Genomic DNA, 110,376 nt, shown 5'->3' with positions numbered 1-110,376 from the left:
AAATGAATGATGAAAACCAGGAAGACATCAGACTTGATGGTATCCTTTCATTAATATAAGACCACATGGAAAACTTCAGATGGTTTTTAACTCATTCAAATCTTAGTAGAATGTTCATACCCCAGACAACACAGAGCAAGTGTTTTTGCTTTTGCCAACACCCCAGCCTGTCACAGACATCACCAAATTGCCAACTCACAGCTGGCTGACCCAGAGTTTTAAGCAAATGCTACCCGTAGTCCTGAAGGAACCCAGAAAAGAAATATTCTGTTCCCTCAGGATCACGGTTCTCTACCTACCCAAGACTCATCATGTTTAGCAAATTGTAAATCTCTCCAAAACATCAAAGCTGACAAGGACCTGCTGAAAGAGCACTGGCTGTAACCTGTGGCATTTCCAAACATTCAGGACATTTGCTGAATGGAAGGAAGTGGGAGTCAGTCAATCAGTGAACATTTATTCAGTCATCCCAGGGCTGTGGTCAGAGTCTGTGGGCTGCTAATGAGTTACTGAGCAGGGCTGAAAGAAGATTAAACCACAGAGTGACCCTGTAACATAGGGGGAGAGTTCCTGAGCAGTAAATAGTGAAATACATGATTGGTACCAATTAGAAATTTGGTTTTCGGGGTGGTGGAGGATGTGCATCTCCGAATTGATTTTGGGAAGTTGTACGCTGGGCTTTGAATGAGTAGGGAACAGAGCTTTCCTACAAGTCTGGAGGCTGAGAGTGAACACAGTGTATCAGATGCTGTGGGCGCCCTACCCACACCCTCTTGGGTCTTAGCATTTTGTGCACAGCGCCTGACTTCCAACTGCCAGCATCTGCCTCTTTACCTGAGGGCTCTACCTGGTGGCCAGGGCTGGCTCGCCCTTGCACACAGCAGGCCAACGGTGCTGGAGAATCAGTGCCCTCCTGGTTGCAGCCTTCAACCAAAGACTGCTGGGAACTGGTGTTTCAATACCCCGGCTGCCTCATTCCTTGTGCAGGATAACTCTGTGATGAAGCTGCAGGTGCCCCTGGTGGAAACTTGCTTGATAATGCACCTCCTACTGGCTTCCTTCCCTCCCCTGTCTCAGGTCCCCACTCACCCACTCAAATAAACTACCTGCACTTGAATCTGTGCCTCAGAGCCTATTTCTGAGGGAAACCTGAACTAAGACACACAGGCAGTGGGCAAATTCTCTGAAGGTCCTTCTGGCTCATCATTCTCCACCTTGTAATCCATCCAGGCAGTCAGAAAGCGGAGAAGGCAGGTCTGCCAAATGCCCTTACCTCAGTCCAGAAAATTCAAGGGCATCTTTTCCAGTAATAAAGAAACTCTGTGCCTTTGGGAACAGCTGTCACAGTGTCAGCTCTGGCCTCATATTACTTAACCACACAACAACACCTCCCCTTACAGAATTTGAGAGCCGTCAGAACTACACTGAAAGAACAGTGGCAGAATCCTAGCTGTCGCCTCAACAAATCTCCTAAGTTCCAGTTCATCTCTGCCCCCGTCTGATATGGAGCAGCATAGAATACTCTTAAGTGCAAATCTGACCGCTAATGGAATCCTTGCAGAAGAAGTTTCCATGCCGCTGGAAGCTAATGTGCTCACACTGAGCATCTGAATAAAAGTCAAGTGGACAGATTGGTCTTTGGTTTTCTCCCAGAAATTGGGCCAGGAAGGAGACAATTAGTGAACTACCAAGACTGAGGAAGGAACTGGTTCTCCTTCAATGAGGGTAAAGCCTTTGCAAACCCCACAGTTAGAATAGTGCCATTTGCCTGGAAGGTGTAACCCATTTTGGGGGGTAACAGCAAATGCCTCCATATTTCATAGAAACAAAATAACTACTGTTGGCCATGTCTATATGCTAACGGAAGTTCAAGTGGAGAGGTGGAATGGTCATTTGCCTGTGCGGGGTTACTTAGGTCTTAATGCCCTTCCCTCTATGATGTGCATTATGAAGGGAAGCAGGATCCCTTCCTACTATAGAAAAGAGCCCAGCCGGATGCCCTTTTCCCGTTCCGTGGCCACTAGAGGACAGTCATATCATCCACACTCAGCAAATCAAATGCTTACACCCAGGACTTTAATTTTGGCTTGGGGACAGTTTAGAATTCCATAGCAGCAATAGCGTCTGGCTCCTGTGCCCAGGTGTGGTTATGTCCACCCAGAGTGGCAGCAGGGCCAGGGTTAGGGATGTCCTAACCAGATCATCCCTGGAGCATGACCTAGGCTGTGTCCTTGCTGCTCAGCCTCCCTCATCTCTTGCCTGATTTCAAAACCTGGTTATCCATCCTTCTGGTCAATTCTGTTAGCCACCCGCTATCCTTTTATTAAAGTGAGCCACAGTTCACATCTGTTGTGTGCAACCCAGAACCCTGACTGGCACAGAAATTGATATCCCATAGTACAGAGAGTCTCCTCTGGAGGTCAGAGACCTGGGCTCTTGAACAGGGCATCTAGATAGCTGTGGGGGTCTTTCTCTCTTTCCCTTTCAAGGACTTGCCTGCTTAGTTGCTAAGGTTATTTTCTTGTTCTGCGATTGTACATGACGTGCTGGCCCGTGAAATCTACTTGGGTCTCTGCATCCGTAGTGGGGAGGGGTATGGAAAAAGGTGTCACTGTGTCAAGGCCACAGATGGATCTGGTCCAAATCAAGTCACTTGACTGTTTCAAGTCACTGTATGTGTGTATAGGTCCCCAAAGAAGTGAACGGACCTAGTAAACACTGCTTTGGCATGTCAACAGCAAGAACCTCCACGGTTCATTTAATAATGTTCACAGATGTCTGCTCTATGAATGGGCCCATTGGAGACAAAGAGAATCAGAGATGATAAGACAGAGTGACTGGCACTTCTATGTACACAGTAATCTAAGTAGTTTTGCAGCCCTGAAAACGAGTCTGGGGAGTAGAAAATGCAGTTGTAACATGCACATATTGCAGAGTTTTTTGTGGGGGAAGGAGTCATTTGTTTTTAAGCCTTCCCACAGTCACATAGCAAATGCAGGAAAAAAACTCTTGAAACTTTATGGGTCAGGAAAACTTTTACAGTGAATGGTAAACCAATCTATTTGGAGGGTGGTTCAAAAGCAGCTTTTAAGGGAGAGGGAGACTACTATAGTCTGAAAGAGGCTTAAGAGTATGTCAACCAAATCTAATAGTAAATCCTCATTCAGATCCTGATTCAAACAAACTAAGTGTAAGAAGGCATTTTTGAGACAATTGGGAAAAATTGAACATGGACTAAATATCAGATGACGTTAAGTAATTGTTGATGATTTTCTTGGTAGAATTAGTTGTATTCTGGTTGTTTAGAAAACGTCCTAATCTAATAGAGATACATGCTGAATTTACAGGTGCAATAAAATAATACCTTGGATTTGATTTAAAAGACACTAGCATGGCTGGGCGAGGTGGCCCATGCCTGTAATCCCAGCACTCTGGGAGGATCGCTTGAGGCCAGGAGCTTGAGACCAGCCTGAGCAAGAGCGAGACCCCATCTCTGCTAAAAATAGAAAAATTAGCCAGGCGTTGTGGAGCACGGCTGTAGTCCCAGTTACTCTGGAGGCTGAGGCAGGAGGATCACTTCAGCCCAGGACTTTGAGGGTGCAGTCAGCTATGATAATGCCACTGCACTCTAGCCTGGGTGACAGAGTGAGACTCTGTCTCAATAAATAAATAAGACTCTAGTGCGATACTACTCAAAGTCTGGTCTGGGGATCGGTTCTAGTTTCCAAATTGTGTGTTGCTGGCCTGTAATAACAGCAAGTGTTTAGAAATGGTTATAGTATTTTGATACAGCCACAGTATCTAAGCAGCGACTAGTGGACTCTAAGCCCAGTTTGGGTGTTGAACCTGCTTGGTGAGTTGTGTGTGACTTGGGCATGAGCTGTGTGTTGGTATTGGTCCATGGCAGATTGGAAATCAAAGAAAAGGGCCCTTTGCCACTGACAGCTTGAGAAGCAATGCTTTACCCAACACACACCAAGCAGGGTGATGGGGGAGAGTCTTAAAGAGAATGGCAGAAAGCTGATGGCTGTGGAAGCTAGGTCATCAGCACATGGGGTTCATAGCACAATTCTCTCCACTTTTGAAAATGTTTGAAAATCCACATTATTTGGTATATCCAAAAGTTTTCAAAATCAGCCTGTCAATGGAGGAGACATTTTAAATGGATATAGTTATATGAAAACATACAGTATGTGTGTGTGTGTGTGTGTTTCAAATAACATAGAAATGACACACAACACATAGCTCACATAAGGATTATATGAAATGAGTCAAATAAAACTTTGTTTTACAAAAGAAGTCTTAGGTAAGCAAACAAAGTAATGTGCTGGATCATGAGCTTGGTGAGCTTTTATTATATAATAAACCCTGATCGTATAATAAAGTCTTTGAGGCCAGGAATCCTGTGAGATTCCACTTCTATGTCTCCATAGCACTCAACCCACGGTACTGAGGAGTAAATGGTGCTTAATAAACATTGGTTGATGATAAACTAAACTCAGGAAATGAATTGTTATGGACAGCAGTTTAATTCCTCATGCAATAACTCCACACTGCGCAATTGGAAAATTAGTTTCCCAGATCCACCCTCTTAGAGATTTGGCAAAGAATGTTTAAGCCTAACGGGGACTTGGAGCTTTGTTATGTCCTCATTTTGCAGACACGGAAATGAGGTCCGAGGGAGTTACGTGAGCCTCACTGGACATCCTGCTTGTTAATGGCAGTGCTGTTGCCTCTCATGCCTGCAATTGGGCTCTTCCTTCCGCCATGATGTCTCTCAGAAGGTACAAACCCGCCTCCCACTCTGGCCCTTTGCTTTTGGTTTTAAAATTATACAGTTTCAGTTGTAGGAAAGGGAAGGAAATTGTCAAGCTGGCTCCACTAGGAGGCTGAACAGGAGATGTAAATATATAACGAATTTATGTCTTGGTCAGTATTTACCCAGCGCTGGCCCATGCCTGGCCTGGGTAGTATAAGCTTTCTGGCCTTCAGGAACTTTCTGTCTATTCAGGGAAGGAAGATGTACACATATGAACAGTGAAAGGACGGTCCTGCTGTGTAGGATTAAAAATGCAAATGAATAGTTGGTCAGAGCCATGGGAGCTGGAGAAGGGGATGGATGGAACGTCTCAGAGGGTCAGGTCTGAGGAATGTGGAGAGAACACCCAGGTTAGATCAGTGTGGACCTGGGGTTGTGCTTCATCCTGTTGGCATGAAGGAGCTTCCTGTGGGGGATGGATGGAATCCTCTCAGCAATCAGAGAGATCAGTGTGGTAGCCACAGTGTACGGAAGAGGCTGGAAGGGGGAGAACTGGCAGCAGGGAGAACCCTGAGGAGGTCCTTAAGGAGATGAAAATGACAAACGACACAGGTGGTAGCAGTGGGAAGGAAAAGGTAGATGTAAGAGTTTTGTTTTTTTAAGGAAAAAAACACTCATGCCAAGTCCTGTTCTAAACACTATATAGATGCTCCTCGATTTAAGGTGGGATCACATCCTAAAAAACCCATCATAATTTGAAAATATGGTTAAGTCAAAAACGAAAGGGAAGGAAAGCTATGATGAGCAAAGGCTGTCTTGTTATGCAGATGAAGTCCCTCAGGTAGCAATTCCTCAGGAAGGACAAATGGCAGACACTTTAAAAGTGTCAAACCTTTAGTCTCTTTTCCTGTGAGTTACTCTTTCCTAGATATGGATAAGGGGACCTCAGGGAAAGCCTCTGCCTAGATCCCCTGTTTGTTACTAATGTAGATAGCTGTAAATTTCTTTTACAAGAGGATAGCTTTTCAGAGCTATTCCTATCTGCAGCTTCTCTGAATAACCAACTCGAAATACGCCAAAGAAGCATATTTTGAGGAGGCATATCTTAGTTTCCCATACCACTGTAGCTAATTTGAGCAGAAAGGGATTTGCTAGAAATGCACCAGAATGTTGAAAGGGCGAGAGGAATAAGCTATAGGCTGGGATTCCAGCAACAGCTCCCCTAGCTACACCACAGAACTAGAATGACAAGGGAGATAGGGTTGCCCCTGAATCCTATGCTGGGTTTCCTTAGCTTTAGTCAGGAAACCACTCCCCTCACCTTCACTAAGCCCTGAATCCCATGGCCTCTGCCACAGTTAAGAAGCTGTTGCCACCCCTGATAACCCCCAGAAACATGCTACTATTAATTTCCCTAGCCCCAACAAAATGGATGCCCCAATGCCCTGCCAATGTCTTCATAGGTCACTTCTGAGTCTCACACTTGTGTGCGGCTGGTGGAACCCAAGTCCTGTATCTGCAGTGCAATGGCAAGGGAAGCTGGGACAGGTGTATTTCCAAGGCTGGGAAATACCTAAATGTGGAAAGGTATTCAAAAGTATTTGGGCAGATGCAAGTGATAGATGTCCATGAAGAGACACAGTTGGAAAATCCTCTCATCCTTTGTAGTAGGTAACTTTAGAAATGGCGCCCCAGTGAATCATGGTGTTGTTCAGTTCTTCTGTATATTTCCTAATTTTATGTGAAGAGTTCCATCAATTGCTAAGAGTGAGATGTTGAAGCCCCCAACTATAATTGTGGAGTTCTGTTATTTGTGCATATATGTTTAAGATTGCTACATCTTCTTGGTGGATTGGTTGTTTTATCATTATATAATATGTTTCTTTTGCTTTGAAGTTCATTTTATATTATAGTGTAGTCACTCCTGCATTATTACAATTAACGTTAGTATAATATATATTTTTCCATCCCTTTAACTTAAACTTACCTATGTTGTTATATTTGAAGTGAGTTTCTTTTAGACAGCATCTAGTAGGTTCATGTTTTTTTGACCCACTCTGACAATATCTGTATTGTAATAGACCATTTACATTTAAAGTGATTATTGATATGTCAGGACTTAAGTCTGCCATTTTAGTATTTCTTTAATATGTTTTCTTTGTTTGCCTTTGTGGAAGTTATTTGAGCATTTTTAAGGATTTCACTTTGTTTTATTTATATGTGTTTGAATATATCATTTTGTATAGTTTTTTTAAAGTGGTTACTCTAGGTGTTAAAATATCCACATGTATCTTACCACAGTTTACCATATTGACTTTTTATCATGGAATGAAGTGTTGAAACACTAACTCCATTTAGGTCCCTTTACCTGTGTGTACAGTAGGAAAAAATAAACTAACTGACTCAGTTTTCTCCAACTACATTCTCATATTCAACACACTGCACATTTCTGTGACCATATGTGGAGGTTTTTCCCTACACCAAGCAGTTCCCCAGCAGACACCAACTGGATGTCCTACAATTTAACTCAATCCTGACATTATTCACCTAGAGATAGCATCAGATCCCATAGGTAAAGGGCTCAGTCCCACAAGACTGCCTTGCATCAAACACCAGTCTCAAGTCCCAAATTGTCACCTATACTTCTGGCTATAGATGGGGTTTCTGACTCCCCCTTCAGGTTTGATAATTTGCTAGGATGGCTTATAGAACTCAAGGGAACACTTACACTACTGGCTTATTATAAAGTATATGATAAAGAACAGAGATGAACAGCCAGATGAAGGGGTACCTAGAGCAAAGTATACGGGAACAGGTGCAGAACTTCCATGCTCCCTCCAGGCACACCATCTTCCCTGTACCACCACGTGTTCAGCAATCTAGAAACTATCAAAACCCTGTAGAGCTCAAGGATTTTTATAGAGACTGCATCATGCAGGCATGATCTGTTATTAACTCAATCTCCAGCCCTTCTCCCCTTCCCAGAGAATGGGGAGTGAGACTGAAAGTTCCAAGTTTCTAATCATGGCTTGGTCTTTCTGGTCATCAGTCCTTGCCCAGGAACACATCAACAGTTGCCTCATTAGAACAAATGACTCTCCTATCACCTAGGAAATTCCAAGGGATTAGGAGGTCTGTATCAGAAACCCAGGGCAAAGACCAAATATTAGAAAAAATGATGTACTTAGCATCCCTACTGCTCAGGAATTTACAAGGATTTTAGCAGCTCTGTCCCAGGAACTAGAAGTAGAGACTAAATACATACTTCTTATTATATCACAATATCATAACCTGCCTCTCTTTTTAAGCATAACTGTCTCAAGCACTTGATCTGCATACATTAAGCACCACAATAGATGTTTTTATAATTTTTGCCTCAACTGTCAAATATAAGAAACTCATAAGGAGGAATAATCTATTACACTTACTCCTATTTTTACCCATTCTGTTGTTCTTCTTCGCTTTCTGAACTTCCAAACCTTATTTTGTCATTTTCTTTCTGTTGGGAGAGCTTCCTTTAAGTTATTCTTTAATGATAGGTCTGCTGGCAACAAATTTTCTTATTTCTCTTTCGTACCAAAAATATAGTTTCACTAGATGTAGAATTCACGGTTGATAGTTCTTTTCTTTCAGCACTTGGAAAATGTTGTGCCACTTCATTCTGGCCTCCGTGGCTTCAGATGAGAAATCTGTTCTCATTTAAACATTTGCTTATAGGTAATGCATTTCTCTCTGGTTGCTCTTAAGATTTTTCTCCAGTTTTCAGAAGTTTAATTATGATGTGTTTTGGTGAGGATTTCTTCAGATTTATCCCATTCTGGTTCATTTAGCCTCATGAATCTGTAGGTTTCTTTCACCAAATTTGGGAAATTTTTAGACATTATTTCTTTGAATACTTATTCAACCCCCAAATCTTTCTTGACTCTTTCTGAGACTCTGATGACATGAATGTTAGATCTTTGTTATTGCCCCATAGGCCCTTCCTCTCTTCCCCCAATCTCTTTTCTCTCTGTTGCTCAAAACGAATAAATTCAATTGAATTGTCTTTAGGTTCAGTGATTCTGTTGTTTGTCTCCACTCTACCATTGAGCCCATCCGGGGAGTTTTTTTATTTTTGTTGCTGTACTTATCAATTCTATGGTTTTCATTTGGTTCTTTTTGTAACTTCTATTTCTTTCCTGAGATTTTCTACTTTTTCCATATGTTTCAAAGGATTTCATATAATAACTACTTGTTGAAACCATTTTATGGTGGTTGCTTTCAACTCTTTGCCAGATTGTTCCATCATCTGATTCAGCTCACTATCGGTGTCAGCTGATTGCATTTTCCCACTCAAGTAGTGATTTTCCTGGTTCTTGGTAGACAAGTGATTCTCATTTGTATCCCGAACACTTTGTACATGATGTTAAGAGACTCTTAATCCTATATAAATCTTCTGTTCTAGCAGGCAGCTACCCTATTTAGGTTTAGTGTGTCAGTTTTTGTCTATTTCTGTGGACTATATTTTTAATGACAGTTGCATTTTCTGAGCCCTTGCCGTGCTATTCTGGTCTGCTTTGTTCTGCTGGCTCTGCTTAAGCTCCTACTAGATCCTTACATGTGGTGCCTGCAGAGGCAGAAGGCAGTTTTCTGGGTTGTCTGGTATCATTATGCAGGTGCTGGGGATGCCCTAGGTCACCTGCCACTGGATGAATGACTGGAAGATACTGTACCTGCTGGGACTGCTTGTTCAGGTGGAGGGGCCCATCTGCTGGTCACCTGGTATGGGCCAGTGGATGACCTGGCCTGCCCGGGTTTCACTGTTACCACTGATGTGGGCAGCTTGGGCTCATTCATGGCTGCTGGTGAGTGTGGGGTATGGGGTGGGTTAGCCCACCTGGGTTCTGCTGTTGCCACTGCTGTGGGCAGATTGGCCTGCTGCTCTCTGTGACTGAAGAGTGGGAGAGGGGTTGGAAACTCATTTTTGCTGGTGCTGTGGGTAGTTTGGGTCCACTGCTGTCAGTGGGTATGAGTCTCCCCACTAAATTCCTGCTGGGATTGTCCTTCCCTGATCCTTTAGCCCGAGGGACCAGAACACTCTCTCTCACTCTCTCTCTTTTTCTCTCCTTTCTTCCCTTCCTCCCTCCCTCCTCCCTCTCTTTCTCTCTCTCTCTCTCTCTATCCTATGCCTGGTGGTGGTTTCAGGCTGGCTAGTGCCCAGGATATGTGAAAGTAAAAAGAAAACCCAGGGAACTCACTGTGGTAGTGTTCTTCAAGTCCTGAGGTCCCTAGCCAGTGCACTTTTATCTTTCTGCCTTTCTGAGTCCTTTTATGACTGTCTGTTGAATTCTTTTCATGGTATTTGGTTATATTTTGAGGGAAGAAGCCAAGAAAAGCAAATCTGTACCATCTTTTCCTGAAAGTGGAAGTAGCTGTGGGATTCTGAGCACGTGCTTGTTGTTTTAACTGAGTTTCTGATTGTGGCTGTAATACATTTCCACAAATTTAGTGGCTTAAAATAACAAATTCATACCTTATGTTCTGGAGGTCAGAAGTCCAAAAATGGGTCTGGCAGAGAAAATCAAGGCGTTGGCAGGGCTGCGTTCCTTCTGGAGGCTTTGGGGAGGCTCCATTCCTTGTCTTTTCTGAGGAGTGCCACCTGCATTCCTTACCTGCGGCTCCCTTACAGCAATGGCACCACTCCGACCGCTGCTTCCATGGCCACATCTCTTTCTCTGACTCTGACCCTCCTGCCTCCCTTTTATAAGGACCCTTGTGATTATACTGAGCCTGCCCGGAAAATCCAGGCTAATTTTCTCATCCCAGTGTCCCTAACTTAATCACATCTGTAAAGTTCCTTTTGCCACGTCAGGTAATATATTCACAGGTTTCAGGGATTAGGAGGTGGACTGCCTTCAGAGCCACTGTTCTGCCTACCACGGCCATTACATTTTGTGTCGGTCTGTCACTTAGCAATAGCAAATGGATGCACCCTTCCCCCCAGCCACCCAGTTCTCCCCTACAGAGGCAGCAAGAGTCACGGGACTCTTGTATCTCTCCAAAGATATTTTATGCATATACAAACATTTCTCTTTTGCCTCCTTTTACCCCGACACAAATGGCAATTTACTACACATACTATTTTTCCCTTTGCTTCCCCCTCATTAATATTAATAATATAGTTTGGAGATATCTCTATGTCTCCAATAAATAAAAATTTGCTTGTTGTTTTTTTACAGCTGCATAGTAGTCTACACTGTGGATATGTCCTAATTCATCTAACCACTCCCTTACTGTTGGGTGTTTCTGTTGCTACCAACTTTTTCTTTTTCAAATACTCTCCAAATATGTAAGACCAAAGGCTTTTTAAAAGTTCCTGCTGAGATTTGAGAGGTGGCCAAGAAAGACCTTATTTTCAAGGGAGATGATTGTTAGTCACTGTTATGGCTGAGAGGGGCTTCAACCGAGGAGCAATGGCCGTGGAGGCCAGATTAGAAAGGGATAAGTCACGAGAGAGCATGGAAAAAATGGGGCCACCTCACGATTTCACTGTGCTCTTTAATTTACAAAGTATTTTCAGGTACATTTTGTGTACATATGTATTGAACAGTCATTAACTTATGAGAGCCTCATACTCTGAGATATTGCCATCACCTGTTATCTCTAATTTGCAGATAAGGAAACTCAGGTCCAGAAAGGTTGAGTGATTTACCTGAGGGTGCACAGTTGCAGAGCCAGATCTCAAACCTAGGTCTTCTCTGTCTCCAAATTCCAGCATCTTTTTGTGTCTCAGCTATTTCCCAGGGCTAGAAGATGGGAGCAAAGGGGAGAGGAGGAGCTGGACAGAAGCAAATTATGATTAAATAATTTTTTTTTTTAGTGCATGGGGGATGTGTGTGTGTTTAGGTGTATGCATGTGCATACAATTTCTTTTTTAAGATAAAGGAGATCTGTAAACATATGATGGAAAAGGGGGAAGAAAAAAGAGGACTGAGGATACAAGACAGCAGGGAGAAAATGTGAAAATCAGGGCAGGGTCAGGCATTATTGTGTCCTTGTCACCGGGGAGTCTAACCAGGGCATTTGACAATTGCACATCTGACATCTCAATGGTCCCCACACCTTCTAGAAAGTCAATGTGGCAAGAATCAATCAGGATCCCAGGAGGAGCTTGCAAAGGCAACCAGAAAACTTTCCCAGTTTGATATACATGCATCGCATTCTCATGAAATAATAAAGTGTGCTTAAGGCGTCTGACATTAAGCTGCAAATGCTGCAGGAAGCAGAGGAGAAAATAACAGAGAGGGCAGAGATGCTAGATCTTGTCCTCTGTGAATGCACCACCCACTGAGACAGCAGATGGAAAGGATTCACTTGGGAGAATTTGGAGAATTCTCGGTTCAATTGCTGATAAAACTGCTACCTCTGATGCACCGCTCTCAGGGATTTAAGAAAAAAGCAATGAGAGAATAAGGCCTGTGGGTTTCAAACAAGCAAAGAGGCCTGGTCTAATCCCCAGCATATTTGCCAAGAGAATCATCTATCCCAAAGGGGCCATCTCTGAACGTGACCTTGCTGGTGAGGACCGAGTTCTCACACGCATAGCGAAGGCAACCTTCTCCTAGAGGAGAAAACAGAACCTCAGAGAGCCAGGCACTGCACGGTGGCCTGAGGGAACAGGAATAGAGAGGGGAAAAGGAATCAACAAGCATTTTGAATCAAAATGCAGCAAAAAGAGAGGTTTGTCATTTATTGGGATGTCCAAAAACCGACATGCAAACGAAAGTTATGTCTGCTTCATTTTGTTTCTGTTGAAGTATTTTAAAGTAAATTAGAGATATTAAGCTATTTAACCCTTAAATCCTTCAGTGTATGTCTCTAACAAATAAGGACATCTTCCTACATTTTGTTTGATAAACAGAAATATTTGAGATTGGTGCCTGCTGGACGGGGTGTGCCAGGCCCAGGTGCACGAGACAGAGCTCCCGTTCCTTTGGCAGGGGCGGGGGCTGGGAGGTGAGGAGAAACTCAAACCATGTGCTACGTTATCACATTTGTTTGATGGAAATTAAGTTATGAAGGGGAAGCTCACGGGGCTGTGGGAGTATGCCACAGGGAGACCTTCCCAGTGCTGGTGGGAGGAGAACGGGGCGGGGGGTGTGTGTGTCAAGGAGTGGTCTCTGAGAAAGGGACCCTCCAGGGAGAAGGAACAGCCAGTGGGATGGCCCTGAGGTGGCAGGAAGGGCAGCATCCTGAACTAGTGGGTTCTGATGCCACCTCTGCCATCTATCAGCACTCTTTGCCTCAGTTTCTCCATCTGTAAAATGGAGCCGGGAACAGTGGTATTTGAAATGATGGCTGACATTTAATGATGATAACCACTCAACAACCCTATCTTAAAACATGTTGTTTTAGGAGGTGGCTTGTGGGCAGAGGCGGCTGCTAACCCAACAGCAATGAGAGAAGCACGGGAAGGTGTACGTGGCAAGGTCAGTCTATATTTTTAATTTTTCAGCTATTTATTTAATTATAAAGGTGATGCATGTGTTCCTATTAGAATGCCCACGTCCCCATGTTTGTGTCCACACTAGATAGGACTGAACTTTTCAATTTTTTTGCCAGCCATATAAAATTAAAAATGGTGACTCCTTTTAAAAACTCCATTTCTTTATGACATAGGTTGAACACTTGTTCATATTTATTGACAATTTGCATTTCTACTGTGAAATGCCTGTTCCGTACTCTTAGTTCATTTTTCTATTTGTTTGCCATTTTAGCATTTATTTACCAAAGCTCTTCATATATTATGACATTAGACTCTTGTTTGTTAATGTTTGGAGAAAATTTTTTTCCCTAGTCTGACTCTTGTCTTTCAACATTGTTTTTCTTTCATGCATTCATTCATTCATTTAGAGACAAGGTCTCGTTATGTTGCCCAGGCTGGCCTTGAACTCCTGGGCTCAAGCAATCCTCTCACCTTGGCCTTCCTCATGAGTAGCTGGGACTACAGTTGTGAGCTACTGCACATGGCAAAAATATATTTTTGTTACAAAAATTTCATACATAGAAAAGTAGAAAGAACTGTGAACCTCCGTATACTCATCACCTAGATTTGGTAACTTATTAACATTTTGTCATATCTGTTTCATCTTGTTTCTGTTGAAGTATTTTAAAGTAAATTGCAGACATTAAGACATTTTACCCTAAATACTTCCATATACTTTTCTAAAAAATAAGGACATTTTCTCACAAAATCACAATGCCATTACCACATATTTATGATATCTTTCACTCTGAGTTTAAAATTTTTATGTAGTCCAAACTGTCAATCTTTTCTTTTATTGTTTCACATTGCCATCTGTTTTAGGAAGGCCTTCTTCATGCAAAGATTACAAAACCACCTATATTGTCATCTGTAACTTTTAGAGTGCTTTTTTTTGCATTTAGATTCTTAATCCATCTGGAATTTTTTGTGTGTCTAATTTGAAGTGGGGATCCTACCATTTATTGAATATTTAGGTAATTCATCCTTTACCTGCAATTTAAAATGTTATGCTTAACACATACTAAATTTCCATGAATATCGCATTCTACCTCCCTTATTCTCTTGCTTAAAATCCTCAAGTCACTTCCCATTGTCCTTAGAATAATATTCCAACTGCTTACTCTAGCCTAAAAGGCCACAGCCTGCTTCTGAAATTCATCTACCACCCTGCCCTCTGTGGACTGTGCTTCAGCCACACGGGACTCCCTTCTGTCCAGACACTTCAAACTCATTCCAAGCTGAGTTTTGCACTAACTTTGCACATGCTGTTCCCTCTGCCTGTATGTGACAGTCTTTGTGTGGCTGGTTCTTGTGACATCTGCAGTTTCAGCTCAAATGCCCCTTCTTCAGAGTCTTCCTCAGACCACCCAGCCCAGAGCGCTCACCCCAGGCACTAACCCATCATCCTTTACTACCCCAGAGCACTTCTCACTATTTGAAATGACCTTGTTTTTGTCACCTCTCACTAGTGGGAGACCTTCCAGGTCTGGTTCACCGCTGTAGCCCCAGCTGTAGTAGGTGCTCAGTCGCAGTCGTGGGATGAATGAATTGTTGGGTCAAAGCAAACATGCTTTTATGATTTTGATAGAGGTTGCCAGATTGCCCTGAGAAAGGCTACCCCAATTTACCTTCCCCCTGATAGTCAATCAGAGCACGTATCTCCGTGCATCCTGGCCAAAGCTACATTCCTTCCAACTTCTTACTGTCCTCCAAAATACAAAAATCAAGAAACAAAAACAAACAAAAAATAACAAAGGGTATCTTAATTGCTTTTCTCAATTGTAGTTTTTATGTTTGAGTGTAGTTGTACGTGATTTCACATTTATTAGCCATTTGTGTGTGTGTGTATATATATATATTTTTATAACTACCTCTTCATATCCTTTGTCAATTTTTTTATTTGGTTGTTTTTCTAATGATTTCTATGAATTCTGTTTGTTGGAGGAAAAGTCTTTCTGTTGGGTGTGTTCCAAGTATTTTTCCTAATTTTGATCTTGTTTATGGTTAGGCAGTCATTTTCATCAAATTTGTCCTTTATGATTTTCAGGTTTTATACCAGTCTTAGAAAAATATTCCTTATTCCACAATATCTAGATATCTCTATTTCTGTGTCTACATCACCTGGATTTTATTCTAGCATTTTTATGATTATATTTTTTTACATTGAAATTTTTAATCCATCATGTATTCATTTTGATATAAGAAGTGGGGTGGGAATCCAGCCTTTTACTCTCTCTCCCCCGATGTGGGGGGCCAATGACTTGAAGACCACCTGCTAAAAACTCTACCTTTTCCTTGTGGATCTGAAATGCTGCCTTCATCATATACTCAATTATCACATGCATGTGTATCTATTTATGGACTGAAAGCTTCCTTTTTCTATTTCTGTTTTGTTGCTGCTTTAATTACTGTAACATTAAACATATTTTCACATTTGATAAGCCTAGTCCTTTCTTTTTAATTTCCTGGCCATTCATGCATGTTTAGCTTTTTAAAAGAATTTGCGTTATGGTGCATGGTAAGAGAGGCAAAGGTAGACAGATACAGGTTGAACTGATGCAAATTTCTTGCAGTGCTGTAGGAGAGAGATGGCAGGAGACTAACAGGGTAGGATGGATTATTTTTCCCACTGAAGTCCAAACTTCAGTCATTTTCAATACAACTTTTGTAATTTTTGACATATTTCTACATCACCTGCACTATTATTAATTTTTTCATTAATTCAGTCCAGTTTTAAATCTCAAATACTTATGTTACACTTGTTCTATCTAATACATGTGAAAGCATGGATTAGATGTAGTAATTATATTTTTCTAACATATTAAACTGAATAAACAATTAAACATTGTTTGTCTATGTAGCATCTAAAATTATTATAGGCCGGGCGCGGTGGCTCACGCCTGTAATCCTAGCTCTGGGAGGCCGAGGCGGGTGGATCGCTCGAGGTCAGGAGTTCGAGACCAGCCTGAGCAAGAGTGAGACCCCGTCTCTACCAAAAATAGAAAGAAATTATCTGGCCAACTAAAAATATATATACAAAAAAATTAGCCGGGCATGGTGACTCATGCCTGTAGTCCCAGCTACTCGGGAGGCTGAGGCAGTAGGATCGCTTAAGCCCAGGAGTCTGAGGTTGCTGTGAGCTAGGCTGATGCCACGGCACTCACTCTAGCCCGGGCAACAAAGTGAGACTCTGTCTCAAAAAAAAAAAAAAAAAAGATAAAATTATTATATATGCTACCAACAATTTGAGAAACATTGGTCAGAGCAAACTGTTCTCATCAGTCCAGATGAAAATCTCCACTTAGAAGGCAGCTGCCTGGCAGGGCTAGTAATATCTGTTGCTTGATCGGGATGCTGGTTGCACAGGGGGGTTCGTTCAGTTTGTGAAAATCACTGAGATATTCACTTATATGATATATGCACTTTTCTAATTATTAATATTATAAACCAGTAAAAAGTTTTCAAAGTAGAAGTGTATTGCTTTGTGCTAACTACTGGTAATAAGATCTGTTACATGTGCCTGTACATAGGTTATGCAAAGAAAGAGACTAACAAAATGAATAATGACATGCAAATTTACAACACTGGCAGCAGTTCTCTTCTTTACAGTTCTGATGTCTCTGCAGGCAAATCCATCCTCACAAAGACCCCAGGAGGTCCGAAAAGGGCCACAGATGATATCATAAGCCAGTCATAACATTCATGGGATGGTAGGATGTTGGTGAATTTATCTGCAGGGCAGAATTAGGCAATAATGCTAAAGACTGAGCCTCAGTATCTTTGTCTCTCAGTCTTTATTAAAGGTTCACAGAGATAAATGGAAAATGCCATTCTAACCTCACAGAGATCAAATTAAGGAGCGAGGATGCAGGGAACCAAATATCTTGCACTGACCTGTCAAAAACACTTACTCAAATGCAAGTAAACACACACCACACTCTTTACCCTAAGGTGATTCTGGTTTTCAGACTTCTAAATTCTCTGCCTTCAGACTTTACCTCTTGCGGAGAGCACCTTCAGCAGTAACATTAATGAGGGTTACAAAATTTCTGGTGCTAAAATCTCGCCGCGAAACAGAAGCTACTGCTTCTCAATATGGAGATTCAAATAGCTTGTATTTTTTTGCCCTTTACAAACCGTATAAAATAACAGAATAAATCCAGTTTCATTCTGCTGGTAGCCATGGAGACTAGGTGCAGATATTTCAGTGACTGGATAATACCAAGAATGACAGCATTCTTCAAGGTTATCTATTAATATACTTCACATTAGAAAAACAATAAAACTAGCAACCTTCAATTTTAGTTGTCAGATTTTAAATTATAAGTCCCACTGGTTTCATTATTACTTGGGGGCCAGTTGAATAGGAGACACCCACGGAGAAAGATGCAGATGATTGCTTGTCAGAGGAAAACCTGGAAGTCTTGTTTTCCCAAGTGTCTCTCAAAGACCTTCTCATTTCCCATTTCCTACATCGGGGTCTCCTTCCAGGGGCACCTCTGCATTTCAGTTTGGAGCCCTGTTTCTTACCTCAGATCTTCTCACACTGGAAGCCTGAGTATGTCATTCTTAACCTTTAAAAGGCGCCTCTCTCTGTCCAAGAGTCCCCGAGCGACCTTCCTGAGAGAGCACACTCACTCTTAATGTTCACTTTTAGGCTGATCCATTTGCATGATCTGTTTTCCGGGAAGCTTTTGGGGTCTTAGGCCAATTAAATTTCACCTCAAGTTTCTCAAAATCGAATTGCACAGGGCTGCCAGCTTCTCTTGTTGTTCCCCCAAACAAGCAAAATAATCCCTTCAGCCCATGTAATTTGTTTGGAGGACTGGCCAGGTAGGGATTAGCACACAGTTTCCAATTGCATTTTTGGAGAGCCTGGTGCCAGGTGATGTCATTCCACCAACGGAGTCTCAAACCGGGGTTCAGGACACGACCTGCAGAGCTGAGCATCTGCCAGTGCAAGCCTGTACCGGCTATTTAAAGAGCTCCCTGTCAAGGCAGGGCTCAGGCCTGGAGGATGGGGACAGGGTGGCAGAGAGGCCCCAGTCTGGGCAAGCGTTTGCAGATGAGAGCCCACGGTGTTGGAGCAAGGACCAAGGCAAGGGGCGAGGGGCCAGCTACTCAAAGGGTGACACAGAGTGCTGGCAGCAGGCAGGCAGAAGATAAAAATAACGAGAGGAAGGAGGACCCCACCTGGGTAAAGGATTCCTTATTCTCTTCACCCACAAATGGACAAGTCTGCATCTCGTCAACCTACTGTATCATCATTGTGTATTGTGTTTACACACACTTTGGTGTGTCGTGCACATTTGCTTTCTTCTCACCTTTCACATTTGCAGTCTGATGGAGACAAAGAGACTTTAAAAAAAATATTTTGTGAATTTTTAGCTGTTATTTTAGATGGTCTAAATGTTCCTTCCGCACCCAGTTAGTATGATAAAACGGGGAATTCTGGCATTAGAGAGGGGGCAGGGGTATGACTAAGATGTGATGCACTTTTTGGAACCACATTTAAATCTGTATATTATTTTAGGACATACCTTCTCAATCCCTTGGCCTCAGTTTTACAACTTCGTGCCATTCTTTTACCTGATTCAGCTTTGTACCCTTCCCAAACCTCATTTCACAAAAACCTGTTATCGCAGGTCGGGTTCTCCCAGAAGGATGCTCTGAGTGGAGGGCTCAGATAGAAGAGGTTTATTAAGGAAAGGCTCCTGGACACACGAGTGACTGAACGGGAGGAGGACGGGGCAAGGAATGAAGCCCAGCAAGGGTGTGACTTCATGTAAAGTCCCAGCCTCAGCCTGATCAGGAGGGGAGGGAGCTCTGGAGCATAAATTGCACTTCAGGGTATGTCTTTCCTTGAGGCAAGCAAGGGGGGCTTTTGACTCCTAACCCAGTCCGTCAGTGGCCTTGGCCAAGGGGAGTTGGCGGTGGGGTGGCCACAGGGACATCAAACTCTCAGACCCTGCTGGCTCTCCGTATGGGTGGACTGGCTCCAACAGCAGGTCACACGTGCCAGCCTTTAACTACAAAACACTTAGCTGGGACTGGGCATACGGAGCTGGCAGGAGACCCTAGGGGACCTGGTGGCCCACCAGCAGCGGCTGCCACGCGCTACACCTCCAATACTGCCTGCCCGCACCACCAGGCGCCAGCTATGGGTCTTCCATCACATTCTGCTGCAAGAGGAAATTAATAATATCTTTTGAAAGTCCTGGAATTGGCTCTTCATCATCCAGAGACAAAGATCCTTCCTCCAGTGGGTAGAAGCGGGTGTCCCTGGAATGCCTCCGTAAGACCGAGCAGCCGTCCCGGTTGAAGATGACTCGGGCCATTTGAAAACTGCGGAGAGCATACACTTGGCTCTCCTGGCCTGTTAGTTGAGAGATTTTCTGAGACAGGCACTGGCAGACAGATGCAGAGAGTGGATTCCCTCTGCCAGATGCAGAGGCTGGCTGCAGGTGGCCAAATGTTTCATAGAATCTGTCCAGGGATTTGCGAAGTCCATCGTCGTCTTCTTTGGTCTCTGATCGGCCTCTCATAGAAGGGTCAAGCCAGAAGCTCTCAGAGGCCCACGAGTCATTTTGCTCGATGTTTAGGTTATTGCTGTCTGCAAGACAAAGCACATTCCAATGCTGGAACACACAATCAAAAATATCAGAAGGCAAGCCAAGAGCAGATGATGTCTCTTTTAAGTTCAACACACTTCCTCTTCCCAGGTGACCGGCAATGGGCAGAAGCAGCTGATTTCAGAAGCTGTCCCCACCATCCTGGGGTTTTGACACTTGTCTGCTCATAACAAGAACATCTTACTTGCATGTATCAGGGGTCTTAACCTGTTGTCCCTCTATAGAAATTCAAGGTGACTGTGAACTTGGATGGAGACATAAGCCTAAAATCACACCAGATTTCAAAGACCTAATATGGAAAATTAATGTATATCTCTTGATAATTTAAAAATATTGATTACATACTGAAATGGAAATATATTAGACCTCTTGGGTTAAATAAAATACATTCTTAAAATTAATAGTTTGTTTTATGTTTTTAATGTAGTTACTGGAAAATTTTAAATGACATATATAACTCTCATTATATTTCTTTTAGACAATGGCTTGTCTAAACATTTTTTACAGTTGTAGCATAAGAAAGTCATCTTTCCTGAAGGTTTCGGTTGAAACTCCTAGAGATCATGCAGCATTCTGAAGGCAGCCAGGATGAAAATTTGCTGTCCTGTGGTGTCCCACACTGTTAGGGAAATATGAGGTGTCCATCCGGGTTGGTCAGTGTGTGTCTGCCTCTGCCAGCTGCCCCTGGAGACCACTCCTGCAAGGAAGTGAGGACCAGCCTTCTAAAGTGGCCCAGTTGTCTCTGCCTTTCACAATCAATAATTATGGAGCATTTACTATCCAACACATAGAGCTCGGCCCAGTGATAGTGGCCAAGGGCCAGGAGGCAAAAGCCAAGCAAAGCTGGGATGACCCAGAATGCCGGGGCTGGAAAAATGAGTCATGTTCAGACGGATGAGGCAGAGGAAGAAAGCTACCCCAGGGAGGGAGAGCCTGGGAGCAAGGCGAGGACCCGGAAATGCCCGAGAGCACGGTGTGGGGTGGTCTGGCAGGGCTGAGAATTCTTACAAGACAGGAAAGGCTGGGTTAGGCTCTGGAGGGCTTGGGGGCCAGGCCAAGAAGCCAGGTAGACATTTCTGATCACCGTCCAGCTCCAAGTACTCCCTCCTCCTGTAAAAGCATGTGGTCACTAGGGTGACCAGTACTCACCAGGGTGACTGGGAAGTTCCCCCAGGACAGTCTGCTTTAGGCTTATTGTCTTACTTAATTACGAATAGCATCCTCTTTCACCCTCTAGAGGGCCCTGGACCACACGACTCATTGCACGTATACGTGTATCATAACACATTACATATATAACCTGGTGCCGGTGGCATGGGACAGATATACCTGGGTTAACAGGAAAAAGTTCCACTACACAGTTACATCCCAGAGGCTGAGATTTAACACTGGAAATCATCCCAGTTTGTGATATAAGTAATAAGGTGTCTAAAAATTTCTGTTTTCTTTCTTTTTTCGTTAAGCCTTTGGTGGATTTGTTCTTCTATTCTCCAAAACAATCCTCCTTTCCTTTTCCCTCTTTTCACAATTGGCATTGCTCCTACTCCTTTGCTGTCCAAGAACCTTTTGGTTATTGCCTGGCAAGGGAAGGGCCCCGACTCACTCTACCCATCAGTACCTGGCTTGATTCCTCTTCCTGGTTTCGTCTGGCTTTTCCCTGCTGTGTAGTAATGCCAGAATTGGCATTCTAAGGCACCTTGCATCCTATTTTATTAATAACATAAACAACAACAAAAAAATCAATGAGCTTAAGCCTCCTTTTTCCTGATAGCAACCCCTACCATCCATGATTTATACATTTTAAAATCTGCACAAAGAGATAGTGTGTGGATATCAGGATATTTAATCCAAATGAACACTTCAAAAGGATGGATGGCTTGGTCAGGTGCTTTTGAAACCACAGTCTCTGTCTGTACTTGTTTGCATCTGAAAGCTAGAACTGGATGAATCACCCAGAGGGGAAGTGGCATATGCTGTCATCCTTCATCCTAATGACAAACAGATGAGACAGGTGGAGGACAGGGTCCTCTAAGAGGCCACTGCTGAGGAATAAAATGAATGCTGGAAAAAAAACAAAGATAGGTGTGATCAGTGAAGAGCCCTAAAATTAGCTGTCAGGGGAATTTAATAAGGCCAATGTTCTGATTTGTAAGCTGTCTTACTTTTGCCTTGGCATTTTATGTTTTTCTTAAGAAATTAAAATGTTCTAAAAACCACAGAGAACTATAACACCCAAGCTCACACAACCCCAAACTGACAATTAACATATTGTCATATTTGCTTGAACCCTCTCTTCTTACTAAACATTTCAATTACAGTTGACTGCTTCTTCATAGATATTAATTTGGTTCCTTATGGATACATATATATATATGTATCCATATATGTATCCATAAGCAATAGAGTGTTGTTTTATCTGTGGTGGTCATTTTAATTTAGCTTTCAATATACAAAGTTTTGCATCTTGCTTTTTAAAAAAATTTTCCAGCTTGGGCAACATGGCGAGACCCCGTCTCTACAAAAAAAAATTTAAAAAATAGCTGGGTGTGGTGGCACACGTCTATAGTTCCAGCTACTTGGGAGGCCAAGGCAGGAGGTTCATTTGAGCTCAGGAGTAAGTGTGAGGCTGCAGTGAGCTATGATTGCACGCCACTGCATTCCAGCCTGGGCAACAGAGTGAGACCCTGTCTCTGAAAATAGATAATAAATAAATAAATAAAATTTTCTTTTCTTTTCTTTTTTTTAATTCAGAAGAACCTTGGGATAAAATTTTATTTTCTATATACAAAGTTTTTCATCTTTCTTTCTTTCTTTTTTTTTTTTTTTTGAGACAGAGTCTCGCTCTGTTGCCCAGGCTAGAGTGAGTGCCGTGGCATCAGCCTAGCTCACAGCAACCTCAGACTCCTGGGCTTAAGCAATCCTACTGCCTCAGCCTCCTGAGTAGCTGGGACTACAGGCATGCACCACTATGCTCGGCTAATTTTTTCTACATATATTTTTAGCTGGCCAGATAATTTGTTTCTATTTTTTAGTAGAGACAGGGTCTTGCTCTTACTCAGGCTGGTCTCGAACTCCTGACCTCAAGAGATCCACCCACCTCGGCCTCCCAGAGGGCTAGGATTACAGGCGTGAGCCACCGCGCCCAGCCTCATCTTTCTTTAAAAAATATTTTTACCTTCTACATATCATGTTTTATATCCTACTTTATGATTTTTCACTTCTAGCTATTGTTGATGTATGCAGATATAAATCTACTTGATAGTATTCTCATATTCTAACATTATTTTCATCCACTCTCTTCCTGATGGACAAGTAGGAGGTTGTATCTTATTTTTCACTATCACAAGCAAGGCCTGATACCTATCTCCTTGTGCACATGCATGAGACTTTCTCTGGAAATATGTCCAGAATAGGAATCACTGAGTCGAAGGAAATGTGCATTTTCAATTGTACTAGATCCTGCCAACCTGTTTTCCCAAGTAGTTGTAACAATTACACTCCCACCAGCAGTGCTGGGTTTTCCTGTTTCTCCATCTTTGCCAAATGCTGATATTGCCAGATGTTGTATAAAGTTGCTTCTCCTTATTTGGATTTGCGTTTCCCTGATAACTAGTATGGCCAAGTTGCTTTTCATCCACTTACGGGCTTCCAATTCTGTGAACTGTTTATTCATATTCTTTTTTTTAATGTTTTTTATTGGAGAACACTTCATTCTATAAAATAGAATGAGTGTTCCCTGTTTATTCATATTCTTTACCATTTTTCTATTGGGATTTTTTTTCTCCCTCTCTCTTTTTATCTTATTTCTTTTTAATGGCATGCAAAATGAATTACCAAAACAACAACAACAAAAAAAAACCCTTTTTGTCTGACTTTTCCTTGATTAATCTCATGACTAGGTTATTCCAGTCTCTAACACAGAACGGGATAAAAAGAAATGTGAGGGTGAAATAAGGACTTCCTGAGAAACCAGCAGGTTTGCTTTGTTTTAATGGCAAATCTCAAGCAAAACAACACTCACAGTGTCAGCTTAACACTACCAAAGGTGACAGTGTGTTTCAACTCTGTCTAACAAAGAAGTCATGCACCATACGGATCCAGGAGCAGGGAGAACATCTGGCTCTACCGTGTCTTCTTTTCTAGACCAGAAAATCGAGACAAGGACCAAGTTTCCAGAATCACTGGATGAAGGGGTTGGCAATCTGCTCATTCATTGTCTTAATTAATGTGATGGACACATGGCTATCATTTGTCACGGTTAGGACGGGGGATAGCTTCACATGTTGGCAATGACAGCCAAGCAGGGTGGGACCGTGAGGGCGTCCCTGGATGATTCAGATAATGAAAGTTTAGGAACTACTGGCTTAGATCATAAAAATGCTTAACAATTTTCTTCTTTATTATGAGATTGAGGCCTACCCTGAGGTTTGATTTCAAACAGCTCAGTTTTGCATGTTTGTCACAAAGGAGTAACCGAGTTAAAGGACCACAACCTGACCCACTTTATAGCTAGTAAAGCTGTGGGGAATGATCTGGTTGAACTCTCCCACTTTCTAGAACAAGAGCTGTGATGCCCTGACCCTGTCCACGTTCTAAACAGCTCTTGGGCAGCAAGGCTGTCAGATAAGGGAGAGGCAGTTTCCTTCCGGAGCCACCTGGAGTTAGGAGCTTCACTGAAACGCTTAAAGCAATCATTTAAAAATGATTTTTTTTCCCCAGTGGTTTTTAAACTTTCATTTCACGTGGGAGGTTTCAGCCAATTTGTTTCACAGCCTGGCCTAGACGGTAAGGAGCACTTGTGATGTGAGCAGAGAGGCAAAGCAAGTGAGTTGCATCTTGGTTGCTAAGGCAACCGTGCTATTTTGGTTATGGTTGTTTACATTCGCAGAGTTAAGTTAAATGAATAGCTAATTAAGATGACGCTCGAAACTCTAGCTTTAACTTTACCTGTAAGAAAAATATAAGCACTTTAAAAATAATGTTTGAAGCGCTGCTGGATACATATTTTGCAGGGAGATCATTCCTGTTTGCGGAGAAGCAGAAACCTGACCCTTTTTCCTTGGAGAGGAGGATTCCTCCCACAATCTGTCCAAATCAACAAGTCAATAGCTGATAATTTTAAGATTTAAAGAGGAACAGAACAGATTCCTGTAGCAACAGAGCCAGTTCCAGTGCTGACATCAGCAATGAGACTTTCCAGGAGAAGGCCAGGTGCCATGGCTCACGCTTTTAATCCCAGCACTTTGGGAGGCTGAGGTGGGAGGATCACTTGAGGCCAGGAGTTTGAGACCAACCCAAGCAACACAGCGATGACCCCCGTCTCTATCCACAAAATGAGACTCTCTAAGAGAAGGTAACATCTCTCATAGACAAGGAAAGTCTGACGTTTTCTATACGTGGTAGACTTTTTGTTAGATGGAGATTTTGGTAAACAGATCTCACTCCATATCAAATCAATGTTAAGTTCATCTATGAAGTCCACAGATTGAATTGTAAACAAAACACACTAGAATGTAATTATGTGGCGAGTGCTCCTCCTTCCTTGGCCTCCTCCTAAAGGCCAAGCTCTCATTTGTATTAATAAAATGCTGACACTGCTCAGAACGTGCTGGAGCCTCTTAGGAAGTGTCTTCACTTCCTCTGGAAGCTTCTTCTAAATTTCCTCATTGGTGACCAATCTCTATCATCAGAGGACAGAAATTACCTTTTTGGAAACTGTCAAGAGGCACTAGGAGTGAAATCACCTAAAGAATGCAGGTGATCAAGCAGGGAAACATGGCATGGGGTAAGAGGCAAGGTTTATCTACGAAAGAAAATTGACTTTCTTATGTTACACATGCTGATTCTGAAAGCAATCTCACAAAGGAATTCCAAAATCAGTTCTGTGCAACGTAGGCAGCATGGTTTCAATGTGTATACACTTCCAAATATGTTACCTTATAAGGTGGATTTCAATTCTGGACTTTGTAAAAGCTCATATTCATAGATTAGAAATCTGTTTTTGTCCTCACAGAAGAGATGTTTGCAAGTGTGGATTTTGGATTTAGAAGACTCGAGTTTGAGTCCTAGCGTGACCACTTACGGGCTATATGATCTTGGGCAAGTTACTTAACATCTCTGAATCTCCATGTCCTCATCTATAAAATAAGGATAATAGCTCCTACCTCATAGAGATGTTGTAAGGATTAAATGATTCATTAGTATAAGCCTAGCACATAGTAAGTGCTCAATAAATAAAAGCTACTTTATGATTATTACCATAGTGACAAGAGTAGTACCTATAGCAGAGTTGTTACATCTAAGTATTAAGGTGTTCATCCTTTAACACCTGGGATTTTAGAAAGTGAATTGTGAATGCTCCTGTATGTCTCCTACACAGTGATCGATACGTATCATAAGGGAAGTCCAGGCCAACAAGCATTCATTTGTGACTGCAAGGAACTTCACCTTTACCAATAGTTACTGCCCCATCCTGGCAGCAGAGTTGAAGAGATGAGTCATCGTGAACATTCTCCATCTCACAGCAGGAGGACTATGACTACACAGAGGTCCCAAGTGCACAGTCTGCAAAGCAAACTTGATTCCAGTGTGGGTAGAAACAGCAGGTGCCTCAGTGTGTGGGAGTGTCAAACACAGAAGCCCAGGCTGGCAGAGCCCTCCAGCTGTCCCCAGACACATCCCTCCAAGGGGGACCAGCCCCGGAGTGTGGGTGCAACTGAAATGACTCAACCTCCAGAGAGCCTGATGGTGGTGGTGATTTTTGTTAGTTGATGGCAACTATTAATATAAATCAAGCAAAGAACTTCAGGGAAAAGTTTGGGTTAGTAAATACATTGAATAAGGAGAAACAGGCTGCATTAAAAAAAAGATTGTGAAAATAGGCAGAACAGATCCAGGGTTCACAGAATGACTGCTGGCTGAGTCAGAATTGCAGCACTGAGTTAAACTGAAAAGGCAAGATGAGATTGGGAAATACGATGAAAACAGTTACGGGAGATATTTCTCAACTCCCTTTCTCACAATTTACACTTAAATTTAAGGAAAGCAAAGATTTGAGCCCTCTCTTCTGAAGCACAGAACTTTAGACAACACAAAAAGCTCAGAGAAACTGGAAAAAAGCCACAAACAAAATTTAAAATTTGCATAATACAACCTATGCAGTGAAAGACTATAGACAGCAGAGAAGCGAAAACTGAGGCTGACTAAATGATAGAAAATACAGGCCATGAGGAGTTTGGGATGCATTTTTGTTGACAGTGTTTCTAACATGAATTATTAAAGGCTAGGCCTGGTGGCAAATATGGAATTAAATTTCCATCTTTGCAAAGACACCTCTAGAAGGGTTGTAAAAATAATTATATATTTTTGACAAAAGAATATGGTAGATAAGATATTATGAAAATCCTTCATGTTACTAAACATCTAAAAGTGCTGGATAAAATATTTAAAAAAAAATCTTTTAAAATGCATGACTGAGCTGGTAATAAGATAAGGAAAGTCCATAGAGACCAAAAGCAAAATCAAAGTAGGAGTTCCAAGAGGTCAGTGAAACCTGAGCTGGTGTCTAGACTTAATGTGTCACCTTTAATGGCCACACAGAGCTCAAGACACAAAGTCTAGGGTCACAGCAAGATGGAGCTCTTAAAAGGAGATCACTGCATGAAGCTGAGAGCCCTGAAGTTACACCCTTAGAGAAAAGGTGAACTAAAAAAAGAGTATGCTTTGTAAAGAAAGCATACTTGTTTGTCTTGGCCTTGACTCTGGGTGGGGAGAGAAAAAAGAAAGATCTCCCCTGAGATTTAACTATGAGCCAGAACCCACATGTGTTTGTGGCTTGCACTGAGACTATTTTTGTGGCCTAAAAACCTCCAAGTCAGGTATTTATTTTAATATGGTTCCAGACTGATGTGCCCTTATATGTCTAGTGAAAGCAAATGTAAATCTTAGAGGAATGTACTTTCAACCCAAACCTCATAAAAAAAACAAAAAACCTACACATAAAATTCCATTGAACATGACTTCACAATAAAAATACAGGAATAAGAGACTACAAAAAATGAATAGTTAAATGCAAAAAATGAACGAAAAGGACGATGAAAAATGTTAAATTATACAAAAATTAAAAATTATAATAATAGATATTCATACCTCTGCAAATGGATAAAATAAGACTAGATTCAAGTGGAAAGAGAATTAGAAAATGGAAATCAGAGTTGAAGATATTACTTAGAATTTACACAGAGAGATGGAGCAAAAAAATTAAGAGATACCTAACTCATGAAAAAAAATACAAAAATTAGCCTGGCGTTGTGGCTCATGCCTGTAGTCCCAGCTACTCAGGAGGCTGAGGCAGGAAGATCTCTTTGAGTCCAGGAGTTTGAGGTTGCAGTGAGCTGTGATGATGCCACTGCACTCTAGCCCTGGACGACAGAGCAAGACTCTGCCTCAAAAAAAAAAAAAAGAATGAAAGAGGAAAGTTACACGTGTACCATGTTAACTTCAGCTGTGAGACACAGTCATATTCTTTGATTATTCAATGGCATTTTGTAATAACTATTTATTATACACCAAGGGGAAAAAAAAGACATACGTAAATCAAAGTGAGATAGTTTAATATGAATCTAATTGGAATTTCAGAAAGAAATAATAGAGAGAATGAAGAAAAGGCAATCCACAATGAATTAATGCATAGGAGTATCCCAGAACTGATGAAAAGCATAAATCCCCAAATTTAACAAACACAATGTTTTGATGTGGATAAATAAAAAGACATCTATAGCTAGGCCCTAGCTAAAACTACAGATTATCAAAGGCAAAGATAAAAAATCCTACAACCAACCAGAAAGACAAGACAAATTATTCATAAATAAATGATGATTAAGTTGTACGAGATGCCTCCATAGTGGTAATGCAAGCAAGAAGGCAATGAAATAATACTTTCAAAGTTCCGAGAAAATAATTACAACCTAGGGCCATTCACGAAATGGTGAGGAAGTTAAGACATCAGACTCTTAACTGGCCCAATAAACAAATAATAAATGTCATAGACAATATTGCCCTTATATCCAAAGCTCATTCTCTAAAATATGGCCAGGTATGATGGCTCACACCTGTAATCCTAGAACTCTGGGAGGCTGAGGCGGGACGATAGTTTGAGCTCAGGAGTTGGAGATCAGCCTGAGCAAGAGCGAGACCCCGGCTCTACTAAAAATAGAAAAATCAGCCAGGCGTTGTGGCACACACTTGTAGTCCCAGCTACTTGGGAGGCTGAGGCAAGAGGATCACTTAAGCCCAGGAGTTTAAGGTTGCTGTGAGCTGTGATGATGCCACTGCACTCTACTCAGGGTGAGAGAGAGAGACCCTGTCTCATAAAAAAAAAAAAGGAGTGCTTAAAATAGGTAATATTCTTATCACCTAGGTTGAATTATGGAGATTTTCCTTGAAGGTAGAGGAAAGAGCTATATGGAATTTTAAGGTTTTCTATTGCTTTGATGACACGAGTCTGTTTAATTCACCAAGGTAGTCCAGCTATCCTTGAGACAGTATTCCGATGCTAGTCTTTGATCCCAAATCACATGATCATCTTAAAAGTATAATTCATGTCCATTCCACATTTTGTTTCTGAAAGTTTCATTCCATAATAAGCCAATTATGCAAAATATTATTCAACTTCAAAGTTGTTCTAGGTTGGTTCTATAAAAAATGCAAATGCTATTAATGTTTTGCAGATGACATTTCTCTCTCTGTAATCAACTATTTCCATTTGCTTTGCAAATAATTACTAACTTTATCTTCCTAACTCAGCTCATGCCTGCTGTTCTGGTGGCCTCTGCGTGCAGTACGAAGTGTGCAGTCATTGGCCTACAAACCAAGGATATCTGTTCCAAAGACTCTCGAAAAATGGAAAAATAATTATTTTTACTCTTTCATGATATTCAATCTCTTTGAAGAGATCACACGAAAGAAGCTGTACAGCTTAGTTTTAAGAAAGTAGTTTAATTTCTTTTAGCCAATATACTATGCCAATCATAAGAAGATAAAGAGTCAGAAGATATGAGTCATGAAGTTATTACTGATAACATTTACTGTCTTACTGACATTTTGGAATTTTCTGTTACCTAAGGTCCTCCCTAAATTGCATTTCACATAAAAATGCATAAACCTAAAAAGGAATATAAATTTGAAGGGTACTATGAAGATGAAGAAAAAAAAATAGAAAAATGACACAATTATACTTGATCATTCTGGATGACTAAATTTTTTTGACCTCTAAGTGGCAAAACCTCAAATGCATTTGAAACTTCAGTTCCTAACCCTAAGAAATTCATGCCATAATAAATCTTTCATGCACATTTCTGTTTTTCTATATCTTGATCTGGGTAGTGGTTACATGGGTATATACATAAGCAAAAATCTACTAAGCTGTAACACATAAGATTTATGTACTTTACTGTACATAAATTGTATCTCAAAAATATACCTATGTGTGCATGCATACACACACACACAGACACACAGACACACACACACATATTCCCTGTCTTCAATAAATTTTGGATGTGGCATAGAAATTAATTTTTTTCAAAAAGATTCCCACATGGTTCTAAAGTTCAGTTAGGTTACTAACCACTACCCTGAGGCAACTGAAATATGTCTCAATTAGAATAAACATTCAGCAAATACTTGTTTTAGCAAGTGGATGAATGAATGAATGAGCAAACCAACAAACTAACAAATATGTATGTTATTTATGATTGTTGGTGTACCACTGATTAAGGCCAGAACAAGCCCTAAGAATATTTTCTTAAAAAAGCATTCCAGATAATGTTCTAAGCACTTTAAATGTCTGACCTTATTAAATCTCACAAAAACTCTAGGAGGTAGGTTGACTGTTCTGGGTTTTTAGTTGCACCCAACATAAATCACTTTGGCTACTTTAAGCAGGAAGACATATCAAGAAGTATAATGCAGTTCATATCATTGTTAGGAGAGCTGCAGAAACAGATTTTAGGCTGAACTTTAAGGAATTACTCCTTAAATCGTTCAGTAGGACTGGACAGCCAAAGGGCTGCTGCCTCCATCACTATTAGGAACCTAAATAGTCAGGAATCTGCTGTTAACAGATGTTGCTCCAAACTAACACAGTTTCTACTACAATCTGGAAGCTTTCCAATCAGGAAGCTGCCTGTTAAATCAGGAAGCTGTCACTACAGTGGCTAGTTCCAGAACCATGCTACCTCTGCCACTATCCATACCAGCTGAAAATGATACCCCATCTCTCTTCCTATGTCGCTTTGGTCTGAATTCAAAGGTTTATGAAAATGCATTTGATTAGCAGACCTTAACTTAAATCCAGAACACTAGCTGCAAGGGATTCTGGAAATGGAAAGTTTCCTCCCTCTGTAAGACAAGAAATTGTGCTGGAAGGGGTTTGGAATAGGTATTGAGTGGGTTAACTGACAGCTTTCCAGATGATGAGACGGAGGCATGGAGATTAAGAAATTTGTTCAAAGACACACAGCCAGTAAGTGGCAGAGCCAACATTCAGACTCAAGAAGTATGGCCCCAAAGACTGATAAAGCATGCAACAAAATAGCAATGCAGTGCACAGGCAAGCTCATGGGTATGAGGTCTCCAGGCCTACATACAAAGTTTTGTGCCCATCATCAGAAACTTCTAATTTACTGCATTCATTAATCACGACATTATCTCTAGGACTTGAAAGAATTACAGTTTATTCAAAATTCAAAGATACCATTAATTTTCTTGATCATTTTATTATTGGTTTAGAAAGTGTTCTCAAGTATTAGCAGCAGGGAAAAACCTAAAAAAGTTTTTACCACCAAACAGTGAGTGAAGACATCCATCCCCAGGCTTTGATAACCACCTCCCACTCTAGCTCCTTACATTAGATCCATGGTACAGATTCAAAGAACACTTAAAAGTGTCCTGAAGTTATTTTAGGACTTTCTAAAGGAACATTTTGCTGATTCTGTATCAATAAGTTTGGGAAACTATGATAGATACAATAGAATGACAGTTATTTAGCCTCTGCTTGGAAAATTGACTGTTGTATAGCTCTTATGGCCTTGAGACTAAAGCTTGTGGTGTATTCTCTGTTATCTGAAACTGTACTTCCACATATCCTTGTGTAGCTTGGTCTGTCAGTCTGCCTGTCTACCTGTCTGCCTGCCTATTTATCTATCTACCTGTCTTTATCCATCCATCCATCCATCTCTCCAGGAGAGTGTCCCAGATATCAGAATAAAAACGTTAAGCTGTATCCAAAATAAATATATCAATAAGCATAGATGAAGGCTGAGAGGAGTGAGAAGGGTCAGTTTCCAATCATAGGAGGGAAATGTTGAGTGTTCCCCACAAAGGAAAAATGTGTTGGCTATTTTTAAAAGATTATAATTTTGATCAGAGATCCATCTGGGAACAAAGGAAAGAGAAAATGCTTCTCAATTTGACATGACAAATTATGAATTGCAAATCTGCTGGTTTGGGTCAGGTCAATATTTGTTGAAGATTAAGTCCATGGCAAACATACGTCATTAAATCTAAAGTAATTAAAAAGCTCAATTTAATATCACATGCAGCTACTGTATTTTTAATAAGCATGCAGCCTCAACAACCACAAGCCATAATCCAATCTATCTCCATGGTGTAGAAGGAAATGACAAATGTCTTCAGCACGACATCCAACAAGGTGAGTCTGAGTTAATTACTGCGTGTGCAGGTGAAAATGGATTTGGTCAAATGAATGAGCCTGCCAGCCATGGACATTAGCCACATGCTGGACAAAATTTCATATTAATCAAACATACATCAAACTGTATCGGTGATGTACACAGAAGAACTACTTAAAACTTATCTTTTAATTCATAATTAATTTTTATCAATGTAATATATACTCATAGCTTTTAAAAGTTGGATGAGCCTAAAAATTGAAAAACAGTAGTCCCCACTCCTTCCACCCTCCTTCCCATTCCACACAGTCTACTGTTTCAACCTACTATTCCTTCTGGTTTTAACAATCTTTATATGTTAGGCCAGGCACGGTGGCTCATGCCTGTAATCCTAGCACTCTGGGAGGCTGAGGTGGGTGGATCGTTTGAGCTCAGGAGTTCGAGACCAGCCTGAGCAAGAGTGAGACCCCATCTCTACTAAAAAATAGAAAGAAATGATTTGGACAGCTAAAAATATATATAGAAAAAATTAGCCTGGCATGGTGGTACATGCCTGTAGTCCCAGCTACTCTGGAGACTGAGGCAGAAGGATTGCTTGAGCCCAGGAATTTGAGCTTGCTGTGAGCTAGGCTGACACCACGGCACTCTAGCCCGGGCAACAGAGCGAGACTCTGTCTCAAAATAAATAAATAAATAAAATAAAATAAAATAAAATAAAGCCAAATATTAAAATATTTCATGATACTTTATAAAAATGAATCAATCATTTTTACCATATTTGACATTAGACATAGAAAATCACCATTGATTTGGCTTTGTTTGGTTGGTCAGGCTAACAGCGATGTAAAATTATCTACTCAATTCAACCTTGTGAATATTCTGAAAAATAAAAAAATCTATAAACAATTAAGACTAGAGACTCTCTGAATCAGACATAAACCTGCACACACATGTCTCAGTTCAACCAAAGGAAGCAGTTCATGCTGTTGAGAAAAATCAAAAGCTTTTTTTAAAAAAACAAAACCCAGTTGTCAAGGCAACAAGAAAAAAATTAGACAAAATATAGTCTTCATCTCAACTACTATCACATACAGAAGCTGAATATCTCCTAGCCCTGCTTTGGAAGTTTTATTTAACCTTTAATCAGTTATGTTAGTAGATGGGGCATGAACGGAGAATCCACAGCACAAGGGCAACTTGCTAATCAAAAGCCACTATGAGAAGGAACAAAAACCCTCTGGTTTACAGAAAAAGGCATGAGAAGTATTTTCTTTATTTAAAAATTATTCTGCAACTTTTCCTGTGTGATAACTTTGCTGAGAACTTCCATTTATTAGCTAGAAACCTAATGGTTATTGAGAGACCAGAAGGTCAAATAATTTGCTGGAGAGTTTCCAGGTCCTTCTCCTTGAATTTCTGTAATTTCAGAGAGTGACTCAGAGTTGACTTTAAACGCCATCTGTGCTCCTCCACCAGCCACACTGCTGAAAGCCCCGACACGCACATGCTGCCAAACATGTTCTGCATTCTCCCCTTCCCTGTTTTCTCCACCTGGAGGACTCCATTGCTCCATGGGGACCCCGTGTCTGTCCCCTCCTCTGGGAAACTGTCCCCAATTCTCCAGGTAGAGCTGGCCGGCCCCTACCCCAGGTCCTCCCAGAGCTCAGTAGATGGTATTCAGGGGCTCTTACATCCTACTGCAAGTTTGTGTGTGGCTGTTTTCTTACGCAAACGTGACTTCCCAGAGTTAGGGATCCTGTTCTAGCTATAGTCTCCTGGCACAGTGCTAAACTAAATGCTTTTTAGGAAAGGAGAATGAATACATTAGAAGATGGCCCTAGCCTTTAATGCTAAAGAACAATCCCAAATCACCATCAGCATAACTGGTGAGAAGAATCTGGAAAGCTGGGGTGGAAAGGGAGGCAAATGTGTCTGGTCCCAGTTCAGCCCCCGGCGGGCTGTGTAACGGCCGAACCTCTCTCGTTCCCCAGACTGTGTCTGCAGAGTACCACCTGCATCCTCAGAGATAGTAGCAGATGTTCCACAAACAAGAGATTTAATTTTCTAATAAATTTGAGAATGGCAGGGTACTATGTTCTGGATGTTCGTGTCCACCGCCAACAAATTCACATGTTGAAATCCTAACCCCCAAGGTGATGGTGTTAGGAGATGGGTGATTAGGTCATGAAGGAGAAACCCTCATGAATGACAATCGTGCCCTCATAAAGGAGACCCCAGACAGTCCCCTTCCTCCTTTCACGACTCGAGCACACAGCTAGGAGGAGTCATCTATGAACCAGGAAGTGGGCCCTCACCAGACACCGAACCTGCCGGCACCTCGATCTTGGATTTCTCGTCCCCCCGAACTGTGAGAAATGTTTCTGTTGTTTATAAGCCACACAGTCTACGGTGTTTTGTCATAGCAGCCCCAATAGGGTTAAAAACATTGAACAGGTTTTTTTTTTTCAATAATAATGTCAAGTTTAATCTGTCAAGTATACAGATTGAATCAGTGCAGCATGTTTTGCTTGGGTGATACACAGTAAACAGAGGTTACTTGAAATGATCAATAGGTAAGGTTAAAAATGGGCACTGGCTCTGGCCAGGTGGGTGGGAAGAGGGTGGGGAAGGGCAGAGAGGAGGTCTCAGAGGGACTGGCCAGGACAAGCCATGACTCTTAGGAACCCAGGGGCACAGGCTCCCAGATGGCAGCTCCTCTCTGAACAAGCACCCAGGCAACACAGACTGGCACTGGTCGTCACAAAGTTGTCAGCAGCCGCCTCCTGGTGCAACTACTGCCCACTAACATGCAATCTACCAGACAAATGAAGCTCTTCTTCCCCTTTTTTTTTTTTTTTGAGATAGGCTCTCATTCTGTTGGCTGAGCTAGAGTGCAGTGGTGTCATCATAGCTCACTGCAACCTCACAAACTCCTGGGCTCAAGCAATCCTCCTGCCTCAGCCTGCCAAGTAGCTGGGACTATAGGTGTGCACCACGTTGTCCGGCTAATTTTTCTATTTTTTCTAGAGATGGGGTCTTGCTCTTGGCTCACGCTGGTCTTGAACTCCTGGCCTCAAGCGATTCTCCCACCTCGGCCTCCCAGAGTGCTATGATTACAGGCGTGAGCCACCGGGCCTGGTCTGGAGGCTCTTCTTATTCCACCTCCCAGGCACAGCCCCCACCCCCCCAGCAAGAGTTCTGAAATGTGAAAACAGGAAAGGATTACATTTGAAATGGTGTCCTGCTATTTTCTTTCTCAAATATAGCCACTGCTCCTCCTCTAGCCCCCTTCGCAACCCCCCAAACAATTTCTGTGCCAAGATGAAGAGGAAGCCCCAGGCCATGAGGATCTCTCTCTCTCTCTCTCTCTCTCTCTCTCTCTCACACACACACACACACACACACAGCAGGGTAATCACTTGGACTGCTCAGGACAGACAATAATTTATAGAAACACAGCTAAGCAGAGGCCTAGAGATAATGCAAATGTCACATCGCCCTCAACCAGAGCAAACAAAACAATGTACCCATTAAGGTATTTTAAAGGTCAAGAGAAACACAGTCTGCCAGTGTTGCAGGGGAGATTTTTCTTCTTAGCAATGAATAATCCCGTTTAAATGAGTATCAGTTAATATTTCAGGAGGCTAAAGAGAAACTAGAGACAAAGCTCAGAGGAGTCTCAAGGAAAAAAATCTGAAGAAAGTCAAGAAGTAGAGAAGCCCAGGAGTCTATTTTAAGACTGTTTTAGGAATCTATTTTTAGGGAGCGTGAACTAAAATAAAATCTCAAGCTCCCCTGCAGCTGACTGAATGGACCCCCTCTTGGCCAGAAATACCCTAAAGCTGAGTTGCTGGCCAAGAGAAGGGAGGTCAGACATTCCTCATCATGCCCCCTCCGCTCTAGGCGATGTCCTTTGTATTAATAACTCATTAACAGGCCTAATGCTTCGCCAGGCAAAGCTTAAACCACAGCTGCAGGGTTATCAGTTTACTTAACAAATAACTTGAGTCTGGGTATATGTCCGGTGGCTTGTCTCTGGTTAGCAGACTTCCTTATCTTAACTTAAAACATTCCAAGCCTTTAGACAAAGCTTCATTTCTTTAACCAATTACAAATCAAAGATTCCTTAAACCCACCTATAACCTGCAAGCTCCCCAGCGTTGAGATGCCCTGCCTTTTTGGGCCAAACCAATGTAGACCTTCCATGTACTGATTTATGATTTACATGTAACCCCTGTCTCCCTGAAATGTATAAAACCAAACTGTAACCCAACCATGGCGAGTCCACTTGCTGAAGGCTTCTTGGGCGTGGCTCTGGGTCACGGTCCTCAAATTCGGCTCAGAATAAACCTCTCAATTATTTTACAGAGTTTGGCTTCTTTTCCGTTGACAGAAGAAACAGCAAGGGTACAAACACTGTGTGGTGTGTGCACCAGGAGAATGACAGACCGGGGCTCTGGCTCATGACAAGGAGCAGCGTCAGCTAGGCAGCACGGGCTGCTCACCACGTGGTTCCATGAGTGTCAAGAAAAGCACAGCATTGGACAGCTACCCAGAAATCCTCTACCCAGAGAAGCAAATCTTCTGTTAAAAGGCAGAGAACCAGGATTAACAGGATTTTAAGTCTAAAATATGTTGGATCCCTGCTCTTAAAATGAAATTAAGGATGATGATACTAGTAAACGGCACGGTTCTATCCTAAAAGAATTCTAAGCCATTTTTTAGTGATTTGGCATATAATGTATATACCAGCCAAGCTAATCTCCAAAATTTAAGCAGTGAATAAGTGGAGCTTTGGGTTATAAGTCATGCTATACTATTTTTCTAGCAAGACACGAAAGCCCAGATCTTAATTCTACACCTTCATATACAGAATAAAGAAAACCGAGTCAGCAACACTCTGCCCACAGAGCCTTTAACAGTGTGGAGAAGTTTCTCTCCTAGACTAACTCCCATTACTCTTAAGAAATTAAGAAAAAGGTTGGGGGGTGGGTGGGGGAGAGGAAGACAAAGAACTTGAAAGCAATGATATTATAGGAAAGGAAAAAGAAGAAAAAAATTACAATAAAACAGGAAAAGAGTTTCCCTCTGTGCAGGAGGATTATGAATGTTTATCTTTTCCCTTCTTTGTGCTTTTTTCATATTTCCTAATCTTCTGCAATGAACATGTAAACAAGAAAATGTTAAGAGAGAGAGAAAGGTCAAAGGGATTAGAGAAATCAGATTGAGACAACGCCAGGGAAGCAACACAGTTATTGCCACTAAATAGCAAATGCTTGCTCCTGCCTCAGGCAGGGCCTCTGTTCATCTTCCTGTTTCTTCAAGGACTTGACAAGGACTTCACTTGTCAAGTGTTTATTAAATGCCCACCCAATGCCTGACCTGGATGGAGAAACGCAAGGTGGGGCTGTTGGTCTCAACAAACTTGCAGTCCAGAAAGAAGCAAAAGAAATGAAATACCTACATAATATCCTGAATTAAAAAAATAAATAAAAACAATTTAAAAAAAGAAAGGAAACACCTAGATCACTATTAAGTGCTAAACTATGTTCTTTTGATGATGGCTGTAATCAGCTGATAGAGAACAGAAAGTCAGAGGTGCTGCGAAGACTTCACTGAACCAAGAAACCTGAGTTGATCCCCAAAGGGGGTGGGGATTTAGATAGGCTCTCATGGTTCTTCACAAAAAGACCATGGCTATGCTGATGTATCTCAACCCGTTCCTTTTGGTAGATAATAAAGTTCTGCTTAAAGACAATGTAATACTTGTATGATCTCTAGCCTTTTGCCAGTGTCCCTTTAAATGGTCTGTCTCTACATTGTTGCTTTTCCCATGAATCAGCAGAGAGGATAGTGACCAACTCTTTATTTTTTATTTTTTGTCACCCCGGGTAGAGTACAGTGGTGTCATCATAGCTCACTACAACCTCAAACTCCGGGGCTCAGGTGATCCTCCTTCCTCAGCCTCCCAAGTAGCTGGGACTACAAGCACATGCCACCATGCCCGGCTAATTTTTTCTATTTTTGGTAGAGATGGGGTCTTGCTCTTGCTCAGGCTGGTCTCAAACTCCTAGGATTACAGGCGTGAGCCACCACTTCCCGGCCCAACTCTTCCTTAAATTATTGTAATGCCACATTTTCAAATTGATATTTTTTTTACTTTTTATTAAACTATAACATGCATATATCAAAGTGCCTAAATCATAAAGGTCTATTAATTTTCACAAACTGAATGTATGTAGTATAATTAATACCCAGATCAAGAAACAGAACAGCACCAGAACCCTGGAAGCTCTCCTTATGTCCCTTTCCAATTATTACCCTTCTAAGGATTACCACCATTCTAACTTCTAACACTTAGATTGCTTTGTCTTTTTTTTTTTTTTTTTTGAGACAGAGTCTCACTTTGTTGCCCGGGCTAGAGCGAGTGCCGTGGCGTCAGCCTAGCTCACAGCAACCTCAAACTCCTGGGCTTAAGCGATCCTCCTGCCTCAGCCTTCCGAGTAGCTGGGACTACAGGCATGCGCCACCATGCCTGGCTAATTTTTTCTATACATATTTTTAGTTGTCCAGATAATTTTTATTTCTATTTTTAGTAGAGACGGGGTCTTGCTCAGGCTGGTCTCGAACTCCTGACCTCGAGTGATCCACCCGCCTCGGCCTCCCAGAGGACGGGGATTACAGGCGTGAGCCACCGTGCCCGGCCTGTTTTTTTAAATTTTATGTACTTTTTAGAGACAGGGTCTCACTATGTTGCCCAGGCTGGAGTGCTATGGCTATTCACAGGTGTGATCCCATAACTGATCAGCAGAAGAGTTTTGATGCTTTGTCTTTCTCATACTTTATATAAGTGAAATCATGTATTATGTACTCTTCGGTATCTGGCTTCTTTCCCTCAACTTTATGTTTGTGAAATTCATCTACGTTGTGTACAGTGGCAGTTTGTTCATTTTCAATCATGAATAGCACTCCAGTGTGTGAATACACCACCATTTATCCATTCTATTCATGACGGGCATTGGGGTAGTTTCTAGTGAGGGCTGCTATGATGAGTGCTGCTGTAAGTATTTCAGTGCATGTCTTTCCATGAACATATGGATGCATTTCTGTTAGGTGCGTACCTGGGAGTGAACTGTTGGTTGCAGGATACACATATGTTCAGCTTTTAGAGATACTGAAAATAGGTACAAAAGCTTCTCTGAGAATTAAGGACCCAGTTTTGCTTTTGTCTCCGTCTAGCTGTAACGATGGCACACCATACCAGGTCTGTTCCAAACCTGATCTTCTATCGCTCAAGATAGAGAGACCCCAAACCATTCTATTGCATCTACCTTAAAATCTTCATAGATAATTGCCTATGCTTGTTTTTTTCCAAAAGAAGAGCCTGTTAACCAAGAAAACATTATATTGTAGTTAAAGGCAAATTATATTATAAAGGACAGGCTGGCAAGTAAAATACAACTTGTAATTACCATTAACTTCAGAATAAATCAAATTATCTTTATAAACCCAACCACTCACTGGTAAATTAATGAAAAACATGACAGCATTGAGCTTTTAATTGCTTCTATTACAAAACCCCCAAACTTAGGTTATCGGGCAGAAAGGCAATTAGTTTGCAACAGATGCATCAGTACAAACCTGTTACAACATGGCTCCAGAGTTAATCTTCCTCAAGTTTATGAAGACCATCTGCCCAATTTTTGTAGGTTTTCGCTTTATACAATCCTATTTAGACAGTCCCTCCAAACTAATTGCTTTTTGCCTTTTTTGTTTGTTTGTTTTGGATCAATATCTTTTTCTAATATTTCCAGTATATAAGCTTCGTAAGAGCTTTGTTATCTCAAACCCCAAGTTTAATTTCCTTTCCAGAACATATTTTTCAGAATATTAAACCTCAAAAAAAAAATAGCAGATAAAAAGATTACTGAGTGATGGTAGGGCTTAAATAAATTAAGGCTTCCAGGCTATGTTGCTACTTCCTGTTTCCAAAAGGTAATCTTTTTTCAGGTTATCAAACATCATTCGTGACCTTTAAAAAGAACTCCTTGAAATCGTTTATTAATAATAAAATCTAGTTAGACTATCACATTAGTGAAATGTTATAAAATGATATAAAATGATGCCAACTTTCCATGTTAAGACCTGATAATGCCTATTACACATTTTCAAAGCTACTAAATAGGTTTGAAATGGCCCAAACTACAACGTGATGTATTTTACCGGCACCATCAAATTAAAAAAACTACAAATAAGCACAGTTAGGAACAAGAAATGAGAAACAGAATAATTTCAGAAAAAGAATAATTCCCCAAATGTTACTATATTCCCTATGGAGACAGAAGGAAAAGGGAATTTGTTCTTTTTGGCATAAGATCTGCTTCCATGCACGTGGAAAGGGCGGCTGCTCTAACGGTGGGAGAGTGTCATGAAAATGACTTCCAGGAGGCCGGGCGCGGTGGCTCACGCCTATAATCCTAGCACTCTGGGAGGCTGAGGCGGGTGGATTGCTCGAGGTCAGGAGTTCAAGACCAGCCTCAGCAAGAGCGAGACCCCGTCTCTACTAAAAATAGAAAGAAATTATCTGGCCAACTAAAATATATATGGAAAAAAAAAATTAGCCGGGCATGGAGGCGCATGCCTGTAGTCCCAGCTACTCGGGAGGCTGAGGCAGAGGATTGCTTAAGCCCAGGAGTCTGAGGTTGCTGTGAGCTAGGCTGACGCCATGGCACTCACTCTAGCCCGGGCAACACAGCGAGACTCTGTTTCAAAAAAAATGACTTCCAGGAGCAGGGAATGATTTGAGGGGCAAGGAAAGGAACTTCGTGGGCCCTTCCATGGCACCTGGAGTGCCCACTCTGCTGGCCTCCTGAGGTTATGACATGTCATAGTATATTGTGACCAGTATATTTATTTATTCAACAACTATTTATACATACACCACATACTGTTCTAAGCTCTGCAGATTCTGCAGTGAATAACAGAGATATATATGGCTCCTGCCCTCAGGGAGCTAAAGATCTAGAAGAGGAGGTAAAACACCGGATAAATAATTACATAGATAAATTCAATCTTTTTTTTTTTTTTTTGTCTTTTTCCTAGAGCCAACTACAAGTTTAAGATAAATTCTTATACGTGACATACATGGCATCCCCAGAGTTAATAGCAACTAAATCTGAATAAGTGGGGGTGTGTTGGTGTCAGGGAGTGATTTGGTTACATACAACATGTGATATAGTTAATCAGTGTTAAATACGCTGACTCTACTATTCATAACTGACACTACCTTTAGCCAGGTAAATGATATTTATCATATCTTTCCATCAGTCATTCAATGCAACTAATTTTTTGAGCATTTATCTTTATTTCCACTACTTGGAGGGACTACAAAGAAAGGCAGAAATGACTGTGGTATGGTCTCTGCCAACCAAGAGTGGACGATCTAGGGTCCAGAGGAAGCAGTCCTACAAATAACCAGCAAAGCCACAGCACAAGGTGCACCACAATGAAGTACTCGTGGAGTCAGCTGAGAGGGGACCTAACAGGAGGTAGGGGAAGACTGCAGAGAACAAGGAGATTTGGGATCCTACCACTAAATAGCATTTCTCCAGGCCTAGAAGGAGGGAAGGGCACTCCTGGGAAAGGGAAGTGACACGAGAAGCTGAGTATGGGTGCAAAGATCATGGCCTACTTGGTGAGCAGGCTGCAGACTGGAAGAATGGCAGGGGAGTAGATTATGGGGGCAGAGAGGGGTGGGTGGGCCACACCTCAAGGGCACATGACTCAAGGCTGAGTGGAGCTGCACACCAGGGGGCCATGAGGCACTGTGCAGAGATTTCCCACCTGCCCCTGGGTCTAGATCCTCTCTCCTCCACTCCACCCTGCTCTGCCCTTGGGAAGCTGACTACACGGACTACATGGATGGCCTCCCTTGCCCTCTGGCTTTCAGTTGAGGGCCAAGGGGAGGCCTGGCAGGAGGTGGATGGAGGGAGCAGGTGAGGTCAGACTATTTATGTGCCTGGCTCCCTTCCTGCAAGCTCATAGCTCCTGCTAGGCAGCCTTGCAGAAAGCTGCTGTGAGCAGCTCTCTCGGGGTGGCTAGCCCCAGGCACTGTGCTTCCCCGTGGTTGCTCACAGCTGCCCATGCCTTTGTACATAACCGCTTTATTAAGCTCTCCTCAAATCACCTGGTCGGACTGTGTTATCTGTCCCCCACAAGGACTTGAACTGACAGCCATGCAGCAAGGAAATCTGGGGGGCTCATGACAGCATTGGGGCAAATGCAGAGAGGGAGATGCCTTTGGGGGAAGGAAGGTTGGGATGGTGGTGGAGAGGGGGCGTGGGGAAGGGAGATGGCAAACTAGCCACAGACTACAGCACTTATGTGACTTCCACTGTGTGCCAGGCACTATTTCCCAGGTTTTAACAGAGCTCTCTTAATCCTTACAGCAGCCTTATGAGCCATGCCACTTAACAGATGAGGAAACTGAGGCACAGAGAGGCCGAGTGACTTGCTCAAGGTCCCAAACTAGTAAGTGGTGAAGCTCAGATTCAAGCCCAGCCGAGTCTGGTTCCAGAGCCGTATCTCAGCCACTGGACTGCACTGACCACTCTGGTTGGGGCCAAAGAAGAGAACTGCAGAATTTGAGATCTTGGGGGAGGCAAGGCATGGGTGGTGGCATCTCCCGGGAAGGTCACCTGTGTAGATTGTTCAAGTAAAGCCACGTGGAAAAAATCTTGCTATCCTATACAAACACTGCCCCAATGACAATGCATAATCTTTTTTCTTTTCTTTTTCTTTTTGGGACAGTGCATAATCTTGTACAGGTATTGGAACAAGAGTAATCCTCAACTAAATGACCATATCCAAATAAATTACAGTTAGTTCTGCTATAACACCATAATTATTTTCCTAAGAAACCTCACATTATTAAAAAAAAATCATATAGTTATTGCCATATGGGAAAAGGAAGGTTGTGGTTACAGAGAGTGGATAAAATTATTAATAGATAATTTTTCCTATAGGAGCTTCAGCAACAAAAAATTTAATTATATTTTGTTCCCATCTATAAATAATGAATAGCTTGATCACAGAGCAGCAAAAAAAGAACTCAAAGCAAAACCTGAACAGCACAGAAAAATAACATGCAGCCACGTTCACCCCCACCAGCGGTAAAGAATGGCCCTTGAAGCCAGCTGGCCTCCTGCCACCCACACAGTGCCTCGGTAGGTCCCTATGGGGGCAGCCCTTCCTTCCTCCGGGCCCAGGGTCCCTCTGAAGGTGCTCACATCCCAACCCCGAGTGGTCCAGAAAATTTAAACCCTGTTCCCCACGTAGTCAGCTGCATAATGGCTAGTTCTTAGAATGACAATTTTTACTGTCAGGAAAATCCTAATCACTACTGTTTGTTTAAGCTCTCTTGCAGCAGATATGATCATGAAAACAAACGTGCTCTGGAAAATGAGAAGTGTTATATACATGTAACAGCAGCACAGCACATCCTGTTACTTATTTTAACAGGCAAGACAGCATCTCAGGCTGTCAAGCCATGCCAACATGCCTATTATGTCAGAAATAACTTCCACAGCAATCACTTTCCCCCTTAAGGAGAAAGACAGGAAGAGAAAATGTTCCCTGTCAGATCTATATATTTTTCATTCATGCTGCAGGCTGCCAAGTGTGGCAGCTCAGCCTAGACTGTAGCAAGGACACTGATAATGCGCTCTTGGGGCCCGCAGCCATGGTAGATGTCTGATAACAGCTACCGAGTGTATCGACTGGCCTCTGCCTGGTTCTGCTCTTCCTGAATAGCCTCATGGTGGGTCCCATACACACAAAGACAGGACGAGAGAGAATGGTCCATTGCTGCGGCTGTTTGCTCAACATCAAAGGCAGGTGGCCATGATTATGTGCATGCTCAGCTTTTACATGCAAGAGATGGTGGCTGGCAGACAACACATGTTGATCAATGACGTTCCACACATTCATATTCACAGAATCCAAGAAGGGCTGACACAATTGTGATCATCCCTTCAGGTTCAAACTGCTAATTTGATGTAAAGGAGCCCAACGTCTCTTTTGAAAAAAACAGGAGGGATTCAATAAAGTACTTTGGAAAGGACATAGTTTAGTTAAGCAATCCTGTTGGCTGGGCAAGGTGGCTCATGCCTGTAATCCTAGCACTCTGGGAGGCCGAGGTGGGAGGATCCCTTGAGCTCAGGAGTTTGAGTCCAGCCTGAGCAAGAGTGAGACCTCATCTCTACTAAAAATAGAAAAAATTAGCTGTGTGCTGTGGCATGCACCTGTAGTCCCAGCTACTTGGGAGACCGAGGTAGGAGGATGGCTTGAGCCCAGGAGTTTGAGGTCGCAGTGAGCTATGATGACGCTACTGCACTCTACCCAGGGCAACAGAGTGAGACTCTTGTCTCCGAAACAAAAAAAAAATCCTGTCAATTTGAAAAGGAAGCCAAGGCCTCTAATGACTACAGCAGTCAACAAGGTATGTAGATAAGCCACAGGAATTGATCCACAATTTTAGATTTGAAAGACAATCTAAATGTCAGGATTTGGAAAAGGCAATCTGAAGTTTAGGATCTTCAAATAAAATTGGGAAGATCCTTCAATCCACATTGTAGAAAACTGAAGATTTTGTCATAAAATTATTCCATGGTACATTGTTTTTCTCCTTAAGAATGCAACCTTCATCTTCTGAAGTCAAGGTTGGGAGCCAGCTGCCTGCAGCACACACGCCTTCTGGTCTGCTGCTGCACGTTCTGACCCAGCAAGGGCAGCCCTGCCCCTGTGAGCAGGGCCTGCATTATCCAGAACTATCTGTGGCTCTTGCAGGATTTCTTCAGTTATGGCTGACATGGAGGAGAGGATACATTCACATCTTGCTCTATTCTGTAGCAAGCAGTAACTCTGCAAGTTTCCCTTTTCCCACTGATATTCTGCTACCTGTTCCACCAAATCTGACTTCCCCATCTTTAAGCACACAGTTAGGCTGCATTTTCCAGCCTTCCTTGCTGCCAAGTGTGGCCATATGACTAAGTCCTCTCCCCTGGACATGACCAGAAGTGATGTGTGGCCCATAAAAATATCCCACGCACTCCTCCATTCTCATTCGTCTTTGGCTGGCTAAATGTGAATAATGGTAAGGCCTGGGAGCCACAAGATGGAAGGAACCTGGGCCCTGAGAGGCTGCTTGAAAGAAAACTACTTTGCTGCCCTGACTACCTGCCCAGGAGTTTTAAGTGAGCAAAAAATAAATTGCTATTGTGTTTAAGCAAAAAAGATTACAGCATATACATACTATTCCTAGAAAAGTTATTAAAGAGTTTTATAAAATAATAAAAATATAATATGTCACCTGAAAAAGATCACAAGTGACAGTTCAAAGTTCTGTTTATAAATTTCCTTAAATAGACATTCTGGAAATGGCAAAACTATGGAGACAATAAGAAGATCAGTGGTTGCCAGGGATTAGGGGAGAGGGAGAGATGAATAGGCAGAGCACAGAGGATTCTCAGGACAGTGAAGACACTCTGTGTGACGCTACAATTGTGGAAATATGTCATTATACTGTAGTCGAAATCCACAGAATGTACAACGTCAGGAGTGAACTCAAATGTAAACTAAGGACTTTGGGTGTTGATGATGTGTTGATGTGGGCTGATCAATTGTAACAAATGTACCACTCTGGTGAGGGATGTTGATAATGTGGGAGGCTGTGCATGTGTGGGGGTCCAGGGGGAAACAGAAGTATCTGCCTTCTGCTCCATTTTGCTGTGAAGTTAAAACTGCTCTAAAAAATAAAGTCTACTTAATTCATTACATAAAGATAGCACACTATGTCTTGCAAAAGCTGTTAGGTCATGAGCAGGAAAGTTCCTTTTGTTTCCTTCCTTTACTGTCCAACAGAACTTTCCACAATGATGGAAATGATCTCAATCTGTGAAGTCCACTGCGCAGCCACTAGACCATGTCATTAGGGAGCACTTGAAATATGGTGAGTGCGACTAAGGAAATGAATTTCAAATTTTATTTAATTTAAATTCATTTTCATTTAAGTAGTCATAAATAACTTCGGTTACCATATTGGGCAGCACAGCTCTAAACTGCCCCAGAATCTCATGGTTACCTACCTCAGAATGGAAATTGGATGGCCTAAATTCTATTTCTGGTTCTGCTACCTGGCAGACAGCATGTCATCTTCATTTTTAAATCTCCACAACTTAAGAAAGAGGAAATACTTAGTACATCAACCACTTCTGGCCTAACTACCACACCAATAAATGTCCCCACTTGCAAATAACTAAAAAATCTCCCTGCATATCATAGATAAAATAGAAATAATTCATTGTACTTATGCTTTCTTTCAATGTCATGTTTAGGTATAAGTGCATTTCAGGGTTTTTCCTTTAAATGTTGCCCACTTACACAAGTTATCACTAAATAGTTAAATTTTGTGTGTGGGAAGACATTTCTTAGGAAGAAAACCAGTTGTGGGCAGGAATCACTTTAATTTACAAAGATGTGTCATAGAGTGGCAATATAAGTGCTTAACAAAGGACGTTTGTGTTGATAAACTTTTATAGTATAGAATGTTTTCATAGCATTTTATAAAATCAGCTACTTGTGCAACAAAAATAACCAGGCCCTCAGCCCTGCCTGACTGAAAGAAGACCACACACAAAAAGCATGTTTCCCAAGAGAAATCTGAAATTTCCCTAAAATCAGAAGCAGGAGGGGTTGGAAGATGCCGATCACCTTTCTAGTCCAATCACCTTTCTAGGCCAACCACTTTGTTACTGTTAAGGTCCAGGGCAAGGGTGCACCTTGCTCAAGACCTGACTCCAGGCCTAATATGAGGGAATCACCAGCAGCCTGGCACTAGATCCCCTTGCTCTTCCTTTTTGCAAAATGAGGACTAAAAGGTGCCCAGACCATGGCTTTGAGAAGGTGTTCCCAGGATGTTCCACTGAGAAAAGGTTCCCACCTCAGATTCCCCACACCTTGAGCCTGGCCAATGCCTCCTTCATTGGACCTACAGGAATCGAAGACAAGGGACTTGTCCCTTGTGCCTGGATCACTGGTCTTGCTCAGGCTGAGACCGTGTTTACACAAACTTAAAAGTCCTCTTGGTGGCTGATCCCTTCCTCTTACGCATCAGCTCTTTGACTCTATAGAATAAGGAACTACACTATTAGTCTCATGCTAGGACTTAGGGACACACACATACACATACACAGCCACACAGCTCTGGGCATTCACTTAATTTTATTATTTTATTTTTTATTAATTCTTTATAAAAAATTAATTTATTTATTTATTTTTATTTCAGGGTATTATGGGGGTACAAATGCTTTGGTTACATAAATTGCCTTTGCACTGCCCGAGTCAGAGCTGTAATACAAGGGTGCCCATCCCCCAGACAGCGCGCACCTTTAAATTTACCCATCTCCTCCTCCTGGGCATTCACTTCGAATATCTCCAAAAAATGAACAATGGAAGCAGTAAATGTCAGTTCACTTGAGTCAACACGATGAACTTTGAGTTAAACAAAATTTTGCCCGACCAATAGCCCATGAGGTAGCCAGCCTCTGAGATGGCCCCCCAAGGATCCCCACCTCCTGGGATGCTCCTTCTTGTGCGGTCCCTTCCACGTGATCTCAGGGTGGGTCTGTGTGGCTGGCTGAATATGGCACAAGTCATGGTCCATCACCTCAGGGACTAGATTATAAAAGACACCGTAGCTTCTGTTTTGCTCTCTCCCCTCACTGTGAGGGGAGCTGACTGCCATGTTTTGAGGACACTCAGTGGCCCTGCGGTGAGGCTAAGGAGGAGAATTGAAGACTCCAGCCAAAAGTCACACGGTGAGTCTTCTTGGAGGCAGGACCTCCAGCACCAAGGAAGCTTTCAGCCTCGTGGCAACCTCAGGAGAATCCCTGAGCCGGAACCACCCAGCTAAGCCATTCCTGGATTTCTGAGCCTCAGAAACTCTGAGATTATCCATGTCTGGTGTATTTTTTTTTTTAATTGGGTCTTCCAGTGAGGACCAGAAAACCTGCTAGACAAATTCTAAAAGAGCTGTAGCACTAACGTCTGTTGTTTTAAGTCACTGAGTTTGGGGGCAATTTCTAACTACTCCCAATAGATAACTGAACTCCCTAAGCCTCAATATCCAGCACACTACAATAAAGTTTTAACCAAACTATATCTTATAGGTTAAAATAAATGTTGGCCACAGTCTTCCATGCAATTTTTAAGTCCCATACTTAATATATTTATAGTCGATGGATCCAAATTTTTTTAATTTTTGCAGTTGATTAAATTCAGATACTAAAAGATTTTTCACAGAACTAGAAATTGCTACCTTAACATTTAATACCCAAGCCAATTGTGTATATCAAAGAAGGACTGGGCTCAACCAGAGAATCAAAACCTGGGGGGAGGGGAATAAAAGAAAAGAAGGACTAGAAAGCTCTTTATTTAATGTGGCTTTAGGGGAACTGCCTTCCCGGCAGGCTCTCCCCAGCAGTCTGCTGGAAATCCTTTGTGTAATTCTAAGACAGCCCAGATATAGGACAACACATCAGGTGCTTAGATACAGCCTGGTGTTGTTATCCTGGGTCTCTTTCTCCAGAACACTATAAATCAAAGGCCCAAGCTAAGGTTTATATATCAAACCTAGAGATGAAAAGGAGAAAAGACCAAAGGAGACATAAATAAAACCTTCCTCTGTGAGACAGTGCGGCGGCAGGCTAAGCCATCATTTAATATCAGCCTGAAATAATATTTTCTCTTCTTTACTTTATGAACTTTACCTGGCTTTTCACAACCATCCTTTTTATAAAACCTTCTCATGACAAAGGACTTTGAGTTTGCCTGGTGAAAATGTCACTGTGGGAGAATTTTCTTCCAATCTGAACATTTCAGAGGCTGGTTTCTTGGGTGTTCTATCACTGGGTGGTGAACTTCAAGAGGGCAGAGACTGTATTTCCTCCTTACACTTGATCCCCAAGGGCTAGCACAGTGCTCAGCACATAGTAGCTGCTCACTGAACATCTGCTGAATAAATGCACTGAATTTCGTTTCATCTCTGAAGGCCTACCAATCAGTCAAAGAGTATTTTTGTGTACCTATGGGTATAGTGCCGTACAAGGAGCTGTCATGGCCATGAAACTTAACATGGCATATACCTGAAGCACTTAAAGATTGTCAAGTCCTCATTGTGTAGCCACCAGAAACCAGTATTTTTTTAGGCATAAACACAATGTGGCTTTCTTAGCAAATTACATGATGTTTTAAATATTCTACATAGTTCCTACAGTGCCTGAAACCAATAAGCATTCACGGAGTACTTACTATATTTGATGAAAACAAAGCAATTATGAAGGTGAACATTACAGTTAATAAGCAAAATTTGGAACTAGAAATAACAGATTAGGGTAAGAGTATAGATAATTCTTTTCCCCTTCTAATGTTCTATATTTTCAATTTCTACCATTAGCATGTATTAGTTTTAAAGTCAGAAGACAACAAATGATACACATACAGGATGGAATGAAGCGGAAGGGGAAAAACATTGGGCAAGTCAGCAAAAATGAATTCAGGGAGAGGCAACCCCCAACGGGAAAACATCGTTATTAAGAGCACAAACTTTGGAGCCTGCAGCCCTGGGTTCAGATCTCAGCACTGCTGCATATTAGCTGTGTCTCTAGGCGGATAACTTGGCCAAGTTTCCTGATCTGTAAAATAGGAGCAATAGTGCCTTGTTTAGGTAGAGAATAAGGATTAAATGAGATAATACACTGAAGGCTCTCAGCACAGTGTTAATGGCGGAGTAAAAGGTAGTTATATTTCTATATTATTTTATATTAGTATTACATTATTGTTATTCCTATATTATTATGAGTGACAGTGAGTGATATTTGATGAAACTCTTAGGGCTACTATCCCTGTCCCAAATCTTTCTCCCGATGCACAGCTGTAGGGCTTTCTGCCTGCTTCATTCTTATATCTCTTTCCTGTTTGACTCTTTTGTCTCTACTCTTTTGTTCCTCTGGTCTTGTCTCTGCTGGTGGTAGCACCCCCTAGTGGGCCAGGTCATGTGATCCGGGGGTTCCTGCCGTCCTACAAACCTCTTACTCACTCTTGGCGGCTCTGTGTTATCTCACCTATAAAATGGGGACAGGATCCCTGCCTTGATTTACTACAGAAAAGTATCAGAAGACAGATCTAAGTACATAGCCTCAGGCAGTGACTAAGTAACCACCACCAGACTTGCCCTTCCACTGTAAATAACTAGAAGATGACAAAATGCACAAAACGACTGTTTTCAGATACCAGACACAGGTGGCACAGGACTTTGAACCCTGAGGGAAGGGAAACAAGATGTGCCTGCGATTGCTCTTTCTGCCTGGAGGCACTTTCTGGACCACAGTGCTGGGAAGGGGAACGCAAGCAGGGACAGCAGTCTCACTGACTCACAGCAGTCTCCTCAGCAAGGACACAGAGATGTGAGTTTCAGGTGCTTGGAATTTGTGAGGCAGAGTGTTGGAGGCAAGGGAGCTATACGGACAAAGAGCTCCAGAAATTGGCATAGGGTTTCTTTCGGTGAACGCTAAGTGGTGCATGTTTAAATTGAAGTCCCGTAAAGCCAGGCAAAGTCAGGGGAGCTGTGAGCTGAACAACTTCTAGGAGTCACCCAGGGCTGGGAGGCGTGTATCTTCTGACAGCCAGTGTGGGGCGACTTTGGAGAACACCTGGGGTGTTCAGTAGAGACCCAAAAAGGCCACAGCTTGGTGGTAAGCTGCACTAGCCAAAGACTGAAGACTACTCCAAAATCTCCCTAGGGAGCTTAAAAACAAGCCTTGAAAGCATGAAGCTGATCAACAAGTAATTTAACTACCTGCTGAAACTTCAATATGTTCTTTAAAAAGGCAACAAAATACACTCTGCAATGTAATAGCATTAAGTCCAGCATCCAATAAATGTTAGACATGAGAAGCAGGAAAATGTGACCTATGACCAGGAGAACAAAATAACCCAATAGAAACAGATCTTGAAATGACAAAGATGATGGAATTAGCAGACAAGGACTTGAAAGCAGCTACTATAAATAGCCTCAAGGTTTTAAAGGAAAATATAAACACAATGTGAGAAGAAACAGGAATATCTGTGATAGTTTTTAAACTGGCCCTTTTATGCTGTCAAGCACTTGAGTCGTAATATTCACCCTTGAGTAGAATGCAAGCAATATCACAGAAAAAGCATAAACCAAAATCCAATCAGGAGAATGAGTTTCAGTTCTCATTCTGCCACTATCTTGCTATGGTCCTCCTATCCTCACTTGCGTTTTCTAAAACTCAACTTTCCTCTTTTGTGAAATGTAGACGCTGATCTCAACAATTCTCTTTTTAGACTCACACTGCCTTTTGTTTACCCATAGACAATGAATCCCTGATGCACCAGAATTTACTCATTCAGCATTTCACTTGAAATCAAGCCTTTTTCAATCAAATTATAGGTGGAAAACTCTGAATTTCCAGAGTGGAACTTTACTATTTCTAAAGAGGAATCTTCAGTGATTCTTGAATCTGTCTGCCCTGGAAATTCTTATTTAAAACCAGAAAATTGTCATCCAAGGAAAATGTATCTTTTTTCTTTTTGGAGCTACATTTATAATACAAGTACTAAAGAACTTTTTAAAAAATAAATACAGTTAGAGAGAACAATTTTTTTAATAATATTTATATTTGTAGTCCATTCCATGACCAACAATTCATGGGCCACAAATTCTACCAGTTATGCCATTTCTTTTATATAAAAACAAATTCCTAAGCACAGGAAGACAAGGGGCCATGAATTCTAATAGAGTGGGATAATAGTGAGAAGGGATTTTCAGTGGTTATGGGAAGCTTTATCAAGAGTTCTTCTTTTAATCTATTTTTTATTTCATTTTATTTTTTTTTAAAGCCCAGAACACCCAATATTCCCAGTCAGTCTCCCATCCATTTTCTAACCAGGCCCAACCGTGCTTAGCCTCACAAGATCAGGTGCATTCAGGGTGGTATAGCCACAGACAACAGTTCTTTTAGATTAAGGGTTGGCAAACTTTTTTTGTAAAGGGCCAGATAGTAAATATTTTAGGGTTTGTGGCCCATATATGTTCTCTGTTGCATATTTCTTCTTCTTCTCCTTCTTTTCCTTCTTCCTTCTCTTTCTCCTTCTCTTTTGCCTTTGCCTTCTCCTCCTTCTTCTTCTTTTTTGTTTTAAATAACTCTTTAAAAATGTGAAAGCTTTTCTTAGCTTGCAGGCTGTCCCAAAATAGGCCCTGGGGCAGAATGAGTCCATAGGCTGCCAACCCCTGCTCTACACCATCTTATATACATACATATCATCAGCCTCCACCTCAGATTTCACTGAGTTAGAATCTATATTTTAACGAGATCCCTGGGTGATTGACAGTCACATTACATTTTGAGAGCAGTGGTTTTAAAGTTTGGCTTCATGTTAGAGGCACCTGGGGAGGCTTCAAAAAAATCCAGGTTCCCAGGCTTCCCTCCACACCAATGAAATCAGAACTTCTGGAGGTGGCCCCTGGGCAGCAAGGACATTAGTGCTCCCAGGTGATGCTAGTGTACAGCCAAGGCTGAGCACAGCGGTTCAAGGGCTCATTCAGCACAATCATCAAGCTCATCTGCTTATGGAGAAAGTAGCCCAATTCTCCACCAGGCCCACTCCCTCTCGGGGATGAGTGGATTGTAGAACCACAGAAACCCCCAAGGAGCATGAATGATGACAAGGGACATGAGAGCAAATTCTCGATGTCTCCTTCCAATCCTCTGGTGGTTTGTGTCATTAGAAAAAGTAATTTTGGCAATACAGAACTTATTTAGAAGGATGTTAGCAATTTCACCTCAAAAGTTAAAATTTAGCTAAAAGTAGACAACTCATTAATCTATTTCAACTTTGGAATTATGTTAAGGAATTGATTCAGTTCTATACGGCTGTTCTCAGAAGCATTTTAAATTCTAGAACATTTAACAGAAAATATACGGATGTTCCTAAATTAGCCATCTTTGAGCAGTCAGTATTTTTCTTCAAGATTCTTGGGACCTATACAACAATTTCACAGGTGAGATTTACTTTTGCCAGTGTTAGTAAATATTTAACACCTTTAAAGATACTTCCTGGATCGATACCGAGGCAGACATAGAGGAAAAGCAGTAACAACAGGTGTTTTGAGAAAAGCTGGCTCATTTCTTAGTAAAAAGTCCAAAACAATCATTTCATTCAGTTCTTTTTGTTTCTTTTTTGCTTTGTAATTTGAGGAAATAGTGCTATAAATGTATGACTATTTCTTTTGCTCTTTTCCAATATTTGCATTTTCTCCTCCTCCATGAAAAGTTGTAGAAGAGGTACATCTTTCAATTTGTCACAGAATTAACTTTATGAGCAAAAGCAAAATGTATTAATTTCCTCCCTTAATGCCAAAATTCTTCCAGACTCTACGCACATGTCACTCTATAAGAGAGGCCTTTCCAGGTCACCGTGTTTAAATCATACCCCCATCTCTAACACTGCTTTCCTTGTCTTCATAGAACTAACTGATATATTTTATATTTGTTTTATCGTCTATATTCCCCTTTTGTACCCCTCCAACTATGACCTCAGTAATTAGAATTTAAAAGCCCCCTCGAAGGCAGGCCCTTTGTTTTGTTCACTGTGTATTTCCTGTGCCTGGAGCAGTAGATGTACAATAAACATTTCTCTAATGACTGAATGAATAACATCCATTACATGGTAAAGAAGCCAGTCATCGAGGGTTCAGGTAAACAACCCAATATAATATGGAGAAAACAGAAAAGAACTCAGCATTTGGTGAGACATAATACCTGGTGAAAGTAAAACATGAGGCAAAGCTACTTCTCATTAACCTAATGATTTATTTTATAAAGCAGAGAGGTAATTTTACTGAGCTCTTGAGGACTTGTATAACCTACTAATACTATAATCCGCAAACTTTATAGAAATCTACAGAAAAGAATAGTCCTGTTGTCTTATAAGAGGCCACCCATCCACTTATTCAAAAATGTCAGAATTTTTAGAAATGGAAGGAAAGACTCAAGTTTCATGCATCATAATCTCTCAGCAATGGTTGTTAAATAATACTTCTTACCATCTTCCAGTTGCCTATTCAATACCCTGCACAGATAACTTGGGGAACTCAAGTTTCCCAAGCAGTGGCCTATAGACTCATACTGGGCCGTGATGAGATTCTTACCAGTTCAAAGCCAAGTGAGAAAAACACTAGGGACTATAGAAAGCTGATCTTTATTTTGGGATTAGGTCCTTCTTTCATTTTGGATATTAAAATAGTCTTTCAAGAAATGATGATTTGTGGAGATAGTGGTATACCCTGGCTGTTTTTAAGATCTTTCCTTGGCAAAATAAAAAGTTGGGCTAATCTATATGGGTCCTCAAAAAAAAGAAAAAAGAAAAAAAGGAAAGTTCCGTAAACATGGATTCACAGATACACACTATCTCATTTAACACTCACAGCAACCCTATAAATTAACTATTAGTAATTCCCATTTTACAGATGAGAAAATTAAGGCTTAAGATAAAGTAATTGCCTTGGATCATACAGCTGGCAAGTGGAGGAGATGGAATTTAATGCAGGTCTCTGGCTCCAAAACACATGCTTTTTTGTCTACCATTCTATTGCTAGAGAGAGACCAGTTTTGTACCCTTAATGTCAGAGATGCATTATTTAGGGAACTGGAAGATAAGGGATTTAAAGCTCCTGAGATTTTTGTCCATTTTGTAAGATTTCAGCTTTCTGGGGACATGTGTTTTCTAACTGGTAAGTAAAGGCCTCAGCGCTCAGGTGCTGGCTGTGATTTTGCTCTGACTGGGTAGATCACAGAAAAAAGATGGGTCTCTCCAACAGTTATGGGGATCCAGGAAACATCTGTGCTGGAATTGTCATTTATGGAGCCATATGACCTGGGACATCTCTCTGAGCTGTGGTTGCTTTCTCTATAATTCAGAAGGAATAAGCCAATTTCCGCCTGCCTTCAGGCTTATTGTATAGATCAAATACTTGGCAGAGCTCAGCACTCAGTAAATGTCTGTTTAAAGAGTGGCTGTACAGATGAACTAATGCTGTATATTACTGCTGCAGGGACACTAAGTGTCACACGTGATGAATTATTATTAGGTCATCAGAGCCTCTCAGTGTTGGATGACCTTACAGGATAATCTTAAAAGCCAGGACACTTGCAGAGTTAGCAAAGGATTATATGACAGAAATATGTCTTTTGGCAGAGGAAACAGAATCAAGTAGACATCTGTATGTACCTACTGTTCATCCTTACTCCACTTCAAAAATATATCTGCAATGCCAGAGTGATGGGATATTTTAAGATTTAGAGAAACTCTGTAGGTAACTTAGGCAAATGCCCTCATTTCACAAAAATTAATTAAATGGCTGGCCAAAGGTCCCACAGCTAATTAGAGGCAATAATGAGATTAGACCTCCTATCCCTAATTGCTACCTAACCTAATGCTAATATCACTCTACCATGTTATCAGTCCCCTTAGTCACTCAATGTCTATTGAACAAAACAATTTTTTTTGACAAAAGTGCAGTACATGGTAAACTACATAAGCCAAAATATTGAAACAATAATGAGATCTCAGTATGTGACATCCTTGTGTACAGCAGGGTTTCATAACCTTGGCATTACCGGACTGGATAATTCTTTGCTAGGTGGGAAGATCTGTTTTGTGCATTACAGGATGTTTAATGGCATCCCTGGCCTCTCCCCACTAGATTTCAGTATCACCCCATGGTTGTAACAACCACAAATGTCTCCAAACTCTTCCAAAGGTACCCTGGGGGGCAAAACTGCCCCTGGTTGAGAACCACCGGTGTAGAATAAATGCTTGAGTTAAATACACAACTGAGGGAGGATGGATGCAGTTGTTGTAAGATGTAGGGCAGCACTAATTGGAAGAAAATTTGTCTAGCTGGAGCTGCAGCTGCTGAGGGGCGACTGCACTGGGTCATTCTTGGTGGCAGAGTGGCAGTCCCCTCACCTCCTGGGAGACAGACAGCTTTTCCCACCTGGGTGCTGCTAATCAGACAGTTGACCATAGGAATGTGACATAAGGGGAAATGGGGATTTAACTGTGAGCTCAGAGCAAATAAATCTAATTCTGAGGATCTATTTAAGAGGAGCCATATCTATTAATGCTATCAAGATTCACTCCAAACAGTGGTTAGTATTCATTTCATGGAATTAAAATGGGTTTCCTATTTTTGTATAAACATGTACACTCAGATCCTTTCTATTATTTAGTCATAAATTTAGTTCTTTAGTGATTTTTAAAAGCTGTCATTTTAATCACTTATGAATACAGTTTTAGAAAGAAAAATCCACCCCCAACATTTCTCACCTCCTCTCATGAGAAATTATTCTTTTTTAGTTCCACCTCTGGAAGTACATTCTAATGGTGTATGTCCCACAGCTCTGTATCTGACACTATAGCAACTCATAAAAAAATGCCTCCCCTTAAGTTCCTTCAGGGTGTATTGATTTGATGTTCTAAACAAATTTTTACCATGAATTAACTCCTAACAAATAGTATTAGCCTAACTGAACTGGCTCCTCTAACACTTCCACCATTTGTAAATATGTTTCTTATATATTTTTAAGGAGATCTTTTGTTACTTAGCCATTAAGCTTTAATATAAATATTTTCTGCTAAAATCTACTAAGTTACTAATATTTAAAAAACAGCAATATAACAAAAAAAGAAAAAGTAAAATATAGCAATATAGTTCTCAGGTTTTACTCCACTAATGAGAATATTCATTCACCAAATGTATCCGGTAAGATATGTAATAGGAGATTGTTTATGAGACTAAAAAAGAAGGTAAATCTAAACATCCATCAACAGGCATCATGTGAAATACATTATGATCCAACCATACAATGGAATACTATGCAGCCACTAAAAACATGGGAGATCTACATGTATTAACATGGCAAGATGCCTTATTAGAGCATTAGGTGAAAAGAGCAAGATACAAAATGACATTATGGTAAAATTCTACTTGTATTTAAAAAAAGATATATATGCTGTTTGTGTGTATATCATATACATGTGTATGTGTATATGTGCCTATGTATATAAGTGTCTGTATATCTATATATATGCTTATCATTGCATAGAAAATATTTATAAGGATACACAAAAGTTATCTGCACTGATTACCACTAGGGAGAAGTATTGAGGAGACCTAGGACTTCTACATTTCATTTCATACTGTATTATTTATTTTTACAACTACTTTTTTAAAGAAAAAGCTAGCTAATCATTTACCATTAAAAAGACTAACTTTATTTCAAGTACCATAACTATTATACATCCTTCCCCCAAAGACTAGTAGCAGTGAATCTACAATAAGAAAGAAGGTACACATTAGATTTATTCTCTCTAGCTGATTTCCTGAAATCACTTCTGGCTTGTAGGGAGCATGAATCCTGAGGCTATGATCCCCAAAAGGAAGTCTAAGGGGTACCTCATTTCCAACAATGTTAAAGTAGTTCTAGGGTTCATGACTTGCCAAATCAGGAGAATCCACAGAAATATGGCTCTGTAACTTATGAAACTGCTTTGAAGAATTGGGATGGGTATTATCATCAGAAATATTTTCAGGAGAAGTTAGGAGTTTATACCACATTTCCAGATTTTTTTAAAAACCAAAGTGATATCATTGTGCCAATTTTTGAATCACAATTCAGTCATAATCAAATGTGGCCAAGAGTCCCCGCAGCCCCACCTAGGGGAGACATGCAAGGCAAAGGCCCACCGAGGAGGGCACAGCCCTGCAGGGCTCCAGCTGGAAGCAGAGGGCACTGGCTGGCTCCCAGCTACTAGCCAACTGATTTCTACGCTAGTGTGTTCATGAATAAAGTGAGAATTCAAGGCAGAAAACCAAAAGCACAGGTTACAAGACCACTTACTCCTAGGCGCTAAAACCAAGTCTTTTAGTGGAAAGACACAATACACAGCATTCTAGTGGAGTGGGTGGTGACAGAGAGCTGGCAACCATCACTGCACCACTCCACACCTTCCCTCACCCGTGGGTTACTCTGTTCACATCCCCTGGGTGCACAGAAACAGCAGCACAGGATATAAATAAGAAACGCTGGTATCTGAACTGATCAGCATATCACAGGCAGCAAGATGGATAAGAAAGCCAACTCTCCCCTCATTCTGCAATGACACGGTGATGCTGAATCTCTGTCCGTGGCCAGAAGCAGGTACCGGTGCCCTCAACAGCTCCTGGGACAACATGGTAGGCCTCTGTTCCACTTCTATCAAAATGCTATTGTTTGATTTCTTTTAGGCTGAACCTAATTCCTTCCCAACTTGGAAGGCAGATTATGAAAACTGCATGCCTGACTGGTAAGAAGAAATGAACACACAAGGCATTTATCGTAGATAATCCACTTCTTCATAGTAATATGGAAAAATAGTCAGTGCTTCAAAACCACCACAAGGGATGGGGCAAGTGACAGAAGAAAAGGAAACAAATAAATGTTCCAGTTTTCAACACAGAGCAAGAAGGTGCAATCCATAAATCCATACACTATGGACCACTGAGCGTAAAGCTTCAGCAACAGTTTAAAAGTGTGGGATGGAGACTGTCATTTATGTCACCTACTGTGTGTCTAACTCCATCAGGTACTTGTTATTATGCCCATAAAACAGATGAAAAAAACACCAAGTAAAAAATGATAAAGCCCTCTGAATCCCCGCAGGCCGTACTTTCTGCCCACTCAACAGAGAAATGAGGTCACCAAGCCCAGCCGTCAGTCCTGCCGTATTAAGCACAAACTTAGCAGACAGTTCAAGCTTTCACATTCCTCTTTTGTCATCTGCCTCCAAGTAATTTACCTTTTCTCCTTTTTAAGAAATTGGAAAATGCACCACTTGTAGAATGACTTAATTTCAAAATTTAGAGAAATCAAAAGGAGGAGTAGGGCACCGATGGATAATGGAGATTAAGGAGAAACACAATCATATCACTGCAGCCTCCTGCCTCTTAGACCAAGAGTCGAGCATGAAGACACAGGCTTCCTAGGCTAAAACAATACTGTCTTCTGGGAGGGGAAAAGGGGCATTTGGGGTTAGTGTTGGGAGATTTTTGTCTTCTCCTTCGGCTGATCGCTGTGTAATGCTGCCAGGGCTCCCGCTGTCTGGACTCTGCCACCATTTCCCAGGCGGGACAAGGGCATCATCTCCCCACCAGCACACAGCCTCCTCGGTTCAGGAAACAAACCGCCGGAGTCTGTGGCTACGCAGGCTCTCTCGGGTTGTTTTTCTTTCCTCCTTGCCTTCAAAACACTACAAGTTTTCAAAGTCAGTAGGAAACATCTCATGCAAAATTAAACAAGACCCTGCTTCTGAATGCAAATTCCTGTCGGATGCACAGACACAAGTTTCCGTGACAGTGCCAAAATGTAAAGTGGCACTGCCATCCTCGAGGAGGTAGCTGATGGCCACCTTCATCAAGTGCGGTTCCTGCAATGGAATTCCTGGGGTGTACACTTTGTTAGGCTGTAACTGAAATGTTCTTGTACAGCCACAGATCAGCTCTGAGATAACGAAAGATCACGGGATGTGGTAGACCCTGAACAAACAAAACTGGCTCGCAGGGACCACAAGGTCACGTAAAAAACACACGGGAGACTGAGCATAAGATAGGGTTTTTGCTTGGTTTTTTGAACACTATACCAATGTTTTACATTAACTATATTGATCCAGTCACAGAGGATATAACTTCCTCTTTTGATTGAAGAGGCAGGAGACAGGTCCCCAACCCCAAAATAGCAAGGCCACCACCACCTACTCTTTTGTCATTCTTGTTTATTCCTTTAAATGTTAAATCCAAGGCCGAGGATTCTGGGGACTCCCCTGAAACCACACGCTGCCACATTTGGGGAAAACTTTCATTCTATCATATTCTCAAAAAGATCTGCAATCAAACAAGGTGAAGAACAAATGTCTTCAAAAGGCCCTCTGGTCTTCAAGAACGCTGAATTGAAATACAGGCCCTCTTGAGTTGCTACTGACTGTATACTAAGGGCAAGAATATGCCTAGGACAGCGGGAAGGGAAGGCCAGGACTAGTAACCAAGCCAGATGTGAGCCTGAGCAACAAGGAACGCTTTTCACACTTTGTCCTGGCCCTGGTCCTGCTGTGTGAATGACAGAGAATTCTTGATACACCATTAAAAGAAACTTTGAGAAGCACCACAGCATACAAGGGTGTGGGCTTGAAGGAGCTACGTGGCTGAGGGGCAGTGTTGTCTCTGACTATGGTAGTCTCTGACGAAGCTCTGGAGTTAGACTGCTTGGTTCTGCCACGTCCTGTGTGGCCTTGGTTAAATAACCCGGCTGGGTCTCGGTTCACAGTAAAATGGGAAAAAAAAAACAGTATGTCTCCCTTTGCTTACTGAAGGATTACCTGGGATAATGCCAAGTAGATACTCAATAAATGTCAGCTAGCAAGATTACTATTTTTGGGTGACTTTATGTTCCCTCATAATCATTTTTTAATGACCTTTGCAATGAACATTTTCTGAGAGCGAGAGATTTATTATGATCTCTTGTGTTCATTCTTCCATTTAAGAGCTTGTGGCCACATGTTTTAAAAGTATATTCTTAGCTCTGCTACATAACTATTTCAGAACGTCTATCTTTAATGAATTAAAGCAGGTTTATCTTCACATTTGCATTAGTCAGGGTTCTCCAGAAAAACAAGCCAACAGGAGATACAGAGATACAGAGGAAGAGATTTATTATAAGGGATTAGTTCATGTGATTACAGAGGCTGAGAAGTCCCACCATCTGCCATCTGCAAGCTGAGGTGCAGCTAGTGTTATAGTTCCAGCCCAAATTTGAAGGCCTGAGAACCAGAGGAGCCCATGGTATAAGTCTCAGTATGATTTGAAAGGCTCAAGAACCAGGAGCCCACTGAAGTCAGTCCTGGTCCAAGTCCAAAGGCCCAAGAACCAGGCACTGAAGTCCAAGGGCAGGAGAAGATGAATGTCTCAGCTCAAAGACAGAACCTGCCTTTCCTCTGTCTTTTTGTTCTATTCAGGCCCTCAACAGATTGGATGTTGCCCACCCGCATTGGTAAGGACAATCTTCTTTACTCAATCCACTGATTCAAATGCTAGTCTCTTCGGAAACACTCACAGTTACACCTAGAAATGATGTGTTACCAGCTAGCTATCTGGGTATCCCTTAGCTAAGTCAAGCTGACACAAAAAATTAACCATAACAATGTTTTTCTTATATTCTATTTTCTGTAGCTATCACATGAAGCCAACAATGATCTGAACACTTGTAAGCTCACCAGACATGAGGACAAGGTGGCTTTTCCAAACTCTGCCACTGGTAACACTTCCTGGCTAAAAATGTCTTGCATATGTATGATGCTGTGAATTTCTTCCAGTGCTTTTCATAACTACTCTTTATTTTATTTATGTGTTTATTTATTTATATCCCTATCTTTTCCCATCAAGAACTGAAGGTAGCTTTAAGGACACACAAAAGTTGACAAGCTGGCAAAGTAAAAATAGAGCCAAGAGAGAAACAAGGAAGAGAGAAACCCCAAGATCCCGAAACATGGAAAGAAAAGGTATTATTCCCATTTCACAGAGAAATAAATCAGGGCACAGAGCCACTAAATAACTTTCTGAAGGCATGTGGGATGAAGAGTTAGGAATGGTCTGCTACTAACCTAGCCCAAAAATGATATCCTGGGACTCTGAAGCATTGGGAAATTGACGTAAAACAACTAATGATGTCAAAGAGACCACCGTCCACGTCAGCCAAGCTGGGGCAGAGATGAATAAATCCTGGAAGCTGGACATAGATCTAGCTTGGAAGGGAGGTGGTAATAACAACAATGACGATTGCTAACACGGGTCAGATAATTGCAAGGTTCCAGGCACTACACTGAACACTTTCTAAGCATCATCTCATTTCATGCTCACCACGGTGCATTATGATATAAGTATCAGTATTATTAAAATTTTATAACTGAGGAAAATGAAGCCCAGAAAGATTAAGGGGCTTCCCCAGCATCATAGAGCTAATAGATAGAAGATGTGGCCCCAGGAAATCTGACTCCTAACCTATAGTTTCTCCAGAGACCCAATGCAGAGGCTACCAACAGGAAATTGAAAGGAATACAGTATTTATCCTATAGTAAGATGCCCACTCCTCAACTCCTTTCCTCCCTATATGCACATGACACACCCTGATTAGGAGTTGAGTCAATTCCTTCATCCCTTGAATTTGAGCTGGCCTGTGACTGCTTTGACTGATCAAATACAATTTAAGTGACGCTAGCCTTTAAAAGAACTGGCAGTTTCTGCTTTTCTTCTCTTGGAAGGCTCACTCGTGGGATTTGCCCTCTCAGAACTCAGCTGCCGTGTGTTTAGAAGCCCGAACCACAGGGGCATGGAGAGACCACGTGGCCACTCCAGTTGACAGCCCAGCTGGGCTCCCAGCTGAGAGGGAGCATCAACTGTCAGCCACATACATGAGCAATCTTGAACATTCCAGCCCATTTGAGCCCCCAGCCAACATCACATGGAGCATAAGAATCACCCATATGAATCAAGTCAACCCACAAAATTGTGAGAGATAATATAAAGGTTATTGGTTCAAACCACTAAGTTTTGGAGTAGTTAGGCAGCAATAGATAACCAAAATATGACCAAAACTGCTGTTGGCAACAGAGACGAAAGGGTCATATGAACGTGTGCAACAGGCATATAGCCAAGGCAGTAACCCAGGAAACAGTGAACAGAAAAGCTTGTGACAATGGCAGGGCCTAGACTATGTTGCCAGGAGGTTATAATTCCTGAATATCCCAGAGATGTCAGTGAAATCAAGTGATTAGATGTTCACAAGTGGCAAAGTCATTCTAATGCGATTTATTAAACAAGTGTAGACATGCCTTCAGTCAAATATTATTCCCTGAAACATACAACTTCACATGACCGTCATCATGGCAGACACTGTAATGGTGTGTCTAGTATGTGGGGGACAGTGTGCTGGGTACTTCACATACGTTATCCTTCATCCTCTCCAGAGTGTTAGAAGATACAGATGTACTTATCTCTCCCTCTCCCCTCTCCCTCTTTCATTTCCTCCCTTCTTTCCTGCCCTCTTCTTTCCTTTTTGTTTTTTTCCTTATTTCACTAAGAAGAGTAATTTTAAATTTTTTAAATCACATCATACATTGTTAGATGCATAAAGCTTCCTGTCATTACTGTGAGCAAAAAATAGAATCTGGAGCTCTGTTTCTGTTTTTCTTCCAAGTTCTTCTCAATATGCTGAGAGATACTCGATAATACTTCTCATTTTCCTGGCTAGCTGCAAAGAACTTTAACTTCTCGTGCCTGTGGAAGGATGAGTTAATATTTGAAAAGTGATATGCAGATTTACAGTCTAAAACTGGGATTGACCAAGTGTCCTTCAATTCACTTCCCATGTTCTAACTTACCCCGTGAATGTTTACTGAGTGCCTATCATGTAAGTAAACACCACGTCACCTCCTCAGTAGATGGATCACAAGTGGGAAGACTATTTGGATGGACATAAACAGTTTCAGGCAGTGGCCACCATCTAAAAGTAGGAAAGTCATTTACTTTCCATCACTCTCTAAGGTTCCTGCAGATTCAGCACCAGGCATAGTATTGAATACAGAGCTTGTACGTATCCAGTGTTTATTAGATGAATAAAAAGCATTAAATAGACAGCAGTGTGAAGTGTGGAAATAATTTAAGATAATTGTGTTCACTGTGCAGAATAAGTATGAATTATCTCATATTATTAGTTCATGCTGATTCCATAAAATTCACTGGAATGTATATTTTTAAAATCTCATTTATATAATAGCATTTTGTACCCAATTCCAAATTTGTTTCTTTTTTCCCATTTCTGAATCTTATTAGTTCCTATTTTTGCTTAGACCATTGTCTGGGGATGATTATAGGGAGTTATCACATAACCCATATTCTTGAGGTCCAAGGTTGAGAGAGAGCACATTTCAATCAACTTATTCTTTAAAGAAAGAAATTAAGATTAGCCATAGACTTGGCCACAAAGATCAATAATAGTCTCATTTTCACAAAGTAACTCAAATTCAAACTGAGGGATTTGCTACATGTTTACAGGCAGAGATAAAGTAATGGAAAACTTTAGCATGTAGGTCCTAGCCTACATTTGTGGGTCGTGGTTTCAATGAAAGTTTAATTTTCAGAGTTTTTGCTGTTTATTTCAGTCTGTTTATTTGTGGTAGAGTCCCCTTTGCTGGTGCCTCCCAACTGCCCCAGTGAATGTAGGCGGGGCAGGGGAGTGTCAGGCCCGCAGGGACAAAGAGGCTTCCAGGCCAGATCATTTGTTGTGCTGGCAGAATCCTCCTGCATGTGCCTCCTGGTCACCAAGGTATCCCTTAGCAGAGGAAAGAAGTCTCAGGCCCAGTGGAAATGAGTACTTCCCCTGGCCTCTTACTGTTAGTGGTCTCCTATGATCTCCATTGATGGGCTTTCCTGGTCATGCTGGATGGTCAACCAGTCAGCTCTGGGGAGAGATAAGCCCACCTGGGCCACCTTTTTGTTGCTAGGTTAGAGATCAGGATGCATTGGGTCTGGGTCCCTTTCCTCAGGTGGGTGGGAGGACACAGGACACCCTGCTGCTACATTGTTCCTCCAGTCTCAGGGCCCCAAACCAATTTACCTTCTTCTTACCAAATCTCAGAGTTCTCCTTTGGTTGCCTCTTATGTTTCCAGGGTTTATAGTTATACTTAGCAGGAAAAAGCAATGAGAAATAGATCCGTATCATCTTATTGAATTTGAAATGCCACAATATTTTTTAAATTTTATGGTTACCCTTTAATGCTACTATAATTTCACCAAAGAGGAAAATCTAAATCCTTTATCTTACTTTTGCCCAAAAAAGCACAACTTTTACTTGGCAAATGTACAAAGAAGAAAAATCAGACATCACTATTTATGTTTGTATTCTAGCCAGTAATCAACCCAGCAGGATAAATGAAAAAGTTCTCCTCAAATTATAAAACTAATGCAGAGTGAATATACCTAACAGTGGTGACCTTAAGACAAATTAGCTTCTAAAATTTCAATTGAGTAAAATAACCTCTAAGAATTTTTAATTTTACCTCTGGTAGGCACAGAGCTTTGCAAAGAATAAACAGCAAAGGCTTAGCACATTTGGTACAGTTAAATTCTTTTTCTCGGTAAGGCTCAGAGAGCGTAAAGAGTCGCCACTAGAGGTCAGTAGACCCAAGCACTGCCCTATAAGGAGAACTTGCCAGACGCCACGTCCAGGCCTAGACTCAGAGCAGCAGCCTAGGTATTGCTGGCTAAACATGGAATATTATTTTAACCAATTTTCCATCAAACTGTACTTCTAAAATAGTGTTGGCAGTGGGTAATCTCTTCATCTTCTTATTTGTACTGTGCTTCACATTCCCTAGTATTTTCCAAGACTTCTTTGTTAAAAGAAAATTCTGGACAAAATAAAGACTGCTGAATATACTGTGAAGAAATGGGAGTACATCTCTGTTCATTTTTAGAATTTTTAAAAATTTGCCATTTAATTGTATTATTTTCTAAGGAGGAAAAAAACTCACAATACTATAAAATGTGATAGAAATGCAGTTTTCTCAAGAAAATAGCTTTAGACCGGGTGAGGTGACTCACACCTGTAATCCTAGCACCTGGGAGGCTGAAGCAGTAGGATCACTTGAGGTCAGGAATTCAAGACCAGTCTGAACAAGACCCCTGCTCAACTGAAAATAGAAAAATTAGCAGGGCATAGTGGCACATGCCTGTAGTCCCAGCCACTCAGGAGGCTGAGGCAGGAGGATGGCTTGAGCCCAGGAGTTTGAGGTTGCTATGAGCTAGGCTGACGCCACGGCACTCTAGCCCGGGCAACAGAGCAAGACTCTGTCTCACAAAAAAAAAAAAAGAAAGAAAGAAAGAAAGAAAGAAAGAAAGAAAATAGCTTTAAAGGCAGGCTTTAAGGGTATCCTTAAAGCTATAATCACATGCACTGTTATTACAGAAATATATGCTGGATAAACAACTCCACTAGGAACATACTTTCTTTATGATGGAGAAATTTAGACACCATATTCCATTCTCAGCAGCATTGTATTTCCTTTCAGATTTCATTTCTCTACTGTTTTCTTTTCAAAGAAAAAAGCCAGGGACTTTTGAGAGAGGCTAGTTGAGGCTAGTCTGAAAACTTTCCAAATCAGAGTTAAACAGATCTGCAGGGTTTATGTAAGACTTAGAAACTTTCTCATACTATCATACACATAAGATCAATGACAGCTTAAATTTGATGATAAAGTTACAAATTGATAAGCAAAGCACTGTGATAAATACTTCATATCTATTTTTTAAATTTTATCCTGTTTCAATGGTATGTGTTTTTCATTTATTCATTCAGCCAGCCTCTACTGAGTCCCTACTATGTGCCAGGTACCGTACCCTGTTCTCTACTCACACATCAGGGTCTAGGTTTAGCAGGCAGCAGCTGCAAACATTGCATGATTAGACTAGGCAGAGAGCAAAACATGAACCCTGCCAGTCACACATGGGAGACCCAGGAATGAATTAAAAAGCCCTTACCCTTAAAAGCTCTGTTCCAATAAGCCGGGTTCAGCCATCAAAAACTCCAGGGAGCTAAAGGGTTGGTCAAGGACAGCCACTTAGCAAAGAACAGCCTCAAGGGGCAAACAGCCAAGAATTAGGAGAGTTCTGGAACCAGATGAGAACATTTCTTCTAGGTAGAAAAAGTTATCAAGGGTTTCATTTATTCCAGAAAACAGTCAAAATTTCTGACTTGTTTTCTTCCCTGGGTTTTAACATAAAAAGCTGGATCCTACCTGGTATGAGAAATTTAACTGAGAAGACAATGTTTTCTCTCCAGTTAGTCTGCAGGGAGTTAGAGCTTCTTCCACGTTGGGAAGACGAGAGGTTGAAAGGAGAGAGTCAGTGCACAGTGGACACGATGCTTGTCCAGTGAACTGGGAGTCACCATCGCCCCTGAGAAGGTACTGACATCAGTTTCAAGATATTCAGAGTCAGTAGAAAGATGCTAGCGAAGACCTGAAGAGGTAACTGCAAATATCTAAGTCTTAATACATACTATTTAATCATACCTAGATGTTTGCATTTCTTTAACATTCTGACTTCAAAGGCAGGTTTGAGTCTCAGCTGTCCACCATCCTGTGGGTAACATTAATATGCAACCAGCCTCCCTAAGGTTCTGTTTCCTCATGGGTAACATGGATTTACTTCTTGGGGGTGGTTGTCAGAATCAAAAGAAAGAATGCACGTGAAATGCATAGCACAGTGCCTGAAATGTAAGTTTACGATAAATGACAAACCATCCATCTTTCTGTCTTTTTTGAGTGTAGTCTTCCTTGTCTTATAAATACATGAGAATGAACCAGACTAGGACAGTGTCTGTTTGACTATTGTAATCAAGTTGTTTTCTTGTATTTTAAGAAGACACAGCTGAGTGACAAGTCACAGATGCACGCTTGCTTGGAGAAGCCCTTGATGAAAGCTATAGGGCCAGATCATGAGGTCACTGCTGTCCGCCTGGACCCAGCAGATAAGTGCCCTGCAGGTGTGGCTCGTGACAGGAACCACAGCCTGTTTTTCAACTCAGTTGGGATTACTTTTTAAAATTCTAACTGCAGGCAAAGTACACAGAAGTAATTAAGTCTCTTCTCCCTTAGCAGGTGTCCTTGAAACTCAAAGTGAGGAGCAATGGCAAATAGCATTCTTGAGCTTTTAAAAATAATTCTACCTTTAAACTATCATCCTCTCCAATGATTATTTAATGTGATATATAATTTAGCAGTATATAGAGTTATAAAGAACAATATTGGGTGGGACTGAGGGATGAAAAAAAAGAGAACTATATTTCTTTTTGAAAAAGGGATAGAGTCATAATTAGAAGGAGTCTGCCTGCACAGGCCAGGCACAGTGGGTGATGCCTGTAATTCTAGCACTTTGGGGGGCTGTCGTGGGAGGATTGCTTGAGTCCAGGAGTTCAAGACCAGCCTGGGCAGCACAGGGGGTATTGGGTCATATGCCACTAGGTTGGATATCATTTAACGCACCTATAAAAAGAAAATGTCTTCAACATTATTTACATGTCTAAAATATACCCTGACTCCTATTTAAGAACACCACTACCACCACATCCAGAATGCAACAAATATGATATAAATTTTATTTTGAGTTTTTGGCTCTAAGAGCTTATAACTCCTTTCTTTTGAAAACCAAATCTTATGGAATTACAAAGAGATACCATATGAATTAGAGAGGAAAAAAGTCAAACATATTTACCTCTCCTAAATATTAAATTCCTTGGATGAAATGCTTAAAGATGCGGGTTATAAAATGGCCTTTGAAGACTGGGATGTTGACAGATTCCCAAAGTAAGAATTTCCAGAATAAGAACAAGGGGGCATTAAACCACTATTTACTTTAAACTTATAGCTGTCTGCCAGCTAGGGCCTTTAATCATCAAAGACTTATTGTGTTTAACATTCAATCTGCTGTATATATTCACCCAATTTCCCCGACACTGCTCTTAGACAGAAGTTCAAGTCTGAGGAAAGGGCTGAGATTTCCTACATCCGTATTGTAATGTCTGAACAACAACTTCAGAGAAAAACCCCTTGTCCTGTATTAGAAAGCACCTTGGGTGCTTTCCAGGACAAAGGCTCCACAGGGCGCTGATGACGTGAGCCACATGAGCCACCCTGAGTTTATCAAGCTCCAGTAGTACCCACGGGACTGTACCTCCAAAATCCTTTGTGACCTTGAGAGGTTTAACCAGGATCATTTGTTGCTTAACTCGGCTCTTCCATTCTGTATATTGTATGCTTCCCTTGAGGCCAGCAGCAAAGGAGAAAGGAAACAAGTATCTAACAGGCAGGGAGTCCAGTCCATCAACAAGTCCGTACTTGGGACTAATTGATGGATTCCATTCGGCAGTTTCTGGCATGGACTGGAATGGATCGGGGAGGTGGGAACACATTCCAAAGAGGAGAACAAGGCATTAAGGTTTAGTTTAGCCTGAAAACAGGCCCGATAGGAGTAGCAGGCCTGTGTAAATGAGTAGTTAGACACTGGTAGGGGCCTTTATTCAGCTGGCATGTGCCTGTTTGGCCTTGCCAGTTGTTACAATATTGCAAATACTGCTATATTGGTTGTTAAAGATTTTGAACAAATATCCAGACACCAGATTACACTGAGTCCTGAAAATGAGGCAGAGGAGCTTCGACCAGAGATGGAAGGAAAGAAGAAATCTATGATGACATCTCAAAGACACTTAAACAGAGGAACATGGTGGAAAAGGCGATCCAGGAAGACTATTTTGGCAGCTGGGTCTTCTGTCTTATCTGACTGGGACGGGCAGAAGGAGGAGTTTCAATCATCCTGTGCCTGCCTTAGGTGGAGTTGTTTACTCTTCCAGCACTTCATGAGAAGCGGCCAGAGGGCTGGTAACTCCAGAACAGCTGAACTCTTGTTTATTTAGACACAAATGGCCCAGCCTTACCTGTGTTTGCATATCCAGCCTGAAATGACCAAGGCTGTTGAGGTTTTTCTGACTAATACTCTTAGATTCTTATCAATCCATTAGTTTCTTAGAAAGTGCTCTTAAGTCTCCTGTCTCTTGCCACTGATACCCTCTCCCAGGGAGTGAACAGTGAGGTGGCAGCTGGGCACATAAGATAAGGACACAGAAGTGTCTATCAGGTTTGGCTTCTGGGGAAGATCACTGGCATCTAAGCAAGGGCAGGGTTAGTCCAGTGGGGCATGGGGGTAGAGGCTACGTGCCTGGGAAGGAGGAACAGCCACAAGATGAAGGCGTGGCGTGAAGGAGCACAGGTGGCCCCTTCAACAAGCCTGGCTGGGAAGAGCAGGGAAATGATAGGCCCATAGCCAGAGGCTACTACAAGGTGAAATGGGAAATCCTTTACAGTTAGGCTTAAGCTTGGGCCCACGTACTTATAACCAGGTTTTATGCAGTGGTACCTGCCGCCTCCCAAAACTGAGGCAACCCTTCTCTCGCCTACTCCTCTTCCAAGGGTTAGAACTGTTAACACTGACTCCAACCTTGAAGCTGGGACCTTGCAACCCACTGATAAGCTATCTGCACACTGCCTGCTACCTGCCTGGATTTCTGGGTACTCTCTCTGGCTTGCCTGCTACAGGACTGTGCTCTGCTACACACAGGCTATTCCACTGCACCTTTGTGGACCTCAGTCTCTTGCCAACTGTGTGTCCGGACTTTGACTGGAGATTTTGACAGCACGGATGATTTGACTGAATGCTAATGTCAGCTCCCAGCTCCTATTTCACTCAGTAGCTGGGAGATCCAGGTCCTAGGTTCACCCTTTGACCTTCATTCCACTGTAAGCAACCTGCCATACTCTGACAATTTTTGAGATAGTCAACTGTATTTTGAGCCAAGCACGAGCTACATGAATGTAGCTGACGATATGCCTCACTGAGCATGTACCAGAGTGGGTACAGACCAATGCAGAGTTACCTGAACAACTATCCAACTGGAAACCCTTGACTGTATTCACCAATCCCTGGAAGATCAAACTCCTAACAACACATAATAGCAAGCAACAAACCAAGGACATCAAGTTGGTTTAAGAACTGGAGGTGTTAGGAATCTGAGATAGAACAGTAGCCATCAGAACACCAACAGAGATCAGTGTAAAGGTAGGCATGTCTGCGAGCAAACAATAGATCCAGAGTAATCAGAACTAGGTTAAAATGTCAGCAAGAGTCCACTGAAGGGCTGGACTACAGGGGAGAGAACCTATAACTACAACTAACCCATGACTACAACTAGGAAAATGGACTCAACTTATAAATGGAAAATGAAAAACCCAGGCCCCTGGACAATTTTGAGAAACTTGAGGGAGAAAATGGTCAGATTAGAGTAAATCAGGTTGGGCTGTTTGGGCAGTGACCACCCTCAGAGTTTAGGGCTGTCCACCTCAAGGTCACTGCATGGTAAAGACCAGATTACCAGTGACAACCTTTCCTAATTTACTTTTGTAGAAGATCTCTCACGAAAGGTAGCTCTGGAACATTTACAAAAAAATTAATAGCCTTCCAGGTTGTGTAAAAGTCTTCTAGTGAAATCAGAATGAACTTCCCTTTATGGTAGGTAAACCTACCCTATTTATTTCTGCTTAGGATAAACTATCAGAGATGGCATTATTAAATAACAGGATGGCTGGTCTTCCATTTGATTCTAGTGTATTCTTTGTTCCCATGATGGCTGGATGATACCATTTTCACTTGGTTTTGGGGAAGTTCTGAGTGATCTGGTCCTTTGTTTTTTAAAAAAAAAAAACAAACCTAGTGAGTATTGTGAATAATAAATGGTATTATTTAATAATAATAACAATAATAAATAATATACAAAAGCACTATAGAATGGCAGAGTGCACAGCAAAATAAAAATTGTTTTTAAATATTAAGTCTGAATAAAATAGTATCAAAAAGTTAATATTCCTCCCTAAAATTCCCCCTAACCTCCCTAAAATGAGTTAAATGAGTTGTTTGCTCTGTCAATCTAATAAAACTTGCCTAAATTTATTTCTGGCAGTTCTTTGTCACAGTGGTATCATCCTCTTGGTCATTTTCCAGGTTATAAAAAGCTACTTGGCTTTTTTTTTTCCCAACAAAAATGTGATTGGAAACACTGCCTTTGGGTTCACCAGCTCTGTCATTTACTAAGTGACTTTGGACAAGTTTGCCAATTTCTCCACACTTGTTTCCTCGCTAATAAAATAGGGATGATTCCATTTCCCAAGTCTGTGTTGAGAATTAAAGGTGGTAATATGTGTGAAATATTTAGCATGGAGCCCAATGACACAAAACATGACAGGTAGTAAGTTCTCAGTAAATGAGAGTGATCGTTATTAATGTATTCTAAAACATTCCAGTGCCTGGATACACACAAAAAAATGATCATACACAGAACATTCCTTGGGGCAGGATGTGCTAACCAACATGAGTGTTTTAAACACATGCTGTAGAGGACAGAGATCACTTCTGCTTGGATAAGCAGAGTTCGCCACAGAGAAGAAGTGGGAAGGACACTAAGGAATGGTGCCACCTGGAAAAGTCAAGTTGGGGTTACATGGAAAGCGGAGTGTGAGAATATTATGGGAAGTATAACAGGATGCATTACAGGGACACCAGAGAGGCAAAATCCCCAAATCTCTCTCCTACCTGCCCCTTGATTCCTGAAATTTCATCATTCTTTTAGGTTAAGACTAGGCACTCTTAAAGGGACACTTGCCTGGAAAAGCTAACACTTGAAGCTACAGCCAGGCATTTATATTTTAGTCTGAGTTAAGTTTCAAATTGTTTTTTTTTTTTTGAGAGAGAGATTTTGGTAGGGGACACATGGAGGCACTGGGCACCTGAGAGACAGAGAGAGGCCCAGGTAAGGAGGAAGAGAGAAAGTGAGAGGAACTGTGGCTCCAACAGGCACAGGCACAGGGTGCCTCGGCTGTGTGTGTGGTGCACATTACGTCAGTTTTCTGTCTCGAAGGGAATGGTACAGAGTCTACGCCACTGCAGGATAGTTCATGACTTCCTTTGTGTTAAATGGCTGACAGCTCTGCCAGGTCTCTACCAGTCACACATTTTGACTTTCCTTCTGGGAAGGAAAGGAAGTTGGATAACCTCCTTTTCCAACACTGATCATGCTGTAGGGCTAAATTTGGGCTTCACTAATTCAATGCTGCCTATGACTCTCGTTCCTTCTACATGCAGCTTCCCAAAGCTATCCGTACCAGCCTTAAGCTATGTAAGGGAGTGGGGAGAATGGAGATGTTTTATGTTGTAAACAACTTCAGCCCGAAATCCATATGGACATCTCATAATGAAATAATAATAATAGGGCCAGGCGCGGTGGCTCACGCCTGTAATCCTAGCACTCTGGGAGGCTGAGGTGGGAGAATCACTCGAGGTCAGGAGTTCGAGACCAGCCTGAGCAAAAGCAAGACCCTGTCTCTACTAAAACTAGAAAGAAATTATATGGACAGCTAAAAATATATAGAAAAAATTAGCCGGGCATGGTGGCACATGCCTGTAGTCCCAGCTACTCAGGAGGCTGAGGCAGGAGGATTGCTTGAGCCCAGGAGTTTGAGGTTGCTGTGAGCCACGGCACTCTAGCCTGGGCAACAGAGCAAGACTCTGTCTCAAAAAAAAAAAAAAATAATAATAATAATAATAACAGTTAACATTTACTCATTCATTCCTCAAACAAGTCTGACCTAGCATGACCATCACCGATACCATGTAAAAAGGTTGTCTTAGCATTTGAGTACCCCTTCCCAGGTTTAGGCCTTTATAAGGGTTTCTGAAAGAAGCTTTTTGGCATAAATGCCTAGATTTTTAACAAAGATGCTTCTCATGTAAATATTTCAACATGCTTCTCATTTTTAGGACTGTCAGCCAAATCTCAGTTAATAACAGTTGCTTTCCTATGGATTATTCAACCAATAGGCAATAAAAAATAAAAACTGGGTCCACGCTGAATTCCCTAAAAGAATAGAGTCAATGCCCCGAAGTATTTCAACAGGCCAACACTGCTAAAAGTTCTGTTCAAATGCGCCCATTCACTTGTTCTAGGAAATGCTGTTGATAACCAGAGATGATGAATAGAATCAGTTTTAGGGATAGAAAGTAGTGTAGAGGCAGCAGATGAGAGGGAGAAGGGTTAAAGAAACTAAGATGTTAAGTCTAGAAAGGAAAGGGATAAGGAAGGATCTAATTCTTGATCAGGAAGTAACCTAAACAGGAAGGTTACTGATCCTGATTACTATGTCTTAAAAATCAGAACAGAAAACTAGAAAGTTTAAAAGTATTTTTTTTTAATAGAATTCTTGAAGACAATGACAGGTTTACTCCAATCTACAGTCATCATTGAATTTATCATCATTAAAGCCTACATTTTCTTAGTACCCAACAAGTTCTCTTTAAAATATATATATATTTGGATTTCTTGATATTAATAATGACAACACTGACTGAGCACCCACAGATGGCCAACCCCATGCTAAGTACTTTACGTTGCTCCGTGAGTTACACTTAACTCCATGAGGTAAGCATTCCGATCACCATTTTGTAGGTGACGCTGGAGCTTAGGGGGGTTAAGAACCATGTCCAAGTCACATGGCCAGTAAGTGACAGAGCTGAACTTTGAATCCAGGTCTGGGGGCCTCTAGGCCAAGATTGGGTAATTCACAGAGAAGAGATGGGCTTTACACCTAAAGATGGTCACTACCTACATCAGGGAATTATAATTAGGCTTAAATAACAGACTTCTTGGCAATTTAGTCAAGAAAACTTGTTACTTAAATCCAGAGTATACTTCATAAGAGGAATAGTAAAGTCTCTATTTTATTTTATTTATTTATTTTTTTGAAACAAGGTCTCTCTCTGTCACCCAGGCTAGAGTGCAGTGGCATCATCATAGCTCACTGCAACTTCAAACTCCTGGGCTCAAGCAATCCTCTCGCCTCAGCCTACTGAGTAGCTGAGACTATAAGCACGCACCACCATGCCTGGCTAATTTTTCTGTTTTTTGTAGAGACAGGGTCTAGCTCTTGCTTAGGCTGGTCTCAAATTCCTGACCTCAAGCAATCCTCCTGCCTCAGTCTCCTAGAGTGCTAGGATTACAGGTGTGAGCCACCATGCCTGGCCAAAGTCTCTATTTTTATTACCCATAACACATAACAGGCTCACATTGCTATTTTCTGAAGTTTTAAAAGAACAAAACAAAAAAACAATTCCATTCTCTTTTTGTTGAACCAAGTGTTCCCCTGCTTCTGCATTTTGATGGAGATCAGAAAGGGACTCAAGATAAAAAAACAACAAAAAAGACCTCCAGGAAACAGCTCCTTGTGGTAGAAGGGGAGGCTGTCCTTTGAAGTCTCTCCCCACAGCTTTGCTTAGGTAAGATGTTTTTCTACCTAAGACAATGAATCATTCTTGGAGATCTGCTATTGGAAGAGAGAGAAACAAACTATCACATACCTATATATCTGCTAATTGTTTTTTTTTTAAGTTAGTTTGTTTAAAACTCTGCTTATTACCTGGATCGACATCAGAAGAGCAAGGAAAAGAAAGGGAGTCCACAGAACTAAAAGTCTCACTGTTGGCCTTTTGGCTGGGTCTCTGTAGGGCATAATCCCTTATGTCACACGCTGATGGCAGGTCCAAAGCATAGCTCTCTTCTGACTGGCTGCTTGGAGCGGCTTCCTGGGCTGCCATAGTCCTACAATCGAAAAAAATTTTTTAAATTCAATACAAAAGGCACTACGTAGCAGGAACCTTCATTAGAGCCATAGCTAGAAGACTCTTAAAGATCAAACACTAGTAAAGCCAGAACAGTTTACAGTACTCCCCTCCTATCCACAGTTTTGCTTTCTGCATTTTCATTTACTTGCAGTTCAAAAATATTAAATGGAAAATTCCAGAAATAAACAATTGATAGGTTTTAAATTGCACACCCTTCTAAATAGCGTAATGAAATCTCTCACTGCTGTCCTGCCCCACCCTGGATATGACTCATCCCTCTGTCCGGAGTATCCAATGTATACACTCCCTACCCCTTCGTCACTCAGTAGCCATCTCAGGTCCACTGTGGCAGTTTTGCAGAGCTTGAGTTTAAGTTACCCTTATTTTACTTAATAATGGCCCCAAAGCTCAAGAGTAGCAATGCTGGCAATTTGAATAAGCCAAAGAGAAGCCATAAAGTGCTTCCTTGAAGTGAAAAGGTGAAAGATCTCAGCTTAATAAGGAAAGAAAAAAAAATTGTATGTTGTGGTTGCTAAGATCTACCATAAGAACAGATCTTCTATCCATGGAATTGTGAGGAAAGGAAAAGAAGTTTGTGCTAGTTTGGCAGTGGCACCTCAGACTGCAAACGTTATGGCCATGGTGCCTGATAAGTGCTTAGTGAAGATGGAAAAGGCATTAAATTCATGGGTGGAAGAGATGAACAGAAAACGTGTTCCGATTCACAGCAACATGTTGCGCCAGCACAGAGGCTATATGAAGACTTCGGCAAGGGATTCCCTGAAATGAGTGATATCAAGCCAATTATGGAAACTAAGGGATGGCTACATAGACTCAGGAATAGGTTTGGACTGAAAAATATAAAAATTACTAGAGAGGCTGGATTTGCCAATGAAGAAGCTGCTGTCACATTTTGGCAGTGTTGAAGAAATTGATCAAGGAGAAAAGATACCATGCAAAGCCAGCTTTCAATTGCGATGAAATCAGGCTCTTCTGGAAGATGATCCCCAGCAGAACCTACATTCATAAAAGTGCAAAGAAGGCACCAGGCATAAAGCATGGGAGGGCAGATTAACTCAGGTACTGTGTGGCAACGCTGCAAGACATATAATAAAGCCACGCTAGTGTCCAGAGCGAAGAAACCACATGCTCTCAAAAACGAAAATTATCTGCCCTTGTTCTGGCAACATAATCAGAAAGTGTGGGTGACAGCCATCCTGTTTATGGAATGGTTCCACCAATGCTTCATCCCAGAGTGAGAAAATACTTGGAAGAAGAAGGGTCCGAATTTAAAGTCCTATTAATAATAGACAGTGCACCTGGCCATCGTGAATCAGTTTGCTATGAAAATGAAAATGTTGAGGTTGTATTTTTACCTCCAAACACAACCTCACTGCTTCAGCCCCTTGACCAGGGCATCATTCCATGTGTCATGGCCACATACACCTGCCTGGTATTTGATCGCATTTGATCAGCAATTGATGCAGATCCTAAACTGGACATAATGCAGTCCCGAAACCATTCACTATTGCTGATGCAGTAACATTCATTAAAGCTGAAATGGATGAGTTAAAACCAGAAACTGTAAATGCCTGCTGGAAGAACTTATGGAGTGGAGTTGTGAATGATTTTAAAGGCTTCTGGGGATCGATCGAGAAGTTAGGAAAATCATTCACACAGCAAAAGAAGTCGGTAGAAAAGGATTTGCCAACATCCTTGATGAAGAAATGGAAGAACACATTGAAGGCTGTTGAAAAGTGTTAAATGAGGAATTGGAAACATTTGTTGAGTCATCTACAGAGGAAAAGGAAGAGGAAGAAGAAATTAGAGCAGATACAGTAATGTGGACATTACTGAAATTTGCCAAAGTGTTTTTGAATTGCACAGAAATTAAAGGACAAAACTATGGAATACGATCCATGGATGGAACACAGTATTTAAATCACCCATATAATCAATGAAGGATTACAGCCTATGCAACAACACTTTGGTGACTTAAAAAGAGACCACAACTTCTAATTACAATGTTCTTCCAAAAAGTTTCAGCAGAAAAAAACTTTCAACCATGGAGGACCCCCCCAACCATCAATGTCATCATGGCTTGATGATCCAGGATCATCTGAAGCAGATGATCCTCCTTCGACACATCCTCAGGTCAAGAGCAGCCTAACGCTACATCACAATGCCTACATCCTTCACCTCCCCTCATCTCAGCAAGTATGCATCTCATCATCTCACGTCATCACAAGAAGGATAGTACAGTATTTTGAGAGAGGCCAGGTGTAGTGGCTCACGCCTGTAATCCTAGCACTGTGGGAGGATCACTAGAGGTCAGGAGTTCAACACCAGCCTGAGCAAGAGATCCTGTCCCTACTAAAAAAAAAAATAAAAAAGTACAAAAAAAAAGATAAAATAAAAAAAATTAGCCAGGCGAAGTCAAATAATTAATTTAAGAAAAAATTAAAAAAGTTTTTCAGAGACCACATTCATATAACTTTTATTATGATATATGGTTATAATTGTTCTATTTTGTTATTAGTTTTGTTGTTAATCTCTTATTGTGCCTAAGTTTTAAATTAACTTTTATCATAGGTATGTACATATAGGAAAAAACATGGTATACAAGAGTTCAGTACCATCCACAGTTTCAGGCATCCACGGGGGCATTGAAATGTATCCCCTGTGGATAAGGGGGAACCACTGTGCTTTCCCCTGTTATTAATGGTCTTTCTTTCTTTACTTTAAGCATAGTATTTGATCCTTTTGTAGTTCAGAAGCCTGAGGATTAGATTTTCATACGCCTGTGTGAGCTGTGCCTCCCTCAAACCTTATTACGATGTCAGCACATTGCCCATCTAACACGAAAAAAATAAATAAACCAACCCAGTATTTGTTTACCATGTTTTCTTCATCATGAGAAAGGAACAGTCTCAGCAGAAAGAAACCATCACTAATTCCAGCTGGAAAGTTAGCTGCATGTCTGAAAAGGGAAGGGTTCAATCCTAGAGCCCCCCACCCATGAGATACTACACAGTATATAATTCAAGGGCAACAAGAACATTTGATGAGAAGGGGAAATGTTCATGATATAGCAAATGTAAAAAGGTTTTAAGACAATAAAGTTTGACCTAGATTTTATAAAATAAAATGTCATTTATCTTATGTAAATAAATAAAAATGTATTTGTGGTAAGGTGTGTATCACGTGCAGGATGTGTGTGTGAGAAATACAGAGACATAAAACTAGGGGAAAAATGTCTGCGAGGGTATATCCCAAATTAATTTCAGTGGTTATCTGGGTAACGTGACTATAGGTGATTTGCATTTTCCTCCATGGCCTACTCAACATGCATTCAGTCAGTTATTTAACATGCCAGGCCTGGTGCCAGGCACTGGGGACACAAAGGGGAATGTCACATAGACCCTTTCCTCCTAGTTTGGCGTGATCCAAACACAGAGACATACCATGTTAGCACAGCAAGTTAAAACAGAGAGGAGCCCAGAAGGGGTGGGAAGCTCTCTGGAGGAGATTATCCCCACGTGAGGGTCAGGCCAGCCATGGTTGGCGAAAAGCATGAACTCAGGAAGAACCACTGGGACGATCACAAGTGGCGTGGGGTGTCAGGAATTTAAAGTGAGTGTCAAGGATTGATCACATAATGAGTAGCTGGGGAAGGACAAACCCTGTGGTCGCAGCTGGATGGCTGCGGAGCTCTCCCTCCTTACCCAGCTCTGGGAAGGATAGACAGCAAGGCCTGGCTGCTGTCAGCAACTTGGACGCAAAAACTCTCTAGCTGATACAAAACTCTCTGGGCACCCCAAAGGTGGCTTATTGGATTCAGTGTTTGGACATTTCTTGTTTAAAACTAGGTGTTCTCTTTCCCTCCTGGAGTCATCTGTGGAGGGCTCTCTGCAGTGCATCCAGCCCTGCCTACCTCTCTATAAAATAACTGTGGGCCTGGGGAGATCCTGGACCCTCTGCTTCATAGGTTGCTGTCACCAATAAATCTTATTATAGCTGGCACCAGGTCTCATGAGTGCCACTGGCCACCATACAACATGCAAAGGAGCTACATGGTCAGATCTGCATCTGACAGCTGGATTCACAGACAGGTGAATTTGTATGGCATAAGCCTGGTGACAGGCAATCTCATGAACAACAAGAATTCTTCACTCACCTGCAGTGGTCCAGGTGAGAAAGGAAGAGCAAATGAACTAGGTTAGGGCCCCATAGGTCAAGAGTACATTAAGAGAGATTAAGAATATATTCAGGAACTAAAATGAGAGTAGAACTTAATAACTGAGGCCAGGTGTGGTGGTTCATGCCTGTAATCCTAGCACTCTGGGAGGCTGAGGCGGGAGGATCGCTTGAAACCAGCCTGAGCAAGAGCGAGACCCCGTCTCTACTTAAAAATAGAAAGAAATTATATGGACAACTAAAAATATATAGAAAAAATTAGCCGGGCATGGTGGCGCATGCCTGTAGTCCCAGCTACTTGGGAGGCTGAGGCAAAAGGATTGCTTAAGCCCAGGAGTTTGAGGTTGCTGTGAGCAAGGCTGACGCCATGGCACTCTAGCTAGGGCAAAAGAGCAAGACTCTGTCTCCAAAAAAATAAATAAATAACTGAGTGGAGAAAGATGTTAAAGAAGAGCTGAGAATCGATGAGAAGAGACAGTTTTAGTGACTAGGCAGTGTTATTAACTGAGTTAGAGAAGACAGCAGAAGGAATAGATTTAGGAGGAGGCAATACTCCAAATCATGGAAACCTATGCAGCTGCTAAAATGACAGTCAGAACTTAAAAGATCTTAAAGACACATGTGTGAATGAAAGAAGTAATTTCAGAATCACACGAGCAGTATACGAATAAGAGTAGTTCCCCATTTGCTGAATGCTTGTTAGATGCCAGGTATTGTGTTAAGAGCCTCATCTGCAATAACTCTATGAAGCCTGTTATTACCCTCATTTACAGTCAGATCCAGACACAGAGAGAAGTCAAGTAACTCATCTAGAAGGTCGCCAAGCTAGGATGAACACAGCTTGAAGTCCTTCCGGCCTCCTGGGTCTGCACAGCTTCAATGCTGCGACCTAAGCTACCACCTGATTAGGCAAAGGTAGGGGATATATAAAAACAAAACAACAGTAAGGTCTGGCAAAATCCTTCTTGTTTGAGGACACCCAGTCACATGCTGTTGTGTGCATTCACTCAGGCAGAGAGTGAGCCAAGGTATCAGCTGATTGCTCGTTAAAGGAGTGGAGTGACCAAGTTTCCCAAAGAAGCAAGAACATCCTGTCTTTTCACATGTTCCATATTAGCCAACCAAGCCAGAAGTTTCAGCAAACTCCTCTGTAACAGGCACTTTTGGTTCTCCCTTCTCCTTTCATGTTACCTAACACTCTGCTCTGGAGGCTTCCAGAAAGGAACAAACAGGTCAATGAATGATATTGGCATATCCTGCCTCCTTGCAAAGGTGCCTTGAAACCAACCATCAACTGAGATGTTTTTAGTGCTGTGAAATGAAAGGAATTCTTTTTGAAAACAAATAGCACATTGACGTGATATCTCTCTTTTCTTTGTTTTTAGAATCACTTACATCAAATGCCAAATGCATTCCAGACTGGGCACTGGACCAAAAAAATGATGAGGGGAAAAAAAAAAAAAAAAACGCTTACTGAAAATAAGTCTTTGTGCATATAAAATGCATTATTTGGGACTCAATGAATTTGTAGAGAAGAAAGCAAGCAATGGGGGCAGATGAAACCCTTCTTATGGTCTGAAACACCCTGGGCTAGCAAGTAGAATGCAATCATTATCTTTTGCCCCATTATCCTTTCTGGTTCAACTTCCTTCCCAGAAGTGCTTCTTTTCCTCTCTTAAAAGTGCTTTAATTACACACTTTAAATACTCTTTTTCAACACTGGAGAGTCTAGGCTGCCCTGGGATTGTAGGCACAAGAAGTCTCTAAGTACAGTACATAAAAACCCACTTACCAGGAGGCAGCCAATTCTCTATGACTCTGCAGATTCTTACAGACCTACAAATACAAGTCAATCAAGGTCCACATAACAAGTGATTTAACTTTAGCTACTTTTCTTCAATTAAGGCTCTTCCCTCCCAATATTTTACATGAAAAATTTCAAACATAAAGAAAAGTGGAAAAAAATTACACAGTGAACATCCTATAGCTCCCACCAAGACTCCCCAATTAACACATTACTACAATCAGCTTCATCACATAACTACCCATCTACCCAACTCTCTATTCATTGCTCAATCTTATTTTTAAAATATATATATTTCCATTTAAAACCTAATAAAATGAAGGCTTCTGAGCTGGGGTGTGAGATGATCACTTTGCTTTTTTTTTTTTTTTTTTTGAGACAGAGTCTCGCTTTGTTGCCTGGGCTAGAGTGAGTGCTGTGGCGTCAGCCTAGCTCACAGCAACCTCAAACTCCTGGGCTTAAGCGATCCTACTGCCTCAGCCTCCCGGGTAGCTGGGACAACAGGCATGCGCCACCATGTCCAGCTAATTTTTTGTATATATATATATATATTTTAGTTGGCCAGATAATTTCTTTCTATTTTTAGTAGAGACAGGGTCTCACTCTTGCTCAGGCTGGTCTCCAACTCCTGAGCTCAAACAATCCACCCGCCTCGGCCTCCCAGAGTGCTAGGATTACAGGCATGAGCCACCGCACCCGGCCCACTTTGCATTTTTAAACACTCACTCTCTTAACTGAGGGAAGCATAAATTGGAGGACCCAGTGTGTCTCTAGAGTTAAACAGCACAAAGTTTGAGCCCCTGCTGTCACTTTTTAGCTGTGTCACCTTGGGCAAGCCACTTACCCTCAGTTTCCTTGTCTATAAAAATGGCTTAATGATAATATACTTACCTCATAGGGTTGTCATAAGAATGATATAAAATTAATGCATGTATGATATTTAGTATAGTATCTATAGTTTCAATAAGTGAAACAGTAATAATTAAAAAAGAAATTGCAGGCTCCTATCTTCCCAGCCTGCCTCTAGTCCATTTGCACCTCTGTTTCCTACCCAGTAGTCATCTTGCTTCTCTCATCCTTATCCAGTATATTCTATGGTCCATAATTTTGTTAACGTCCTAAACTCCCCTCCTCTGCCCATTTTGTCTTTTCTTCACACCCCTTTGTCAAAACCCCAGCCTAGATGAACCTGCTGGCCTCCCCACCCTCCACGTGAGATTGACCAAACAGGGCAAGTTGGCTCTGCTCTAGATCTGCGGTCCCAGACCAGGCTGCGCATCACTGCCTGAGCTCCATGAACCTGGTCCCTGGGGCCACAAAGGTTGGGGACCACTGCGGATGAATGAGCACCAACCTGGATCCAGCCAGCTGGCCAAGTGGATACTGAGATGTTTATCTCATAACTGCCTCTCCCCCCCTTGGCCTGAAGTTTCAGCGAACACCTCTGTAACAGGCACCTTTGGTTCTTGATTCTCCCTTCGTATTACCTAACCCTCTGCTCTGGAGGCTTCCAGAAGGGAACAACATGTTTTCTCTACTCTTCTTCAACTCAGACCCTCCCCCAACACTCACACACCTTGCTCCTCTTTTTCAGTAGATCATCTCTGTTCTTAACAGACAAAGGAAACAGAAACCAGCAAGGAGGAACATCCTCAACTCCCCTATCAAATACAACAAAGGCTCCCACAGGGGCACACCTTCACCTCTCCTTAAAACAGAGATGCTGTCCTGCCCTTGGCAAAGGCCAACCTCCCTGCCACACACACCCTGTGGACCTTTCCAGATGCCTTCAGCAAGGACAATCGCTCTCTTTTATTCCACTGGCCCCCTCACTTAGGCTTTCAGCATACCCAAATCTCTCCCATTTTCAATAAAAACATAGTGTGTAAGAGAATGTTCTTCTTTGAAAATGCCACTGAAATATTTAATCGTAAGGGTATATGATGTCTGTGATATACTCTCACATGGTTACACACACACACACATGCACACACACACAGAAAGAAAGAGGAAGTTGTCAAGAAAGAAAACAAAAATCTTTGACACCTCCTCTTCCCACAGCCAGTCTCCTCTCCTCTCCACAAACTTCTCAGAAGAGTCTACAATTGGCTCATTTCCTCAATTCCACCAATTCAATCACTCCACTCCAGAACTTCCAGAAACTCCTTCTTCTAACACTCCTTTTCTTTTCAAGATGTCACTCTCCTGATTGTCCTCCCACCTCTTTTCCTATTTCTATCTCCATCTCCAGCTGGACTTCCTTGAGACTTGGCTCAAAGCTTGCTCCTTTCCTTTCCTCCTCTGAGACATTAATTACTACCCAGAAATTTCTCTCTAGCCCACATCACCCAACCTCAGGCCCCGTGCTTTCCCTGCTTCAAGCACAATGGCTTTTCTCCAGGTTCTCCAGTAAGCCCCGCTTCCTCCCGCTGCACTGGTCCTTCCCTCTACTGGGGCGCATCTCCCTCTCCTGGATAACTCTTCTATCAAATGGAAGAGGAGGGAACACTTCTCAATTCACTATGTGTCCTGTGTCACCCTGACATCAAAACCTGATAAACGCATCACAAGAAACCAAATCCAGCAACATATAAAAAAGATTACTCTCCATGACTAAGGGGAACTATCCCAGGAATTCAAAATGGTTTTAACATCTGAAAATCAATCAATGTAATACACTATATTAGTAGAATAAAGGATAAAAACCACAACACACACAGAAGTTTTTGACAAAGTCAAATACCTTTTCATGATCAAAAGATTCAGCAAACTAGGAATAAAAGGGAACTTCCTCAACATGATAAAGGACATTTTTGAAAAACACGGCCAGCCTGGTCAACATAGCAAGACCCGCTTGCTACAAAAAATAAAAAAATTATTAGCTGGGAGTAGTGGTGCTTCCCTGTAGTCTCAGCTACTTGGGAGGCTGAGGCAGGTGGATTGCTTGAGCCCAGGAGTTGGAGGCTGCAACAAGCTATGATGATGCCACTGCACTCCAGCCTGAGCAACAGAGCAAGATTTCATCTTTAAAAAAAAGAAAAACCCATAGCTAACATCGTACTTCACGGTAAAAGAATAAATGCTTTACCCCCTATGAGCAGGAACAAGAGAAGGATGTCTGTTCTCATCACTTCTACTCAACATTGTACTGGAAGCTTTAGCCAGGACAATTAGGCAAAGAAAATCAAATAAAAAGCATCCAGATTGGAAAGAGAGCAATAAAACTATCTCTATTCGCAGAAGACATGATCTTATGTACAGAAAATCCTAAGGAATCCACTTAAGAAACTAGCAGAACTAGTAAACAAGTTAAACAAAGTAGTAGGATACAAGATCAATATAGAAACATCATTTGTAATTATGTACCATAGCAATAAGCGATCCAAAAAATAAAATTAAAAACACAATTCCATTTATAATAGCATTAAAACATTAGGATACACTAAATGAAAGAAGTGTAAGACATGTACACTGATGATTTTAAAAGTGTTGAGATCTAAAGGAATAGAAAAACATCCCATGTTCATGGATCAGAAGACTTAATATTTTAAGATGGCAATATTCTCCAAATTGACCTAAAGATCATTGCCATTTTTATCAATATCCCAAATGGCTTATTTTACAGACATTGACAAAACTATTCCAAAAACTCATATGGAAATATAAAGGACCCACAATAGCCAAAACAGTTTTGGAAAAGAAAAACAAAGTTGGAGGACTCATATTTTCTGATTTCAAAACTTACTACAAAACTATAGTAATCAACACTGGGTAGTACAGGAGTTCCGTGGTGAGCAGGCCTACACAAACCTACCCCTAAAGTCTGAGGAAGTGGAGATGCCAGAGGAAGAGGTTGATGTATCCAGTTTCTCAGAAGAAACATTCAGCAGAATCCACATTCTGGGCAGTGCCGGATGAGATGGTGGATTCCCCACCCTACTACCCCACCAGACCCAGGACTTACAGACCTTAGGGAAGGATATGTAGGATAATTGAAGTCTACATTTCAGGGAAAGGCAAGAATGCTGACTGAATCTGCCAGAAGGTAGGACTTATAGTCAAGGCTGTATTGACCTAAGGGCCGGCTTTAGGTAATAGTAGATAAAGTCGAAATCTTAGAGGTATTCCTGGAAACAGGGGTTAATCATAAATCCAACATGGCGGATTAGCATCCAACAGGCATAAGGATAGATATATAGATCAATGGACTATGATAGCAAGTCTAAAAGTAAAATTTTATATTTATGGTCAATTGATTTTCCACAAGGTGCCAAGACAGTTCAGTGGGAAAAGGGCAGTCTTTTCAACACTGGGACAACTGGATATCCACATATAAATAAGTAAAATGACACAGGCACTTTGAAAAATAGTTTGGCAGTTCCTCAAAAGGTTAAACATAGAGTTACACTTTGACCTGGCAATTCCACTCCTAGGTGTATGCTAAAGAGAAATAAAAATATATGTAAATAGCATTCATTCATCAGGTGTTGGGCAGGAGGAAGAGGAGAGGAGGGTATGGGTAAATTCACACCTAATGGGTGTGGTACACACTGGGGATGGGCACATTTGTAGCTATGACTCAAATGGTGCAAAGGCAATATATATAACCTCAACGTTTGTACCCCCATAATATTTTGAAATTTAAAAAAAGTGTCCACACAATAACTTTACACAAATGTTGATAGCAGCTTTATTCATAATAGCCAAAAAGTGAAAGTAATAAAAATATCCATCAACTAATCCATAGATAAATAAAATATGGTATATGCAAACAACAGAATATTTTTTTCTTTCTTTCTTTTTTTTTTTTTTTTTTGAGACATAGTCTCACTCTGTCTCCTGGGCTAGAGTGCCATGGCGTCAGCCTAGCTCACAACAACCTCAAACTCCTGGGCTCAAGCGATCCTCCTGCCTCGGCCTCCCAAGTAGCTGGGACTACAGGCATGCACCACCCAGCTAATTTTTCTAGTTTTAGTAAAGATGGGGTCTCGCTCAGGCTGCTCTCAAACTCCTGACCTCAAGTGATCCTCCCACCTCTGGCCTCCCAGAGTGCAAGGATTATAGGCCTGAGCCACTGCAACTAGCCAATAGAATAGTTTTCAACAATAAAGGAATGTGGTTCTGACACATGATGCAACAAGGACAAGCTCTGAGAACATCATCCATAGTGAAAGAAGCTAGTCACAAAAACTTTGAAAATATACTTAATGAAAGAAATCAGTCACATATTGTATGATTTCATTCATAGCAAATGTGCAAATTGGTATATCTATAGGGACAGGAAGTAGACTAGTAATCGCTTAGGATTGGGGGATCGTGGTGAATGGAGACTGCTACCCGGTGCAGGGTTTTTCTTTGGGGAGATGAAAATATTGTAAAATTAGATTGTGGTGATGAATGCACAATTCTGTGAACATACCAAAAAAAAAACACCCACATAATTTTACCCTTTAAATAAGGAGATTTTATGGTATGTGAACACGAATTCTCAAAGAAGGTTGTTTTTAAAAAAAGAAGAACGAAGCTCATGCAGACCCACTGCCTGCAAATTCCGGAGATTCCCCAAAGCAGAGGCTGCAGAGGCCGCGAGTTGCGGCGGAGGGGGTGAGGGACCAGCGGGAAATGGTAACGTGCAGGGAGAAGCCGCCATAACTTCCCAAAGGTGAGAGAACGATTGGACACATCACTGCGACCCCCGCCCCCGCCCCCGTCCCCGTCCCCGTCCCCTCCTCCAAGTCACTCCTGAGTCGACGCAGAAAACTGACGAGAAAATCCGCCACCCCCAGTTAACACTCACCTTCCAGAAGCAGCAAGAGGCCGGAACCGGAAGCGCAGGTGCCATCTTTCTTTTGGGAAAAGCGAGGTTTGAAAGAAAAATCACCGGAACCATCCTTGATGTGGGCAGGCAAGGAACATGGAAGGCAGCTGCGGCCATCTTTACTGAGGGCATTTGCCTACCCAATGAAGCTTGTCGCACATGCTACTTTGGGCAATTTCTACAGGAGGCTTATCGACATAAAGGAAACGGAAAAAACATTTTTAAATTTTGTAAATGTATTAGTTTGCTTTTTAGCTTTCCATTGGCCAAACACATAAAAATTTAAATGTCTACATTAAAATACATTAAAAGTAGAAAGAAATTAACAGAGCATGAAAATATTTTAATATATTAGCGCATGCAAGTAGATACACAACTGCCAGAATTTCAGGACCACAGAAAAGAAACTGTCAAAAGACAAACATACTGCAGATTTAGATTAAAGATCTAATTGGTTTTTATGTGCAGTTCTAGAATTGGGTAACACCTCATTCTCATAAAAATAGGATGAGTGTTCCTGTGAGCTAAGCAGAAATGCTTGGCTTTATAGGCAAAAAAGTGCTGAAGAAAGCAGAAAGAGACAGCGAAAAGCAGATTGATCTTTTCAAAGTTACTTTCCTTATGGGGTTAGAACAGAGGAAACTTCCCTATTATACTTAGGTTGACTGGAATCTCTCGTTTTTTTGAAAACTGGCTCATTTCAAAGTTGCTTGATTACACAGCACTTAGCACAAGTGACTCCATTCTGCTTTAGTCTGGTCTGCTGAGGGTAGTGCAGGAAGCCAATCCAAAACAATGGCCTCCCATAAACTTTGTTTAAAAAGACTGAGGGCTATTTTCTCATTTCACCATTCTTCTTGAAAGAGTAGTATATGCTTATAGCTTCCTACAGATGCCTATGTTGGGATAAGACCCCACAGATTAGGAACCCTGCACTTAAGATGAATATTTTAAATTTAAATAACACTACTTGGGGTTTGGCCAACTTCATGCCAGATCCTGTGAACTTAAGACACCTTGGGAGATGTAGTGGCCTTTAAAGGAAAATTTAAGGACACAATTAGAAATAAAACTAACTTTTCTTCACCTTCAGGCATCCTAACACAGCAACTGTAAATTTCATTTTCTCTACCAGCTTTATGCATAGTTATCAAAGTGTATGATTCTGATTTTCACTTTTTTTAGTGATGAGCAATCAAACTGAATCACTTTTTAAAATTTACTATATCTCATAAAAACAGCTTTCCAAAAGTAACATAATAGATTGTGATTACAGAAAACCTGGAATGACATTATTTACTTACTTGTTAAGAAAAAAACAGAAAATTACAAACTCACATTCAATTATCTGAATGAAAAAGAAATTATTTGAATGAAATTAATTATCTGGATTAGTATGCAGCCATTAAAAATGATAAAAGATTTAGGAAAAGAAAATCTTGGATCATTCATTGCATTTCCAGTTCTCATGTGTCTTTAGTGTCTTTGATCTCACTTTCTCAGTCTTTTTTTGTATCTTGGCATTTACATCTTTGAAGAGCATAGGATAGTTATTTTGTAGAGTGTCCGTCAATTTGAGTTTGACCCTTCCCCCTGGTTCTCAATAGTTTTGAACATTGTTGATCACTCTCTCCCTCCCGAAAGCTCTTGTCTCTGGGTTTCCCTAATACCATCCTCTCCTGGTTTTCCTTTTTCCTCTCTGAAAACTCCATCTAAATCTCCTTTACACTCTTCTGTCTCTTCAGTGTGGGCCTCTCTCAGGGTTGTCTTGAATCTTCTCTTCTCTTGTTACCTTTTCTATGCAGATGATTCCCAACCTTCTCAACCCATATTCATCCTGACATTGAAGTCAACAGATCCTCCAGCCACCTTAAACACAACCTGCCCCCAAAGAAAACCCAGCATTTCCCCCACCTCTTGATCCACCTGCCCCTATGCCACTGTCCTCTGTCTGTTGCAGTGAGTTGGCCTATTTAGTTGCTAAAGCCAGAAACCTCTTCTCTTCCTTTGTCAGCACCTCCCATATGCTGTCCTGTTGATTCTTCCTTTTAAATCTCTCCTATCTCTTGCTTCTCTCCATCCTCACTGACATGGGAGTACAGCCCACCATTATCTGCCACCTGGATGACAACAGCTTCACCATTGTCTACCCACCTCCCCCACAGCCTGAGTTATCTTTTTAAAATGAAATTTTGATCACACCACTCCCCTGCCCTCAGGCTGAAGCTCAAACTTCTTTTTTCCACCCCACTGATTATGCAGAGCAACAAACTTCTTAAGGTTTAGAGGATCCCTACCCTTATCTCCCATCACTGTCCCCAACTCTCCACCTATGCTCTATCTTCTTTTCCTTAAATACTACATGATTGTCCTCTCTCACCTTTCAGATCCCTCCCTCCCCCCACACACACAACAATTTCCTCCCTTAGGAACACTCTTCTCTCTTCTTTGGTTCTTTCTCATCCTTCAGATCTCAGTTTTAGAGAATTGTTCCTCCTGGAACCTTCTCTGACTTATCTAATAGGAGTTAGTTGCCCCTCCCAGGAATGTTCACTTTACACTATTTACCCTGATTACTTCAAATTCCTTTGCCCTTTCTGTTTTCCCCCACAAAACTGTGTCTCCGGGGCAAGGACCATGTTTATATTTTTCATGCTATATTCCAGAACCCAGCTCAATGGCTCACATCCAAGTGTCCAGAAAACACTAATTTTTTTTTTTTTTTTTTGAGACAGAGTCTCTCTCTGTCGCCCTGGGTAGAGTGTGATGGCATCATCTTAGCTCACTGCAATAGAAGTTTTAATTAAAGAAAAATATTGAACCAGAGCACATTGAACTAATAAATTATTTTTTTAATTATTAAAATAGATACAGCAGACAGCCCTATACTAGATATCTGTGACCCAAATCCTTTGTGTGTTTTAGAAATATCACCAGTGTGTGCTATAATAACCCCAATGTCAGAGTGCCTCGTTGCTAAAGTGGCTTGTTTAAAGGCCAAGAGAAGGAAAGCCACTAATAAAAGCACAAATGAGAAAAAATGTGTAATTATGAAACTCAAATGCCCCAGACCGATTGATGTGAAAATAAAAATGTGACGACATCCCTTTCCTTGGGCTTATTGTCTTAAATTGGCTTCCTCTTTTGTTGTGGGTGGCCATATAGACTCAGGAGACAGGCAAAGTGCTAACTTCATGTCTGCAGTGAGTTCCCAGGGCTCTAATTGTCTTGTTCTATAAAAAGGAGGTAATAAAACCTATTTCATCAGGTACCTGAAGGCAGGGAACAACCTGTGAAATGTACTGTCCCCTTTGCTATCAAGATGACTGTCCTTATTCTCTCCTTTTTCCCTCAAAGGGAGAAGCACTTACCTACTGTCCACTGATAACATCCGCTTATAAGTAGCCATTATCAATAAGTCCTTGCGGCTGACTGAAGTTAGAGAACTTCCCAGAAAGACAGTGAGACAGATGTTTCTGAAGTTCCATAGAGTACGGCCAACCTCTCAGGCGGGTGAAGTGGGTGGCTACTTATTAGGTAATTTGAACAGCACAAGGTAAAACATCTTGTGCCAAAGTATCTTTGTCACTCTGTGTACTTGAAGTTTCACCATAGAAATGTACGCCTTTGCAGTGTGTAGCTAGACTCTCGCTTGAAAATGCAAATACTCTACTTTCACATCAGCTCTCCACATGGGTGGTGAGTCCAAAATTGGGTTATTGGGAATGATGCCTAGAAAGTCCCCCCGGAGTCAGGGGGCATCAGGAAGCTCCTCAGGAGGGAGAGATGGACTGTCTTGCCTAGGACCAGCCCTGTGACTCAGGGCTCTAAGACTTCCAGGTCAGTATATCCCATATAAACAAGGCCAGGCTGACAATTGCCTTTCCAGCTGTAAAGAGACCGCAGCTCTGGCTGGGTTCTCTCTAACATCATCTCCCTCCCCACCTGGAAACAGCAGTTTCCCCACAAACAACAGCCACCAATCACAGCAGACCAGCGACTCAATGGCATCGTTTCACTCTTCTGGTTTGAGGCCCTGCAGTCCCACAGAGCTGAGCTCTGGCAGCGCTTGGGTGCAGAAATAAGCTTTCCAAGCAGGACACTCGAGACTTTTCTTTCCCCTGAAGCCCAGAGGACTGGTTTTTCGTTTGTTTGTTTTTTTTTTTTCATATTGTTGTTACAGAGTTGCTAACCTTTTCCAAGGACAATGAGTCAGTATTCTGCTCTGATTAAGAATCCTAAGGTCCTGGCCAGGCGTGGTGGCTCACACCTGTAATCCTAGCACTCTGGGAGGCCGAGGCGGGCTGATTGTTTGAGCTCAGGAGTTCGAGACCAGCCTGAGCAAGAGCGAGACCCCGTCTCTACTAAAAATAGAAAGAAATTATATGGACAGCTAAAAATGTATATAGAAAAAATTAGCCGGGCATGGTGGCGCATGCCTGTAGTCCCAGCTACTCGGGAGACTGAGGCAGGAGGATTGCTTGAGTCCAGGAGTTTGAGGTTGCTGTGAGCTAGGATGATGCCACGGCACTCACTCTAGCCCGGGCAACAGAGTGAGACTCTGTCTCAAAAAAAAAAAAAAAAGAATCCTAAGGTCCTAATACCTTTTACCCTTTACAAAAGAACTTACCATATTCACATTCTTTCTCTTAGCATGTAATCTATCATCCCCTAAACTCCAACAACATTAAACCAAGGGCCATTCCCACCAGCCCTGGGCATGAAGAGATATTCATAACAGAAAACCATTAATGTGCGTTTATTTAATCAGCAGACTGCACCGGGTGGAGGTGGGGTGTGGCGAGGAAGGAAGTAGCAAACTGCAAATGTTTAGACGCCTGCTGCACCCACAGTCAGTGGAGAGGCAGGCACCGTCTCAGAGATTAACAGCATTAGGACTTTGTACTCTGAGCAAGGGTGTCCTCACCTAACCATGTCACAAAAGGCAGTGTGAAAGCATCCTCTGAATTAAGGTGAAAAGGCAAACTTTTCACTAGCCTCCCCCTAACACTTGTCCCTCACGATCCTCTCAGGACCTTCTCGGTTTCTCCGCCTCTCTCTGTGTCTGACACTGTTCTCCTCTTTTACCTGAGAAATGTAATTGCGTTGAACATGATATCCGTGATATAAATTAAACTGCTTCTTGCTGCCCGTACTTTCATTTCTTCCCTCCTCCTGGATTGGGAGGGGAATGTTCCCATCATGATAGAAGCAAATTAGAAGGAACTCCTTTTCCTGAGAAGACAATAAAAAGTCAAATAACTCAGTCCTCAACAACTACCAGGGAAAAGCCACTTGTGGGGCACAATGACTCTTTTGTGAATACACCAACTGCGCTGGCTCCACAGGATCTGGTGTTTTGGCTGCAGGGCTCTGGGCAGCTCCTCCCTCCACCCCGATGATTTCAAATGTCCCTCTTCTCCTTCTCAGCTGCTGACTTGCTTCTTAATACTGTTAAACATCCAAACCGACCCAGATACCGACCACCTGCTCCTCCTTCCCTCCGTTTAGCCCAGAAGCCGATAACAGTCCCTATTTGTCCTTCTATGCCCTGTCCTCTGTCCCAGCATGTCCACAGGACACTAACACCATTGATGATCTTCCCTTCTATTCTTTCTCTAGCCAATATCCCCCTCTCAATTTGTTCAATCAACACACACAGACAGATAGATAGATCCCTTTATCTACAATACTATAATGTTGCAAATATCTCATTCATTCATCTTTTGACTTTGTTTATCGTGTTTTTCATTTGTTTATTTGCTTGCTTGCCTATCGTGTTTTTTGCGATGCAAAAATTTCTTCCTTTTTTAAATAATCACATTTACCAATAGTTTCTTTCATTGCTTCTAGATTTTGAGTCAGAAATAGCTTTCCCCATATGCAAGATATAAACGAATTGGCACATAATTTCTTCTAGAACTTGTACTATTTCATTTTTACATTTAGATATCCAATCCATTTGTAATTTATTCTTATAAAAGATGTGAGGTATAGGGTCCAATTTTATAGTTTCCAAATTGCTATTTAGGCATCCTAACACCATTTGTTAAAAAATCTTAGCCTCAGAGATTTGAGATGCCCCCTTTCTCATATTCTAAATATATATATATATATATATATTTGAGGCTATTTATGAATTTCCTATTTGCTCTGTCTATTCATGTATCTGCCATTAAAAAAAAAAAAAAAACCTCCCTCAATCCTATACCCATCTCTAGCTTTTGCCCTAGCTCTCTCCTCCTACACAGTCAAACTTTTCAAAAGAATTGTCCATACTCTCCTCTAGTGTCTGACCTCTCATTCAGTCCTCAATTCCCTCCAGTCCACTTTCACCCTCATCATTCCATCAAAAACATTGCGGGCTTGAGTCATCGCCATGATGTTAAATTGTACGAGCAGTTTTCAGGCCTCGTCTCATTTGCTCTCTCAGCAGCATCTGACATTGTTGAACACTGTTTCTTTAAAATGGTCTCCTGATTGTCTCTCAGGTCTCTGCCATTTCCTGATTTTCTTCCTTCTTTCTCAGCCAGTCTGGTTTAGTTTCACCTGCAGGCTCACGATACCCAACTGGCCATGAATCACGGGTGATTCTAAGGTTCACTTCTCACCCTTCTCTATAGACTCTCTGTAGATGATCTCATCTCTGCCTATTGCTTCTGTTCTAACCAACCCACAGATGACTCCAAAACATCCATCTCCCACCCAGGTCTCATGTCTAAGCAAATCTAGATCCTTTTATCCAACCTTCTTTATGACATTGCCACTTGGATATTTGAAAGGCATCTCAGAGCCAACATGTCCAAAACTGGACTCAAGAAAGATTCATTTTATGTTACCCCCCCTGCTCAAATTTGGGCCAACTTCATGTCTCACTGAATGACACCACCATCCACTGGGCACTCAGAGTCCCCAGTGCCCTGGTTCACATCTTCTCCTTCCTTACATTCAAGGTCTAACCATTGCCCAACCCTCTAAAGACCTCTCCCATCCTCTCTTTCTACTCTCACCTCATAGCTGGATTGCTGACATAGCTGGCTACCCGGTCCCCTGCCTCTCAGTCTAACTATTCCTGTGTTCTACTCTTCACTCAGCATCCAGAAGGATCTATTTTATTTTATTTATTTATTTATTTATTTTTGAGACAGAGTCTCACTGTGTTGCCCTGAGTAGAGTGCCATGGCATCAGCCTAGCTCACAGCACCCTCAAAGTCCTGGGCTCACGTGACTCTCCTGCCTCAGCCTCCTGAGTAGCTGGGACTACAGGTGCGTGCCACAATGCCCGGCTAATTTTTTCTGTTTTTAGTAGAGATGGGGTCTTGCTCTTGCTCAGGCTGATCCCAAACTCCTGAGCTCAAGCAATCCTCCTGCCTCAGCCTCCCACAGTGCTAGGATTACAGGTGTGAGCCAGCTTGCCTGGCCTGGAAGGATCTATTTTAAATTAAACCACCTCATCTACTTCCTATTGCTCTTAAGATAAGTCAAAATCATAATGTGTTCTGCAAGAGCCTCTGCAATTTGACCCCACCCTACCTCTCCAGTCTCTTCTTGCATCATATTTCCTTCCCCTTGCTCTTTGAGCCCCACCTCTCAAGTCCACTGTCATCTGCTCTGGTATTCTCCCCTACTGGAGGGCCAATAGGCTTTGCTAGGCCACCCGCCACCTCCCCAGCCCAGCCCAGCCCTCCAGCCTTTTCTGTGTTCTCCCTAACTAAGGCCAATGCCTTATTTCTTTTTCATTTTCTTTTCTTTCTTTCTTTTTCTTTTTTTTGAGATGGGGTCTTGCTCTGTCACCCAAGCTGGGGTGCAATGGTGTGATCATAGCTTACCTCAGCCTTGAACTCCTGGCCTCAAGTAATCCTCCCACCTTGACCTCCCAAGTAGCTGGGATAACAGTCACATGCCATCATTCACAGCTAATTTTTAAATTTTTTGTAGAGATGAAGTCTTGCTATGTTGCCAAGGCTGGTCTTGAATTCCTGGGCTTAAGTGATCCTTCTACCTCAGCCTCCCAAAGTGCTGAGATTACAGGTGTGAGCCACCACACTCAGCCCAATGCCCTGGTATGTCCTCTGTTGATATCAGGTATCTCTCCTTGGAAATGATTTAATCACAGTTAACATTTTATGTTTATATGGGAGACTTATTTTAAATCTTCATGAGGTATTAAAATGCCTCAAATTTAGATCAAATTTATTTTAAAATTTGATTTAAAATAAATTTAAATGAAACTGTAATCATTTTAAAGTCCTTAATTTTATACTTTAAACTTTGATATAAATATGATTCTCTTTTTCAAAATGTTTTTCAGAAACATGGGGTGACAGCCAAGTGTGGGATCTGATAGTATGTTTAGAATATTGGGAATCATAAAACTCTAGTTCTAATTCTAGTCTTATAAATTACAGTGGGGAATTCAGAAAAAATATTTTGAATATTGCAGGCTTTCCCAAAGCATCCAAAACATGGATGCCTCATTTCTATTTTCATTATTTTAGTTGTTTTCATATTCCTTTATTCTATTGGATTGTCAAGTTCTTGAGGAAAGACCCTATGTCTTATTAATTTTTGTGTCTCCATGGTGTCCATTACTTAAAAACACATAGAAGATATTCAGCCAATGTTTTATAAGTGAATTAATAAATGTATAATATATGATGGCATGGTTATTAATAGCACTATGACAGTGATGCAATATTAAAAACAATTAGGAAATAATTTGGGGAATTTCCACTGCAATTTATTTACTTATTTATTTCTTTTCTTTTTCTTTCCTTTTCTTTATTGTTATTATTATTATTATTTTTTAAGACAGACTCTCACTCTGTCGCAATGTAGTGGCCTCATCATAGCTCACAGCAACCTCAAATTCCTGGGCTCAAGTGATCCTCCTCCTTCGCTTCTCAAATACCTGGGACTACAGGTAAGCGCCACCATGCCTGGCTAATTTTTCTATTTTTTGCAGAGATGGGGTCTCACTTGTGCTCAGACTGGTCTTGAACTTCTGGCCTCAAGTGATCCTCCTGCCTCAGCCTCCCAAAGTGCCAGGATTACAGCCAGGAGGCACTGCACTCAGCTTCACAAAAACTTAATCAGAAGGAAAATATAAGGAGACATTCCTCAAAGACAAATATGATAAGCCTTTGGTTAGAGATTTTAACAGGCAGGTCAAACCATGAGGTAGGTATTCAAAAAGATCTGGAGGAAGCTGAAACAAGGAGCTGAGGAAGAGATAGGCATCTGGAATTGACAGAATGTCATTGTAGGTGAGGCTTTCCAAGAGAGCAATGAGTATGGACAATTCAGAATTAGCTTCAATTACATATAACAGAAAACTTACTTAAACATGATAGAAGATTTTTCCTCAGGCATATGAAGTCCAGTGCTGATATACTGGCTCCATGATCCTATGAGACCAAGACTCCTATCTTGTTGCTTTACCATTTAAACATGTGGCTTCTCCTCATGATTCAAAATGGTTGCTTGCATTCAAGCCATTGTATCTGCATTCCAGTCAGGGGAAAACAGAAATAAAGATGGTCATGCCTGCCCCTTTAAGGATGCTTACTAGCAGTCATATATAATACTTCCAGTTATAACCCATTAGTCAGAACTTAGTCACATGACCACATCTACCTGGAAGAGAGGCTTGGAAATGTAATCTTTACTTATGGAAGCCATGTGCTCAGTTAAGAGTTAGAATGAATAATGGGGTTCAAATAACAGTCTCTGCCCCAGCATATAATCCCACAAATTAAAAGAGGAGCTTGTGTTGCAGAAAATGAAATTTGGTGAAAATCCATAGATTGAGGCCTGGCGCAGTGGCTCACGCCTGTAATCCTAGCACTCTGGGAGGCTGAGGCAGGTGGATCACTTGAAGTCAGGAGTTTGAGACCAGCCTGAGCAAGAGTGAGACCCTGTCTCTACTAAAAATAGAAAGAAATTATCTGGCCAACTAAAATATATATAAAAAAAATTAGCGGGGCATGGTGGCGCATGCCTGTAGTCCCAGCTACTTGGGAGGCTGAGGCAGTAGGATCACTTAAGCCCAGGAGTTTGAGGTTGCTGTGAGCTAGGCTGATGCCACGGCACTCACTCTAGCCTGGGCAACAAAGCGACACCCTGTCTCAAAAAAAAAAAAAGAAAGAAAATCCATAGATTGAGCCAATCTTCACATTTCTATTTCCTACACCCAGACTGCTGAGCCCTCCATAGCTGCACAGGTAGCGGCCAAATGAGTGACCATGAAGCCTCAGGTGGACCTCAGCACCTGAGCTATAATGCTGCAGTGGTACCTGGTCAGCTCTCTCATCCACTCCCGCACAGGCTATTCTGAACTTTCACCACCCTAAAGCCTCCTCCTTCTCTGACTCTGACAACCCAGAGGAAATGGGTGCTCTCAAGCATGGGTACCTCAGCTTTCCATCCTCATATTTACAACCTTATCTCTATCATTCTTCCTCACAACACCTATTCTCTAGTTTCTTTGTTTATTTTGTTTCTCTTTTTGTTTTGTGATGCCATTTTTCCTGGTTAAGATAAATCCTGCTCCTCTGTAACTAAACCCCAATGATTATTACAATTTTTCTTAATATCTTCTCTGTCTGCAGACTTTCTAAACATTTTCAAGCCTACCTTGCCTTAGAAGAAGAAATAAAAAGCTTCAGCCCTCCTTGACTGTGTATTTTTGTCTATCTAGCACCTCTCTATTTGCCTCCATAGTCCAAACTCTTAGGAAAAACAGTCTACTTCCTTATCTCCCACTGACTCTTCAACCCACTGTGATTTCATTGCAACATGACCTCTACCCCCATTGTCTGCCAAAACTGCTCTGACTGAGATCCCTACTGACCTATCAATTGCCAAATCCAATGTTCTCTTTTCAATCTGCATATTTCCTAACACTTCCTTGGCACATGGCACTGCTGATACCTTTCTTTGTCTGGAAATTCCTCTAATGGCTTCTTATGGGCTCTATGCTTAATCCTCTTCCATTTCACTTTCCGTCTCTCATTGCTGTTGCCTCCTGAGATTGCCTCCTTTTTCACAGCTTCAAATACCCTCTATGTGTTAACAACTCCCAAATCTTTATCTCTAGCTTCAGATCAAAGAATTCAGTTACCTCCTGGACAGTTCCATCAGGATATTGGGTTTTTTTTCCCACAATTCTGTGGGTAGCCATTTGAGCTGGGCTAAGCCGTGTGGTTCTTCTGCTGATCTCACTGGTGTTCACTCATGCAGCTGCAGTCATGCAGTGGTTCATCTGGGGCTCAACTGTTTAAAATGGCCTCATTCTCGTATCTAGTGATCAATGCTAGATCTTGGCGGGGGCACCTCAGTTCTTCCCCATATGGCCTACCACCAGGCTTATTCACATAATTCTTTCATTGTTCCAACTCCAGCCAAAAGTATGCAAGTGCTTTTTAAGTTTCTGCGAGGGTCACCCTTGCTAATGTCCTATTGGCCAAAGCAAGTTACACAGCCAAGTTCTGATTCAAGAAGTAGAGAAATAAACTCTACTTCTTGATGGAGAGAACAGCAATGTCACACAGCACAAGGTCATGCATTCAGAGACGGGAGCGTTATTGCAGCATTCTACCAGAATGTTCTTCCCATTCCAAATTTGTCTCTTCTGTCTTTTCTATCCTTGGGAATGGTGCCAGTGTCCCCGCAGTCACTCCAGCCAGAGTCATTCTAGTTTATTCCATCATCCTTTGCAGCAGATACTGTAGGTTGGAAGGCTTAATGCCAATTCCCTGCCACTTTCTCTACTATGTAGATGTTAAATGATAAACATTTTCTCAAACTGCTCTGTAGCAATTCATGATAGGCACTTCTGGCCAATAAGCAGAAATTTACAACTGGTTTTGCGAAAACTGTTGCTTTCTTATTAAAATGAACAGACCCTGCCTTTCTTATTTCCTCACTATATCCTTGAACACAGAGGAGATATCTGGAGCTGCAGCAGCTACCTTGTGACTAGGAGATGACAAATATTAAGGAAAAGTCAAGAGAATCACAGAGGCACCAAACTTAATGTTGTTGAATCATAGAAGCAAAGGCAGCAGTTGCCCCAGTCCAGACTTCTTGTTATGGAAGAGAAATAAACTCTTCTTCATTTAAGCTACTCTAAATTGGGATTTTCAGTCAAAAGAATTCCTGACACACCTTCATTTCCTAATCGAATCAGCCATCAGTTACTGTACACTCTACCTCCTGAGGTTTTCTCATCTGTATTTCCTTTATTCCACCTCTGCCATCTCTGCCTTAGTTCACATCCCCACGGAACTTCCTCAATAGCCTCCCAACTGGCCTCCTGCCTCTAATTCTCTACAAGCTAATCCTCTTTATTGTCAGCTCTTGAATCATTCACAGCCTCCCAGTTTCCCATTCTGTAAAGTCTTACTTACTTAGAACGACCTCCAGAGGTTTTCTTGATCTGTCCTCTGCATACTTCCCCATGATTCGGTAGGTCTAGGATAGGATACAAGGATTTGTATTTCTAATGAGCTCTCTGATGATGCTGGTGCTGCCATTAATGTGCAAACCACTTTTTGAGTAGCATTGGTACAGAGTTCTTTTCCTTCAGAGCATTTGTCTCGGTTTGTAATGACAGATCCCTTCCATTCCTTAATTAAGTGGTTCTCAAACATTAGCATGCATCAGAATCCCCTGGAGGGCTCGTTAAAACACAGATCACTGGCTTCAGCCCCCACAAGTTCTGATTCAGCAGGTTTAGGGTAGGACCTAAGAATCTGCATTTCTAACAAGTTCCCAGGTAATGCTGATGCCTCCTGTCTAGGGACCAAACTTTAAAAATCACTGCCCTAGTGCAGGGTTTCTCAGCCTTGGCACCATTGACTTTTCGGGCCAGATAATTCTTTATTATGGAGGGGTTGTTCTGTGCATTACAGAGTGTTTAGCAGCATCCCTGGTTCTACTCCCTGAATGCCAGTAGCAGCCCCTGCAGTAGTGACAAAAATTCCTCCCGATACTCCTAAATGTCCCCTGGAGGGTAAAATTGCCCTTGATTGAGAACCACTGTTTTGGAGTGACTATTTGATTTCCAGCCACTCCTTCTTCCTCGAAGTTTCATAACAGCAGGACCCTGTTTTTATATTCCCGGTGCCTGGTGTAGACACTCAACAGATATTTGTTCAACAAATAATCAATGAATCTAATTCTAACAAAGTTTAAGCCCCTTTGATGATTTCTTCTCCAATCTCTTTCTTGTATCCTCTCTCTCACCACCAAAAAGCATGAAAAGAAACCTGTCTTCCACCACTCTACCCTGAATAGGAAGGAGGACAGTCTCCTGGACTACTCTGGCCAGGAATATAGGGGCTGAAGACATTCCTCAGTCTCAGGCCTATGTTTAAAGTGGCTGATCCATCTAGAGGAATTATATCAATTGTCCCAGACAGGGAAGAGAAAGGGGTTTTCGTTTTCTGGGATGAGGTTGAGGGTGATGTTGAGTTCCCCACCCTGGCCACACTCACACCCACAACCAGGAGAAGAAGAGGAGATGGGCCCAGTCCCTGGCTCTGCAGGAGCTCGGCGAGCAAGGTCTGTGTAAATGGATGTCTATGGATGTTGGAGTGACAGTGAAGGTCTTGGTGACCAAGCCTAGGGTCACTGAGCTGCTCCATGGTCCACCCAGAGTGGCAGAACCTACAGGTAGTGACTATGCTTCCAGCCTTTTTTCTGTTCTTTCATACTGCATTGTGCCTTTGTGACATTCTGGAAATAAAGCTTTAACCAAAAGAACAACTCAATAAGGAGAATTTTATGAACTATGGCAGGCTGGGAGAAAGAAGATATTTTGGGTCAAGGTACTGCTTCTCCCCAGTAACAGCATCATCTTGGGAGGTTCCTATTATGCCCACCCCTTTGAGCAGCGCAGTAGCAGGGACAGAGAGGCTGAGGATCTGACAACCCTGGCAAATAGCAAGTGCGATTGAGGAGCTTGCACAACTGGCAGCACAGTCTGCTCATGCTCGTGTGTATTTGAATTCCCCGACTCCCTCCTTCGGCCACTTATCTCTAAATCTGAGCTTGTGTGGCCCCAGCTAAGGTAATTAGGGAATGAATTGTTCCACTCTGGATTGTCTAGGACAACAAAGGCCTTGCTCTCTGTACCAGCCAGGTCTTCAGGCCAGGTTTTATGAATGCCGCAGGGGAGTGGAAGGCATGTTCATTCACCTGTGGGGAGATTAGCAATCACTGTGCTTTCAGGGCTGTGAGAAGGAAATTCCTACAAAAGGAGTGTAGTGGAGCAGAACTTTCTGGCTCACTGAGAGTGTGAGAGTAATTTTATGATGCTTTTCTGGATTAGTTGACTCTTTGGCAATACATAATAGACCTTACTTGAGCAAGATTGAGAGATGGGAGGGAGTTTATTACATGTATATTGGCATCATTCATAGACCAGGAGCTGGACTTCGGAGGGTTTCAGGAAGGGAGGGACCCTAGAACAGGAAGCCATCTCTCGTCTCTGATTCTCTTGCCCATTCTCTTCTCTCTCGTTCTCTCTCTCTCTCCCCGTAGGCTGGCTTTCTCAGCTTCTCCTACCCATCTGGTACAGTATGACCCTGGACCACAGAGCTTCCAAGTTGACAGGTGGAAGGTCTAGCCTTCTGCAGACACAAATCAACATCCTCTCTGTTCCAGTACAAGAATCTAGGGAGAGAGAGAGTCCTATGGGTGCAGCTCAGGTCAGGTGGCCAGCTTGGGTCCAGCCAGCTATGGGTAGCACAAGCAAGGCTGCATGGGGCCATCCTTAAGAGGGAGGCAGTTCCCAGATACTCTGCTGCCTTAGATTGGGCTCCCCCAGAAGCCAGAAGCAGACTCTGAATCAAAGATTTCAGTTCTAGCTTATTTGGAAGGAAGCTGAGAAAACATATAATCCAACTTCACCCTCTTCTTTCTCTTTGGTTGCCTGCAAGGGCTCTCCATAGCCAGATAGTCAAGTGAGAAGAGAGCGAAGCCCAGGGCACAGAGAAAGGTGGAAAAGAGTAACAAACAGAAGCCACGACTCAGACATTTCTCAAGGGGATCTTGTTATTTATATATCCTAATACAGAGTTGAAAAAATAAAGTATTCCATTTTTTTAGTTGCAGGTAATTGTAGCATTTAGGCATACCCAATTTCACAATTATCATATATAAGATCTGAATAGTCTGTTAACACTTAAGATTATCACTGTTTCGTACAGTCTGGGATCAGAAGTGTCATCAAATTCCTGGACAAATTATAAGCATATTTAGATTTATATAAATATGATTCAGGCCTGCCGTAACGAACTTAACTAGGTCGAGGGTCAGATGCAATGTTTATGTTACATCCTGTGTGAGTAATTATGTCCTAAGCAGAAGGAAAGTTGATTTTAAAACAGTGACCTTGGGCCTGTAATACCAGTGCTTTGGGAGGCAGAGGGGAGGACTGCTTGAGGCCAGGAGTTTGAGACCAGCCTGGGCAATACAGTGAGACCCCATCTCTACAAAAAATAAAAGATTAGCTTGGTGTGGTGGTGTGTACCTGTAGTCTAGCTACTCGGAAGCCTGAGGCAGGAGCCCAGGAGTGTGAGGTTGCAGTGAGCTATGATTGCACCACTGCAACCTGCACTCCATCCTGGGTGACAGATTCAGGCGGTGTTAGGATCTCCCTATAGTGTGCAAGTGTACCATTAGCAGAAATGTATAGGAAACGCAGTGAGGTGGAAGAGCACTCTGTCCCAGCAATTCACCAGAGGTACTTACCCTTTTGGAGTTGAGACTGAACTTGAGTCTGAATAGAGTTGCGTGCTGGAAAAAGCAGAAGAAAGAGGAGGAGAAATTGGAGGAGAGAAATCTCTTTGAACTATTTGCAAAATGTGGTTGCACTGAGCCTTCCCAACAGAAAATTTGGTTACGGGAAGGAAAAAAGGATGTTAGGCATTAGTGCCGCATTCATCAAACCCAGGGTTTCTCTTGTTAGTTTGAGCTGATTCTGCAGAGAGACTTCCTGCTTCCTTGATACTTGGCTTTGCCAAATTTGGCTTTTCTCAAGCTTCTCCCCGGGCTGCTATTTATCTGATCAAGTTTCCTCTCTCCCACTTACCTTAACTACTCTGCTTAGATTTAATATGTTCCTGGGTTTCAAAGAGGTCCCATTATGATCAAAGCATGTATATGTACCAACAGTTCTCACTTCCTCTATCTTGGCTTTATTTTAACAACAGCTTTTTTTTTTTTTTCCTCACTGGTCTACAGGGAAAAAAAGGATAACAATTAAGTTTCTTCAAACTATGCAAACAGATTCAGAGGCTAAAGGCATTTTTATCCTCTAAACGACCCGAGAAAAATTAAAATGTATTTTGTGCCTAAATGTGGCATCTTATATTTTCCAGATTTGACCACAGTAATATGTGCCTTCCCCTTCTTCTTACAGTGTAACTGACACTCCTCCCATTGACAGGTGCAGCCTGTGTTCCCTCCCCTTGAACCTGGTGGGCTCGTGGCTGTGGTGGAAATGACACTCTGTGACTTCCGAGGGTAGACATGAAAGAGTACAGCTTCCTCCAGCTTCTCATGGGATATTCTTAGAACCCAGCCATTTTGGTGTGAGGAAGCCCAAGCAGCGACACGCAGAGGCCACGTGTTGGTGTCCCGGCCAACAGCCAGCACACACTGCTAGACATGCAAGTAAGCAAACCTTCAGATGATTTTAGCACGAACCTGCAATGTCACTCCTTGCTGTTTGAGTCGTCCCAGATGAAGTCCCAGGTATTGAGTAGCAGAGACAAACTGTCCCTACTGTGCCCTTTCTGAATTCTTGACCCACAGGATACATAATCATGATAAAGTGGGGGTTGTTTTATGCTACTAAGCTTGGAGGAGTTTGTGCTGCAGTGAGAGTAACTAGAATACTCAGGTGTACGCAAATGTTGAAAAGTGGCAGGCATTCTTACCAGCAAACACAATGACCGTAACAAGGTGCCTGAATCTTACCATATTTCTTCCCCAGATTGTTTCTTTTTCTTTCCTTTTTTTTTTTTTTTAAATAAGAGAGACAGGGGTCTCACTATGTTGCCCAGGCTGGACTCAAATGCCTGGACTCAAAGAATTCTCCCTCAGGCTGGGTGCTGTGGCTCAAGCCTGTAATCTTAACACTCTGGGAGGCTGAGGTGGGAGGATCGTTTGAGATCAGGAGTTCAAGACCAGCCTGAGCAAGAGCGAGACCCCCATCTCTACTAAAAAAAAAAAAGAATCGTCCCACCTTAGCCTCCCAAGTAGATGAGACTATAGACACACCACCGTGTCTGTAGTCTTCCAGCTTGTTTCTTAAAAATAACAAATGTCTCAACCCCATTAATCTAATCCAGAGCTGGCCTTTCCTTTTTCCTCCAACTCGATTCACCTTTTCCAAGCAGTTGATGTGGCCAGAGTTCAGTGCACTAGTGATTTCATAAAACTTTATAGAACCTGGAAACAAATCCCATTTAAAAGCATAGACTTAGTCTTTTTCTTAAAATTTATTTTTGTAAAATGTGGTGAGTGAGGCAACAAAGCAAGAGGGAAACGCTTTGGGGGGGCGGGGGGGGACAGGGGTGAGAGGAGGATGGGGTAGAATCAAATGACAAAGTTTGAGAGTGAGGTTCCAAATGATACCCAATCAGTAGAAAAATAACCTTAACTTTCATTTTTCTGAGGTTTCCCCATTCTTAGAATGTTAATAATTCCAGATCTGTTGGAAGCGGGCCCTTTTCTGAGATAATTTTCTGATTTGTTTTGCTAGTTTAAATCCTTTCTCAACGCTTTACCCACCTTTCAAATATATCTGTGGACTCAGATTTTAGGGAGTCATTGTTTCCTGCCAGAGTGTTTTGTGAGATCAGTTACATGGAGGAAACTATTCATCCTTTCATTCAACAAATATTTGTGTTGGCTCTGTGGAGAGGAGGGACAATAAAGACAGAGGATGGATGACATGGGAATTTGGGGTGGAGACAGAAAATCAATTTAGTCAACCCCAAAATAAAATGCCGTGTGATGTAATGAAGTGCTGCAACACCAACACCAAGCAGTTTGCTCATTCTTCTGTGTAGTCATTTAACCTTACCATGTGTTCTTTCAAATTCTTGTAAAGAACATGAAGTAGTAAATTAGCCATTTAACGATCCCTCGTGAATATTTTGGTATATCAAGTACTTATTCTTTTAAATGGCAGCTACTTATTCTTTTGAATGTTACTGTTTTTGTTTTGTTTTGTTTCATTTTTTTTGATGGGTAGTTCAAGAAAGGCAAGGCTAGCTTGTATGGTGATGGCTACAGATTGCAATTTTCACACTTTACTAACACTTGACTTCACTTAAAAACACAACCTGTAGAAAGAGGAGACGGAGAAAGCATGCATGACTGAAATTCTCTGATGTTCTCTCAACCACACCATTGACACTGCCCACTCTGCCCCACCAGTCTTACACAGGAGACAGTGATCTGCAAATAGGCTGAGTACTATAAAATTTCACTGCCTTACTCTCCCTGAGCTTCTGTTGCTGTTAATCAACATGAATAAGGCAATGGCGTTTTGGTGAAGACTGGGGACATTAATCATCCTCATGACATGCTGATATCTTTAGGAATGCTTCAGATTTTGTCTCATTGCCTTTATCCCAAGCAGAGGTCAGAACTTTAGAGATAGTAAATCATTTAGTCCTAGTAACGTTCATTAGGGGTAGATGCTATTATTGCATCCCCATTATACAGACAACAAAACTGAGGCACAGATAGCTTAAGTAACTCATCCAAGATCACAGCAAGTGGGAAAGTCAGGATTTGAACCTTGAACTCTGGCTCCAGAGTTCATGCTCTTAGCTGTTACACTGTGTTGCTTGTCTCCCTTCAATAGTAGAATTTGTAAGATGTAAAGCTGAAAAGTTGTTCATAGCCATGTTTCCTACCAAGTGGACAATGCAAGTGTGCAATGAATGAAAATGAAGAGAGAAGAAATCAGAACTGAGAGATGGAGAGAAAATGCCCTGGTGGCATTTAAATCCTTAAACATCATCCTGATAATCCTGTAGTTAGATGAGTTAACTTATCCTTGCATTTCATGAACCAGAAATCTGCACCTTTTCCCTAAGCAGTTTCATTTGGCTATCCATCATTAACTCCCCAAAGAATCCTGATCAAAATATCCTTTTCATTTGCACAAATAACTATTATTTATATAATAAATAGGTTGATGATTATTTCCATCCTTTTATTCAGTAAGACTTTAGGTACTGTTACAGTTAGTTATTGCTATATAACAAATCACCTCAAAATTAGCAGCTTAAACCAACAAACATTTTATTATCTCTCACAGACTTGGTTGACTAGGATCAGCTGGGCAGTTCTTCTGCTGGTTTCACTTGGGTTCTTTTGTGTGGCTGCAGTCAGATGGTGGCTGGGGCAAAGGCATCTGGAGGCTGAAGGCTCATTAGCTGGAACACCCAATATGGCTGCTTCTTACACATTTGGCATCTCAGGATTCCTCCCTGTGGCCTTTATCTCCACATAACAGCTCATCATCCAGGACCTGTGAACAGGTTTTCTCTTTCCAGTATAGTTACATAGTAGATCAGGCCTCCCCAAGATGTTCTCAGAGATTAAAGCTCCTTCTGACCCAGGTTTGGGAGCCACATGGCATTACTTCCTCTGCATTCTATTGGCCACGCCAGGCACAAGGTCATTCTAGTTTCCAGGAGAGGAAATTAGGTTACCTCTTGATGATAAGAGTGGTAAGGAGGCCGGGCGCGGTGGCTCACGCCTGTAATCCTAGCCCTCTGGGAGGCCGAGGCAGGTGGATTCCTCAAGGTCAGGAGTTCAAGACCAGCCTGAGCAAGACCCCGTCTCTACTAAAAATAGAAAGAAATTATCTGGACAACTAAAAATATATATATAGAAAAAATTAGCCGGGCATGGTGGCGCATGCCTGTAGTCCCAGCTACTCGGGAGGCTGAGGCAGTAGGATCGCTGAAGCCCGGAAGTCTGAGGTTGCTGTGAGCTAGGCTGATGCCACGGCACTCACTCTAGCCTGGACAACAGAGTGAGACTCTGTCTCAAAAAAAAAAGAGTGGTAAGGAAATCACAGCCGTTTTAATCCACCACAATAAGCCAAGCTTTCTGATTTTAACAGGTGTTATTTAAATTTCAGCTTCAAAGTATGTGATATTTTGGGATTCAAGGTATAAGAAAACTTAAACTTTACAAAAAAGCTAAAGGTCAATAAAAAGAACTCCCCCTACGGCCTGGTATTTCCATATCTATGGATTTTCCAGAACTGGCATCTGCTTGAAAAGATCATGCAGATCTTCCAGTGAATATAAATTTCTCCCAACCGTGAATTATTTGTGAAATTACATGTTTAATATTGGTCTCCCTCACTATGCCAGGAGATTTGAGAAAGCAAAGACCATGTCCCATAGGCACATGCTGTGTCCTCTGACCCAGTGGCATAGTATCTGCTACATGATGAATACTCCTTAAATATTTCTTGAATAAAGGAATGCAGTTACGCTCAACCAAGGACAATTTTGCCCCCAGGGAAAAACTGGCAAGGCTCGGGGGCATTTTTGGTTGTCATACCTGGATAGGGCATTACTGGCACCTCAAGGGTAGAGGCTAGGATGCTGCTAAACATCCTGCAATGCACAGGACAGCCCTTTACAACGAGGAATGACCTGACCCAAAATGTCAACAGTGCTGAGTTTGAGAAACCCTGAATGAATGAATGAATGAATGAGATATGAAACCGATTGTGCTGTCATAGCTTAGTCTTTGAGTCCACTAAGTCATAACTTTCCCTAGCCTTTTGGCTTTATCCCAGTTGGTTACCCTCGGTTTCCAGCAGATGCTGTTAGTTCTACAGTGGGACTGGATGCCCATGTCTGGCCCTTACTGGCCACCTGCTTCAGGAATCCTTAGTGTCCTCCCCCCTGAATTGAATGTGCAGGTAACATGGTGTGTTTGGTGTCTTATATTTGCCCCCTCCAGGTCCAATCTTGACCTTTCTCCACTCTGTTCTCTGTCCTGGATGGCTGACCTTTGTGGACTGCTTCAATGGGCCCCTTCTGTCTGACTTCCCTTTGGGTTCAGCCAGTAAGAGTGCCAACAGGAGGAGAGTAAGGCTGCAGAGATGATTTTCCTGGATTCCTCCCTCCGGGTGCTATAGGTTGGCTGTGTCCTTCTGCCGGAAGCCAGGGTTTTTGAGCATGAGGCTGCTGTCTCTCTAACTGCCACTGCAGGCCTGGGAGATACGTGGCTTTCTGCTCTTGCTTGCCCGCTTGCACCGCACCGTTCATTTTAGTTTCCCTTAACCTGCCCTCACATTTGTAAATAGTCTATGAAGTTCTCCGTTACCCCATCTGCATGTGACGTCAGTTTCCTGCTGGGAAGGACTCTGGGAATCACAAGACTGCCATCTGCTTTACTTCAAGGAAGATCTGCTCTCTGTAAAGACCCACTGCCTGTCGCATCCACAGTACGTGATCGTCTTGTGTTTTTTTGTTGTTGTTATTGTTCGTTTGTTTTTTGATTCTCTTGATATCAACAACGCTAGACAAACTGAGTGAACCATGCCCCTTTGGAGGGTGGTGTTACTCTGCTTTGAGGTGGATCATGCAATCAGTTCCCCTTCCCTCCCACGCAACCTACCACATCTCCCGGATTCAAGCCCCAGGATTAAACAACACTAGGTTCCTCCCTCTTCCCAAGCGCTGCAGGCTACTGAGAGGGCAAGCCCCAGGAACCATTCCCTGCTGAGCTGTCACATGTTGGACTTGAATGACCCATCCTTTCTTGACCCTTTGCCCAGCTCTGGACTCGTCTGCCTGCTGGCACGGAATCTGTTGCAGCTTTGCCAAGGATGACTATGTGTCTGGCTCCTGCTCCCTTGGCCTCTCTCTGCAGTATATGTATGTGATGTAACATTATTATAGTCACTTGCAAATGTGTTGCTTATATGGATCTCCAACATTATCAGATGCCTCCTCTGGCATCTTTGTTTTTTTTAGAGAAGGGGTCTTGTTCTGTTGCCCAGGCTGGAGTGCAGTGGCACCATCATAGCTCACTGTAGCCTTGAACTCCTGGCCTCAAGCAAATCTCCCTCCACAGCCTCCTAATATTCAGGTGTGAGCCACCACACCCGACCCTTCTCTGGCATCTTAATTAGTTGTTCAGAGCAATTGAAGAAAAAAAAAAGTTAAAAAGAGAACGTTTCAATATCTATGTGTCAAATCTTGATTTAAGTGTCCCAATTACTATGTCTGCATTAAAAAGAACCCCCAAATGCAGCAACTTAAAACCACCATTTTATTCTGCTTGCATATACCATGGGGTTAGGATTTCGGATGGAGTAGAGGGAAGTGATTCATCTGGAGCCTCATGCTGGGAAGCCTTGAGGGCTGGTGGTGATTTAA

The 110,376-nt window shown here is 41.8% G+C and overlaps 1 protein-coding gene and 2 non-coding genes across 10 annotated transcripts; 1 reads left to right on the top strand and 2 right to left on the bottom strand.

Moving 5' to 3' along the window:
- Positions 1–17,058: 17,058 nt before the first annotated feature.
- On the bottom strand, positions 17,059–88,053 carry SHLD1 (shieldin complex subunit 1). Of its 8 annotated transcripts, XR_006729422.1 has the most exons (4): positions 87,914–88,053; positions 75,911–76,092; positions 67,634–67,793; positions 19,817–19,896 (listed from the first exon to the last, which is right to left on the bottom strand). XR_006729422.1 is itself a non-coding variant. In XM_045528276.1 (3 exons), the coding sequence occupies exons 2-3, from the start codon at positions 76,086–76,088 to the stop codon at positions 19,442–19,444; spliced, it is 633 nt and encodes a 210-aa protein (XP_045384232.1). In that variant the 5' UTR covers positions 76,089–76,092; positions 87,914–88,053; the 3' UTR covers positions 17,059–19,441. The 8 variants fall into 8 exon arrangements, 7 of the variants coding, with proteins under 7 accessions (XP_045384232.1, XP_045384233.1, XP_045384234.1 ...); XM_045528276.1 differs by lacking the exon at positions 67,634–67,793 and having other exon boundaries at positions 17,059–19,896; XM_045528277.1 differs by lacking the exons at positions 67,634–67,793; positions 87,914–88,053 and adding an exon at positions 82,105–82,144 and having other exon boundaries at positions 17,059–19,896.
- LOC123622937 lies at positions 48,646–48,707 on the bottom strand. The gene has a single exon (XR_006729676.1). It is a non-coding gene; the product is annotated as a U7 small nuclear RNA (small nuclear RNA).
- LOC123622973 lies at positions 78,873–78,976 on the top strand. Its single transcript, XR_006729705.1, has one exon. It is a non-coding gene; the product is annotated as a small nucleolar RNA U13 (small nucleolar RNA).
- Positions 88,054–110,376: the final 22,323 nt, after the last annotated feature.

The sequence above is a fragment of the Lemur catta genome, chromosome 17 (assembly GCF_020740605.2).
Source record: "Lemur catta isolate mLemCat1 chromosome 17, mLemCat1.pri, whole genome shotgun sequence".
NCBI classification, from domain to species: Eukaryota; Metazoa; Chordata; class Mammalia; order Primates; family Lemuridae; genus Lemur; species Lemur catta.
The sequence above is the reverse complement of the archived record's forward strand: the minus strand, read 5'-3'. Positions and strand labels throughout refer to the sequence as shown.

What these genes read in the sequence shown, in the direction of transcription:
- SHLD1 (XM_045528276.1), bottom strand. Translation starts at nt 76,088, where the DNA reads ATGGCAGCCCAGGAAGCCGCTCCAAGCAGCCAGTCAGAAGAGAGCTAT. An exon ending in CTCTTCTGATGTCGATCCAG is followed by an intron (nt 19,897 to 75,910) that starts GTAATAAGCAGA and finishes TTTGTCTTGCAG; the next exon opens with ACAGCAATAACCTAAACATC.